Below are 144,179 nucleotides of genomic sequence, written 5' to 3'. Positions count from 1 at the left end.
GGTGGGAGAAGTGAAAAGGTGACTTAAACAGACCTGAAATCTTAAAATAAATGTCAGAAATCCTTAAAGTAACTAAAAACACTGAAGTGAAAAGAAAACGGTTTCAGGTCTATCTTTACCACTTCCTTGTGCTCCTTGTTAGTGAAGTTGAACACCGGCCGCATTGTTTTGAACTTGTTGAGAATTTCGTTGTGTCTCGCCATGTCGGTGGCCAGAATACATCTGAAAAATATATATTTCTGTTTCAAAAGCTGAACAAGCGACACAACATCAACGTGGATGAAGTGAATGAGGCTGAAGTCATACTTGATCATTCCTCCTCGGATGTATTTGTACTGCTCGCAGGTCAGGTTTTTTAGGATGTTGCACTCTTGCTGCAAACACAAAATCATTTTTACAACATTTTAATGTTTTCAACAGTTAAGGAATGTCTAATTTTGTGTTTTCTGTTTAACTGTTTGAATGTTTGCAGAGTAAAATGTTTTACAACCATTTTAATATTGTAATTGATTAACGAAATATAGAAACAAGAACATTAAACAAGTAAAATGATAAAACCAGCAGCTAACAGTAGATGAAATGTGATGTTATTATAGGGTGAAGGCTATTCTAAAGAGATGGGTTTAGAAAAGTGATATGAATGTGTCCAGCTAAGTAGGGATGTAATGTGCATCGAGAATGGGTTAAAATCTAAATGAATGTGTAAAGATTACAACCGTTGAGAGAAAAAATAAAGGGCCTAGGGCGTAATCTACTTTACATTTCACTTCAGACATCGCTACATCTTCTTAGTTTATTTATTTGAAGAGATTTCTTTCTATTTATTTAGTTACTAAATCCAATCATTGGGGCAGCCTCTAGCTCACCCAGTAAGAGAGTAGGCTGAGTCATTTGCAGTGGCCTGGGTTCAAATCTAACCTGCAGCCCTTTGCTGATGTCATCCCCTCTCTTTCTCTCCCCCCTCTTCTGTGTATCCACTGTCACTGTCCCATAAAGGGAAAAGCCCCTAAAAATAATCTTAAAAAAAGAAAGAAAATCTAATCATTAATTGTGTATTTATTTTAGTTATTTAAGATAAAATACAATTTTAGTTGCACTTTTGATAAGAGGGCTTTTAATTAAAAAGTAACTCATGATATTCATTAATTTTGGAGTAAGACAACTAAATCAATCGGGTTTATCAATAATGGTTCATTGCAAATGAAGTTTACCAATACCTCACACATTATATATAGTATAATCTGAATACTCTGTCTGTTTCCAATCATACTTTGTTTTTTTAAACTGTCTCCAGCAGAATATTTTTGAGTGAATCCTGTTGTTCGTACCTTGGACATGATGCCGAAGGCGACGGCACAGTGGTGGTTTTCCAGGGGGGAAATGTCGTTGTAGCGAAGAGCTAAGTCGGTCTGAGCGTTGATCTGTGTGACGTTTAAAACCAAAGCAACATACAGATTAGAAATGAACAAAACCCCTTGATGGTGAGACGAAGAGACTGGCAGTGAGGTGACCTGGTAGACGTTGTTGTAGCCGGGGTGGTCGAGGTCGTGGCACAGAGCCGAGGTCAACATGATCAACAGGTCGATTCTTGCTATTTTACTCTGGAGGTCTGTCAGCCAGATGAGCCCGTACATCTGCACAACACACACCGATAACAACTCAGACACAAACTAAACCTCCAGTAACATACTGGGAGGTTATTGGCTTTTCACACATAGAAAAACATCACCTGTATGTTGGCAGATATGCAAAAAACAAGTTGCAGATCATAAATGTTTTATAGGGTGGCCGGGTTGGTTCAGTGGGTAGAGCAGGTGCACGTATATTTAGAGGTTTATGCCTCGAAGCAGAGGTCCAGGGTTCAACTCCGACCTGGGAGAATTTCCTGCATGTCTTCCCCCTTTCTCGTCTGTCTTGTAAAATTAAAGGCTGAAAAGCCCAAAAATAAATCTGTAAAACTCCATATAAATATAAAATTCTGTGGTGAAAGATCATTTACGTAACTCAAAGTAAAAACACTACAAATAAAAGTCTTGAAAAAAAGGTTTTGAGCACAAAATTATCTTTATAAGTATCACAAAAGTACTCATTGTAAGTAATATTATTACTCTATACCAGGGGTCACCAACACGGTGCCCACGGGCACCAGGTAGCCCCCAAGGACCACATGAGTAGCCCTCAGGCCTGTTCTAAAAATGAAAATTGAATATTGATATTATCTGTTTCCCACCTTGTTAAGTCATTCTTGATAATTATTGTGAGAAATCCTTAACATGATCAGTGTCTTCACATAGATGAGCATCATTAATAATCATATATAACTAAAGGAATTTTGAGTACATTTGTTATTTCAGAAGAGTGTATCAAACTGGTAGCCCTTCATATGACTCAATACCCATGAAGTAGCTCTCAATTTCAAAAAGGTTGGTGACCCCTGCTCTATACCATTGGATCATTATTATTATTGTGTTAACATGTACTTTCATGTTGACGCTCATTTTAACTGCTTTATAGACTTTGGGGTAGTTAAAACACATTTTATAAAATTATCAAATATTTTGGATGTAAATGTTTTATCTGAAAAGTAACTTCAGCAAGTAAATGTACTTGGTTACTTTGCGCAATTATATAAATCAAATTATATCTTAATATATTTTGTTTTATTTGTGTTTCTATTCTGAAGTTCCAGTCATTTTTACAGTTTAAAATTGATCTTTTTTTGTCTTTTTTTCTTTCAGATATTTGGATTTACTAAACAATTTCAATATTGTTATCTGCCTCAGAAATCAAGAATAAGTGAGTTTCTGTAAATCACAGATAAAGTGTTTAAAATCACATATTTTTCATGTTTTTTTGGGATCCCTGTGGTGACGATGGACCTCACGGCAGCAGTTCAGTTCTCTTATCTCACTTATAAAACATTTATGTCTTATTTCCTGGACATTGTCCCTCTCGCTGTCCTTCAGCTGATAGAGATGAGTGGCGTTTCTCCTCTGGTCCGTACCATCTGAGTGACGCAGAAGCAGTGCCTGAAATTGTGGAAGGGGATGCTGTTGTAGTGGCAGTAGACCTTAAACAGGAAGTTCTGCAGGACGTCCAGCTCGATGTGGAACGCCGTCAGGAACTCCAGGTCGGTGAACATCACCTGGAGGAGCACCAGCATCTCCGCATCCTCCCACTGCCTGTTAGCAACACACACACACACACACACACACACACACACACACACACACACACACACACTCTTACACCTGTGTCTGTGGGTGTGTGTGTGTGAGTCTGAGAGTGTGTCTGTTTGTTCTCACCAGTTGTCAAAAATGGGAGTTTTCAGATGCTCTCTCACTTCTTCTGTCACCTGCAGCGTGCTACGATGAAACAAGAGAGACACAAGTTAAAATGCACCACGCTCTTCCATGCTACACGCTCTCGACAACATAATAAAATCATAAAAATACGGATTATGAGAGGGCCCCTGGGCACAGACTTGTAAGATGCCCCCCACCCTATCTACAAAAGAACACAAACTCAAAGAGTCTACCTTTAGTCATTTTGTGTCCCTTTGTAGTTATTTTGTGGTTATTTTGTGTCTCTGTATCATCTCTGTGACTGTTTTGCATTTACTGTATTTTTAATAACTTTGCATCTCTGTAGTAAATTTAAGTCTCTTTGTGGTCATATTGCATTTCGTTGTAGTCGTTTTACATCTTTTTGTGATGTTTTGCATCTATTTTAATCATTTTGCTAGTCTGTGTAGTCATTTTAGGTCTCTTTTTGGTCATTTTGCATCTTTTTTGGTCATTTGTCTTTTTAGTCATTTTTTGTCCCTTTGTAGTTGTTTTGCATCTGTTTTTAGTCGTTACATTTCTTTGTTGTAGTTTTGTGTCTCTTTGTGGAGATTTTGCATCTCTAGTCATTTTGTTTCTCTTTGTGTATGTTTGGGGATATTTAGGATCTCTTTGTGAGTCAGGACACCTGACGCGTTGGGCCCCTGGGCCTGTGCCTGGTAGGCCCATTGAATTATTCATCCAAGGAGTTACCTCATGTTGAGGAACTCCCTGCGGACTTGTTGGCGCTCCTCGTGCATGCTTAGCTTAGAGGTTTTGGGTTTTGGGGACAACTTGGAGAGCTGTTGGTCGCTGTCCTCCTTAAATAGACCCATCCAGCTCAGGTGCTCCACACTCTGACATAAAGGAAAATTAAACTTTATTATTACTGATAAACCTGTAATATTCAGATTAAGGTGGAATGTGCATGGAGTAATACAAATGAAGCCATAAATGTTTCTTCCTAAAGTTCAGTTGTGTTTGTGTGATTAATGAACCTCCAGCTTCCTCTTAAAAGACTCCACTTGGCTCTTCAGATCAGAGATGATAGTCGGAGTCTTCCCCAAGTCTTCATTCACTTTGCTCTCCAGATAATGCAGCCTGAAGACGGAGACGGGAAACAACAGTGAGTTTTTGTCACCCAGTAACTTCAATAAATCACCTTTACAGGATGCACTCACCTGTATTCCATGGTGTCCAGCTCTTTTGGCATCCCCACACCTGTACGTGGACAAAAAGAAACACACAAAAGACTTGACTTTGTAGAACAAAATCATAACATCATAAAGATTTTAAACCAAAATGAAGTCAGATTTTGATCCTAACAGTGGTTCCCAAAAACCTTTTGGCTTGTGGCAATTTAAAGTTTTCTCCAAAAGAGTGATTTCATATTGTTTAATTTAAATGATTTTAAGAGGCCTGAACTGGTGAAAATATCCAGAAAAAGCCACATTTAAAATATATGAATTTAGATAATATTGTTAAATCAATTGTTAATTTCCTGAGCAACAATACTAAGGACATGACCTCCATGGTAACTAAGGCCTTGTTCCAAAAATATTTTTTTTAAATAACATCTTTTAGGGACTTTAGGGTCTCCAAAACATCACAATATCTGTTTTAGAATAAAGAGTTCTCATCTTATAGTTTGGAAAAAACTGCAGCCAGTTGAGCTCACTCTTTAGATTTGACGCCACCACCTCCAGTCGGAAGTACGAGTCCTCGCTGTTGGCTTCCAGCAGGGGGGAGATGTTCACCACACTGCCGTTTGTGTTGTACAACTTCAGGATGTGGTGAGGCCCTGCCTCCGCAGCCGCCCGGAACAGATCTGTCAGACGGAGAGATCAGGATTTTGGATTGGTAGAAAAAGACACAGACTTCTTTTTTTTTTTTATTGATTTTTCATTAGTACGTTTTGCCTTTATTAGAGTGATGACAGGAAATAAGAAAAGACAGAATGATGGGGAGTGACACAGTTCAAAACACACTGTAGTACCGTACATCTCTATCTCAAGATGACGAGAGGACAAAGAGGACCTGTCAAAGCCACATGGAGGTCAGATCCTTACACAGAAGCCACAGGAACATTCAGATTATTAGTAACCTCTCTTATACCCCGCTCCTATAGGTCTTTTTTTTTAACATCTTTACATGTGATTAAATTGCATGTGTAAATAAAGCTGTCACATTGATTTACAGTATGATTATGCCTCAAAAATCAGCAGCTGCAGCAAAATATCTCTCCTACCTTTGACATCTGCAGCAGAGCAGTCGGCTCCAAACTCTGCTTGCTCCGGCCTCCCATTAACCATGAAGTGAATGATTTTTGTTGTCATCCCAGACCCAGGAAGGACGTGACCTGCTCCAGAAATGAAAAAGGGGACCCTTGACTCTGACATGAACACCTTGAGTTTATGAAGGGTCACCTGCAGCTGACAGAGAGCCAACCCACTCATGGGGGGATTACTTAACTGGCCTACTGGGGAGGGTCCCAGAGTGTCAGTCAAGTCCCCCAGGCTTTCACCTGCAAAATGTCACTCGAAGAGACACAAACACACCAGGAAGAGATGCAGAATGACCACAAAGAAACATAAATCAACTGCAAAGTGGCACAAAAAGACTACAGCGAGACACAAAACATCTGCAAAGACACACAAATAGACTCACAATGACATGAAAAGGGAAAAAAAAGAAAACAAAGAGATAAAAAATGTCTACACAGAGACACAAAAACAACTATAGATACACAAAATGACAATAAAGACACACAAATAACCACAGAGTGACACAAAATGACCACAAAGAAACACACAATGTGTAGAAGAAGTGGTGGGGCATGTTGCATGTCTGTGCCTAGTTTATTACAGTCTATGGTCAGTCAGGGACCCATTGTCCTATAATCTTACTGCAGGAGGTGTTGTTGCGCGGCCCTGCCGGGAGAGGTCGCCGTTCTGCGGCTTCCTTCACTGCAGCCTCTACGGCGTCTGCTATGGGACATGCTATGATTTACTATGGCAAGTAATGATTTTGTCGTCTTTTAATTACAGTGAATGACTTGTGAACAGCCAGTGGAGGGGTTTATACACCGAAATGGCTTGAGGATTAAGTTGTGTGAAGTAACGCAATAAAGTGAGTTGTTGCTGGGCTGTAATGTAAAGTAACGGTAGTTTGTGACCGCAGGCAGCGTCGGACTTTTTTTTTTTCTGGGAACAATTCAGTCCATCCGGTGAGTGAATGTCTAACCGGTCCCTGAATCAATAACTTATTAATTAACAAACAAGAAACAGGTGAGTAACAGTATAGCTAACGGTGGTCCTCCGTAGCTGCTGCTAACTTAACTTAGCCAGCTTAGCTAACACTAGCGTGGCTGTATTTGTGTATTTGGGATAAAAGCTTGCTAGTAGCGAGCTAGTGTGCTAGCAGGAGAAGCTAACTGCTACATAAACTGTGTTGACATTTAACGTTCATCTGCATAGTAAGTCACTTAGCTAAACCTGAAGTAGCATTGCTGTCTTTAACTCTGAGCTTCACGTTTTAAATGTATATTTATGTCAAATATATGCAAAAAAGAGACACTACAAGACAAAGCATCCTTCCATAACATGTATTATTTTAGACTAGAGGAAAGAAAACATGTACAAAACACGTTATTTCTGCACTTTGTCTATTTGTGTCCTATGACGTTATTTCCTCTAAATTCATCAAAAGTTAGCATTAGATAATGCGTCATTTGCACATTTAAACATAACATTTCAGAAAACTTGAAGAATTGTCTTAATGTAACGTTAAGTAATCAAGTGGGGAATCATTTCTCAACTGTAAACTTCGCCTAATTGTCTCCCTTTTCTTGCTGTCTTTCGTTACAGGAGAATGAAGTGCAATATCAAAAGCAGCCCTCCACTGCAGGATGTTATGGTGCTCATTCACCAACGTTAGCATGCTCTTAAAGAGAATTACTGGCGTATAAACGGGGCCAAGTATCCTGCAGCAGGTCCTGGAAACTGTAAAGACTTTGGTGAACAAAACGTGAGGAGAAAAGGCTCGCTGGAAGTCAGCTCGTGCCTTGAATTTTCTGTCCCAGGCAGCAGCCATGGAAGAGGAGGTGAGCATGGAGTTTTTGCTGGAGCAGGTGATGCAAAAGGACCTGGGGAAGAGGCTCCAGGTGGGCCAGGAGATCATGGAGCTCATCCTGGACGAGGAGAAGTCCCCCGACATGGAGCAGGACCAGACCGTGCTGGACAGGATGGTGGACACAGTGGCCAGCTCCTGGGTCAACTCCAGCAACTTCAAGGTGAGGACAGTTTGTTCATTAAAGAAGTTGAAGATGCCTGTGGCTGGGTGAAATGGAAAAAAATAAACACACTCCATCTCTTTCAACATCTTTTTAAAAATAACCGTAGTGATGCTCTTGAACAAGACACTTCACTCTCAGCTGTTGCATTACAGCTGCTTGGTGCATGCTAGACAGGTGTTAGCATATGAAACTAGGCCCTAAAATATATTAGAAATTAACCTAAAATTAGAGTCTTAGAAGTTAAAACATGCTTTTTGTCACCATGACAGGCGGTTTTGCACAGTGTATGTGCTCTATTGGTTTAATAATTCATGTTTTAGTCACTTGTTTATATGTATGCGTTCCTACTACTTACTACTTACTTACAGTTTGGCTTGAGTCTGTCCAAGCATGTACTGATAACTTCATACTATTAAAACACATTTTTTGCTTTTCTCAACTTCTCCAAATGTCACTCAAGTAACACGTTAACCTCAAATTGGAGCCCTTTTAAGTTCAAAACATGTCACAAATACAGAGCTTTTTCTAACCTTAAGTATGTACTCCATTTGGTTTAATTTTTGATGTTTTAGTTATTTGATTATGTGTTCATACTTAGGGTTACAGTTTGGCTGCTCCAGCATGTGCTTAACAGGATAATAACAGAACTTCATACTCTTGATGTTGTCATCTTCTCCAAACGCACTGTTTCACTCAAATAATATGTTATGTCAAATTACATTTTTACATTGTATATAACTGAGTAACCCTTTTCTTTACACATATGTAATTATTTTGTTTTTTATCTCAACTGGTTGTAATCTTTACACATTAATATCCATTTTCCTCTCCATCCATCTTGTTCACGATGCATCATTACATCCCTACCACTGGGTGTGGAGGGCTACAATAGCTGTCAACCCACCAGTCAGGATGATAGGATTCACTGCAGGAGGGGCTTAAAGCAAACCAGTTGATATGGATTCCTTCAGGTGTCGGGGACAAACTGTCCTCAGGGAGCGCTTCATTCACAGAGAGGCCGTTTTTTTTTTCCCTCACTGTTGGCAGGGTGGCTGATAGACTAACCTATACCTGCCTGTGTACTGCAGGATCCCCTCATTCCTGTAACCATGATGCACGATTTGCATGCCATCCATGAACGTTTGTGTGTAATTTATGCAGATATGAGGCTGCTGATTAATCAATACATGGAGCTCACAGTAACGTAGAGCTGCTGCAGTTTAGCAGCTACGTGTTGTCAAGCTGGATCATCTCACTTTATATGCTCTTTAATGTAGTGTTCCCATGCTAATATATACAGTCAGGAGGAATCAAACCCTGATGTATGCAGTTTTTTTCCTCTCATCTGGCTTCATCAGATATTGTTTTTAGCATTCTGGCTTTCCTGTTAATGGATTTATTTGTAGCTTTATCTGAGTCTTGTAAAATGTCAATGATCCTGTTTTTTATCTTGTTGTCTCCGTTTCTGTTTCTATAAAGATTTCTTGAACAATTATGAGTCAATTAGTCCAGGGTTGGGGATTAGGATTGGAGTTAGACTGTTGACTGTTTTGTCAACTACTGAATTTACTTAATCTCAATATTTAACTGGGAAAAGATTTCAAGTTGTGACACAAAAATGCCAAATTTGTCAATGGAGTTTGGTGTCAGGCACCTTTTTTTTTCTATACAAACAATAAGGGTAGATGAGACTGAGTGGAGCTGACTGTATGATCAAAACTATGCACTGACTTCAGACACGTATCGACACAACCAATCATATCGCTGCTTAATGGGCTGCCCTGCAAATGCAGCCTCCTCCGGTCCTGTTGATATCTGTGGCGGGTCTGTAATGGGGACGCGGCTCCCAGGCGATCATGTGTCAGCGATGGTGGCTGTGAGCTTAATTTACCAGCACCATTAGCCCAGTTTCCTTCCCTCTGTGAGCGAGCCAGCAGAGTTTTAGTGTGTGGAGAGCAGCTTCCTGCCTCCCTGTGCTTTAATGTGGTAGTAAAACTCTTCAGATGTGTGTGGGTGAAAGATAGAGGAGCGCTGCTTCATGTGCTGTTAGTCTAATGGCTTTTGTTAATTGATTGGATGGCAGTGAGCAGACGAGTCAGGGCTAAATATATCGGCTATTGATAAATGCAGACAGCTTAATGGCAGAGGCTCATAGTAAATGTCTGCAGTTACACGCTGAACTGTCTAAACCTTGTTTATTCACCTTTCAGGATGATATAAATGTCCATTTAAATCCCCTATCATACTAAGGAGGGCTACAGCATATATTTATTATAATCATTGATTCATCTGAATAATTTAAATTTATTCATTCAATTTTAAATATTTATTTATTTCCCCCTTTTGCATTTCAAGCAGAAACCTGAAACAAAGACCACCTCCGCTAACTTCATTAAAAAATAATCTGATCTAATGATTGTAGTTTTGTATTTATTATCTGCTTTGGCTTTGCCAACGTTTAAGACACCGATATGGTGAAAGTAGTCCAAAATGATGTGAAATTGCATCTTTTTTAATTGAAAAATGTAACATTTTCTTTAGAGAAGACCCGTGAACTCTCCGCCAAATACATGCCAACCCTAGAAATGTCCAATATTAGAATGACATAAGAGTCTTGTCTCGTAAATTTAAAGTCTTGGTAATATAATCTCCTGGTCTGTGACTAAAAACTCAAAATAACAGATTGTCTTTAGATGTGAGATGGTGTCACACTTTATTTTTTTCAAAATTTTCATAGAGTCTTCTAGCAGGAGCTCTAGCAGCAGGCGCAAGTACACAAACTCAGGGTAAACACTGATGTAGTAGCTGATTTGATGTAATGCCATTTTGCATCCAGCAGATGGCACCAGAGCTAGCGTGTCAATTGTTTATTTTTTAACTTTACGTTTCTCTCACATTTAAAGTGAGTTTCCAAAAATTGCATCCGAGCCTGAGCATGAAGCTCAGGTGATGCATATGTGTTGATATGGTGTCAGCAGGGGGACTCTCACTACACGTTCATTGAGCCTCCCATACCACCCCATGACAAGGAAAGGTATTTAGCACTCAACTGAAAGCCTGTTGTGAAATGTCCACACTATCTTCACTCATGGTTGTGTTTGAGTTCAGTGTTTTACTTCATAGAATAAAAGTTTAGATGACTATATTCGGTTTTATTGAACAAAATCCATTTATTTTGATTACCTTTGTGTGTTTCTTTTAATGAAAACGCTTGCTTTGGTCAAATTACCCATAATGCTTTGCAGCCCACATTCAAATCTCCATTGCCCTTGTGCTGATCTGATGTTGTAGTTGTGAATGTTTTTCTATATTGGGTTTTGAGAGATTCTAGTGCATTTTAATTTATATTACATTTAAATTAAAACTTTATTTTATCTTTATTTTATTTTCACACTCCTACTGCGTACAATTCAGATAATTAAAAAATAAGAAATGTGTCAGGCTTATACAACACACTTTCCCCTCAAACAAACTGTAACAAAATAAAAACTAAGTTAACATAATTTAGAAAAATATAACCAAAAACTAAGACAACAATCAGTGCACACATTATTTTTTATGTTCTTCAAAAATGTATAATATTTTTTTAGATTTATTTATTTTTATATTTTTTGTTTTATTTACAGTTTTTCTTTAACAGGTATTTTGTTATTCTCAAATTTTATATCCATTATATGTTTTTTGTATATACTATTCACGTTTTTTTCTTTAACAGAGCATCCCAGGGAAACTATTTCACACGATTGTACTTGTACAACCATTACAGAAGTGACAAAACAAATCTTTAATCTTGAACAACAAGCCAATAAAAACAAAGAAATGCATGAAAAACAATACAGGGACTAGGAAGAAGACAAAACATATGTATATGTACACTACAATTAGACATGAATTAAATGTGACAACAGTTTCTTTTTAAAATGTTTTTAGGAGAACAAACTTTTTTTAAGATAATTTTTTGGGCATTTTTAGGCCTTTATTTGATAGGACTGCTTAGACATGAAAGGGAAGAAAGAGGGGGAATGACATGCAGCAAAGGGCCGCAGGTCAGAGTCGAACCCCGGCCCGCTGCATATGTGCATGCTCTTACCAGGTGAACTACAAAGGCGCCCAGGAGCACAAGCTTTTATCAGTGTGTTTGCTTTATGTGTGTTGTTTTGTGTCTCAGGTGGTCTTATTTGGGATGGACATCCTCTCCGCTCTGGTCACCCGACTGCAGGAGAGATTCAGGACACAGGTTGGAACAGGTGAGCTGCTTCCCTTTTTATTTTAATTATTTCTACTAGAGCTGCACAATAGATCGTTTCTTTATCGTCATCGAGATATCAACCTCCACAATATACACATTGCGAAAGACACTCAGGGATTTTTTTGAGTTTTTGAGTCAGTTGATAGAGTATCAGTAGAAAAATAAAAATGTAACGGTCATTCTTTCTTTAGTGGTGCCTTTTTATGTTAAGTTCAATTTTCTTTTTGTTTAATACAATAATGTTGAAACTTATTTCTTTTTGTTTGTTTTAAATTCAACAAGTAATTTGTTGACTTTATTATTGAATTATTTGTGTTTTTGTTGGATGTTCTGCAAAACTGACAATGAAAAGTATTTAAAAAATAGAGGAAAATAGAATAAAGGGATTTTAAATTAATTAAAAGAGCAGTGAATATAGCAATATATAGCAGTTCTACACTTAACAACTTATTAACTTACGCTATAAGTTAATAAGATTTCAGCCAACAATTCTGTTTCATTGATGAGATTATTACCTAAATGTGTAAAGATATGTACTATGTCTATCAAGTCATTTTTTTGATGCACCCATACATTTTATATTTTAATGTTTCTATGGTTGCTTGGTTTTTCATGTCCTGATCCTTTATTAACTGCTTTATTTTATTTTGTGTGCTCACTGTTGTGTACTCGTTAGTACACAGTATGACAAGCATGTGTGCATGTAAAGACAGTTAAGAATTAGGTCCGAGTAGTGTTTATATTCAACTTTTTTTTCCTCATTCTGCTTTTTTTTGATGCAGTCGCCCCGTTTTCTCTTCATAATGTTCAGGGATGAGATTCTTTCTTCGTTGTAATATTGTAAACTCAGGACATGTCCAGGCTGTCATTCACTTATGTTTCTGTCCTGTCAGTTCTACCAAGCCTCATCGATCGGTTAGGAGACGCCAAGGACCAAGTTCGAGACCAGGACCAAGCGCTGCTGCTGAAGATTATGGACCAGGCTGCTAACCCACAGGTGCACAGCAGCACACGTGTTCATCCAAACCTTTAAAAACACACACACACACACACACACACTTTTTACAGACTAACTGGAAATATATAAGCTGATCTTTGTGTGTGTGTGTCTTTTCAGTATGTGTGGGAGCGAATGATGGGAGGCTTCAAGCATAAGAACAACAGGACCAGAGAAGGACTCTGCCTCTGTCTCATCTCAACCCTAAATGTGTAAGTTAAGATTATATCTTTCAAATAACACATATAATGACATTTTACATGATTAAATGATATTCCTACAATATAAGTAAAGGTTTAACTGATTTTTAAAATATAACAACTACAGAAATGAGTTTTATGTCAAGTTAAATTAGCTTATTATTGATAATCTTTATTGTTAATATTTTGCACCCATATATTTTAACTCTTTCCTACTTTGTACTGCAACTGCTGCACAACAGTTTCCCTCAGGATGAATAGTTTATCTTATCTCACTAAGATTAGGGTGGTCACTAACAATCATTTTCATTATTAATTTATCTGCTTGTCGTTGTTTGGCCTATAAAATATCCCAAAAGAATGAAAAATGTTTAGTTTCCGAGATCACTTGCTGTTTTAATTTTTTTTTTTTAAGATAATTTTTTTGGGCCAGTCCATCTTTATTTGATAGGACAGCTAGGTGAGAAAGGGGAGAGAGAGGGGGAAGACATGCAGGAAATTGTCACAGGTCGGATTCAAACCCTGGACCTCTGCGTTGAGGCATAAACCTCTTAGTATATGTGCGCCTACTCTACCCACTGAACCAACCCGGCCACACATCACTTGCTTGTTTTATATGAACAAAAATAAAATAAAATAGTTTGTGCAGAAGGCAGCCATAGTAGAAGTAACTGCTGAGATAGCTCAACTTTAAAATCTAATTTTCATGTTGTGTATTTTTTATTTTTTATAAGGTTTGGATCTCAGAGTCTGACGCTCAGTAAAATCGTTCCTCACATCTGTAACCTCCTCGGAGATCCCACAAGTCAGGTAAGACCTGCTGCGTCCTGCCTGCACTTCAGTGTGTTGACAGGGGTGGAACAGCATGAAGCATTATTGGGCTTTGGCTGCCTTCTGCTGGTCAAATACAAACATTACAGCTTAGCAGAACATGAACCAGGATATCTGAGTTTTCTTTTCCAAATCTTTCTTTTGCACACGCGTGAGTTGATATGTTTTGGTAAAAAAAACTTTTGCAGGTATCAAACCTATGACCTTGCAGCCGTGGGGTCTCCTCTCTAACAACTAGACCCCTTTGTGTCTCTCCCTCCCCACCGTGCTCTGCGTTTTGAGTGTGTTGTCTCTTGATAGGCTGCAGAGCTCTATCATCACCGGAATCACACTTCCTCTCGGGACAGGAAGCCGTGCCCACGAACTTCCTTTCCTGAAGCCAAACACTCTCCGAAGCTCATGTCTTCTAGTGCATTATGAACCATCTCTGGTTGGAGGTGTAGGAACTATTTTTATATTTGTGTCTGCCCTTTTGGTTGTTAGAGGAAAGAAGAGGCCAGCTGGAAACGGCCTAAGTGGTTACTGTCTGGAAGCAATTTTCCAGTTTTATTGTAAGTTCCTGCACTCAGAATTCAGTTTTATTTGGATTTTCTTTATTATGCAAATACAGCATAAAACAAATAACATTGTGACAGGACAGGTTAAAAAGCTGTAGGCTCATACAGCGGACCTCCTCCCAAGTTTATTTATTATATTTATACACACAAATACAAATGAATTGAGGAAAATTGGAGGCACACAAAATACAACAATAAGGCAGAGTGATTGTATAAGAAATATCAAAAAGCAAAAGAAGGAAAAGAGCAAAATAATTGGACACTTGGGGAAAAAAAACTTACTTTACAGTGAATTTCTAAAGATTTTAACAAAATTATTAGTTTATTGAAAAGTACAGCAAGAAAACAAAGTGATAAAATGTGATGTTAAAGGAAAATAAAAGTACCTGAGTGACCTAATGATTTAAGTACCAGCTTGTGTTTGTGTGTTGTCTTTATTGTCGACCTGTAGGTGCGTGACGGAGCCATGAACTGCCTCGTAGAGATCTACCGCCACGTTGGAGAACGAGTGAGAATGGACCTGGGAAAGAAGGGTCTGCCTCAGTCACGGTGCGTTCAAATGCTCTCTGTTAAAATGAATGACTAACTTGAGATTACTTCCTCTGTTTGCCCCATTTTTAACAAACTATTTGAATGTCTGAAAACAGTGAAAACTGCCCATCACAAGTTCCCAGATGGTTAGTTTACAGTAATATAAAACAGAGAAAAACTAAAAAAATCCTCAATGTTTAAGAAGCTATAAACAGACAATGAATGTTTCACTCAAATTATTACTTCTTTAGCATTAGTGTGGAATTATTTATTTTATGGTTCTGCGCTGGTCCATCAAATCTTTTTCAGCCTTTGTGGCTCAATGAAAACATGGCTTTATATTTAGTTTGTATACTACCACAGACACTTATTAAGGGTTGACACACCTACAAATCTTTTTAAAAATAGCTGCATCCCTCCCTGAAATGAAGGTTGTCTTCTCCCAAAGAGTCAACAAATGTCACCCGTGGCTGCTGTTACGAAGACATTGTGATTATTAGTGTTTGTACTATTAATATTACCCAGCAGGCGTCACAGCCATCGCCATTGCCTGTGTATTTTTGGATGCCCAGACTGTGGGCGACAATGTTACTGTGGCCTATTTAACTTCTCCCTGGAGAATCTGAAAAGAGCCAGTTTTCTGTTCTTCAGAGTCCTGAAGGTAGCAGGGCTGTTTATTTCTGCTGTGAATGTGGTGCTAATTATCTGCCCCCCCCCCTCTTCTCTGTCCAGGCTAAATGTCATCTTCAGTAAATTTGACGAAGTTCAGAGGTCAGGGAACATGGTCCTTTCACCTGTGTCAGGTAAGATCACGTCTCCTGCTCTACCTGCAGAGTGCTGCGATTTTAGTCATGGTTGTGTTTACCGCACCAGCACTGTTTTATCTAATTCATTTAATTTATCTACTACCATGACAAAAGACTTGCATGTTTTCTTAAATCTGGCCGATGAACCTCTCATTTTACACCTAATTCGTTCCAGTTTGCAAATACATTGTACATACATTCTATTACCTGCATGTGACCTAGTTGCTCTTGTTTGTTTATGTCTTTTGGTCTTCTGGGTTTGAGATAAAGGCTGTAAAACTGAAAGAATGTGTAGTACAATAAGTTACAAGAGCTGAGAGAATATCTCCGCCCATCAGTCACAATGAGCATGTTGTGGGAAGGCCTAGTCTTGGTTTCCACTGGTCTCAGTGGGGTGTGTTTGCCGTCTTTCAGTCAGAATGTAACCTGAGCTGGTTTCTTTGTGCTCGGTGAAGCGAGGAGCTTTCACCCACCTCACTGCAGGAAAAGTGACCCTCCTGATGGGGACAGAAAGGTCTGAAGGAGCCGGATTTCTGCAGAAAATATCACACCCATATTAGCAGCTGACTGTGTACAAATTGAAGTTGACCCTCTTTGCTTCAGCACTAAAACCCAGACTGAGTGACATCAGATTGATCTTTTTAGTCCCTTGAATTTATTGCCTCTCAGGCCAGACAGAGCTGACAGGCCTCATCGCTGTGGTCACGAGGCTCAGCTTTCATCTCAGGGGGCCCCGTCTGATTTAAAAAAAAAAAGAAAAAGACCCTCCTTTGGGGAAACAACATGAATTTGTCACTGAGATAATCTGACATGAAGGGAGGAGCTTTACCCGTTTACAGTTTATCTCTCTGATCACAAATCTAATAATCACGTCCTTTTTTTTTTCGGGGCAAATGTTATGTACCCATATCTTTTCTATTTTCACAAGTTAAGCATTCAGGTAGCTTACATGTTAAAAGCTTTTAATGTAAAGTAGCTGCAGTGTTCATTTTGCATTTAATAGTAGCATTAAATCAATGGACCGCGAATGAGTGCTTGCAAGTCTTAATTGTTAATGAGGATTGGTCGGCCTACTAATTTCTATGGAAGGAAAAGCATATCATCTAAGAAAGCTAATTTAATTTTCCTTACTATGTTTATCACATTAGATTTAGTACATTAAAGCGCCTCACAGGCTCAGATTGTGTATCTGCACCCTGGTTAAAAACGAAAAAAAGAAACACACTGCTTTCACTTCAAAGACGTTAGCACACTGACAACTGACAGAGCTCTGACCTGAGCAGGCGAGGGAAAACAATCAACTCAGATCTGGAAAACAGGGGTATGAGAAAGAGAAAACTAATGATCATTCAGAGAAGAACATAGGCTTTGGTTTCAGGGGGGAACGCAGGGTACATGTCCACCGCCACTGTAAAAGAACAAAACTGCAGAAAAAAATAGGCTCAGATTAAAAAAATTAAGTTACAATAAAATATGTTATTTCGTGCATGTATAAGTATTTCCTGAAAGTCGATAGGGTACTGTATCCTCCAGTTATTTTCAACAAAAGGTTTGTACTGCGGTGTGACGTCTTTCCTCTGAGCAGTAGCTCTGTGATGTCTCGTGATATTATGACTTTATTCTCCAAATGCTATGACTCGATTCTAGTAATATTGAAATATTATGACTTCATTTTCATTGAATAATGACTTTATTCTCAGAATATTACAACTTTTAAAAGTTCCGACCTTTTTTCTCGTAATATTCTGACTCTATTTTTGTAATGTTATAATAATATATCTTTTTTCTTGAAATATTATGACTTCATTTTCATTAAATTACTACTTTATTATCTTATTATGACACTAAGACACTAAAACTACATAAAGATACAGAGAGAGAATGAAAAACTAACACAGGAAGAAAAAGGAACGGCTGCAAAGACGTTAAAAATAAACTATACAGCTGAGAATGGAGGAGAGAGATTGAGAAAGCCAAGAGGAAAAACAGACTAAGACTCGGCAGCCCAGGGCTCTTATTTTGTAGGAGTGGTGTTAGCTGTCGTTTCTACAGTCACAAGACCAGGTTGGAGGGGAAGGGAGGAGGCAGGCAGCAGTGCATCAGCTCTTGGTCTGTGTCGGTAGCTCCACAGGAAGGTATCGTCTCGCAAAGTCAAGCTGCGTCCACTGCAGGTAACTTTATCACATATAAGAAGTAGATCCTTTTTTAATTCAAAGTTCAAGACCTGTTGTAAATACCTGCAAGTTTCATGTAGATAATATTCATCTGTCTGTGTTATTGACGTAGAAACATGTTATTACTCTCTCTGTGCTCATAATCCTTGATAATTGCACTGGCATCATAATTGGGATCTGAATGCCACAAGTAACTGAAGCTCAGTGATGCATATAATCCCGCTCTGCTCTTCTCTGCTGCACAATCCAAAACATTTTCATAACTCAAGTCATTTTGGTTTAAATGGTTGTTATGATTTAAGGAACTTAGTTTGAGGAACACAAGCTATCATTGCCACCTATGTTGTTGTCAGTATGGCAGGTGTTCTGTGTTGCTTACTGTCATGATAGGTGATATGTTGTGCAGCAGTACAGTCTAATCTAAGTTACCATTAATGATAATGACAACTTTATTTGTATGACACTTATAATGACATAGAGACAAAAGTATAAAGTCAACAGGAAAACCAGATAAATTAGATAAAAAGATGAATAAAGCTAGTTTAAAAAGCAAAAGAAAATACAGAAACAACTCTTGTACATCAGAGATGTAGCGTGGAACCTTTAAATGACCTTATAACATAATATTACAGTTGATTTAAACTGCATTCTTGGAAGCCAATTAAGGGCTGTTGTAATTGTTCAGGTTATAATCCTTGCAGCTGCATTTTGCACCAAGATTTAGTTTGTTTACGGAGTGTAGAATGTAGTTAAAATAATCCAGATATAATTAAATTAGGGCATAAATGTCTTTCTGCAGCAGCAAACAGATGGTTTGATTTTAGAGATCATCTGATTAAAAAAAAATATTCATGAAATGTAGCTTTCAAGTCAGTTCTTCCCCAGCAGTCCTTTTAATAAATACAACCAGCCTGAAGGTTTTTGAACAATACTTCCACTATTTGGAAGCTGTTATGTCACTTGTACAAACCAGGGCAGTAACATTTATTTTTAATACCAATTAGTTTTCTATCAACTGTTGGGAAATAAAATGCCTGAAAGTTTCTTAGAGACATTTTTACATTTGAGAAACTGAAGCCGCATCAAACGATTAATCTATTTTCAAATTATTTCTGATTATTTCTCTTTGCTTTAGTGCAAATTAAGCAGTATAATTCAAATGATAGAGATCGTTCGTTTATAGAAAATGCTAATTATGTTATTTTTTTGCTATATAAAAAAACCTGGGGTCAGTGAGGTATTTAAAAATGTGTATGTACATGTATGACTTGGAGTCAGAGCATATAAGTGAAGCGGGAGGATCTTTGATGGAGTGCAGAGCAGATTTTTTAAGTCTTGGAGCGTTGCTTTATCTCCTCCTCCAATTTCCCTCTGTTAGCCACCAGTGCCTGTCATCCAGCGGACTTTTTCCTGACAGAGCTCTGGGCATGAAGGGAGTGTTCATCTGATAAATACAACGCAGCTTTTGTTTTCTTATTTTGAAATGAGAGATGAGCGATTTGAGTAGAGCGTGGTGAATCTGAGTGAGCGCGGAGCGATATTTAGCAGAGCAGCCAATAGCGAAGGAAACAAACTGCTCCATCAGCGTTCAAATGCTCTGATGAATTATACCTTAATATTCAGCACTTAGGATGCAAAGAAAATTTGCAGGGCTCAAACAGGACTGACCATTTGCACAGCTATCTGGTCCGATATAAATATGTGTTAATTTATGCGGTTGAAGGGCTAGTAACTACTATTCCCAAGTTAAAAATGAACTCTAAGCCTCAAACTATGTCATATTTTGATGTTGGTGGTTCTGACTCCAGCTCTGTGGGTTTTAATAGACCAGGACCCGGCTGTGTGCGTCACGCAGCATCAAGAGGTCCTGCAGGGAAGGCGTTGAGAGACGAGGCCAGATACTCGCTGCCAGCAGGACTTGGGTTGCACAGTTGGAAACCTCCTGAATAATGAACACTGTGCAGGGACAGAGAGACAGGGCACCATGCACCAGTGAGTCTCTCACAGATGTTTAGAAACACAAGGTTGAAGGAGCGCTTAAACGGCATTTAGTGCTGGTAAATTTGTAAAAATGACCTAAGTGTGCAAGTCCTGCTGGCCTCCGACACACCTGTCACACATTTAGGCGTGCAGAGATACAGTTTTCAAAATTAAACTATTGTCTAAAACCTTCCTGCCACAACTGCTCAATACTGACACTCCTCTCTGCACAGATGCACGCAACACAACAGGAAAGCTCCTCTCGACACAAACTGAATGATACCGAACAGGAAAAGGTTTTACTCCAAACAGGAACAGAGACTGATTGACCCTAAAAACAAGTAAACAAAAACATAAAAAAGTTAGGTAAATTTCAGTTACAATACCAATTTAGTTTGGATATAAAAGAGATTCTTAGAGAACTTCTGCTGTAACTTGTACGAGAAATTAGCAACCCTACAATATTTTTATATAGCACCAGGATAATGTTTAGATTAAGATCTAATTTTTTCTTTTTACTGTTTTCTGATCGTTTTGTGAACCAAACAAATAATTGTCCAAAAAAAGTACTCAACAGGTAATTGTTAGTTACAGTCCTGCATGAAACAATCTCAACAAAGTTTGTGCGCTCCAGAAAGCCTCTTGGACAGTTTCATCGGATGAAACCTCTGACTGTGAAAGAACTAAAAAAAGAAAAGAAAAAAAAAATCACTTGAACTCCCTTTATTAAATGATTAAGTGCAAGACTTTTTGATACCGAAAAACTCCAGATCACTTCTGATGTGTTTCTAAAAGTGTTTACTTTGAGGCATCCCTGGGCTCAGTACTTCTTGTTGATGTAAAGACGGTAAACTCAGCAATACTCGACTTTTCTCATAAAAACCTCACCCACTGTATCTCCAGACTCTTGCTTGGTATGATCGTGCGAGTGAAGCCTGATAGTTCTGTGGGAATGTCACTCCCTCTGTTGTTTCAGCTGGTTGTGATGTGCAGGAGAATGGCGGGGGTGTTTCTCACTCCGTTCATTCAGCGATGAAAAGACTCGCGTTCACAGGTTGAAGCTCACCTTTTCAGCTGCAGCTGCATTATGATTTAATGTGATTGTTAGTCTCAAAAGTAAATAGAGCTGCAAAGATTAATCGATCAATCGATTAGTTGTTAAATTAATCGCCAACTATTTTGATAATCGCTTAATCAACTTGATTCTTTTTGTGAAAGAAAAAAGGTAAAACTCTTCTCGATTCTAGCTTGTGCTTTGGGGAACACTGATCGACATTTTTTTTTTTTTGTACTATTTTCTGACATTTTATAGATCAAAACAACTAATCGAATAATCAAGAAAATAATCGACAATGAAAGTAATCATTAGTTGCAGGCCTAAACGGCTGCAAAGATTTTTAGCTTATTGTAATGAGTGGGAAGGGATTTAATGATAGAGCTGCAGGTAGAGAAAGACTTGATTAAACTCCTTATCTGCTGTGAGCTGCTCCCTCATTTCTTCCTCTCTTCTGTGACGCAACCCTGCACTTTCTCACCACCTCGCCTCACCTCTCCTCTCGGTCATTTTGTGAATTTGCATCGGGGAGATCAGCTGTCAGACTCCATCAGGCTCCCAGAGACTTTGAGGCGCTGCCAGGAGTAAAACTTGTGACCTGGCAGCCAGAGGATAATTATTCACAGTCACTTTGTTTATTTTACAATCGTGTTCATCAGTATTAGTCTTTTTGATTTTATCCACCCCCTGTCACAAAGTTGTGAAAGTTAAATTTCACATGTCAAACACATTTTATGGTCATGGTTGGCATTGCTCAACACTTGTATAGTGTCTTCTGAGACTTTGGAGGAGCGTCATCATGTAGATATGAGCTTTAACAAGGCGATCCAGGTGCATTATGGGAAATGTCAGATCCAGTAGTTGTAGATAAATTCATATATATATATATATATATATATATATTGCTGTGCTTATAAAATATTAGAAAAACTGTGAAAAAAAAATTGTCCATCAAAGGAAAATATTTAGTTTATAATTAAACAGAAAAGCAGAAAAATCCTCTCACATTTGAGAAGATGGAACCAATCAGAAAATGACTGATTATCAGTATATATTGTTCAAGTTATGGATTAATCAACCTATTTTTTGCCTTTAACAGACACATTCTTGGATATAAGAGTTCCTTTTCTCCACCTAAAATATAGACATTATAACCACAGTTAAAATCTGCCCAGAACAATCTCTCCTCCGACGAGCCATTGACTTTCTGAAAGAATGACAATACTCACAGCTGGTTTTATTTCAGTATCAGTCAGTTCAGGGTCAGATCTTTTCAGATTAACCTTTTGAGATTGTAACTTTAGTTTTCCTCTCAGTCATTGCATTGTTGTTATTCAGCCTTTAGTGTGTCCTCCTGTCTGTCTGCCTTTGTTCTCCACCTGTACTCCATCAGAAAATGATGAATAGGAAACATCAATATAGCCCTGTGACGCGGCTGTACCTGTGTGGATTAACACGTGTGTGTTAACATCACCATCTTGTGGACAGATGTTTTCTTTCAGCTTCACGTATAAAATACAAGAATAAAAGAAATTTATAATTTAATTTAGTTTTGATTCAAAGGCAGCAACCAGAAACAAACTGAGAGTTAAAGCGGACCAAAAACTGTCAGTTATACAAACATTCAACCCTATTATAACAAATAAAAACCTCTGCAAATGGAAACCTGAATGTCACGCTGAAGAGTTATTTATCATCTCACATGTGGAGCAGCTGTGACCTTGCTGTGATAAAAACTCTGATGGATGGACTCGGGTGGAGGCTCGGCGGCTGGCAGAGGACCAGCTTCCTCTGCATCCCTCCCTCCTCCCTCTCTCCTGAGTCATGATGACACTGTGGCTGTCCCTCATCTCTGACTCCACCCATCAGCTCCACCTCCAGAGCGACCCCTCCCTTCTCCTCTCATTGGTCCTCCTCTTTTCCTTTCCTCCTTTTCCTTTCCTTCATCACTTCTCTCCATCCCCTCCCTTCCACTTCCTCCATCCTGCTCCTGACTAGAGGACGGAGACAGAAAGAAGGATCATATTGAAGCACATGCTCCCAGACAGGGGAGGGGGGAGGCCAGCTTTCTCCCCTCTTCTCTCTCTCCTCAGCTGGAAGGAAAAAGATGTGAGGACCACAGAGGACTGGAGGACCGTCTGTCTGTGTGCCTGTCTGCCTCTCTGCCGGCATGCTGAGGAAACTGGTCTGCAGGCGGATCTGCTCCTGTAAGCCGCTGCTCTTCCTCTGGATACAGGGAAGGTTTAAACAGAGGGAGGAATGGAAAGAAATGAATGGCAAGAGAAGGGAGGAGAAGTGAAGAGGATGCCTGGTGTGTTGGCGGCTGTAAATCCAGGAGGAATGCGTCTGCGGTGTGTCTCGAGTGTAAACACAGCAGGATGATTTGTTGGCCTGCACGCAGCTGGATTGTTGTGAGGACAATGCACAGGGCGTCGCTGCCTCTGAGCAAAGTTAAGGGTCTGTCTGCTGTGGAGTTTTGGGAGAAACTGAGAATTAGTTTTATGTTGAGTGAAATAACCTGTTGGGGCTTTCAAGGTTACATTTAACTTTTGAATGAATGAAAGTTTATTTATTCGGTTACTGAACATAGAACGTAATATGTGTACAGGAAATTCATTAGAAACAAGGGTAACCGAAAAGGTGTAGGCTGAAGCCATGGCTTATTACGCCTACCCTATTTTACAAAACAACATCTACCCATCAGAATTTAAACAAACAATATACATGCGTAAACGTGTATTCATACACACCTACATGTATACATACTATATATTTATACGCACACATATACATACATACATACCTACAGACATATGCACTTAATCACAAACAATTTGTTTGGCCTTAGGCCACCATATATTTAACAAAAAGTGATGTTTTAAACTGTTTTTTGAAATAATGAATGGAATTGCTCCTCTTAAGATCATCGGTGAGACCGTCCATTAACTGAATAGTTAGATTTTGTGTTTGGTTCTGGCTTAGTTGATTTGTTTTCAGACAGTTGTGTTAGTAAGTAAGTTATGTTTCTGATGCATGTTGACATCTGTGCTGAAGGGGACATACTATACATATACTGTATATGATTGTTGCCGGGATGACTTATTTTTTTAAGCTAACCTGGAAGATAGCATCGCCCTGGTTTCCTTGACACAAAACCAATCGGATTATTGCAGAAAACAATCTCTGTGGAAGACAGATGTTTATGATCCTTGCACGTTTCGTTCAGCAAGATAATCTTCAGAAATGAACCCCAGTTTGATGATTTTTAAGTGTAGATGCAATCGGCAGAAGTAAATAGCTAACGTTAGGCCATAAACTAACTATACCTGGGTCGCATGACTTGACCGTCACCACTAATAAGCTTCCAAATTATAATTTGATTTTGCACGCTACCTATAAATTGATCAATCTATAAGTTGTAAAGTTTGAGTTTGCAGGAGCGTGAGTACAAACACAATAAGGCTGTTAAGGCGTATTTAGTGAGAGGCGATATGAGTTTAGATGTTTGGCGTGATGAGGTTTAATGTTCCCAACAACCTCTGTAGTCTCATTTAGCTGTCTTGATAGCATCCGCCTTTATTAAGACACGTAAAAGCTCACAAGTTCACAAGTGCAGTATTTACTAACATATTTTATGTGGTAGAACAAAACTTGAAAATCTTTTAAGCCTGTGTTAACTGCAGACCTTATTTTAGGCATTTAACCAAAAACCCCATTCAAGTTGTGGTGAAGACTTCGACTGCCATGATCCCACGCTATTTCACAACATCACCAAAACTAGGTCTTTTGTTATCACTTTGATCAAGAGACCCCTAGGATTTCCCTTTCCCTTCTCTCCTTCTGTCGTGTTGTTTAGATGCTAACATGTTGAACCTCAGGTGTGTCTCTCTCTCTCTCTCTCTCTCTCTCTCTCTCTCTCTCTCTCTCTCTCTCTCACACTATCACACTCACTCAGTCACTCACACTCACACACAGTCACTCAGTCTCACACACAGTCACCTTGTGTTGGTATTGAAAGGTGTTTCACCGAGCTTCCTTTCTGATCCTTCAAGGAGGAAAAAACTGCAACCTGATTGTGTGTGTGTGTGTGTGTGTGTGTGTGTGTGTGTGTGTGTGTGTGTGTGTGAATAATGAAAGAGGATTGATTGCTAGCCGGGCAGATTACTGCGCTCACGTGGCACTCGATTGTCCCCCACAGGAGATATTCACACAGCGCTGTGCCTCTTTGATTGTTATTGTTATGTATTTATTCACTGAGCAATTAAAAGTCAGGACAGGACTTTTTTTTTTTTTTTTTTTTTTTTGTCCACATTACATCCATAACAAGGATTGTTTACGTCCAACATATTCAACCAGAAATGGTGGGCTGCAGGTTATTTAGGGGTAACAATCCTGAACATTTCTGTTCTGGAGAGTTGTGAAGATGTGTTGCTTTTCTTCGTTTTATTGTTGTGTGAGAGTAAACTGAACATCTTTAATGTTTTGAACTGGCGGCCGGACGTAACAATAAATCTGAAAATATCAGACAGACTTAAGAAAACATTCAACAACACAAATGTCACAACATGTTTGTGACATTTGTAGGCCAAAAGTTTAATTGATGAAGAAGATTACTTTTTAGAACAAAGAGAATAAACTTTTTTTTTTTTTATATCAACTAAAGCACAATTTGCAAAAAAATAATACTTAATACTAAAACTTTTCTTTTGAGAGTCCCCTAGAGAATTTAATCCTGTACCTAGACCTGTAACCTGTACACAAAGTCAGAATTATAGCACACACTTTTATTCTCCTGTGGTCACTCTGGGCTTCTTACTGGGAACACTGGATTAATTGTTCAGTTTTTAGTGGTGGCATTGTGTCTCTGACCTCCTCGCCATCGTTAGCCCGTTTAGGTTGGTGATCTAGGAATGTGAGTTATGCCCTCTGGATCAACTAAACGTCAGCAAAATGTAAAACATGCAGGAATGTCGGAGTCCGCCTGCCTGCTTTGCATCGTTGAGATGCTCAGTGGTGGAGTTTACTGAAGAGTCATTGTGACCAGAGCCCTCTGTCGGTCTTCTCTGCTCTTCCTCCTCCAGACAAAAACCTTGAGGATGATGACTCGGGGGATGGCGGCCGCTCCTCGTCCTCTTCCAAAGGGGTCTCGCTATCTGGGAAGAAGACGGTGAGCATGGGTTCATTTCGACGCCCCGCCTCCAGCACCAAGTCTGCAGGTCAGATTCCACACGGTCGTCTCACACGTCACTATGCACCTCTATAGAAACAGCGCCATCATGGCAAGAAGTAGGAACAACTCAAAAATGTCTTCTGTGCCACAAATCATTAAAAAAAGCAAGTTGAATTTTTTGGATAATTTATATAACATGAATTGGAATCTATCTATCTATCTTTTCCAAGTGTTAACAACATTGAAATAATAATGGCGCCTCCCTGTGCTATACATATTGAACAATTTACATTTTTACTACCTCTTGTCCTCTACGCTCTGCTCCGTGTAAACAGCCTGCAGTTCAGCTGAAATTTCCTTGAATCTTTGTTGTGTGACTGTTGGTCTGAGTCAAGTCATTCATAGCTCCCCAGAAGCTCTGAGCAGCGGATAATTAAATTTAAACGCTTCATTTTTAGCAACATTTTAAATGAGACATGTAGAATAATTTGATTGTGATTAAATTTCACTCCGTGGTTGTTCTGAGCTTCATCATACTTGGAGTTAAATTTAGACAATTTGTACAAGAAAAAAACTGCACAGATGGCATGACATAAATGTGCAGGGAGAACAGAAAGCACTTGATATGACATCAAACTTGGTTAAAGTTGTTTAAAACCCATTTATCTTTCTGCAAAATAAGATGCTTGGTAACCTACCTACCTACCTAGACGATTGTCTGTTTCATCCATGAATTCATTTGAAATTAAGTTATGAAATGATGTTGATTTCCCCCTCTCTGAATTGTATCTTGTATAAAAAAGTACATATGTTTTAGGGAAACAAAACATCAAAAATTGTAATAAGTGAACGCTTCTGATGGGATTCAAGCAACAACTAAAAAGATAGAGCGGTTTCAACGTGTCCTTGAGTAGGTTAGGTAGCTTTTCATCGGGGTGTGGGTGTGTGATAAAGAGTGTATGTGAATTGGTGAATAAAAGGCAAATTGTAAAGCATTTATTTAAGAAATTGTGTGACCCTGGTGTTCTCTGTAGGGAGGGATGGGTCTGGTGCTGGAGCTGTGGACGAAGAGGACTTCATCCAGGCTTTTGAGGACGTCCCCACAGTGCAGGTATTCCAGATGTTTAATAAAATGTTGCATTTTCAGCCTCGTGCTGTGTTTTTTGTGCTTCTCTTCTTGGCTTCCTCTCATCTATCCTTCTTCTTCATTCATTTTCCTGCTCTCCACCAGATCTACTCCAACAGGGAGGTAGAGGAGGCCATGACGAAGATCCGAGACGTGCTGTCAGACGATAAGAGGGACTGGGAGCTCAGAGTGGCAGCTGTAAGTCCTCTCAGTCATCTCACTATAAGGTGATCAGTTAGGTGAAAATGTCTTTTTATTGATCGCTGTTTCTTCTCTTTTTCATGTTCCTCCAGCTAAAGAAGGTGCGTTCGCTGCTCCTGGCCGGCGCAGTGGAGTTTGATGGGTTTCCGCAGCAGCTGCGGCTCATGGAGGCAGCGTTCAAACTGTCCGCCAAGGACCTCCGCTCTCAGGTGGTCAGAGAGGCATGCCTCACTCTGAGGTAAGACAGTTTCCCTTTTAAATCTGCTGCAACTCATACAGTAGGCTGATTGAGTTTATTGAAAAGATAGATTATAAAGACAGTCGTTCCAGTATACAGGCGGCCGCCGTCTTGGGAGCTACTGTCTTAAAAATCTATCTTTTTAATAAACTGTCTGTACACTTACAAAGTTCTCAATGCTTTGGTTAACATTTAGGGACCCTCATTATGCTACCGTTGAAGTGTGGTGATATTTCTTTTATATTTATTTAGTGGTATAAATAGCGATTTGTTTTTACTTTCCCTGTGCCCTGAATACTAGCATTGTAAGCTAATCAGCAGTCCACGCTAGCTTGTTTCAAGCTACAAACACATTCGATTAGCATGAAATCATGTCCCAGAGAACGACAGAGTGGGTACACATCTGTTATTAACCCCTAGGCTCGTTTTGGTTTAAGGAACCATCTTTATGTTCCTTTGCTTGTTGTCGTTCTGTACAACACAGTGTGCTGGTTGCTCATGTAGTTTAACCTGAGTGTCTACTCTGCTCTCACCAGCCACCTGTCGTTGGTGCTGGGCAGTCGGTTCGACCACGCGGCAGAGGCCATCATGCCGACCCTCCTCAACCTGGTCCCCAACAGTGCCAAAGTCATGGCTACCTCCGGCATTGCCACCATCCGCCTCATCCTCCGAGTACGTGGCGGCTTTACTGAGATGATGTGGTAGATGGAGAATTTTTTTACAACAGGTTTTGACACCAGGTTCTTTTGTTTTGCAGCACACACACTACCCACGTCTCATCCCCATCATCACCAGCAGCTGTACCTCCAAATCTGTGGCTGTCAGAAGGTGAGAGACACAGTAGTTCATTTTATTTAATTTTATTTTATTCAGATATTTCTGTTTTTATTTTTGCTGTTTATGTAATTTTAAGATGTATTTAAATGTTCTATTATGTTTGTATTTTATGTTATATATTATTGGATTTATATATTCTATTTTATTTTTTTATTTTAAGAATATGTATTTTTTAGTAATATTTTGCATACACTACTTACTTTTTTGCAATGTTATTTAGGTATTTTATTTGTATTTTATTGTATTTATTTGTATTTTGAATTTTCTGTTTATCTAATTTTACATGTATTTTTTTTATTAATGCTTTTTTATTTATTTATTTTATTTCAACATATCTATTTTAATTTTATGTATACATGCCTTAATTTAATTTGATTATTTAGTTTTTGTTGTTGGTTCTCTGATGATATTTCTTTTTCAAGGCTTGAAAAGTCAGGGAAAGTTCTGAATTTAAATAAAATGTAGAAATTAATGGATGTCATGCTCCTGTATGCTCAGATCCCACTTAAACAGTTCTTCTTGTGTGTTGCAGGCGCTGCTTTGAGTTCTTGGACCTGCTGCTGCAGGAGTGGCAGACGAGCTCTCTGGAGAGGTGAGAAAAGATTACACTGTACGTTATCTGAGTTCTGTCATCAACATTTCTCCATCAGTAATAATAACTATATATAGCAGATATTTGTACAATAAGTATAAAATGGGTGCTTGTGAAAGGCTTAAAGTACCACACGCTGCCTTGTCGGGAAATGTGACACCAGCCAGGTTGTGGTCAATCTCAGCACTTTCCATGGCAATGCCAGGGGGGATCTCTGTCTGCCTCCAAAAAGCCCCATTGTGTTTCTGCATGGCTGCTTCCTGCCACTACCACCGCCGCCAGGGAGAAACCCGAGCTGAACCCCCACCCCAAAACTACCAGGGGAGCGCTCTGGTTCTCATCGATCAATCTGTGTGTGTGTTTGTGTGTGTGTGTGTGTGTGTGTGTGTGTGTGTGCGTGTGTGCATGCATGCGCGTGTGTGCGTGTAATCTTGTTTATTAATTGTTTGATCTGATATTTTCCTGATATATGTAAGTATATAGTTATTTTCCAGCTGCTTGTCTCAGGTTTTTTACTGATGTGCTTTTCATTATCAACCTTTGATGTTTTATTATTGTTTTAACTCACATTTTCCTCTTTTTTTTCTTTTTTTTTTCTCCCCCTTTTGTAGACATGGAGCAGTGTTGATGGAGACGATAAAGAAAGGTATCCATGATGCAGATGCAGAGGCTCGCTCTGTGGCAAGAAAGTAAGTTGCACATTTTTGTTTTCTTACCGATGTGAACTTACTCTTATCACAGTTTGTTGCAACTGCAGCTTGAGAGTTGAGAAACACTGACGAAGAGAAGCATAATATTAAGATGTTCTTTGGTCATCCGGTTTGCTGTTGCAGGTGCTACTGGAGTTTTCACAGTCACTTCAGGCGGGAGGCGGAGCAGCTGTTCCAGGGCCTGGAGGCGTCCTATCAGAAAGCTCTGCAGGCTCACTTGAGGAGCGGAGACAGCCTGGTGTCGCTGCCCGCCTCAGATCGCTCCTCCTCCTCTTCCCAGGAGAGCCTCAAGTGAGACGCTTCCTCTTCTCTGATCCATCAATTAATTGATTAACTGGGAAACATAAGAAGGAATCGATTCCTCGCTTCCATCACACCTCCTTGTTTCTTAGATCCTCCCAAAGAAGGGTTAAAAGAGAGGAAGACGTGAGGATGGAGGAACAGTTTGGTGAAACTGTCCTGTTTTATGTGTAGAAATAACTGACACTTAAGGCACTTTGATTATGTCTGCTGTATATAGATTAATCGCTGGCGTCACGGACTGTGGCTGTATAGAAATGACACCGTTTGGCAATTAAAGGGCCGATTTCATCCGTCTTTTATGGCACGTAAAGAAGCAGAGGGAATGTTCACGGCATTCGCGTGAGTTTAATCGCGTTACTCCCAGTGATATCTATAATTGGTTTGTGAAGGAATACATGTACATCAAGGCAGCAATGATGTAAAAACCTCGTACGGCAATGCTGTTTCCACAGCTGCCCAGAGGAGCAACGATTGGAGGATATTTAGCTGAATGCAAAGCTTCTTTAGTAGATTATGACATCTGACTTTGTTTGTGCAATTAATTAATAACTATGTCTAAAAAATATTCTTGCAAAGTAGATTTTGTCCAGTTTATCAACAATTATCATCGTGTTAAACACACACACTAATCGTCATAAAATAATAGTCAATGAGTTTCCTGTTTCCCTCCGTCTCATCTCGTTGTGTCGGTGTTAATATATTCTCTCTGTCTGAGCTCGGATTTCTTTGGGCCGTTTACGTCACGTTAAGAAACTGCATTGATGATTTTGTACTACATTATTCTGTAAGTGACACAGATGATGAACGATATGTTAATATTTTGTTACAAGCTGTTCTATTTTTATTCACAGTAGAAGAGAATATGCATCCCTCCATATCTTTTTCTATTAGTGGAGGATATCACGTTATAGTTCACATATTTCATTAAAATTAACACGTTTTTAGTTTGTTTTTGTGTTACTTGAACAAAGGTTGGTTTAAGTATATTTATCTCTTTTGCTTTTTGTCTCCTCAGTCGACCGCTGTCTGTAAAAAACACCTTTGGAAGCGGGACAACAAGATGTGAGTCATTTTGTTCTTTTAATTCATTCACAGCATCAGGTAATGGGTGAAGCAAACGATCAAAACATAGTTTTAGTGTCAACTAAAGACTTTTAAGGTGGAAAAAGTTGACCTCAAGTGCAAAATAAGAAAACCGATATGCATCTCATCCTGCCTCCAGTGGCAGAACCTCTCTCTGGTGGAATACATGATTCTTCCATTTATCATTAATCAAGGCGAGGAACACACAGTTGTATCTCTTCATTGCTAAATATTTAAAAGTGAGTTCAGTGTGCGCTGTTGAATTAAAATCTAGCCCCATGCAGGTTAAGTGCATGTCATAACAGGAAGAAACTGAGCCGTTAAACTGCTGTAACGTTGGATTATTTCAATCTCCTCCAGCCAAAGCTTCCCACACCAGGACGCCTGCTGCAGCCTCTTCTCCAGGCTCCCTCCAGCGCTCTCGCAGCGACGTGGACGTCAACGCGGCGGCCACCGCCACGGCCCGAACCAGGATGCCCGCCGTGTCCTCTGCCATGCAGTCGTCGGCTTCACCCTTCAGCTCGGCCTCGGCCCTCCCCCCTGGATCCTACGCTTCACTTGGTAAGACACGTTGCATTTTAAACATCGATGTCTTTGAAATCATGCGGGGCGATTTAACATCAAAACTACATTTTATTTATGCTTCATGCTACAAACAATATTGATAGCTGTTGCTAATATTGTGGAGCTGTTAGTATTTGCAGTGTTAGCAGGCACATTTAGCTTAAAGATACAAGTATGCATAAAGAAAGAGTCTCTACACAATCACTACTGTTTAATTCCGATACAACCAATCTCATCAAAGATCATCATCTAAACTAAATGATTAACAACAAAAGGTGTTCATGCAGACAATTACCAGCTTATATCTTTTATGTTTTATTCTGTAATGTTACTCTACCTGAACTATGAGTTTTAAAGCTGTTTATCTGCAGCTCAGTGTTTATGTGTGAGATTCATATAGCATGAAAAAAATGTAGTACTCATGTGTAGATCTTTTATAATATGTCGTACAAAAGGTGTGCACAATTATCTTTCAACCAGTTTTCTCCAAGATCCAACCAGTCTTTAATTGTTTAATGTTAAACACCAAAACAAGCTCCAGATGCACTCAAGTACCATGAAAGAATTCCAAGCTGCTAAGATGCCCGATCTTATGACTCGAGTTGCCTTAAATTCACATTCAAATGTTGGACACAGAAGGACTTCTTCCTCTGAACACAGACTATTTATGGATCTCTGTCAAATAATGAGAAATCAAATCAGATGACAATCATAGTCGCAATCATATTTTCTGTATCCCAGCTGTTCCTTCTTTTGTCAAGCATATCTAAAGCTTAACCTCTTGACCCTGATCCTTGTTGTGTCTATCCCGGGCTCCACCTGTCAGACGGCTCGTGGTCTGTTAACGCAGATGGTAAGCTGTGTGCTGTGTGTCTCCAAATGTGGGCACGGGAATGATGCTCCTCCATGCCTCCTTGGTGTGTTGTTTTGCTCCCCATCAGTCCTGTAATGGTGGTAGTCTGTGATGGAACTGTCAATGCATGGACTGTCTATGCATGGTGTACTGTTTCTCCTACACTTGGATCAATCTACAGTATGCAATAGAGAGGCAAAGTCCCTCCCCTTCCGGTGGACCACCATGGGACCTTATTTCGGAAAAAATAGCTAGGTTTGTTATGAAGCAAAACTTTCATCTACTGCGTAATGAGTTGTAGGATCAAATGACTTGTTTTTAATTTTTCATGAAAACCACAACTCCCTGTCTCGTATCTTCTGTCACGTTTCCCTCCTTGTGATCTCAAATGTAATTTCTCTCTGCATGACAGAAGTGTAGAAAACTTCCAAACCGAAGCAGTCATCATATTGAGAGATGTTTTAACTTTGATGTGAGTACAAAGTTTTAGTTTTCTGTTTTCTGCGTCTCCAGGTCGAGTACGAACCAGAAGAACGAGTTCAGGAAACGGTCCGTCTGTGACAGACAGCCGGGGAAGAAGCCGAGGGAAAGTCGTCTCGCAGTCTCAACGTGAGCAGCTTCTCGTCTCTTCTGATTGTGATATTATCCTCCTGTTTGTGATAAATGGCATCAGAGGAATTAAACTTCAACCCAGACAGACAGACAGACAGACAGACAGACATTACGGTAGAAAAAAAGAAAAAATATATAAATATATATGTTAGCTAGCAAAATTGCAAAAGGCTTGATAAGAGGAGAGATGATTGATAAGTTTCAGAAAGGGGCAGATTGAGCGGGAGCAGTGGTTTTATTGCAGGGTACAAGTGACGTGACTCGTGGAGTTTTTATTGGTTTGATTGGTTCACGGAATTTATTGCATAGTTTTCGTAATAAATGTCTGAGTATAACCATGCCCAATTCAAACCCAATACCAGGAAAATTAACAAAAAATGTAAATGACAATATTTTGAATTTGGATTGAAATTGAATTACTAATAGATATATTATTATATAATATTAGATACTTACTATAATGAGCATAACATCCAAAATTACATAGTTAGAAGGCTATTGTGGATTTGGGTTTCCAGTGGCTTTAACACCAAACTAAACTGCAACACTGACACGTTTCAGGATTGGATGACAATTAACAAAATTTTCACTTAAATACTTTCAGCCGGCAGCAGGTCAGGTTCTCCCGGCCGCCTGCTAAGCTCCACCTACGGCAGGATCCCGAGGCCGGCCATGGGCACCGCCCTCACCACCACCAACAGCACTTCCACCGGCCTGAGCGACAAGAGCCGGCCCCGAGGTCACCGCAGCCAGGGCTGCAGCCGAGAGACCAGCCCCACCAGATCAGGAACGGGTAAGGAGGGAGTTCAACCACAGAGCTGGAAAAATACATTTCATAATATTAGTCAAAAATTCTGATTTAGGCAAAGATCTGTAATAACTGGAAATCACAAAAGGTTTGAAAGAAGACTGCAGCAGAAACATTTGAACCAAAGTCAGGAAAATGTTGATTATTTGGAAGCTTTGTTGAAGTTGAAGCACTTGAAGGAATTAAAGCTGCAGTTTAAGACATTTAAGACATTTAAAATCTGAAACTTAATCACTGAAAGCCAAAGTAGTATGCTATAAAATATCTTCAGTTTTGACTATTTTATGCCAAAATATAACATATTTAGTATTTCCCCTAATTCTTGTGTGGGTGAACGAGCCCCTAAAACAGCATTAAGACCATAACTATACACTAAACGTCAATTTAAAACCAGAATATTGACATTTTGTTAGGCTTGTTATAACATTTACTCGACACAGTATAGAACTACGGTTGGTAGGTTATTTTTCTATTGACCATTTTTTGAATAATCCCCAAATGTAGTCATGAAATTGAATTTTGAACAGAGACTTTGAGATCGGAAACTTCATATGGACGGTAGCATTGCTGTAAATACAATCTGATGAAGAGCTTGTAAAGGTGGACTAAGAGTTGCAGGTTAAAGGGAATCTTTGGATCAAAATACCTCAGAAGTGAGATGTATGTTTGATTGTTCTGAGGACGACGTGCACAGATTTGCATGCTCACCCCACAAGACAACAAGATTCCTGTTCCTTCTCCTCCCACTAACACTTTACGTGCAGCATCCCTAAGTCGTCTTCTTCTCCCTTCTCTCCTGCCCAACTAACTTTCTCTGCAGAGCTTCAGGTGTGTCAGTGTCTGGCTGTTTGTGCTACAAGCTAAACTCTCCCCTTGCGCTGCTGTCTGTCTGTCTGTCTCTCTACCGTGCTCCTCTAGCCCGGAGCCGAATCCCCCGACCAAGCATGAGTCAGGGCTGCAGCCGCGAAACCAGTCGCGAGAGCAGCCGCGACACCAGCCCCGCCAGGGGTTTCTCCCCCCTGGGTGAGTACTGAAAATCCCCCAAAACCTCCACACCAGAGCTCGTACAGGGGAGTAGAAAACTACTCCTGTAAAGTTTGGGAAGTGCACAGAATGGCTCAAAAGAAGACAGGAGTAGTGTTAGCTTTCTGTTTGACAGTTTAGTAAAAAATCTGTAGGAGCCAAACAAACCTCACTTCCCTTCTCACTCTGCACATCTGTCTGTCTAGATAACTGTTTTTCCTGCCTTAGTCTTTGCATGCTCTGTGTCGAATGAATTTACGATTATTTTCATTGGATTAATCTGTGGATTCTTTTCTGGATTAATGGATTAGTTGTTTGGTCTATAAAAATGTCAGAAAATGTGGATCAGTGTTTTCCAAAGCCTAAGATGACCTCCTGAAATGTATTCCGTTTACTGTCACAGAGGAGTGAAGAAACTAGCAAATATTCATATTTAAGGAGCTGCAATCAGAGAAGTTTTACTTTTCTTTTCATAAAAAATTACTCAAACTTTGCAGCTCTACTCTTAATCTTCTGATTAAGTATGTGCAAACATGTAAAGAGCTCCTGTAGATATAGGTGTTATTTCTGAGGTTGTCTTTTACTTTGTCAGGTGTCTGTTCATCTGTATTTCTGTAACAATAGTCGTCTCCTCTAACTTCCTCCTCCAGTGACTCGACGTCACTCCCGTTCAACCAGCGCCCTGTCCTCTGCAGAGTGCTACTCAGGTGACCAGTGAGGTCCTCTCAGGAAGCAGGTTGACTCAGTCTGCCAGATACAATAAAGACATATTTTCCGCAAAGATTTCTGTAGCTGTATTTACAACCCTCTATTCTGTATTAATTTATCTGGCTGACTGAGTCGTCCTGCTTATTGACGCCTCTCCTTGCATGGCCGAAGTTCACCTCTCGCCTCAGTCTCTAGTGGACCGAGAGTGTGAAATGATCATCAGCCAAATGCAGAAGTTTTTATTTTGCAGCTTCATTTTAAAGCAATATGACAGAGTTTTGACATTTTCATTAAGCAATGCTGATTCACTCTTTTTGTACTTTCATGGTATGTTTTTTGCATTTTGTATTTATTTTTTGTTGCTGGTTGCTTAGATATGTTGCATTGTTATTACCCAACTCTTTTTTGCAGCTTCCTTTGCTATTAGCTTTGAATTGGGTCTGGTACAAGTTCGGTTGCCTTCTCCTGACGTTAATGAGACATGAAGAAGAAAGAAACTGTCCAAATCTTATTTAATGTATTTTTAAATTTTGCTGTATGATCAAACAAATCCCAACATAAACAATGAAGTTAGTAAATACATTTTACGCAACTGAACTGGTCCCAGAATCCACAAAGCACAGGACCGAGACACTCACTCCTGGGTCTGGTTTTCTAGTTTTTTCATCTGACATTTATACAATGGATACAAGGAGATACTTTTATTTGAAAGTGAGGAGTGAATTGTAGTCCCTTATTATTTTTCTAAGTGGCTGTTGCCAAACAAACACTCCTCCTGACCTGCTGATGTTTGATCTTTTCTTTTTCAGACCGGCTGTCTCATCAGGCTCGGATCTCGGCATCCGTCAACGCCATGAAAATCCTCAACACCGGCACCGACGTCGAGGCTGCTGTCGCTGACGCTCTGGTAAGAAGGCCAGTGGGAAAATATGTGTTTTATAGCCCTTATGCAAATAAAGCTATAGACCTACCATATCTTTATAAGACATAATCTTCTAGAGCTGTCTAGAAGAAAAAACTCTTAGTAAACTAACACTGAAATGATTCTGCCGACTTATCAATTAGTTGATTTAATCGACAGATCTGTAAAACTAAGTTCCTCCCTAAAGAATCCTACAAAAGCACCACTTTAAATCTTGTGTTAACCAGAGATGTGCATAGAAGTTTTTTAGGAAATAAGTCATTCAGTATGAAAAAAAAACATAAAAAATGACTTGTCAACTAAGACCAAAATGACCAATTTAGTCGGTTGATCAAAAAGGAGGGGGCATCCCCATAACCTTTACATTCAACTTAAAATAAATAAACAAACTTTCAATGTAAATTAGCGCTGCAACTAACGATTATTTTTTATTGTCGATTAATCTGTTGATTCTTTTCTGGATGAATTAATTAGTTGTTTGGTCTTTAAAATGGTGACAAATATGGATCAGTGTTTCCCAAAAAGCCCAAGATGACGTCCTCAAATGTCTTGTTTTATACACAACTCAAAGATATTCAGTTTACTGTCACAGAGGAGAGAAGAAACTAGAAACATATTCACATTTAACAAGCTGACATCACACAAGTTTGACTTTTTATAATAGAAAAGTGACTCAAACCGATTATTCGAATATCAAAACAGTTGTCGATTAATTTAATAGTTGACAACTAATCTTTGCAGCTCTAATTCAATTATTTTTTTTGTAAAAATAACAAAGTGGCTTGAAGATAAATGAATGACGTGTGGATGTTGTCAGAGTTTGTACAATCCTGCAGTAATTCCCTCTTTCCTCTTTCTTCTTGGACTTTGTAAATTCCAGCTCTTAGGAGACTCGAGGAGTAAGGTACACATACATCTTGTCTGACAGTGTTGAACCTTTCTGTCAATGCATGCAGAATATGAGCATTAAACACAGACTTTTACATTCTGAACATGGAAAAGAGAGCCGGTTGGGATGCAGTGCTCTGTGACCCGAAGATATCAGCTGTTGCAGAATTCCAACCATTGATTTTCCTTCTCTGTCTAATCACAACAACTGCTTTTTTCTTTGTAACATTAACCCTGAAGTGAGAGATGAAGAAAGTCCAACCAGCATGAAATAACCTTGCCTGTCTGACATCATCAGAAACCTGCATGTCTTTGTCTCTGTATCTGCATGGTACTGTAGATCTTCTCAAAGCAGTAGATCTAGATCTAAAGGCAGATAGAGAGAGCACGCTGCCGTTACTTTTCAGTTCTGTTTGTAAACCCCAACGTCTTCTCTTCTTCCACTCAGCGGAGGCCGGTGAGGCGGCGCTTTGAGTCGCCGGGAATGTACTCGGACGACGACGCCAACAGTGACGCCTCCAGTGCTTGCTCCGAGCGCTCGTACAGCTCACGCAACGGAGGCGTGGCGCCTCACTACCTGCGTCAGACGGAGGACGTGGCCGAGGTGCTGAACCACTGCGCCAGCGCCAACTGGTCTGAGAGGAAGGACGGCCTGCTGGGACTGCAGAACCTGCTCAAGAGCCAGAGGATGCTCAGGTGGGTGTCAGGAGCTGGCTGTGTGTTGCATCTCTCTGTTTTGTGCTTGTTGCAAATTATTATTTTGGGGTGTTGGAAGTTTGATTCACTTCAAGCATTGTTTGAGAACTTCATGAGAGAAGAGTTGTGTTTTGTGGTGCTTGTGACCAAAACTAAGAACTTAGAGTCAGTTTTGGTGACATATACGATATTTGCTCCACATTTCTTTAACTTTCACTGTCCTGCATCCCAGTTTTTTTCTATAAAATGTGTGTCCTATTGTATTTGTAATGTTGAAAGTAGTTAAAAAGTAGCTGATGGGAGACTTTTAGTTAAAGTTTTGTTAAAGTCTTAAAACCTATTTTGGAAGTGTAAATGTAAAGAAATTACTATGTATGAATACTTTGTCTTAAACTCTATATGTATTTTAATTTTTAAGTTTATACCTCACAACCATGACTGATAAATAGTTTAGACTCCACTTAGAAAGCAGCTGATCCACTTTTTAATCATGAGGAGAAGATGAAAATAGGGCTCAAACTAAGACAGAAAACCCTTGAATATCTTTGTGTCAACCCTTTGTGTCATGAAAATGGTATGCTAATTGTAGCAGATACAGAAATATGTTTGACCTTTCAATTTGTGACTTCTAAGTGTGTCACAAAGATCTTCAACTGCTGTCCAAACTGAAATAGATTGACATTAAATTATAAATGTGCTGTTATTTTCTCTGTCAGTCGCGTGGAGCTCAAGAGGCTTTGTGAGATCTTCACCAGGATGTTTGCAGATCCTCACAGCAAGGTGAGAGACGGCTGGGCTTCTGTAACACACAGCATGTTTCGCACTGCATTGCACTGCACCACCAGGCTGCTTTGTAGTCATTTTGCATCTCTTTTTAGTGATTTTGTGTCTCTTTTGAAGTCATTTTTAGTGTCTTTGTAGTTTTTTGAGTCTAGTAATTTTTGCGTGTCATTGTGGTCCATTACGTCTCGTTGTAGTCATTTTGAGTGTCTTTGTCATCTTTTTCTAGTTTTTTTGCATCCCACCCTGGTTTGTATGTGTCTCTTTAAGGGACATTTTGCGTTTTGAAGGCCAGGGGGCCCCTGACACTCTGGGCCTCTGGGCCAGTGCCGTTCGTCCCATTAAGTAATGCCTACAGAGCTGGTGGTCAAAGTAAAATGTCGGCTTGATTTATTTTACTGAATTCACTGCTCACATGTCAGAACTAACTGCAGGACAAACTAACACAGTGTGTTTTTTTGTTGCATGCCTCCTCGCTGCTGTGGACTCTAACAAACACCAGAGAGTAAGTGTTACTCACCTTACTCACCACAGCCAACTGTCCTGTCAGATTTCAGCAGCACAGTGTGTTTACTAACCTGACACAAACAATCACTGCGAAGAATCTGACTTCCTTCCTCTTCTTCCTCCTCTCTCAGGTATTTAGTATGTTCCTGGAGACTCTGGTGGACTTCATCACGCTGCACAGGGACGACCTGCAGGACTGGCTCTTTGTCCTGCTCACTCAGTTGCTGAAGAAGATGGGGGCCGACCTTCTGGGCTCCGTCCAGGCCAAAGTCCAGAAAGCCCTGGACGTCACCAGGTTGGCAGCTGGGCTTCAATCTTTGCTTCCAAAAATGCATTTTTAGTCACTGGCCATTCAAAAAGTCTTATAAAAAAAAAAAGAAGGAATGTCTTGCTTTTGTTTTTTATGATCCTGTATTTATCATTTCTGTGCTAGCATTTGCACACTTCTAAAGTTATACTGTCCTTTGTGCTTTCTTTCCAAATAAACACGCTTTGAAATATCATAAATATTTCTTATAAAAGTACAGAAAGGTTAGAATACTACAAAGAATAACATCGGGACCATTGTCGAACTTTAAGATTGGGAAACAGTTCTTTAGTTTGAAAGAAGGCGTTTTTAATACCTCCTAAAACACTGACGTGAAACATCTGGTCTACATGATTACTAAAACGTCTGATAACATCCATGGTTTTAATATCGAAAGGCTCAAAGGAATTTTAGGAAGGCAGGCTGTAACGGCTTCGAACAGGTCAAACCCGGTAGTGGGACGGCTTAAATTCCTTTTCAGCTCGCTGTCTTGTTGGCTGACTCCATGTACCGAGTTTATGGGGTTGATTGAAGCACCGTGGCCTGATATCAGAGGCTGCAAGAAAGAAAAAAGACTGAGCACAACTTTAGTGTGTCAAAAATGTTGCATGTTCTAAAACTTGCAAAATACCAATCCAAGGTTGAAAAGTCTTCAGTTAAATTATGCAAAATGAAGCCCAGATAACAAAAACTAGAACTACAATATACATTTTTCCTCTCCATCTCCTCCCAGTAATGTTTAAATTTAGCTCCTGGCAGGGTTGGAGGAGTTGGAGGAGTTATTAAAAAGTAAAGCTGATGCATTGGATGTTTTCAATGCTGCATTTCCTCGTTTCCCTGTTTCCCTGCAGAGATTCCTTCTCATACGAACAGCAGTTCAACATCTTGATGCGTTTCATCGTGGATCAGACGCAGACACCCAACCTGAAGGTGAAGGTGGCCATCCTGCGCTACATTGAGGCGCTCGCCCGTCAGATGGACCCAGGCGACTTCGTCAACTCCAGCGAGACGCGCCTCGCTGTCTCTCGCATTATCACCTGGACGACCGAGCCCAAGAGCTCTGACGTCCGCAAGGTAGGAGGGCGGGGTGGTCTGGAGTCTCATTGCCACCTCTCATCTTCTCTCACAACTTTTCAATTTTTTTTCTTTATTTGTACGTTTATTTGTTTAATTTTTTTTCTTTTCACGTCTTGATTTTATTTGTTTTTTCCAATCGCCATTTCTCGTCCACCGCACCCCCAGACCCTTCATAGCTGGGCAGGGGAGGATTTCTCAGGCCGACCCAGCACCGTGGCCTCTCTGCCTGGAGAGGGCAACATGGAGGAGAGGTGCAAGCAGGTAGACTCTCCATCAAACAGCATGAGCAGAGGGAATAACCTCCTCTAACTCTCAGAAACACAGAGGGAGCAGCTGGGTGTCTGCTCAATCATGTTCTCACTGAGTGGTGTGAGGCTTTTCAACACTAACTGCTCTTAAATCAAGTTTCAGAATCATGTGAGGGTTCTGTTTCATGGCTGGTAAAATCGGGAAAATGGGTCGTAGATGTTTCAGCGGACTTCAAAATGTATCTTCAGTATGTGCATGAGCTGCTGGTGGGCTTTGGTCTGTGCAGTTTTAACTCCAACTGTGACCAACTGAACTAAACATAACACACATGATGTTTCCAGCAAGTTGTGCATGAATTTGTGCAGTTTGAGTGATCTTGAAGAAGACTTGAAGGGGAAACCATTCGTTTCGGGCTTTTGCTTAACTTTCTTGATTTGAACCGACATGCTGCACGCTCACTGCAACAAATGTGCTTCTTAACATTTAACTTAACATGTGATTTACTCTAATGTTTACTTTCAAGTTAAGGAGCTTTCTCTTGTTCCCTTTGTCTTGTTTCATAAATTTTATAAAAATGTCTCAATATTTTAAAACCGTTAGAATTTGCTGAGGATTTCTTTTCTCTTGGGAAGGTTTTACTGTCCTTGGACACACTCGCTGGCACTTTTATCTAATCTAAGATAAGAAATCTAACATAAGTAATCTTAAATTAAAATGTATAGATAAAATGGAGTAATTGAATGCAAAAGATTAATAAATATATATTTTAAAAATCTATATCAATACATTATATATACAGAAATAAATGAACGAATAAATAATGCTATTTTTCTTTATATTTCCACATTTATTTATTCTTTTGTTTATTTCTCTTTATATTTCAAAATTTTCTTATTCTTTTACAGATGTATTCTTTTGTTATGGCACACCTATGACTCCATAGTGTGTAGTTGTCATGCTTCAGTGGCAAAACCTCTGCAATAAACTTTTTACTAACACCTCAAACAGCTCATGGCAACAGCGGTGAGACAAAGTTATTTAAAGTGGTGTGTGTGTGTGTGTGTGTGTGTGTGTGTGTGTGTGTGTGTGTGTGTGTGTGTGTGTGTGTGTGTGTGTGTGTGTGTGTGTGTGTGTGTGTGTGTGTGTGTGTGTGTGTGTGTGTGTGTGTGTGTGTGTGTGTGTGTGTGTGTGTGTGTGTGTGTGTGTGTGTGTGTGTGTGTGTGTGTGTGTGTGTGTGTGTGTGTGTGTGTGTGTCGTAGGCGGCCCAGGTGGTGCTAATTGCCCTGTTTGAGCTGAACACGCCAGAGTTTACCATGCTGCTCGGCGCTTTGCCCAAAACCTTCCAGGATGGGACCACCAAACTGCTGCACAACCACCTGAGGAATGCCAGCGCCAACAGTGGCATCAGCATGGTAACACACACACAAAATTTATTGAAATATAAAGATTTGAATCTGAAAATCTAAACCGAACATCGACCTGAGTAATTTTAGTTCAGTCACCAACCAAACTCTATTTAAGATAATCTCTAAATTTCACATTTTATTTATCATTTTAACTGATCAAATATATTTTCTGTACTTTTTACCTTCTACTCTGACAAAATAATCTTAACTCAGGCTCGCTTACTGACAATTTCCACTCACACATTTAATCTACAAACATCAGTAAATCGATAAACACATTCTACTCACATTTCCAGATGTTTTTTGGCAGTGTTTCTAAAGCCAGTTGTGTGATTTGCAGGCGTCTCCCAGTAACTCGGCAGGCCGGACGCCTCCGAGGCCGCCCAGCAGCCGCAGCAGCCCTCTGACCTCGCCCACCAACTGCTCCCATGGGGGTCTTTCTCCCAGGTACGTCACAGAAACACTCCCACTGCACAACTGCACCTCGAACCCACAGTCACACTCCTCACCTTTGGTGAGTTAAAGATATTCAAATACATTTAATTCTCCATATCAGAACCTAGCCTCATTACAGTAATTTCTTCTGCATCAGAAATATAGTTTGCACCTGTTTTATATTGATATCAGATGATTAGAAGTTCATTCATTTACAAAATATCAGATTTATTAGACTCAGCTGGAGTGGTGCTAAACCACATCAAATTTAACTTAATACTTACTTAAATTGAGTCAAATTATTTTAATGAGATAGTTAGAATTATTTTGCTCCAAATGTTTTACAGCTTTCTCATCACTGTTCCTGACTCAGCACTGATTAGATTACATGTCAGATTTGTTGTATTTTTGTTCTCGCAGATACATATCAATATCTGAGATCAGTCAGCACTTCATGCTTTTATTTCAAATTATATCCGGCGTGAAAAATCAGTGGATCATCTTTAGTCAGGATCCAAACCATTTTGATAGGACATTTTTAAGTGTTAGTTTTTAGTGTGACACCACGGTGGGAGAAACAAAAGCACATTTCTCTATCTTTAGAAACTCCTAACCCATGTAGACTTGCTCTAGACTCAAGCATGTGATGCTTCACCCTTAAATGATTTCCTGCTAATAACATTTTTGTAGCTACAATACATCAAAGGTTGAGCAGCATGATACTGGTGCCAGTTCTCAACACGGACTGAGAACAGAGCTTCTCCTTATTTTCTCACATCTCTATCTTTTCTCTGGGCTGCTCTCATCCTCCTCCTCCTCCCTTTCCCTCTTCTGCTCTTCCTCCCCGGCTGGTTGCAGTCGGCTGTGGGGCTGGAGCGCAGATGGGCTCTCAAAGCTCCCTCCTCCACCCTTCCCCTCCCCTCTTCCTCCACCCACTGCCCACTCCTCCGTCAAGGCAGTGCGGCGAGCTTACTCACCCAGGTAACCCCCACCCCCTCTTTTTCTCCTCCCTTTTATGGGGTTTCACAGTAGAGCTGCATAATGATGGATACAAAAAAAATATCTTTTTAAATATACTTTCACAAAGTGCACAATGTTCTCTTTCCCCTATTGACTTTTTTCAAATAACTTCAAAAGGGGCTCTACAATTAGGAAAGAAACCAATCCATATCAGTTCTTTGTCCTATTGATGCTTTTTTGCACTGTGAAACCTCTAAAAACTCAGATCGTCTCATCTGTCGTAACCTCTGCAGCAATTTGTGCCTCCATCTGCTCAAATTGTCCTTCGCTGTCCATTCGTTTGTTTCTCGTTTCTAACTAAAAGTTCCCAGGTGAGAAAATGTGCAATCAGTGTCTCTGTGCACGACTCACACAGTTTGTCTCTACCTGCGTCAGTTTGTCAACATGCACGGCTATGCACGTGCACTGCACTGAGCTACATCATGGTTCACAGAAAAAGTGGACTGCAGGCTCCAACTATGACTCTGTGGTGCTGCTTGTTTCCTAGTCATGGACACAATGTGTTGTGGTGCATGAAAATACATTTTGAAGCACTTCTGCTTTGTTGTTGCACTCACCTTTGGAACGTTGGGATCGAGAAGTTAAAGCTGAGACAAGAAATAAAAAATAATGAAATGTACACACGAATATCCATTACCCCTTTTCAAACCAAGGCATTTCGAGGGCCGGTTCGGAGCTGGTGCCTAATCTCGAAGCAGTTCTTTGGCTGTCAAAACACAAAGGTTCTTGGCCAGGGAAACTGGTTCCAGAGTTGTACCAACCCTTAGCTGATCTTGAACCAAATACTGCTGACATCTCGGGCTGGGGGCGGGATTATCATAACCAACAAGACCAACAAAAACATTGTGACCGCCATTTTTAAAAACGCAGAGCTTCATTATGGACGCAAAATCAAAGCCATGGTCTGTGGAGGGGAAAAACTAGTCTCCTAGCAGTATGTTCCTCGACAGAAGTTCAAAACAAACTTAAGGGAGCTTCGAGAAAAAGCCGGTGTTTGTGCCGATACAGCGGGAGATGGCTGCCGCAGGGTACAACAGAACCGTTGTGCAGAAAGTGAAAAAGGAATACAGGGACCAAAAAAAGGATTAAAACCAGCTGCGAACCAGCAACAGCCCAGCACTAGAAGTAAGGGGTAGGGATTCAGTTTTGTCCATGTCTAGGTAAGCGTCCTTGTTCATTATTCACAAGCTTTAAACAAAAGCAGTGCTTTTCCACGACCATCAACCATTAGCTCAGGTAGTCTTAGATCACTACATTAAAGCATCTATGGTTCTTCATGTCAGGCTTGTTAGGTTAAGTCCTTTGGAGAACTCCAACTTTCTCAAATCTCCTAGATAGGTTTTCTTCGAAAATAATCGTTTCAAGCATCAAAGTCACACATAATTACATTCTGTTTCCCTCAGAGCGCAAACAATCCCCTGATGATGAAACCTTTTGTAGCAGAACCAGCTCTCATGTGATAGTTTTCTTTCTAACAAGCCCGTCTCTCCCATGCTGCAGCATGCTGGAGTACGACAGTGAAAACCTGAACTCGGAGGAGATCTACAGCTCTCTCCGCGGCGTCACCGAGGCCATCCAGAACTTCAGCTTCCGCAGCCAAGAGGACCTGATGGAGCCACTGAGGCGAGATGGCAAGAGGGACGGCATGGTGAGGAGAAAGATGTCACTTAGTTTATGAACACAAACAACTGTAAGATACTTCTATAATTAGCGGAGGGCTCCAACCAATGTTTATAAGACAATTTATTTCCTTGACTTATTAATTACTTGTTTAGTCTACAAAATGTCAGAAAATGGTTTAATCTGTAAAGTTTCCCACCATTCAGTGTCTCTTCTGTGCAACCAAACACATAAAGAACTGAGGCAATAAGTAGAGTTATATGTCACGTTTATATATTTTATGATTTGCCTGTCCTGCTCATTCATACTGTCAGACTTTCTGAGGTAAAACAGCCACATAAGTTGTTTGTTCATGCAGCATTTGTAGTGACGTCGCCCTCTAATGGCCGTAGGCAGTAGTTATGATGGGAGCAAAGCAGGAAGTAAGGTGCCGAAGTATAAGAGCGCAAAATTTCCGCGTCGGACATTGGGATGGTGGATGGGTCAAACAAACACAGCACTTTCACCCAGGAGACCGAGGTTTGAGTCCCGTTTGAAAATAAAAGTAAACAGCGAGTTTATCTTCATGCGTCATTTAGGAGGTGAAGTAAATTCAGATTTTAACCCAAACCACCATCTTTTTCTAAACTCAACTAAGTAGTTTTGGTGTCTAAACCTAACCAAACTGTGACAGTTTCACAAGTTTAACCGCATATATAAAACCGCAACCGTTACGTTCTCTGGTTTAGATATAAGATTGTATTTCCTGCCACCATTAGCGGCTCTAATTTATGAAACCCTTACATGGGTCGGTCAGAGTGTAGGAATACATTTCCTATATTGTCGTATGTTTTTGGAGGACTTTGAAGTGAACTTTGTGTTGTGATGTTGTCGTTATTCAGTCCAGAGTCGGGGCGTCCTCAGAGCTCGGCGGTGAGGTGGTGGGGGGAGGACGTACAGCCCTGGACAACAAGACGTCTCTGCTGAATACGCCTTCGCCGCGCTCCTTTGCCGGCCCGCGCTTCAGAGACTATAACCCGTACAACTACACGGACAGCATCAGCACACTGGACAAAGCTTCCCTGAAGGAGGCGCTGTTTGAGGACGCTGTGGAGCAGCTGCGAGACGGTGAGACCACAATCACATCTGGTCAGAAAGTAGCTGAAAAGTTTATGATTTTGTTGGTGTTTAGTTTGTCACGGAATTTTTTTCTTTGCAGGCAGCAGACAAGAATGTGTGGAAAACAAGATCGTGAATCCCAAAAGCTTCCCTGGTAAAGACATGTTGCATTACTGAGTCCTTTTCCACAACATGCTCAGAAGAAAACTAACTTTTAGCTGAGGATCACCAACATATTAGAGTCAGAGAAAGTCTCCTCTTGTCCCATAGACTGACCAAAAGATAAACAGGTACAGATTTATAAAGTTTCTCTTGAGGAGCTTTGAAATACCAAAAAGTCCACACAGCAAATTAACGACTTCATTTCTACGTCTGTTTATCTTTTGGATGTTTTAAATCTGAGCTTCAGACGTTTACCAGCATCACACACACTCACTGAAGCACTTGATAAATGTTTTTGTTAAATTATGACCAAAGTAACACAATATATTTAATTCTCCTCCTGGAGCCGTCCCCGCTGAGCAGCTGCAGCTGGTCGGGGAGCTGCTGAAGGAGCTCTCCCAGGGCCAGGCAGGGGAGCGGGGCCCCGAGGACCGACGGGGGACTCTGCTGGAGCTGTTGAAAGTGGCCCGAGAGGACAGCCTGGTGGTGTGGGAGGAACACTTTAAGACGATGCTGCTGCTACTGCTCGAGACGCTGGGGGACAAAGATGTAAGGACTATCCTCTGTAAAATACGTTGTGACCTTCACACTTTCTGTAAGTCACTTTGAACTGACTCGTCTCTCTCAGCACACGATCCGGGCACTGGCCCTGCGGGTCCTGAAGGAGATCCTGAGGAATCAGCCGGCCCGCTTTAAGAACTACGCTGAGCTTACCATCATGAAGACGCTAGAGGCTCATAAAGACTCCCACAAGGAGGTGAGGAGCCTTTTTTAGGTCTGGTTAAGCTAGTCACAGTTTTAAAAGGATGCTGTGATTTAGGGTTCACTTAGCATCGCATAGCCAGACCTTACTCCACAGCGCTGTGGAGTAAGGTCTGGCTACACCACAAATACATTCTGGGATAGGAGAAAAAAACGCTCTGGTTAGTTTGCATTTCTTTAAACCAATCACAATCGTCTTGGGCAGCGCTAGGCTCTGGACACAGCGACGGTGGCTCTACAGAATAGTCTTGGGAAGGAACTTGTTTAGGTGGAACATTTGCACCCCACAAACCCCACATACAATATTAAATTAAGTTAACTGTTGACATAATACAGTAACATGATAAATGGTTAAACCTCATTGGCTCTTACCAGTGTATCTCCGTGTGTACTTCGTCCACAGCAATCCCACCAGTCGGCCCCAAAACGTCCCAGTTAGAGAGGAAATGTCGTAAACATATTCTTTAAAAATCTTATAATCATTCCCCGAAAGAACCAAAAATCAAAACTTTCTTCAAAACTTGAAATTTTCAGCATGTAGCTTATTAGCTCTAAGTTTTCGAAGGGATTTTGGGAACGGCAAAACACAGAGAGCGGAAGGTGAGAGCCGGATGTCAGGCTTTATCATGGAAATGTACTTCCGTTGCTCCAGACTAGGGTTCACTTATGCCCTACATTATGCAGGTGGTGCGTGCGGCAGAGGAGGCGGCCTCCACGCTGGCGGCCTCCATCCACCCTGAGCAGTGCATCAAGGTCCTCTGTCCCATCGTGCAGACTGCAGACTACCCCATTAACCTGGCTGCCATCAAGATGCAAACGAGGGCCATTGAACGCATCGCCAAGGAGCCGCTGCATCAGCTGCTGTCTGACATCATACCTGGACTCCTTCAGGTGAGATGCACAACATGAGACTTTTTACTTTGAAGTCCATTTAGGAGTGTCCTACAGGTGTTTTAGTCACCGTCCTCCGCTGTTACAGGGCTACGACAACACAGAGAGCAGTGTGAGGAAGGCCAGCGTCTTCTGCCTGGTGGCCATCTACTCCGTGATCGGAGAGGAGCTGAAGCCTTACCTCGCTCAGCTGACCGGCAGCAAGGTACACTCATGTCCTGTCTTTCAAGCTGTCAGTCTGACACGCATTCAGGGAGCGTTAACATTTTCTTCACAGTCCTGAACCGGTGTCGCTGAGTTTCTATCAGCATAGTTTCAACATCCAGCTGAAGACAGAAAAAGGTGTTGCAGCTCGAGTCAGTGTCAGTGAGAGTTTATTTTTGGCAAAATTTACATTTCTGGTGACCTCGTTGTGACACGAGAATCCAATTTAACGTTATTTATTTAGAGGTATCATTGACGAATCACCCCCAATACTAGTTTTAGCCCCATATGGATGAAAGCTTAGGTAAGAAATAAAAAAATACAGTTTGAAAACACTTCAGATAAAGCATAAATCTCAACTATTCTTCAAGATTAGTTTTTTGTATGAGGCATTGTTGCTCCATGTGGCTGTAAAAGAACCCTGTTTTCATTTGAAGCATTTACAAGCAATATTTTTAAAAGAGAAAAGGACTTATTGTTTGATTTGGCAAATGCACGTCTAGTGAATCGCGTCCATTAAAGTCTCCCATGCAGAGACGGCGACTGCCCCAAACAAGCCAGATATTAACTAGGAGTTCTTGAAGTTTGGGCATATACAAGTATAAATACAGATCATGACTGGACAATAATACAGTGATAAGCATCTACAGTAAAAAAAGAAAAACATTAGGATGACAGTGTTAAATGTTACACCAATTCCAGCACCTTAATCTCTGGATGGAGCAGGGAGTTTGAGATGGACTTGAATAAAAAAAAAACAGTTGAGTGTTTCAGAGGTGGAGAGAGAGAGTCTCGGAGGTGGAGTCCTCTAACCCTCCTGCTGTTTCCCTCCTACAGATGAAACTGCTCAACCTATACATCAAGAGGGCCCAGACCTCCACCAGCAACAGCAGCAGTTCCTCCGACATCTCGTCCTACTAACACTAACATCACCTTTGTTTCAGTTTTCATTCCAACAGCCAATACAAACAGGATCATGATTATCTAGATTTTCATCATCTTCCCATCCAACTTTTCCAAATTCTTCCCATTTCATTCCTTCAGCCGTTGATGAAGTTGAAGTTGTCTTCGTGGCTCCAGTTTCTGGACCATCTTCTTGAAAGCGTAGCTAGTTTTTAGGATAAAAGTTGGCAGCTTTGATAAAGAACCAGACCCTCCTTTCTCTTTCACACTAACACTAGAGTCATGAGCCTTAAAACTTTATCTTCCTTCAATGTACGGTGGAACCAAGGTGATCGTAGAAACCATTCTTTCCTCTCCTCATTTCACCATCTTCTTTGTCAATCGGATCTGAAGTGATCCTGAGAAATATTTAATGTTACTTTAGCACCTAGACCACCTCCTCTAACTTATAAGAGGTGAAATCGTGAAAGAGTTTTTGTTTTTCCCTCCTCTCATTGCAGGAGGAAACCTGTGGCTATCAGTATTTTTATTCATTTTTAGTACCTTTAATCCACTTCTTTGAACTATTTGTTTGCTTTGACACATCAAAACTTATTGTATATTGAATGTAAAGAGCTTTGAATGGATCTTACCTGTATATCTCCTTCCTGAACTACTGCCTCATTGTACCCGGTGGATCAATCTTAAAGGTGTTGGGATGATTTCCAATTTGACAAGTGCAAAGAAAGTGTTCAAAAGTGGCACTATAGTCTTTAAAAGGCTAAATTCAAGAAGAAGATTAATATGTCAAAAATAATGAGCTTTGATTTAGAAATTCGACACCTTTTTGATGAGTCAAACAGTAGGAGAATGTAACTTTCCTGCTGTGGCACTTATTAATAGAATAGCAATATGTGTAAGCATTAATAAAAAATGTGAAATCAAAGTTCATGTTAGTTTACATTAAATGATCATTTGGCTGGCCAATGATTTTAAGCACTACAATGATTTTATTATTTTGGGCCCATCTACCAGCAGAAGATAGATAGATAGATCAGTGTTATTTAAAGTAAGACAAATCTTTTTTTCAAGTGTTAAGAAAACAAGGACTTAATTTGTTCTGTGTGACACTTATCGGTTAGGCCACGTCCACACGTACCAAAACTATCTTTTATTTCCCCGTCTTCCCTGGCATCGTTTCAAGAATATTCGCGTCCAAACGGATCCATTTGTTGATGACTCAACACGCTACTTCATATTTCAGGCCTGTAGGTGGCGCTGTGTCTGCTACAGAAATTCACCAAAAAACAGAGAAGAAGAGGCAGACCATGCATAAAGCATAGACAGTATATAAGAAGGCATTTAGCTTGCGCGCTGTGTACAAACAGACAGTAGAAGAAGAAACCAAACACAAGAAGAAGACGATGACGAAAATGGCTAGTGCCATTTAAGGAAACCAGAATCGTTTCTGTGGAGCGATGGTGAATTGTTGCTGTTATGAGACGTCATTGCGGGATAAGAGGTCAAAGGCTATAGGTCGAGGGGTGTGGCGATGACATCATCGATACGCAAGTATGCAGCTTTGGCGTCCAAAGGAAGCCGCGAGGGTGGCGTTTTCGAATTTTTTTCACCCTGGGACCAGGTTTCAAAAAAGTGCGTCTTCAGGCAGCACGTTCACAGGACTCGTTTTGGCCCAAAAAAAAATTTGCAAAACGTGCATTTACACCAAAAAGCGTTTACGTGTGGATTTAATTAAAGTACTAGATGTTGTACACAGGGTTTAACACTACGTGTAACACATCACCGTGAACCTCCCCAGCTGGTTACTGACATTACTGCTTTAAATTAGAAACAAACTTTAGGAGAAATCTACGGACACAAATAGACTAAATGTGGTCAAATAAATGTTTTTCTTTCCACTAGTCTGAAAGAAGACATGATATGGAAGATAAAGAGCACAAAATCCCAAGATTTTTATGTCCAAACTCTCACCCGAAGCGTTTACCATACTGTACACTTTTTGATAATATTTGTGAACAGAAAGCAGAATAAATTATTTGATGAATGTTAATATTTGCAGAAAAGAGTCAGCTTCAATCTTCTAAAGAAGTAAAATTATGTTATGGAAGCAAAATAGTACTTAAAAAACTATAATAGATAAACTTTTATTAATTAGTATTTCATAAATCTACCTGGATTGAAAAATGTACATGATGTTTTTGCACAGACTTTATGTAATATATTTACAAATTATTCCTCCGATCTCATGTATGTTGCTTTTGCCAACAGCTGAAAGATGAGTCATTTTTATGTTAAAGTCGAGTATGATTTGAATCATAACTTGCATAATTTAAATTCCTAACAAGCTGTAGGAGAGGAAAGTTTTAGTTAGAAACTGTCGTTGAACACACACATTGTCCAGAACTATTAGTTTATAATATGAATATTATATAAAGTAATGTTAAGTTTATCACTAATGAAATATCTTAATTATAGTGCGTCTATTTATTTATTTTTTGAACAACAAACATTGATTCTATTCATCTACAAACAAGATAAATGTATGGTTATTCTTCATACAAACTTTTTTTAATTATGTATGTTGGCCACAAATACAACAGTCTTATTTATTATAATTATTACACTTTAAATCGCAAATATTTGTCAAAAAAATGACACTTACATATTGCCCTCAAATGTTTGCCTTTCGGTTTACCCTGAGATTTAAAAAGCTGACGTTTATCCGCGTTGTGACATTTCAACTCATAAAATTGGAAATAGTTAAATAAAACATTCTAGTTGTCATGCAAAGTGTTACTGATAAGATAGTTCTTGTCTTAAAATGGGACCAAACACATTCACACAATCTCCTCATCAACAAACAGGACAACTGTTAGTGTTTTCATATAAAGGAAAGTAGTTTTTAAATTAGTTGAAGTAGCAAAAAGAAATATCCAGTAGTTGGCCGGACAAAATGTTTAATTTACTTTTATTTGATTGATTGAAAAGGATAATTTAACAGATAAGTGTCACATGGAACTACTTTGTCATCTATACTGTATATATTCAAAATCATACGGTGAATTTTTAGTCACTCAGCTGAGAAATAACAATTAAGGATTATTAGAAAAATGAAGTAAAACCACTAAAAGACAGCGGTGATGTTTTTCTCTGCCGTCTGTGACGCTAAAGGCCCAGTTGGGTCTAAACTGGGAGTTTATTGGTTTAGATGTCTGCTGTCTTACAGGCTACTCTACTGTGATTTGTTGAGTTTCATTCCAAAATACTGTAATATATATGCATGTTATATATTACTCTTAAAAAGGTCAAGATCAAAGTTTCAAAAATAGTATAACTGTTTACAATGTATTCTTGTTTTAAAGAGATGGTTTAGCAGTTTGAGGAAGACAATCCTCTGTATCAGTTGTTCCTAAATTGAATGTAAATGGACCTTTTTCAAAATGTGAAATATTTTACCTAAATCTGACCGAGAGACTGACAATCTGAATGATTAGATGCTACTAAAAGCTAATTGATGAATTGTGAAAAGTGCCAGCGTTACGAGAAAAAGAAACAAGGATGAAAGAGATCTTTGGACATTAGCAATAAACTCTGAGATTTTCACGTCGAAGCACTGTAAATTTACATTTATGTGTTCCTCCTTTGAGACGCTCTCGCTGGTCAATGTACAGAAGTGTCTTTTTTTTATTTTAAAGTACACCTATGAAGAAATGTTACCGCTGCTTATTATAACACTAACAAACGCGCCTAATAACTCCAGTGTGTGTACTGTATCTCAGCAGGAAGGTGCAGTTACGATGATGGAGAACGAAACTTACTGACTGAACTCTGAAATCTTTAATATCCTCTGACCGGTTGAACCTTTCCTGGTGCTAAACTTTGCCAGTCTGGCGCACAAGGGAAGTTAAAACAAACGCTACAGAGATAGTTTAAGTCATGTTAAAAGAATACTTTGGGAAAGACGATATAAGATTAGAAGATTGAAACCACTCTTGTCGTGTTTGTACGGTAAATATAAAGCTGCAGCCTGTTAGCTTAGCATAGCATAAAGACTGAACACAGACAGCCTGGTTCCAGATAATTTGATTAATCACTAAATTGTTAGTTATTTGCACCACTTAAGTACATTTGTCTTGTAGAATCTAGTTAACAACCTTAACGTTATGAAACTACTTCAATTCTTTAACTGTGAATGCACAGAAAGCCTACTGTACAGTATATACTCTGTAAGGCTGCAACAATGATTTTCATTATCAACAGGTGTAGTAATTATTTAGTTTTGTTAATCTATTGGTTGTTTATTGTACAAAATGTTAGAAAATAATGAAAAAGGAACTTCACATTCAGATTTGTCTGACCAGCAGTCAAAAAAACCAAATATAGAAAACTCTGTAAACTAGCAAATATTAACATTTGTGAAGGTGGTTCCAACTTAAAAATCATGTTTAGCCAATCAAAACTGGCTAAAAGTGGGTGCCCGTATAGAGCGGTTGGTAGAGCGGGCCCCCATTTTTAGAGGTTTTCTCCTCGACGCAGCGGGCCCAGGTTCGACTCCAACCTGCGGCCCTTTGCTGCATTTCATTTCCCCTCTCTCTCCGGTCAATAAAGGCCTAAAATGCCCAAAAATAATCTTTAAAAAACTATCAACTAATCAGTTAAGTTGTGCCTGGGATTTATTTTCAAATTCAGTATAGAAATATTGAGAACCATTTGTATTCTACGTGTGAATGCTAAATACATTTAAAAGTGTTTCAGATAAAAACAAACCAGGCTAGCGGTTTCCAGTCTTTATGCTAAGCTAAGCTACTCGGCTTGTAGCGTCAGATTTACCGTACAGACACGAGCGATCAGCAAAATAGCAAATAAACATAGATCCCAAAGTGTTGAAACGTGTCTTTAATGAGACATGTAAACCCAGAAAGTGAAGGATGCTGTTACTGAAGATGTCCAGGCCTTATTTTATCTCTTCAAACTCAATACTCGGACTGTTAAATGTACTGTACCAGTGCCCGTTGTCACTTGTTCTCAGCGCGTGAGAATTTGGCAACTTGAAGAGCTTTAAACTCTGCACTGAATGTTGAAGTCCTCCGCAGCATGTCGTCCAGTGATCCAGTGTTAGCCTGCTGCAGATTAGGCCTCTGAAAGTTATTTCCCTTTACTCTTTTGTACAGTGTGATTTAAAACTACCATTTTTAAACTACGGAGCACGGAAGCTGCCAAAAGCCAAAATAATAATAAATAAATAAATAAATGACTTGAAAAATAAATTTAAATTCTGCTAAATATAACAAAAAACAATATTAAAAATAAATCTAGGCATAATTAATTGATTCAAAATAAATAAAAGCAAAAAAAATGCTTTTAAAAATTCATAATCAATTAAAAAAATTTAAGAAATTGGAAACTTAAATATAAAAGTAAATAAATTATTATATATTGTTATAAAGCTTAAATAAATAATATTTCTGGTACATTTAATGACATATTTATTAATTTATCAAGTCGTTTATCTATTTGTTTTATTTTGGCAGCTTCTGTCCTACGTACTTAAATACGTTCGCATGCGTAATTTAAAGTAATCTTTGTCAGATGTAGACAAAAAGCAACCGAGCAAAAACACTAAACTTAAAACCATACGTTTGATTTCCTGGATGTGTGCCTTTGGGTACATATCTCTGGCCTGTTTGACACTAACGTACTAACACACTGCTGGACTTCATACACTAATGTAAGAAGAGATGCAGTGCTGTAAATAAGCTTTGTGGTGAAATGGCAATATTTTCCACAATGCATGGCTCCCGTTTTATTTCATGCTACACAATATATATTTATGTTTTTTTTCCCTGTGTATGACTGTATATATTTACATGTTTGGTTCTCTTTCACCTGTGATAGACTTTACAGAACTTGAAATAAACTAATCAGACTTGTTGTCTCTTGTCTTTGTCATTTCTTTTATACAACTTTATCCACTTCTTTTCCTGTCCTTCTCCACGTGGACAACAGGTTTTTTTAGTGAAGTGAATTCAAGTGCATCTAGACATTAGTCCAATGCAAGTATTTAATAATGAAGCCAACCTTTCAGTCAATGGACATTAGTCAGGGGATTAAAAACATTTATTGGATACACATAAAACATTTTAATATTAATTACATGATTCGTTCCTTATATTTCCTTCCCTTCCGGTGTGTTTATTGCCATTATATTTTTGGTCTGACTTTGTGCCTAAAAAAGATAAAATTATCAAATCTTTCACGCAAAAGAATTTGACAAAATAAATACATATTTGAGTTTCTTCTTCGTCTTCTCTCCCATTATCATCTGACGGTCCTTCAAAATGTATCTGGTGACCCTTTGGATGGGCCCAACCCCTAGGTTTGGAATCACTCAACTAAACTAACTATCTAAAGTAGTTAAAAGTAGTTGTGGTCAGCTGCAACAGTAAAATGCTGCTCTAACATTGATGCATCCTAATAAAATAACCACCACTGTATGTTGTATCTGTGGAGCTTCTTTTGTATTTGGAGTTTACAAGCTAAACATTTTAAACAGCATTTCCCAGGTGTCCATGCGTTAAAAAGCACAGGTGTTCTCAATTTGGTGCAATCCTTAACAAAGGGACAATCTTTTGTTTTTCCGGCTGACTAAATCCTTAAATACAGTCTTCTGTTCTCCAAAGATGCTGGGCTGGAAAGTAAATTTGGGATTTCCTTCAATATTTGAATCTCATATGTAGTTTAAATATAGTTTCAGCAACCGTGTGGGTAAATTTTTTGATTGAAATTAGTGTAGAAAGTAAAATTATTTTCATGTGGGGAATGTAGATGGTGAGATGAAAGGACAGAAACCACCACCAGATGGCATTCTTAACATTGTCTTTCTCTACTGCTCTGAAATCACTGCTTTATTTTGATTTATTGATGAATTATTAAACTGATCAGTTCTGTTTAAATGTGTCACTTAGAGGTATTTATTACAGGTTCACTAGACGATTTTGAATATTAGTTTAATGGTTTAATTTGACATTTGAATCTCTGGTCTTCATGTTTTTTAGCTCAAAGCTCTTAAATTAAATGCTGGTATACGTGCAGTTTAGTGTCCCAAATTCCCCATACAATGTCCTTAATTAATTATTAACCTGCTGAACCACCTGTGCTACCCTAACCCCTAACCCTTACCCTAACCTTAACATGTCTCAAATAAGACCCTCATCATTTGGGACACTCAGTTTTTGGAAAATAATTTGGGACACTAAACTGCACATAAGCCTGAAATGCTTCCTTTGCTGCTGTGGAGATCGAACCTGTGACTCTTTTCTGTTACAGGACGAGTACATCCTGGAGTCCTTTTGTGAGTTTCCCCCGCAACGTACAGACAGGGACAGCTCAGCTCATGGTTTCAGGGACTTTTCAGCTCAGGATGTCACTGCTGGCAGGTAAAGATAATCATAAACCTCAGAATACTGTTATTTTCCCTTTTCAAGACATTTAACTTAATTATTAGGAAATAGCTCAGGTTCTATAAATGTTCTGTAACAACAAAAGAAGAATTTCCATACTAGAAATATTGACATTTGATTTCAATCCATTGAGGTAAAGTGTCTAGGAATCAATTTAAGATTGCGTAAATCACACTTAGGCAGCTCTAAAGCACACTTTAATTGAAAATGTTCACATATTTATTAAAAAGGTAGTGTGGCTGTCGCACTGCAGCCTCTATCAATGGGTAACATAATCTAAAATATATAAATCTACATCTCTACTTACAGCCTGGAATATTTAACCTAACAATTCATGCTCTTACAAAATGTTATTTCAATTAAATATCTTCAGAACAAAAACCTTTTTACAAGTTATATTTTTGCTATGAACTGAAACTCCGTTGCCAGTTTATTGTAGCTAATAAACCTACACTAAAACTAGTCCAACAGTCCTACAATAAATCCTGCTTCATGAAGCTTATAATGTTCACTCTGTATTGATTCAACTGTGGGATAATTTTGTAGGATGTGCTGCTGTTGTACAGAGAGGTGTTTCTGTTATTTAGTCCACCCTCATTAATTTGAATTGGTGTATTTTACAAGCTTATCTGAGCAGTAACTAAAGTGAAGTTAAAAGTATTTTAAGTATAGTATACTCTATCACTTGACCATAAGAGGGAGTAGAAACATTAAAGCCACCAGCCAGATTCAACTCATTAAGAAAAACACTCAGGTGCAGCAGATGTTGGCATGAGACACCGGTGGATATATTGGGAAACAGGTGAACATTTTGAGACACAGGTGAGGAGTTGAATGTTGAACGTGTGAAGATGACGTCCCTGCAGAGCTCGACTCATCTGATCGGCCATTTTGGTGATCACAGATGAACGATCTGCAGGCCCACACTGTTGGCTTTACAAGCTCCCCTCCAACATTGTATAAATCTTTAAACACGTCCCTTGGATCACTAACTTCTAATGGGGTGTTTCATTCGTTGATCAAAGCGGGGCGTGTGTGGATGAGTTTTCCCCGTCGTCAGACCTTGAAATGGCTTTGTTACATCTCTCAGCGGTAGCGCTGTGTTGTCGCAGAGGCCTGCCTGTTTAATCTGTATGCACACGCTGTTGAAAATTAATTTCATTAAAGGCCTTCTATTTGCACACACACCCCCTCTCTCTCCACCTCTACTTCCACCCGTGCAGCTCCTCCTGTTTAAAGGCCCTCATAGTGTGTGATTAGTAGCGCGTGTTTCCCCAACCTGGCTGGGAGTGGCGGTTAGGTCGGGAGGTCGCGCAAATGAAAGAGAACAACTTCATTGTGAAATGACTGGCCCATAAATCATCGGCCGTTTTCTATAAATCACGGCAGATGGCAGGGAGCGAGCCGAGGCTCATGGGAGCTCGTTGCGGCCCCTGTGCATGATGGGAAGGGCTGGGCTTAGCCGTGGCGGAGGCTGGCAGAAGCGCAGGGTCACTTCCAGTTTGCGGATGCAGAAGACGTGAGGTGTGGTGAAGGCCTGGCCGATGCTCTCCCCTCCCCCAATCCCTGCAGCTCTGCCCGGCCTCACCTGATGAGATTCAGACCCCGGAGGTCCACGTGCAGAACCTCTCCATGCTGCCCTCCATTTAACAGGTCTAATCTGCCTGCTTAATATGGAGACAACTTCATCCCCCCCTCGTCCCCGGGCTGCGCTGAGACCTGTCAGGTTGACACTAAGTGTCCGCCCAGGAGGGGAAATCTGCCAGGCCCACTCACACACCTTCATTATTCATCATGATTATTTAACAGAACAGGACTCTCCTGCACTGCAGTCCGGCTCTGCTGCAACACACTGAGTCTCTTCAGTGTGTTATCTCTACCTTTTTATATATGTGACTAAGTTTCTTCTGCTACTATAACTCGAGGAGGAATTAATATTTGTTTTTAAAAAGCAGCCAGTACAGTTTAAGATGCAGAATAAATGCAAAAGGCTCCAGAGATGTGTCTCTGTCTTTAATTAGTTAAAGCTCTAAATGAACGTGTAGTGATTAGAGATCCTGTCCTAATGTGAAAACAACTCTGACCCACTCGCGTTCCCAGAACCTTCCTTTGAATTTTAGTTTTCAGGATAGAGAGAGATCCAGGATATTTCCATCTTGGGTTTGAATATTTCACTTTACTGTAAACATCCATTATCTTCACTGAAGAGCTCGAACAAGACAATAAACAACACGCATGATAATGTCAAACAATGTGGAATAAGATGATTTTAACAGCGTATAAGCAGTGTACTGATTGCATCTCATAAATACATAATTTAATGGCAAAAATGATGCCACACTAAGCAAAGAAGTAGAACCAGAAAAATAATCCTGTATTCTCTGAAATATACTTGTAGTACTTGTAAAATTACTATGATAGGAGGCATATCTGCATGCAACTTCTTAGCAGATGTATTACTCTTTCTCAGAGGACATAGTTTCTCTCTTACATTTAAACCCAAGTGTGTATTCCTGTGTCGGTTATCAGAGTTGTTCCTCTTGGTGGCAGTAGAGGGAGCCTCAGAGCTGCTGAAGCCCTGACAGCAACAGTGAGAAAAAACTACCTCCTTCTACCTGTTAAAGTGTCACTTTACAGGCCTTTTTAAAGCCGGTCACTGGTTGTTTGTTGTTGTTGAACTGGTCTTATCAATGACAGTCTCTAAAACACAGATTCAGGCAGCCAGGGTTTCCAACCTCTAGGGTGGGGCTTTCCATATCATTAGCATAACGCTGCGTTAAAACAAGAGGTATCAGAGGCAAAGCCAGGTGTAGCTGCAAATTGGTATTTTTTGCAAGCTAAGTTCACTATTTTTAAATCGATGGAAGAGATGTGTTTATATATATTTATATATATGGAATCAAAAGGATTCGCTGCAAAGCTTTTGCCTCCTCTCTGAACCCAACCCGGCAAGAGACTCAAACATGTACGGCTGTACCTCTCCAATGTATTTCTTTTCTCAATGAGAAATGTTTCCAGCCCCTCTTCACAGTTTTTTTTTTTTACTTTTTATGTAGGAAAACCATGTTAAACAAAGTATTTTACTTTAAAACTTGTCAAGAGGAGGAAAAACGTTTTTATGTGTATATTATATAAACAATTGTTGACCTTAAGTTCCACTTACTTGCTTATTCTGGAGCTTTTGACCACACTCAGTCTTCATCAGAAGCTGAAGTTTGCTCAGTTGCTTTTTTTTAGGACTTTTAGCATATGTGTGCTTAAAAGTTGAGGTTGCTGGCTCGTCTCCAGTCAAGGGCGGCTGGCCTGTTTGTTGTGGGACTTTCGACTGTATCACAAAGACTTTCAACACACATGGACTTGAATCATCAAGCTCAACATTTAAGCCAAAGTGCTCCGAATGATGATAAAAGATGCAGGACATTTGACAAAACTCGATCCGTAAATTAAGACTGTTTGGTTCAGTCAAAAGCTCCAGAACAAGTAAGTAACTGGACCTTGATTGAAGACTGATTTATCCGCTCAGTTATGGACATTTGCTTTAAAATGTCACTTCAACAGCATGATGTTGATCCAGTTTAAAATTCAGTAATTTGAACATGCTACACAGCTACCCAGATGTGTGTCTCAGCACAGGAAGCAGCACTTAAATATTAGGCTGATCACTGTCTTATTTATTTAAGGGGGAATAAAAGATTGCTTCCTTCAAGAAATATTGGATTTATGGGATTTTCTTGTCTGCAACCTACATGAGACCTCTCTCTGTCCTGATTGGTCGCTGTACACACACGTTCAGATTAAATCCCACTTACACCATGATATTTGGATCATTTTGCACTTTCTTTTTGTAAACTTTGGAATCTCCACTAGATTTAATTTAAAAATAAATGTTTGACTGCATAGATAGTGTTCAGAGCTAATGATTTCTTTACCTGTACCACGACATGGATCCAGCCGGACTCTGTCACCAGTGAGTACATGTGTGTCCCCGTCTGAAGCCTCTCTGTGTTGTTTGGGTTTGAAGTTCTCAGAGAAACAGACACTCGGCTGCTCTGTTGTGAATCGGGGTTAACGGGGAATTCGTGTATTCCTCTGGTGCGCTGCACTTAAAAGCAGCAGAGCCCCATTAGCCGCTGCTGCCCTCTTTTTTTTTTTTTTTTTATTACTCTGTGCTCTTTATTTTCTTTTCCCCACTGTGCTGGATCTTTTTTTTACGTCCAGCTGGCTTCTCAACCAGAAGCTCCCCAGTCCCTGCGAGACCCGTTCAAACATAAAAAAAAAAGATAGAGGCAAAAGTCCTTGGCTAATGAACATCACTCGGCTCTGATGGTTCAAGGGTCCATGTGGGCTCGACTGCAGGTCTGAGAGGGCTTTTCTTTTACAGACGAGCAGCCGCTTCATTCAGGTTTTCCGCTGCTGTTTGAATCCAGAGTGATATACAGTCTGTGGTTTAGTCATTACAAACTCACGCTGTGAAGCCAAATATTGTTTAAACTACGACAAGTACAGCTTAAAACATTCATTCAATTAGTCGACTGACAGAAAACTAAATTACATCATGAAAATAATCATTAGTTCAAAATGAGCTTCAGCTCAACCAACAATAGTAAAATCCTGCTTTTACTTTAATACGTGAGTAATTATAATATAATGATAGAATATATAATTATATATTTAACTGAACATTTTCAATGCATTGCAATTCAGCTTCAATGTCGCTTGTTAAATGTTTTTGACGTTTGTTTGGTCGTATTTGTCAGTATGGTATTAGTACTTTTATTGGAGTAAAGGATCTAAAGACTTCCTCCACTGCTGTAAGAAACAAGGATGCAACAAAATGTAGACATCAGAGTATTTTTTTAGTGGCTCTTATTATGTCCTGAACTGTCTGTCTCCTCTGTCATCATGTCTGCGGGGGGCCAAGGGCACAGGCAGCTTTTCAAGGTGGACTCTCCCTCTAACAAGCGGACGCCGGGCCTCTGTCAAACCCCCACCCCGACATCTCTGCAGCCCAAACGCAGGCATTAATGCAAATTATGGTCTGATAATTTAATAAGTTTGCCGGCTTGATCTGTCCTTTTTATTACAATTATCATCAGGCAGGGGGTTGCGTTCCATCATCGGGAAATAAACACCATCGATCATCCTTGTAATGATTAGCCGCTGACAGGCCAAGCTACGCTTTGCATAAATGGACTGTAATGCGGAGCAGAAGAGGAGAGCTGGGGCGTTAGATGTTTTCTGTAAACTTTGGCTTCACGTTGCGGTTATTAACTGTGATGATAATCACAGCAAGGCTCCCTTTATGTTCTGGAGAGGCCTGCGTGGTTCGCAGCCAGCAGAGGAGAGACATTTCTTAAAGGATTACGTCAGGGGAGGCTGACTCAAGCTCAAAACTCAGAGCCAAGACATGCAGCCAGGGCCTGTTAAGTCTTTCCAGAAAAAAGGCTGGAAGGTGCCAGAGCCATACACAGAGCTGGCACCGGCCGCTGCCTCAGCATTAGGGCCTCCTTCTTAATTGCAGTGGAAAATGATGCTGCATTTCCCGCCTGTTGAACCAGCTTGTAAAGACCCCCCCCTCTACCCGCCCTCGTCCAGAGAGAAAAGGTTGATTTATAAGCTGAGTTTTAAATATGTCTGTCTGTGTTCTCTTTGTGTACTCAAAGCCCTCCAGCACAAAAAGACGACTTTCTGAAGAACGTGTATCAACTTTCTTCACTCTGATTACTCCTTTGACGAGTCTTAGAGGAGAGAATCATGTATTTATGAATTAAAATGTTCATATCTCTGATTTCACAGGCTATAAAATAATAGCGCTCGCTCCCAACTAACGCCTTGTCTTTGCCAATGATACAGAAGGAGGAGGGGAGTTAAAAAATTGAGACTCAAACACTCACTGAGCAGCCGGCCTTTGCACACAGAGCTGCTTTGTTCTCTTCACTTTTTCTTTTGAGCTTTGAAACGGCGAGCAGAGATGAACTCCCCTCCAGGAGAACGTTGTTTTCTCTGCCTGACCACAACGGGATACCATCCTCAAAACCACCACTTGTCAAGATCTTTTTTTTATTATTAAATGTGCACACAGCGCCGTTACACTGTCGACCTTTTGTGCCATCAGATCAAAGATGGCTGCTCCTTAGGTTCAGGCGTTCCTGAGTGAGGGTTAACACGGGGGTTGTGGAGGTTGTTGTTGGAGGAAAACCCACATCTCACCTTCCCATTGGAGCTCTTACTGCCTCTCGTGTGCAACGTCAATATTTGATGCCTCAGTTGGAAGCTGTGGGGTGTTTGAAATCACCAAAATATGTGAAACAGACAAGTTGACATCTTAATTGCATTATTAAAGTACTCAGTACTCTCAAATTAACTCTCCATTAAAGCTCCAATGTTTACTGTGACTTTCTGAAAGTATTGAAAGTAACTAAGTACATTTACATTCAAGGTACTTGAGTATTTATACTTTCTGATACCCCATACTGTACTTCTACTCCACTACCTTCATCTGAAAGCTGCAGTTACTTTGCAGATTCAGATTAATATTACAAAACTTAAACTACCCAAATAAATGTTTCTTTACTGAAACTAACTCCTCGTTTCTTTAATTCAGAAACCAAAAAAGAGAGAAAAGCAGTTTCACCAGAAGAAGTTGTTGATATGATTCATGTTCGGTCAGTTATTAAGAGATAACAAACTGGGACTAGAAATGGATCTTTCTAATCAGAATCTGCCAGCCGTCAGCAGACACCTGCTGCATGACACCGGGACTGTCCCAGCATACGTTTAGTGGCGCGAATCCTCCGAGAAGGTGGACCGGGTGAGGAGGAGGAGGAGAGGGCAGAGCGATGGGGGGTTTTAATGAGGACCTCCATCCTCAAACCTCTAGAGAGCGCAGACCTGGAGGACCCAGCGAGCAGCGAGGTGGCAGCGCTGACCTCCCTTAGCTGAAACCCTCACTCCTCTTCCTCCCCTTCAAGCATTTATACTTTAGTTTGATAGTCCAGAGCTCAACTTCCTGTTGAGTATCTACAAAGGTGACGCAACCCTTTGATCTTCTTTTGTCACTTTTACCAAACATCTGTCCAGTGGAAAATGACTAATATCAAGAAGAAAGTTATAGTAAATGGTATAATAAAAACATTTTTAGGCATACATTAAGAGTTTAATTTGAAAGCAGAGACACTATTTTTTTAGCATTTCTGTTGTTTACTCGGCCTGTGTTTGCACAGTGTTTGTTTGACGAGAGCCTAATCTATTATGGCATATATTACATGTTAATTATGTAACTTTTTTAATGTAACACATGTAACTTTTTATAGTACAGTGTGTGAAACTTGTACATTGTGGTAGCTTTCAATGGGGAAAACCTTTTTATGGAATTCTCGCCTATTTGGCATGTGTGCAAAAGCTTATAACAGAAGAACTGTAAGCGCCAAAATGCATGTAAAAGGGTTCATTGGAAAGCTAATACGTTCTAGCTTCTGACCTGTGCTTGATTAGCATGTGGCTAAAACACAAGCTAAACTACATTGGTGTAAAAATGGCTCTACGATGTTTTTTTTTTTACGTTCAGAGGTGATCCAGTTTTTTTTTTGCTTGGGGTAGAGATGTTTTAACATTATGACTTTCATTTTTATCTGTTTTAATAACTTTAAAATCCTGAAAAACATTTTACATCCAGAGATTCCATGGCCCATGGCCCTGATAAGTCTTTTTTTTTTTTTGACAATAACTAGGACATGCTTCATGCCAGGCCTATGCAAATCACCACACACCTTTTACATATTTTCACCAACACCTGTGCCAATTACAGACCTCAAGGACTAACCTTATGGGAGCTAAGCAGCTTTTAGTTTAGGAAGTCTCTGGAAAGACGCTATAGACTATAGAATGTGTATAAAAAAAAGAGGTATAAGGTTTAGGAAGTTAAAGGTTAAAAGTGTGTTTATCCTGTTTTTAAATGGCCACCGATTCAAAACCTTCCTCTTCCAAAATGTCCTTGAGCAAGAGACTGAACCTCCTCCCGTACAGGAGCTTCAGGTCCATGTGAATGTGACTGGATATCTCTTCACTGAGGTGATTACAAGAAGATGACAGTCAAAGCTCTGCTTACATGAGATATCGCACGTACTGACCACAATTGTTTTTTAAAAGCTCTCAGCGTTGTTGTTATTTACCGTGATGAGCCGGTAATATCACAAAGGCCCTCAAACAGATGGCTTGTTGTTGGAAAACAGATGTTATTTTGCATAGGAACATATCATGAATATGCATGCTGTATTAGTTCATGACACTGAATGCCTCGCTGATGATTGGCCAGTTGAACAAAAACCCTTAAACTGTAGCACGACTGGAGGGGTTAATGTCAGCCATTTCTTTAAAGTCTAATATTGTTGGTCGTGATCGCTACTAGGTACATAAAGTACAATATGAAAGTATTAATACTATAGCAGAAGTTATCCTCTTAAGCATGGATGTTTTTCATCACCAATTAATCTGCAGATTATTTTCTCTATTAATCATTTAGTTTATAAAATGTTCTCTATGTCTTTAAATGTCTTATTTAGTTTGCCACCTATTTAAAACCACCTCAAGATAAATTATATACATTTTTTACAATTATATTAGACTAATATAAGTTTAATTATATTAAATTGATATTATTTGAGGCTTAAAATTTAAAATTGTATCTTTTTTGCCATTTTTGCTTGAAAAATGGAAAGGAAACAAAGGAATTTCTGTCTTATCTCCTTCCAGTTGTTCTGCAGCAACAGTTTGTGTCTGTGCCGAGTAAATTAAGTATAGATGTTTAAAATTTCTAACTTTCTAGCTCCGCCATTTTTTATTTATTTTTCTTCTTCTTCCCTTAAACTATTGGCTACACTGCCCACAGGATTTCAGGTGGTACTGCTCCGTCTCGTCCGTATCTGTAAGCTTTAAGAAAGTGTGCACAAATACGGACAAAATGAACGCAGAGTACGGACGGAAGGCTGCATCCGTATACTTATCTAGTGTTGAGCGTAAATGAGCCTTAAGAGCTTTGTCTGTTTGTCTGTTGGACTTCAAATTCTTTAAAACATTTCCAGCCTTATTAATTTACTTTCCACCTCATTAAGATTAGAGAAATGTTAGAAGAAATCAACATAATTTGTGTAGAAGAAATGATTTTTTCATGCTTGTTTCCCATCTTCTGAATCATCTCATGTCCTCTGAAACTCTGTCATTTTAGACAAGATGAAACTTACAGTATAGAGTACAAACAAAACCAAAGACATATTACATATAAATGAACAGTATTACGACTACATTTTTCCCTCTAATGTTTCTGTCTGTTGGACCTCAATCTCCTTAAAACAACTTCTCGTCTCTTACAAACAGCTCTGCCAACATTCTCAGACAATCATTTACTTGTTTCATTCAGAAAAAAACCTGCCTGGAAACCAGTTCCTCACTCTCTCTATCTATTAAAGATTTAAAACTCCGTTCTAAATGTCTTGTTAAAGGACAATACCACTGTTTTTGTCCTTTAAGACTTTATTGCAGCGTTGACCTCCCGGTTCTGAGGATGGAGATTATTCAGAGGGCCTTGGTTAATATTAAGCAGCCGTTGACACAGAGGCCCTGGCGCTCCCTCGCTCTCGGAAGGGAGGTGGCCCTATTGAAATGAGAGGAGCCGCGCCTTAATAATACATTTGTCCCACAGGGGCCACCCATGCAAAAAAAAAAAAAAAAAAAAAAAACTCTGCTTTTGTGGAGCTGCGAGGTGCTTTGTATCATACAAATCCTTTATTACTCGATTCTTAAGAGTAGTAAGAGTACTACTCAAGAGTAGTAGTTGATTTCTCCTACTTTCATGGCTCAAAAGTGTATGGATACTTAAACGTGACTGTGATCACCATGATCATTACCGTGCTGCTCTAACAGCCTTCTCTCTGCTGCTTTCAATCTTTCCTCCAGATGTTGAAACTGATGGTTGTTGAGGTGCAGACCGGTCAAGTCTTCCACACCAAACTGGGACAACAATTTCTTTATAAAGCTGGTTTTATAAATCTCTAAGTGATGGGTTCTGTGCACGTCACTCTGTGAAGCTTCAATGTAGTCAAGTCAGTTCAATTTCTGTAAAAAAAAAACTAAATCTGAGGGCGCCTGGGTAGCTCACCTGGTAGAGCAGGCGCCCATATATAGAGGTTTACTCCTCGACGCAGCGGCCGCAGGTTCGATTCCGCCTTGCGACCCTTTGATGCATATCATTCCTCTCTCTCTCACCTTTCATGTCTTCAGCTCTCCTATACAAATAAGGGCCTAAAATGCACAAAAAAATAACTGAAAATTAGTTTTTATTTAGTTACAGTAAATATTTTTCACTACTTATTTTCGTTTTAGTTTACGATAATAACCCTGGTTGCTATTTATTCCGTCTAATATTTTAGTTGTTTGTGTGTAATGAACATCGCAGCCTGTCGGACATTGTTGTAGGAAGTTTAGTTGATTATTTGTGTATGTATAGATGCTTTCTTGCTTAGCTGACTCATATCTAGGACTTATCATCTGCTGGCAGATACAAATGGAGACAGACAGACTCCCTAACTGCCAGTTTGACCAGAAGCTTCTGAAATTGATTCATAAATGAATATCCAGCTTCAGGAGGCAGAGGCTGAATTCTGGAGGGGATTTACATATTAGTCTAATAGAAATGAATGAGTGCAGAGCACTATCCATCATCTGCGCTGACACCAGGAGCTGGATGGAGGATTGTTAGACTGAGTGATAATAACACAAATAATACAGAGCTGTGGTGATGTGGTGTCATCAGAGCTGAGAGCCCAGAGTCTCCTTCACGTCAGAGTGCCTTCCATTGTCACAACTGTAATTGAGCCCAGTCGTCACTTTCCATATCGTCACGGTGATCGTGTCAGCGACTTTGGCGACTTTGGCGTTTGACCGCACAGAACGCAAGCCTCGGTGACTCGTGTGGTGGTGGGTTGTGTCAATAAAGAATTATTTTCATGTCAGGGTTTTCCCTTTCATTATAGAAAGGTGAAGTCTCCTCCTTTCCGCTGGACCTCATGGGTACGGTAGTAAACGGGGAGAGACTTATTATTTATAATAATGGTCCAAAAAACTGTACATGCACAAGTCTTCCAAAAACCGAGGGAAAACACTGCCTGTGCAGAGAAAATGAAAAATATGCTTTAGCAAAAATACCTTTTTAAGGACCTGATCAAGTTCATTCTTTACCTGGGGAAATATCCTAACTTAAGTTACTGGCCTTAAAGAGATTTCAGGACAGTTTTCCAATGTTGGAATAAAATCATGAGAGTTTTGTTCGAGTTGATCTTCATCATTTGGTGTAAGGTGTTCATAAAACTCAGTATTTTTCTCGTCTTGAAGCTCCGATGAAATCAAACTTAAAGTTTTTTGTCTTGGCTCATTTAAATAGTGAAGTTCATGACGTGAACATGGTCAACAACCGACAGATGCGCTGCGCTCGATCCAGCATCAAACAGGAAACTGCAAACCCGGATGTGAACAGGTCTCGGTTCTTTTAGACACTGGCTGGTTTCGGTCCACAAAAATTCCCCAACATATAGCGGCCACAATTTTTTGCCCTAACAGGCTGTGAATTGGAATGGACATCAAGAGTTTGTGAGGTTGTGTGTGTGCAAAAACAGAGTATGTAACAGGCCTTGAGGGTCTGTATAGGTGGAGAACCTAATGTTTTTTCTCTCATTGATGGATTTTTCAGCTTCAACTGCTTCCTGCCTTCCTGCTGCTGGTCGACTAATCAGCCATAGGCATCTTAAGCTGGACTGGAAAATGTAAGTGGGGCCCTGGTCACTCTTTGGCCCTAAGCTTAAAAATGTCCACCTCAACAAGTCGTCCTTGATTTAATTTGACTGGTATTTTTTAAAACAACTCATCTCTATGTTTGAATTAATGTGATTCTGTACTTTAAGGGTGTGTTTGCGTTGAGTTTGGTCCGAGTGTTTTGAAAAGCTTGTCACTCATAAAGAGTCTCTCTAACTCAGGAGCCCCGAGAGATGCAGGAGAATGCAACGCTCTCTGTAAAACACATTCCTGCGAAGCCCTTTAAACTCTGAGCAGACTGGCCTGTTTACTGCCCCGCAGTGAGTTCAGGTCGTAAAAACCGCTGCCAACCTAAATGGAGATGACTCTTAGCTGAGTTACATGACTTTATTATTTAATTTAATCTTGTATTCATATTAAAATTTAGAGAAAGTCGGACAATCCTCGCTGAAGCAACTGTTGATCAAAGTGGTGATCTGTGAATTCAGTTTTGTTTGGCATTACTCTTGATAAATGTCTCGTCATTTTTATAGATCTACTATAGATGAGGTGAACAAAAACTGAATGCAGCATTGTTTAACATCCCAGTACAGGACTTTATTAGATCATTTAATTGATAGATTATGGGAAAGTCATGCAACAAAGGTCCTTGATTGTAGAGCTGCAAAGATTAATCAATTAGTTGTCAACTATTAAATTAATCGGCAACTATTTTGGTAATTTATTAATCTGTTTGAGTCATTTTTTTTTTTAAGTAAAAAATTCTGTGATGTCGGCTTGTTAAAAGTGAATATGTTCTAGTTTCTTCTCTCCTCTGTGACAGTAAACGGAATATCTTTGAGTTGTGCACAAAACAAGGCATTAGAGGACGTCCTCTTGGGCTTTTTGCGAAACACTGATCCACATTTTCTGACATTTATAGACCAAACAATAATTCATTAATTGAGAGAATAATCAACAGATTATTCAACAATGAAAATAATCATAGGTTGCAGCCCTACTTGATTGGTCTTGAACATGGTCTTCTCCTCAACCGTCGGCCACCAGGACTCCCCCACTCTTCACTTTCCATCTGCTTCAGCACTTAATATGACTTCAACCAAAATAATGTTTTTCAGTGATACATTTGCAACATATTTTCTACAAAAGATACTGTAAAGAAATTATAAAAATCAATTGTAGGGTGTTTATTTGGTGTGATACATTAGCTGCTGCCATTTCTAATGGATCTCTTTATCTCTGTTTACTTACAGGCCACCAGGAGATGGTTTTACAGACTTCTGCAGGAGGAGGTATGTGGACTAAATGTTGCATTTCTCAACAGTTACCAGTTTTGATAAATGTCATACATTTGATTAATACCAGTACACAAAAACGGATGTCTAAGATGTCTTTTCATGATGGCAAACTCAGAAACTAAACCTAAAATCAGCGAATTTCTGCCGGACAGTACATTGAAGTTTATTGGCCTGGACATTAGATTAAAAAAAGAAGCTTAAACAATCAAACTATAGGAATTAAACAGCTGCACGGTCTAAGGACAGAGGCTGTTGTGTGTTGTACAGATTGTAAAGCCGTTGAGGCAAATTCTTGATTTGTATATAGATAAAATTGACTTGACTCCAATAAGCTTTCAAGGAGAAAAAGAGCCTCTGAGCTCTTCTTATTCCACTAAATACCTGACACAAGCTTGAGTTACAGTAAATACCTAATATGAATTTGCACTGCACTGCCTATTAAATTAATTGTTTCCAAATTTGAAAAAAAGCTATCTGCTGCAAAAAATCCCTCCAAATGACCCTCTTTTGGGTTTACTTATATCACGTTTCTATGATTAAAATCAGGTTTTTTATAACAGACTACAGTACAATTTATAATCCATGAGTTTATTGGCAGAGTGCTGAAACCCGTCTTTCTCACTGCGTTATCTCCATCAATAAATGAAGGTGCTGGTAATGCACTATCTTTGCAAGTCTTATCTCCACCTCTTGTTCGGGGCCTGGTTGAATATCACAGCCCGGGGCTATTTTCTCTCCCACTTCACATCTCTGAGAGAATAAGGAATTCCAGTGGCAAAAGCAATCACAAACTTCAGATCAAACGTATCCTCAGCTGAATTCCCTGACAGACTAAAATCATTTGTTCCTCTTGCTAATGCTCAGCGCTGCGTCCCAGGAACCTCTCGCTCCTCTCAGCTGCTTTGTTTTATGTGGTTTCAGCAGCTGCGTCCTCTGGGCCGCTCTGTCAGAGCTAATATTGAAGTACACACGGGCTAACTGCAGCAGCAGCAGAGTCTAGCCTTTTCCCCTCCTGTTAGCGTCCTTTTTCATCAGCTTCCGAGTAAGGATTTACATTATGTCAAGACTGCTCTTGCCGGCGAGGTAAGACGAGGTCAGGGGAAGTTATTTCAAAGAGGTCGTGCAACGTCTTAAGAAAGTGTGGCGCCTCAGTCTGACATTCAACAAGAAAGATTTGAGGAAAGTGCGTTATCGGCAAAGGCTGCAGCAACGTGGCTTCAAAGACTAAAGTTTTGTTGTTGAATTATTGAAGCGATCAACACTCCTCCTTCTACAGGAGGCAATCAAGGGACATACTGATGAATAATAATCTTTACAACAAGACGCAAGAGAGAACAGCACATGTGGGGAAAGCACGGCTTAGTTTACAACTGAGTTACTTGTCTTCATGCTCTAGGCAGCGCTTCTACAGCATGATTTTGTTCACATAAAGCTGTTGAATATAGAATTAATTTAATTTCACTTTTGAAGAAAAGAAAAATGCACAATAGACATTGGTTTGTTTAAATCTCTAAATAAGGCATTTATGGGGCTGCAACTTACAATATTTTTTATAATTGATTCATCTGGTGATTATAATGCTGTTACAATATTTATAGAGCTCAAGTGAAGTCATTAGATCTATCGTTTTGTCCAACCAACCGTCTAAAGCCTAAAGATATTCAGTTTATTATCATGTATAAGAAGAACAAGCAGCAAATCCTCACAATTTAGAAGCTGGAACTGTCAAATGTGTAGCATATCTGCTTGACAAATCATTGACTGATCATCATTTCCTACCAACAGTCAATGCTGACTTTATTTTACCATGACCAAGATCATTCCCTAAGCTTCACTAAGTAGTTCAACTTTAAACTATGTTGACAGCGTAGTTGTTTTTTAACCCAAACCATTTTCTTTCCTTTCCCAAACCCTAACCAAGTAGTGTAGTTGTCTACAGTTAACCAAACCTTAACCAAAGGGTCATATGAATGATTATTGAAACAGGAAACAAAACATATTTTATCATTCACTTGCTGATCTTATTCTGGACAATCTGTACTGACAAAACTCCCAAAACATCTGCATAAAGAACAACACAAACAGTATTTGTTTAAAAAAATCAATGTCAATATTGTATTTCTTAAAAATGTACAAATGATATTTACATTTAACCAGCTCAACAAACTGGTACGACAATGTACAAAAGGAAAAAAGCTTGATTCTAGCTGCGAGATTTATGTGTGGGTTCATAATAATTCAGTCACAAATCAAGTCTCTGATGCCCGACACTGAGAGAGGTCACAGTTAATCTCAGCAGCAATGCAGCAATCAAATAATGGCTAACTGAGGACAATGACTGTAAACCTGAAATGCTGTAATGGGGAAAAAAAACTTGAGCTCATTGAGCTGAAACTTGATGTAGAAAAAAGTTCAGCTCAAGTAATTTACAGTGTAAAACGAGGTTGTTGGTGATGGTACATTCCAAATATGCAGGTATCGGATAATTTCCTGGTTGCATTTTACACATTTTAAATGTAATCATATGCACAATATACATATGTTTTGGCTGAGCCAGGCACTTAGTAAACTGATCTTACTGCAGACCTGTACAACAACTGGAAGATTTCTGTTGTTTACATCATATTTACTACCTATGGCAGCAAAAAAAAAAAAAAAACAGAAATATGGCTTTTCAAAAAGATAGAAAATTACCATTTTTAAATAACAATTGAGACTGTACAAGAAAACAAGCGTTGCACACTGCAGAGGCTTTTTGGCACACAATTACATCAATTCTAAGTTTTTAATGTCTATTGTGCATCAGGAGTTCAAAAGTTCAGCCGGGGGGAAATAGTTTGTTACGACATCGAGTTGAGGAACTTGCTTTCCTCTGCCAGAGCAGTCAGCAACGAGCTCATGTCCCCGATGGCCATGTTCCCCGTCCCCGCCGGCACCGAGGGCAAAGTCACCGAGTTCCTTGGCGTTGTCAGGCGAGAGGAGCTCTGGGACAAGCTCTGGAGCAGACCTGGACTCAGGGTTCCCGACATGAGGCTGGAGTGATCCCCATCATCCAGCATGCTATCAAAGTCTATCTGCTCCTGCTCCAGTGCTGCATTACAGTTTACAGTCCTGGATGCCTGCGTGTCGCCTGGACTGGGAGACACTGCGTTGTTTTCAGAAGGAGGTACATTCACTGCAGGAGAAACACAAAATACTTGAATCTGCCCTGTGTAGTACAAGGCATTGTCATCAGAGTTGTTGCTGCAATGAAGTCCTAAACCTCCACCACTGGGTAACGTGGAAGCAACATCCACGTTAGCAATACTTGGGTGCCTTGTTTGGTTTGTCACTTTTGGCCCTGAAAGATGCTTGTTTCGAGATTTAGGCTCTGTTGGTGGCATTGGTTGGAAATGGCTGTGATTCACAGTTTGCAAAGGATTTTGGAGGGTCATGTGACAGTTCTGCTGATCTGACATCATGATTGATTTATCACAGTCCTCAATTTTAACTTGCACAGGCTGAAATCCAGCATCAGCAAAGTGCATGTCAACAGTGTCCATGTCAACTGGCTCCTGTTTGCATGTGGGAATTAGCATGCTGCCATTGACTGCTCTTGTGTTGTTACACGGTGGATAAGTGGTGTTACCGTTCTTATCACAAGGACTAAAGCCTTTGTTGAACCTGCACTGAGAGCTAAGTGCTTCATTGAGATTTGATGACTGCTGGAATCTTTGCTGCTGGAAGCAGTTTGCTCCTGGTTCAGTATTCAGCTGTTTGCATCTTTGCTGCATTGTGTTAACAAGGTTTTGAACCATCTGCTGGTTGGAGCTGAGATTGTTGTGAAAAAGTCCAAAGTTCTGGTTTTGTTGGAGGACAGCCAGGTTCCCTCGGACCTGGACTTTGGAGCACTGCTGGCTGGCATCCATGTGTCCCAAAGATACTTTGTTCCACTGAGCAAGTAAGTTGGCCTTACTGTCCCTTGGTGCAGATGGACACATCTGATGTTGCCGCCCTGGACTCATGCTGGAAGTGGACAAAACCTGATTCATGTTGGCATTCACAACGGCCGTCCTTCTCTGATAGTACGACTGCTGCTGGAGATTTGGGTCTCCTTGGAAATCTTGTTGATTTTGTGACACTCTGTTGGTTGGGTCTCTGAGGTCAGGCAGCATCAGGTCTTCTTCAGGGATGTCACTCGGTATAATCCCCATAGTGACGTTCTCCGAAATGCTGGGTGGTCGCAGGCTGTAAGGGTAGAGGTGGGGACTATCATCCGGTCGTAGGCTCCCTTGCTGTGATAAAAGTCTGCTATGTGCTGCAGGAAGCGGATGGGGCTGCCCTCCACTCAGTGTGCCCATGCTCTTGTAGCGCTGCATTTGTGGCTGGCTGGAATAATCTATAGCTACGCGCCTCACGGGGTCACTTGCTCGGCGGGGGATGTTAGATGGGACCTCATGGGGCATCAGGCTCCGCATGGTGTAGCTGCTGTACTGCCTGGAAGGCAGGCCTTTGTTGGTGGTGGAGGAGTCCCCATACAGTGCTGTGTGTTCCCTCAGACACATTTGGTCTATGTATGGAAGAGGTGTAGGTGGTGCTCCTCCAGTGGCGGCAGCGTATTTTGCCTTGAGGTGGTAGTGCTGCGCTGGGGTCAGGCTGAGAGGGCTGGATAGGCCCCTTCCGTACCCTCCTGCTCCTCCGCTGCCTCCCCCACACTGGCTGGCCTGACTGGAGCGCCGGGACATGTCAGCAGAGATGGGGTCGTAGGAGTCGGCCGAGCTAAGGTTGCTGGGGCGGTTGGCACCAAACTGCGAGGCCTGGCTTGAGCGCCGGCTAGAGTAGCAAGGGGAGATGCCGGAGGACCGGCGGCTGAGGGTGTAAACTGAGCTCAGGGTGCTGGAGGTGCTGTCACGGCGCTCTGAAAGCTTTTCCAGCAGAGTCATTTTACCAGAGCTCAGATCACCAAAGCCGGAACCAGGGAAGGACACCAGACCACCACCCATACTTGGACTCTCCAGGAGGGACCCTGTGAATGAACAGATACAAATTTTAGACACTTGAATTCTCAACAACTTGGCAGCTCTTTGGAGTTTTGGTCTTTGACCTTCAGTCTGAACACCCGATAAATGAAATCTTATAAACCGAATCTACAACCGGCAGACAGTCAAATTCACATTAGCAACTACAGTAGCTGGTGGACAAAGTGGAACATCTAACAGCTTAAAGGAGTCCTATTATATACCATTTTCAGGTTCATACTTTTGTGTTTCTGCAAGATCATGTTGACATGCTTTAATGTTTCAAAAAACACTTTATTTTTCTCATACTGCCCATGGCTGCTGCACCTGTATTCACCCTCAGTCTGATATGCTCTGTTGTGGCACATGTCTATTGAAGACCCCCTCTCGTAGAGCAGACAACCAAAAATAGAAACTCTGTTCAGTATGACATCATAAGGAGCCGAGAGTAAATACCTTTACCTCATTATTTGAAGCTTTGGCCAAGGGCTGTCCTTGACTAAAGAAATTCTTAGTCGACTAACACTTATACAATGTTGTCGACTAATCGATTAGTTGATTTAATTGACAGAGCTGTGAGCTTTGAGAGGTGGTTAAGACTAGAAAAGCACAATATAAATGTAGTTAATTAACCATCTGTAAAACTGAGTTTCTCCACAATTAATCCTGCAAAAGCACCACTTTAAATCTTGTGTTTACCATAAATGTGCTCATAAGTTTCTTGAAAATGAATCGACTAAAGAAATCTTAGTCGACTAAGACCAAAACGACCGATTAGTCGACTAATCAACTAAGAGGTGGCAGCCCTACTTTGGCCACGTTTAACATGAACATCCAACATTGTAACATTATAGATATGACAGGAAATACAGAAAAGCATAATAGTTCTCCTTTAAGATTTAGATATTTTTCTCAGGATTTGCTGCAGACCAAACTACAGCTAAAAAGAGAGTGAATGTTGGGAGCTTGTTGTGGAGTTCTTCAGCTTTAATCTGACCATAAATATCCTCAGTACTGTATCCTGCTTTTCTACTCACCGCCTGCTGGTATGGGTGGAAGCTTGGTGCCGAGGACCAGGGGAGTTGGGTTGCTGGACCATTGACACGAGTCCCTCACTGTCTTCAGCTTCTCCTTCTTCAAATGCTCCATGCGCCGACTGGTGCCAAACTGCTTTCGGAAGTGGAGACCCATCACTGCGACCCCGCCGGTCGAATCTTCACAGCCCAAGGACTCCACAAAGGGCAGGTCGTCCAAGGTGCTGAGGTCCCCCAGGCTTTCCCCGCTGTGCGCCGCCATTTCTACTCCACTGTCATTGTTGGTGGCACTGCCAAGTGGTGATGGTTCGCTGCTACATGATGACTGACCGCCAGGGCTGGACTGATACATCTAGAAGGAGGGATGGATGGAAAGAGCAAAAGGAAAGAGAGAGTAGACAAGATAAAAAAAAGAGCATAAGAGAAGCAGAACATTTGTCCTAAAAAAAACAGTTTTTCCTCCCAGAACAGAAGTGGAGCGGTGGTTAACATGGCACGAAGAACAGTGAATCATTGAATCTTTTATCCTCCCCCAGCTTAATTGTAAATAATGACTGTTTTTGGGGGGGAAGGGGTGAAGAGGTGGGGGCGCCCCACAGATTACAGACTGTCTCAGTCTGTCTGTGAATTGGAAATGGGCAGGATGAAAGGCTGCTTGAGCCAGAGCCAGAGTGCCAGAGTAATCATCACAAAATGTGATTACACTTCTCCAAAAACTAAACTCTTTTTGAACATTTTAGGTGAGCATGAAGCGTTGCTTGTCACACTGACTTGTTTCAATTAGATTTACAGTAAAAACCTTTTGGGATTTCCTTTCTTTCATCTACAGTACACAATATTTTATTTTCTTTTGTAGTTCTATCATGCCAACAAGTACCACTTATCTTGCACTTATTTTACTGATATTTAACCTCAGAACTCAAAGATGTCTAGCTCATGATTTCACATTTTCTGCAGTAGTTTTCTCTGTATTATCTCACTCACTTTGCTTGTGCAAATGGGAGTTAATTTGTAATATATGGTTCTAAATTTTGATGTCTTTTCTTAGGACTATAACGGTTATACAGTTTTTATTTCCCTGAATTGGCCCTGACCAGCCTTGTTTTCATTGCACACTGTAATGTATTCACAGCTAAAAAGCTGTCTTGATCATAGCGTGATAGTTGGCTCTGTTTGCACAGAGTGCCAAAACCAATTCCCAATGTTTGAATATTAATCCTGAAGTTGCTTTCATCAGGTTTAGGCTCTCTGACAGGTGTTTGATAGGACTCCACTGTAGGTTTAAACTGCCCATGTAAAAGGAAAAGTGACGTACACTGTGTCATAGATGGCATGCAACTGAGAGTATTATAGGTTTAACAACCTTTGTGTTGAAGATATTTAAGAAAAAACAAACCAATCAATACAAATGATAAAAACATGATTATTTATTCTTTATAAAGTAATCTGTATTGAAAAAATCCTGATGCAGCTGATGATGAAATGAAGACGTGAGTTCATACGAGGACAGTTTGATTCCAAAATATTGTACAGTGTCTGCAAGCAAAGTGAACATGATTTTATCCTTTAATGGGTAAAAATGTAATGTAGCTTCTACAGTTTCCCACAAAGAGCTTCAGCATTAAAGGTGTCAGCTTTTTTCTAAAGGGTCAGTATCTTATGTTGAACCCAAGAAAGTGAATTGTATATTAGGAGGAGTTGTCAGTTTCTCTCTGGCTTTTGATTTGTCATTATCTCATTTTGGAATGAAACAGTTTATTTTGGATGGAGTAAAATTGCAAAAGATGGCGTTAGATGGTGAAATATATGAAAATAAGCCAAAGGTGAGCTCACCTTAGCAAGGTCTGTCCATAAGGAAAGTCAGAAAAGGGAGAGAAATGAATACAAGCCACAAGCAGAGCAAAGGTTAGAATAACGAGGCATGCTGTTATTTGCAGGACTGATGGACTACAACTCAATTTCTCTTTTAAGACTTTTAGAGTAAAAGGAAGTAGTTAGTACAAAGAAATGTATAACTTTTTGAGTGTTCTTACCACAGAGTTTTCCGTCTTGATGGATTTGACATGCAAGTAGTCATCCACCCCTCTGGGGGAGCTGTTGTCTGACATCTTGTCCTCCCTCTGGATTCTGTCTATGGTACTCGCCTCGTTCTCGCCGTTCTCCCTGGGCGCCGGCGGCCTCGGCGGCAGGTCGCTGCGCTGCTTTTTGGTGACGTGGGCCTCTGGGCCGTGGACCGTCTTCACGTGCTTCCTGAGGGAGCTGGGGTCTGTGTAGCGCTTGGTACAGCCAGGGATCTTACATACATAGGGTTTCTACAGATAAAAACACACATACAGATACTGATTTAAGTTATGCTCATAAATACCATACAGAGAGTTTCCTGTGTCAATTTAAATGTATAGTTGTAGCTTTGTGAGCTACAAGTTGAAACATTACCAGCTTAAATTACAAAGGACGAACATGAGAAAATGATCTTTACGTTTTAAAGGATTTGAGCATTTCTGACTTGGTGGTAGTATTGAAGAGGATACTGTAGTAGACACAATGATCACTACTTTAAGCAAGTGAAGCGCATCAATGTTCATCTTAGTTATCGAACTTTCCTACAAACAAAAACTCACATATATCCTACTTTAATGGCTTTAAAACATCACCTCCTTGTGTTTTTTTTTTTTGTCCCTATTTTCAGCTCAAATGTGTCCGTTTATTGTGAAAGTATTGTTTACGTTTAACCGAGTTAGATTTGCTCTGCGTACAGTAGATGTCTGTAAAAATAAATCTGTGTGTGTGGTATGAGAGCCCTCAGTGAGTGTATTCACTCCCATTCTGCAGTGCCACTGATGGATAAGCAGCAAGGCTACTGAAACGCTTCCAGGTTTCATTTTCTATTCGGTGTCTGCAGGTGGTCCCACTCCACGGCGAGGAGGAGGAGGGGGTGGTGAGGAGCATGATTTGCCCTAATGCATTGTGGGCTGTCGTGCTCATTATGTCTACACCTCGTTATTTACTCACAAACGTCTGCAGACACACTAAAACAACCCACAAACGTAGGCATCCACACCTGCACGGACTGGAAACAAAACAGGGTGGGAATTATGTGCTGTCTGAAACAATCTGGACACAAAGGAAATTTGGGCCACAGATGAATGTAAAGTCCTGTCGCTCTATGCAGTGTTTCACATCAGTCAGCTTGTACAGATTTATGGAGAATGTATTATGGAGCGCTACAAGAAAGTCCGTGGTGAGTTGTGAACTTGGTGGTGAAACGTACCTCATTGGAGTGCGTCCGGTTCTGGTGCTTGGCTCGGTCCGAGGCGTTGGAGAAGGCTTTGTTGCATCCTTCGTGCTCACAGACGTACGGTTTCTCTCCCGTGTGCGAGCGCAGATGGGTTTTGAGGTTTTCGAGACGGGAGTAGGCCTTAGCGCAGCCCTCAAACTGAAAAGAAAGCAGGCAGACCTTTTTTTATCATAACTATCAGCATCTCAACCGTCAAAAAGTGACATGTTTAAAATCATGTAGAAAAGGGAACCTAAAATGAGATTATATAATTTTTGAGAGACAAAATAGCAAATGTTCTTACCGACTACCAGAAAAAAAAGATTACAATACCATTTTCTGACGATTTGTGGACAAAATAATCCATTAATCCAGAAAATAATCTGCAATCTTATTTTGTTTTTTTAATCTATGGATTTAAGATTATTCAGGTCATATTTGCCCCAGTGTTATTCATTAATTGACGTTTCTAAACTAGCTTTTGTTGACAATGCTGATCAATTGAATCATTTCAGTGAAGTACTCTTCAATTGTAATGTCAAAGTCTGCAGTCGTACGAGTATTTTAATTCTTCAAATTGATGTTTTTACAAACCAAACCAGTTGATGAAAGAATTGTTGTAAGATTAATGTATTTATTTTATATGCAATGAATAGAAAGAAGAAAGAAATCTTCTATCCTGCCATCCCAAGGGTGTGTGTGTATGTGTTTTACCTACATATATAAAACTAGATGCATGTGTGTGCAGAAACGTGCAGTGTTTAGAGAGTGCGAGTTGCCGCCCTCCGGAGGCCCATGGGGGCGCCAAGGCCATCCGTTACCTACCGTGCACTTGTGTGGTTTCTCCCCTGTGTGTCGGCGCATGTGAACCACCAGCATGTACTGAGCTTTGAAGGGCTTTTGCTCCCGCGAACAGTCCTCCCAGCGGCACACAAACTCCTTCTTCTCTCCGTGGATGTGGTCATTATTGATGTGCTGTGGGACACACACACACGCAGAGAAGTGAGAGGTTTTCTGGAGAGAGTTGTCCACTAAGAGGCTCTCATGTTGTTCCTGGCGAGGTTTTTCTGTAGAAATCCATCTCATCAGCATAAATCTCAAAGGGACGCTGCAGCAGAGGAAACTGTTAAAGTCTCACTAATTAGGGCCGCGTATATTCTTTATATCAGACCTGATGAAAGCAGGTTCCAGAGTGAAATACAAACATTCTCCCATAATGTACAAATCCCAGATTTGGCCGTAACGTTGGTTATATTTTCTTTATGTCTGCCAGTGCAGTATAAACATTTCTGATGCTATAGAAGCGTCTTTTTCTGATTATAGTTATAATAATAATTCTCTCTTTCTTGTTTCCTGAACTTATATACTATCCTTTGTCACTTTGTCACAACAAGTAAAGTTTTAAGGACTCAATTATAGACAAAGATGATAAGATTTTTCTTGAAGTATATTCAGGTTTCTTTTGAACAATCATTTTATCATGTCAGACATTTATAACTATGCGCTTTCTTTTCGAGAGTGAGATGTTTCGTGACTCATGTTTGTGTGTGGACTTGTTTATCTTAGCTTAGCATAAACTGGAAACGGGGGAAACTGTCCAAAGTTCAAAATCATACACCATCTCTCCTTTTCTTGGTGAAAAACAGCCAACTGTAGATACAATCTGTGAGCACAGGGACAATGCTTCCAGACCTGGAAACCTCTGACACTTTCTAGGGCTGCAACTAACGCTAATTTTAATTGTCAATTAATGTGTGGATTATTTTCTGGATTAATAGATTAGTTGTTTGGTCTGAAATGGTGATATATGTCGATCAGTGTTTTCCAAAAGCCCAAGAGGACGTCCTCAAATGTCTTGTTTTGTCCACAACTCAAAGATATTCAGTTTACTGTCACAGAGGAGAGAAGACACTAGAAAATATTCACATTTAACAAGCTGACAATGACTCAAACTTCTGCTCTTCATTTTGCATCACGTTGCAATGCACTGTTCTTCCAAATAAATCTTTCAGGGCTTCTGGTGATCTGTGAGATGTTGATGGAAAAAAGATTCCTTAAATGTTTATCCTAAATCTAAAGAGAAGCCTAGTGGAGCTCTGCCAAGGAGAGGAAAGGGAGTAATGGAGTTTATGTGAAATGTGGTCTTGATTTGGAGAAAACAATAGCACTGTAACAATACTGCTGGCAACTATCTTGACCACAGTCTCATTTGTTTACAGGAATCACTTCAAAGCATCAAAATGATTTTGACAATGAAACACTGATGTTTAAAGATGCCACACATAGCAGCTTTAAGAGCCAGTCTAAGTTCTCACCGAGGTGTCGGCGAGTTCCCTCACCCTCACTAATCCCCTCACCCCGCTCCGTCTTTTCTCTCTTTGCTTCACTGGAAGTGTGGAATGCTTAAGACCCTTTTAACCAAGACCCTGCTTGTTGTGATGGAGAGAAAAAATCTGACTCGGCCTCAAACAAATGGCTCTAAACGTGCATCTGCAAGAATTAAATGTAAACGGAGCATTAGTTTCCAGGTATCAAGTGTCTGCTCCGAGTTCAGTCTTGACTTTTAGAACAGTAGTTTGAGGACGTAGTCTTTACTCACTGTCCACTTACTAGAAAAAGCTATGAATCTCAACTTAAGGTTATCCTTGCATCGGAAAAGTTTACAATTCATTGGTGCTTGATTTTTGGTCTTCAAGTGGTGAGAATTAAGAGAGGCTGTCTAACAAAGAATATACAAAATAGGATCAGAAAGCTGTGATGCAGGTAATATTTTCCCAGTGCAGAGTTATGAAGCAACATATCTTAACATATCTTTATACAGTGCTCATGTTAATATACACTTTCTGTAAGATATGTAAACTGTGAGCTGTATCATGTAGGAAAAACTAAATAACGTATACCCCGTAATAAATAATAATAATAACATTTTTAGAGGGTCTTTGTTGTTGAGGAGTCAAAGACGAGCTTAGACAGGTTATCAGACACCTGAATAATGTTGCAAACCTGTTCACCTAAACCGTCTCGCTATTACATGCTGATGAACTCCAAAACTGACGAGCACTAGCATCCTGGCAAGCGTCTGGTTTGCGTCTCTTCTAGTGTCTGTGCAGTCATGAAATTTGAGCGGGAGACCGTCACGAGCAGCAGAATTTTGTTTGTTTTGTGGAAGGTTTTATCTGGTAGTGTGAGTTTGTATTTGTGTGTTTTAAGCAGTCGTAGACAGACAGACACTTACATGGACCAGCTGGTCCTGGGTGTCGTACTCCTTGCTGCAGCCCTCCCAGTGGCAGTTGGTTTCGTAGATGGCCTCGGGCTCCTGCTTACAATCGTCCCGATCCATGTCGTCCTTCAAGTCCAACAAGCTGCCGTGATGGTTCTGTGGAGAACCCAAACATTTTCTAAATATTCCAAAAAGGAATTGCATACACTTTTCTACTTCTAAGGGCGTGTTTGCACCAGGCACATGTGGAACAGTTTACAGCGGCTGTTAGGAGTCATATTCAACTGTTTGTTCATATGTTTTACCTGATATAACCAGACACAGAAAATTATAGATTGAAGTCCATCATGCACAACTGAAGTTAAAGAGGTTGGATAAGGTTTGTTTTGACAACGTCCACCACAAACACACACCCGTGACGTGTGTTTACAGCTCCTGGTTCCCTTGTAATTAGGCAGCGTGAACCTCTGCGTGTGTCTGTTTCAGAGCAAAGAAGACCATCACAGGTCTCAAAGTCACACTGCAGGTCAGGACACTTCTTTACACTTCTTGCTTAAACTACATATCTGCCCAAAAAAAGTAGGCTATTTGCTGCATTACTGCAAAACCTCAGAAGTGACTATAACTGAGGACACTCAAACCTGCCGCTAATCGTTTAACCTAATCCAATTCTTAACCCTCAAAAACCCTTTAGAAAATGAGGAGCAGAAGAAATGGCCTTACTTTGCTAAATTTTTTTCAAGAAATATTTCCCAAGTTTCCAAAATTATCCCTCACAACTGAAAAAAAAGTTTTTGCTTTCACAAAAATGTCTTCACATTTAAAGGTGTGTTTATCTTCCCAAATTTTGGGGAAACTTTCCAAAATATTCTGACTTTCTCGAAAATGTCCTCAGTCTACATTTATGTTATCCTGACTTTCCAAACGTCAACCCAACAGTCCAAAATGTCCTCAATCTCTAAAAAATATTCTCAATACCCTCAAGTTTTACAACTTTCTAAAAATGTCCTCACTTTTTAAAAACATACTCACTTCCTAAAAAAGTTCTAACTTTCTAATGATTTCCTTACTTTTCCATAAAGTCCATTTTACTGACAGAAAAATCCTCACGCTCAGTGTCTCAAACTGAAATTGTCTTCACAAAGAAAGATTTGTACGAGAGCACACATGCAGAAACTGACACACCGCTAGTCCCACCCGGCTTCCTGTACACCTCCACCAACACAAAGACACACACACACACACACACACACACACACACACACACACACAACGTGCTGACTGCAGCATGTTTGTCTCTGCCCCACTGGTGGCCCCAAGCATGTTTGTCCCATCATCAAGCCCAAACCTGCCTCGCTATCGGAGAGGAGCCGCAAATTTGTCAAAAGAAAGAGAAAAAGGCTCCTCAGATGACAATAAAGCCCGGCCAATATTTCATGAAAATGAAGTGCTCTGGCACAGTTTACAGTGGCCAGGGAGCGGGAGAGAGGAGCGGAGCAACGAATGGATGCAAAGCTCTTATCATGTGGAGTTTTTCTTTATCCCAGACGCCTTTTACAAGAGGGTCACGGGAGGCTGTGGCCCCCAGGGGCCACGAGTCACACCATGGATCAGGACGCAGGGAACGAGTAGTGAGAAGAGACAAAGAGGAGGTCATCACTTTTTAAAATGCCCCCACCTCATTATCCAAAAATGTCCTGACTTTACAAAACGGTTTGAATTATCAAAATATCATAATAATAATAAATATCTGTCCTTTCTCTAGACAATGTTTTTGACTTTCCAAAAAATGTCAAGAAATTTCCAAATATCACGCAAAGTTTCATATACAACCTGACTTTTGTCATAAACTGTACTTTCTTTGGACAATTTTTTGACTTTCCAACTCTTTTCAAATAATCCGACTTTCCAAAAATGTCTTGATATTTCAAGAAATGTCCACACAAAATTCCTAATCATAACTTTTCAAACATTTTTTGGGAAGTCCTCTCTTCCCAAATAATATCCCAACTTTCCAAAACACCCTGACTATCGAAAGACTGTCCTCACTTTTCCAAAATGTGTTGACTCTCCTAAAACGCCCCTGTCTTGAGAAACATGTCCAGAAAGTTCTTACTGATCTTGCGAAGTGTCTTCATGTTTTAAAACGTCCTCTTTCCAAATAAGTCCACAAAGTCCCCACTTTGAAAAATGTCCTCACTCTGAATGTTTCAGTCTTCATCAGCCAATTGCTACTAGTCTTATTTCTAACATGACAATCATTTCATTGTGTAAAGAAAAATAATAATTTAACGTCTAAAATTACGTACTAGACTTCCTTTAAAAAGTGACAGATATTTTTTTTTTTTTTTAAAGGATAAAATTATATAATAAATATGTTACGGTGAAGGTGTACCGTAGTTAAAGATCCAAACTGTCCTGCTGCACTAATGATGCTGCAAAAACTAAGAGTATAAAAAAATAAAACCGGATTTATTTGAATCTGTAATGTAGGTTAGGTTATTTATTTTCATACCGGTGAGCAAGGAGACATCGGCCTCAACCCCTCTGCTTCAGTCTTGACCTTTGACCTTTTGGTGATCATGGGGTCGACTGTGCTGCTGACGGCCAAGTCGTCACCATGGTTCTGAGGAGAGGAAACAAGAGTCAGTATCCAAATCTTTAAGAAAGTAAAGTTGAGCATAAAATAATCAGTATCTTCAATAAAATCACTCCAAATCAAACAGAAAAAGTCCAGTGATAATCTTAGTCTTCCAAATAACCAATAAGCCATTACTTGTCCTTCGTTTGTTGTTAATTGATTTAACTATTCCATGAAAATCAACAAGCAGAAACAGGTCCGATGATCTCCCCTTCCCCATGCACTTGTTGACCTTTCACAAACATTTCTGAATTCAGGCACAGATGACTCCACTAGCTGACAGAATCAGAGGTAAAAACCAAGTTGGGACTGTGTGGGTGGAAGGAAATGATGGGTCCCCCTCTTAAACGTTTACCTCTGAGGGGGCGCTGCACACACTGATTACACGTGCTGACACCGCACATCAAAATAGCAGTTTACTGTGATGATTCGGCTGACGTCAAAAAATGTGATGGAGAAACAAAGTTCCACTGTGAGAACAAACAGTTGCAGATAAATTCCAGCTTGGCTAAATAGTTGTTTCAATGAGAAATACCTGCAGACCAAAAAGGGGGAATTTCCTTCAGCCAAACTCCGCAGAGAAATGACGTGATTTAAAATGAGAGCGCTGATTCCTCCACACAAACCTCATTTATTTTAAACCTCTGAACCACATGAACATGAACCTGTAAATGCTCCAGAAACACAAAGATATCTTCCATTTCTGTCTTTATTTGAATCCTAAAAGGTTGTCTTGAGAAAGTTCAGGTTATTTATTTTTTATTTTTTTAATTCTTTTTTTTATTATTATGATTTACCAGGTCCATACATTACAGTCAATGATAATACCTATCATACTACTCATTAAGCCATCTGTACATGTACATTAATAGCCCCCAGAAAAGTATCACAGGCTCAGAAAAGTGAGCAAGGATCCATTAGGCATTCATACTGTATTATATACACACAACCATTTTTAAATATAATAAAATAAGAACAGGACCTGAACAAACAAACGTGTTGGGGTAAACCTCAATGACACATAAAGCCCTCTACAGAGGGAAAATAAAAGAAAACAAAAAGGACCACTTTAGACAAATGATGGTCGTATTGGTGTGACACACGTTATCCATCCTTTTCCATCTTTTCAAAAAAGTTCCCTGTTGCAGTCCCAAAGCAAAAGTAATCCTTTCCATCTTGAAAATATCGTAGATAATGTCAGTCCATTCAAGTTCAGGATATTTTAACCCGTTTCTAATATAAATCCACAATAGATACCTGTATCTTGACACGAGACAAGACAGGATTTGAGTACAAGATAATCTTAAAAAACGAAATGTCTTTGTACCTTAGACGGCAGTTCGCTGTTGTGGGCGGAGGCTGGCAGGGAGGAGAGGCCGAGGCCCGGCTGGCGGCTGGAGTAGGAAGGCGGAGGCTGGATGAGAGGTGGAGTGTGTCCGAAGGCGCTGAGCCCCCGCTGCTGCGAGAGGAGCTGCTGGTAGGCCATGGGGTTGATGGGATGAGGGAACGGGAAGGAGGGGCTGCAAGGGGCAAAAACATGATCGTCAGATTGACATATTTGTGACACACTGGGATTAGGTGAGAAAGCAAGGGGTAGGAAGCCACATGAGGAGGTAAAAAAAGGAAAGAGGGAAGAATGGAAGGTAGAAGAAAAGTAGAGAAAGAAAGAAGCTGCAGGAAGCAAATAGGGGTGTAAATATTGGGGGTGGCTGTGGCTCGGAGGTTAAGTGGTTGCCCCTCAATCACAAGGTTGGATCAGTCCCAGGCTCCTCCGGCCACATGTCAAAGTGTCCCTGAGCAAGACACTGAACCCCAAGTTGCTCCCCGGATGCTGTATGTATAGCTGTCCATGGCTCCTAATACTTAGGATGGGTAAAATGCACTAATAGAATTTCACTACATTGTACTGTGTGTATGGGATGATTAAGAATAAAGTTTGAGCCTTTTAATCTTAAATCAGTCTTTTAAAGATGAATATGAGACTAAATGACTGCTAAAGTCAGAGGATGTGTGGGAAAAAAACAACAAACGAGCACTGTGTTTGGGTCCCGTTGTCTCTTCAGGTGAGTTACCTGAGTCCTCCGACCGACAGGTGTCCGTAGGAGCTGCTGGCGGCCGAGCTGGAGCGCGAGTTGTTGATGTAGGCGACCAGCGAGTTGGGCGAGGTGCGGATCATGGTCTGGAGGTCGATGCTGGCGTCCGACAGCGGCGAGATGGACAGAGCCCTCTTCCTGCTCAGCCTGGGCGTCAGTCTGGGGCTGGAGAACCGCGACACTGTGGACACACAGGTGAGTCCGCTTTAATAGGAGACACAACTTATTTGGCTTTTTCTCTGCTGCTACAGTGCCAAATGTGGATTCATCCACCGCTGAAAATAGTCCCCAACCACTGCACTGTTTTCTCCTGTTTGTTTGATAAAAACAGGAAATGACTGTCTTTCTGTGAAAGTTCTCAGGTTAAAAGGTTAAAATACCTGCTGCACAAAGGTCTCCACAGATACCTGGTGTTAATATGACAGAGGTGATAAATGCTGCACATCCTCCATACTGTCCCCCTCCTCCCCGGTGAGACTCTAAATACTCTCAGTCTGAAGGAATCGTTCCTGAAGAGCCACTCATCGCCTCATCGTGTCACTTTACTTGCGTTATTTCAGGATCGAGGCGCCGAGCTCCAGCCGGTGTGATGGATGCCGCCACAGCCTCTCCGTGACACTCACACCCCACGGACACAGAACAACCCTATCAATAAGTGCCGGAGATTGATTCACAGCTAATACAGTAAACAGTCTGTTCATGGTGATGGAAACTGAGCCTGGCATAGGATATTATCGAGTCTCATGGAGGCACGATGGGGAACACACAGCAGCAGGAAACCCAGGAAAAGAAAAGAAAAGAAATGAGAAATTTTAACAGAACAGTCGAGAGAGCTTTAGTTTTTGGTCCATTTACAGAGAAGAATCAAAACATTTCTGTCTACATTTGAGTCCTAAAACTTAACTTTCTTTAAATAAATGAACAAGTGAAACCAGAAAAAGACACTTTGTGCAGATAACTGCACCATCATTATGCAGAATATAGATTAAGTGATTAATTAATATCCCAAAACATTGTGCATTGCAGTTTGTTTTACTTTAGCACAGACTTTCACTTGTTTTAAGACAATAAAAGTTTTAAGGACTCAAATACAGACAGAAAAGACTCCAGTTTAATTCTGAGGAAAACTAAGACTTCCACATTAAAAACTGTCCTTTAACTAGCATCCTTGCTGCTGATGTACTTTTGAGCAACACACTTCAGTCTTTGTTCCAAAAACTCGTCTGCATTAAAGCCAGTGGCGCTCTGACATCTGCCCACATATGGCGACCCCATTAAGATTCAGACATAACTAATCAATCTTCCCCACAATAATTCCCCGTAATTACTTCAGATAAACATCACACAGTCTGGGTTTGCACTTCATGATGTTAAATGAGGGCAATTTACAGAGAATTGATTTCAACTGCGGGGAAATGTATGCAGAGCGATCCGATCGATCTCCGCTCTAAAATGTAAATTCAGACAAGGACTTGAAATCTAAACAGAGAAGACTGCGCAGAACTTTCTGTTTGTTAGTGTTGTTGCACTGGATTTCTTTCTAATAAATACATCTATAAAATGTCCAAAAACTGTGATGATTGTTGATCAAAACTCAAAGATATAAAACGGACTCAATCAGCAGATTTGACAATCTGAATTTGGTATTTCTGCTTTGTGAAATTACAAATTTGTGCATCAAAATGTGTTTTGCCAATTAACCAATTAATGAATTAGCTCCACAAAAGCATTCAGGGACAGCTTCTGACCTACAAAGCCACTCTGAGTGATTTTCTTTATACTTGTTGATCAGTTATGCTAATGAGGCTCATTTTAGGTCAAACTATCTTTTAGGTCACTGAAAATGGATCTTTTGGAAATTTCAATTCAATTACCTTTATTTCAACTCATGAGACACTGAGGTTGCCCGCATTTACAGTGACGACGTACAAGAGAAAAAAAATAAACACAAAGTGAATAAAATGAAGTGAAATACTAAAAGAACAAGGAATTCAGCTTAAACTGTTATGTAATGAGATGTTTAAAATTCAGAAATTATAGTTGTAAACATACCAAGAGTAGGAAGAGCAGTCATTTTTAAATAGTTTTGCAGGGCATGAATTTGTAGCACTAAAAGAAAAGGCAGTCATTCCTAGGTTTGAGCGTGATCGAGGAACCTTAAGGAGAAGCAGCTCACTAGAACGAGCCTCTATTAGATAGGACAGCTGAAGGCAGGGAAGTGGGAGAGGGAGGGGGATGACATGCAGCAAATCCAGGCGAGCCACCAAGACGCCCCATGTCTTTTTTGACTCTTGACTTCAATGTGTTTTTGCATTTTCGTTTTAACTGAGCTTTTTAAACTAGTGTATGTGTGGATAGTATTATTTTTTTTTTTTAGAACGAAGGAGGGGAAAAAATACTTGTGTACATGTGGACTAGCTTTAGAGTCAATTGGTAATTCTTGATTCAGTTACAGCCCTAATAGGAATGTCTGTCAATGTGCTTTAGCGTCAGCTGCATTACTTTGTCTCGGATCTGTACATATCTGATGATACACTGGTTGTTTGGACCGATGCACTGATCGAATGGATTTACTTAATATATTAATGTCATAGTCTTCTTGCAGTTTATAGGCTATTTATATATAAATTGAATCTTTTGATGCATCCACTTAAGCACCTGTGGTTGTTGCATCAAAACCAGGACATGTTATCTCTGCTAGAAACATTTTGTGAGTTGCTGACTAGTTTACCTCAAATACTGACCATGTAGATCAAATAAAAAGTGGGGGTTATCCCTGTTTTCAAACTGTAAATGTGCCAAGAAATGTAGGACAGAGGAAAAAGACTGCTTGCTTGCTTAAAAACAAAAGCGGAGTGCAGGTTTCAAAATATTCTTTTTAAGGGTTTTATGAGGAAATGTGGACATTCAGCATTTTTGTTTATAAGAAAACTCCTCAGAGAACTTTCAAGAGAAGTACTAAGACATACAAAAGCTTTGTGCACCCAGTCATTCTCTGTAAACTCTGCCACCCTCAACATTATGACAACCTACCGGTCACTTTTAATACAAACAGTTTGGGAGCCAAACCACATCTGGCGTGCATCAAATTTCCCGTCACAGACTGTCCGTCGTATAGCTTCCGCGTCTCATCTTCCCGACCGATTAATTCTGCTTTGTTTGCTTTCCCTGCCGTCCTTAATGACGGGGGCTAAAAGGCTGTTTCTAACTATATCCTCGGGTACAAATCTCCAACATATGTTATCTGTTTAGAAATTGGCGCTCTGAGACTTGTGGAGGAGGGGAGACAACTTTTATCCTGGGACATATGGAATCTGAATGATGATATAACAAATCCACAGAAGAGAAAAACATCAGCGTTCGTTTCTCCAGGGATGTCTCAGCTCGGAAGGTTTATTACCAAAGACATTACTGTTTGGGGGGCTGGTGTCATGGGACGCTAATTTGGACATTTAAGCAGCTAAAGTTGAGATGTAGCTCAGGTTGACGGTGATGGTGGTGTTAGAGGGTGGAAGAGGGGGGCATGTGTAGAGGACCAGGTGTGTTTTTTTGTTAGCGGTGTTAGCGGCTGCTCAGATGAAGCAGCCGTATTCATCTCTGTTACTTCCTCTCATCTCTGGGGAGATGTGTTTATTAATGTGCCACTTCCCCTGATAAATGGACCAATGGAAAAGCCCGACTCGACTCGCTCGCCACCTCTCCTCCCCCCCAGCCGCCTCCTCCATTGTGATTTATATCAGCAGCCGCCAGTGTGAGTGTGTGTGGAGTGATTTGCAGAGTGAATTGTGTGTGTGTGTGTGTGTGTGTGTGTGTGTGTGTGTGTGTGTGTGTGTGTGTGTGTGTGTGTGTGTGTGTGTGTGTGTGTGTGTGTGTGTGCGCTGCAGCCCCCGAGGCTCTCGGTGCCACTGTGGTCCGTATGTAACTGAACTGTTTGAAACCAGAAGGTTGCAGGTTCAAACGTTGCCACAGCTGCTGGGAAACATTTGGGGAAATGCTCTGTCCTCCTTCAATGAGGAGCTCTTGAGCAAGGTGCGTTTTAAAGGGCCACACCAGAGTTTTTTTGGGTTGTGCATGCAGTCATAATTACTTTGCGTGACTGACAACCTTTTCCCCAAGCAACACAAGAATAATAAGTTGCAAAGAAAGCAGGAGTGCTTTAGAAATGGCATGAAAACATTGTATTTATTTCTAAGGGAAACTTTTCCTGCAACTAAAAGAATGATAAATTAAAATAGTTACTTGTAGCTGTGTTTTGGTGTGCAAATAAAAAAGAACTTTAAGGACTTAATTTACAGTAAAAGTAGTCTGGCTCAACATTTTCAGGATAAAACCTGACGCCCAGCACCAGTCTCGCTTTCCGTTCTGTGTGTGTCAAAATCCCTTCGCTTCAGCAAACAACAACAAACTTTAGAGAAAATTTGGATCATGCAACAAGGCAGCCCTGCTTGAATCTTTCGGTGAATGATTGTAAAAATGTACAAAGAATATGTTAATGGCTTTTAGTCTCTAACTGGAACCTTATGGGACTGATGGGTAGGATTGCTGTGCACAAAATACAGCTGTTCCCAGAGTTAAAACGTGGTCAGGTTAGAGGTAACCCTTCTTGTGTATTTTACTGTTCTAGCCTTTGGACTGTACTTGATGCACAATGATAAACTGACAAAAAAGTGAAAGGGAACGAAACCAGTGGCTTCGTTTTAACGTTCTGCATCACACTTGGTAACTGGTCGATAGCAGTAATATATAGCTTTACTTCCTTCCTCTTCTCTGGATGTGTAGAGGAGTTAAATGTTCTCAGCTTGTGCACTTGGCAGGTAAAGTAAAGTTTTTTCTCACAGCCACATCCAGCAGCTTCAGTGAATAACTTAACAATGACATTTTGGCGAGACAGAGCCAAGCGTGCTTTGCGTTTGTCTTGGCCTCAGCGCCTGCACAGTGTTGGGGACGGCTGGAAACTCAGTTATGACAGCTTCAGTGAGCCCGGGCTGGACGGCCTCACGCTGCTGGCAGCCTGCAGCAAAAGTTTGGCCCCAGACACCACAACACAGCGAGCTCATTCACAACCCTGCGCTCTGTCTGCTCAACCTGCAGGGATAACTTTAACCCAGGCTGGCCGCTTGTTCAACCGCTGAGCTCTGCGGTCAATTTTTTCTCTGACTCTTAATGGTTGGTGCGTTTTCTCAATTCAGTTTGATTTTTGGAACATGAAGTAGTTTTTTACCTTCCTAAGAGAGCTGAAAGATTCTGACTTTTTTGCTTCTGACTTTAAAAAGTTACTAAGGACTTTAGTTTGTCTGAGGATAGAGCTATTCAATTAATCGCCAACTATTTTTTCGATTAATCGGTTTGAGTCATTTTCTATGAAAAAAAAGGCAAACTTCTCTGATGTCAGCTTGTTAAATGTGAATATTTTCTAGTTTCTTCTCTCCTCTGTGACAGTAAACTGAATATCTTTGAGTTGTGGACCAAACAAGACAATTTGAGGACATCATATTTGTTCTTTCTTTCGGAAACACTGATCACCATTTTTCACCATTTTCTGACATTTTAGAAACCAAACAACCAGCCTCATCTGAGGACTTAGTTTCAGTTAAGAAGAAGAGTGCAGTTTGTGGAGATATTGGATTTAAATGCTAGTTTTTCCTTTTATTTACTTTGTGTGCACTTAAAGCAAAGGGCACCTATAGATGTTCCAAAGTAACAGGAAGTGTCACTTCACTGGCAGAGCACAGAGAGCAGACATTAGTGCAGCTGGCACGTAGCATCACTCAGACTCTCTGGTGTTCATCATCAGGAGTTCCCTTCCACTATCAGTCTCCCTCTCAGACATGGCTACCCTTTTAAGGTGCAGTAGCGAAGCGCCGGATCAAAGTAGGCATTTATTACGTTATTATTTAAGTATACCTGCTGTAACCGAATGTGCCCAGCAATGGCGTACACTGGAAATGTCACAGCGGCACAATGAGTACTGGGTGTTTATGTAAAAGTGCTGGCTCAGGGTCGGCAGGGAGAAATATTGTGAGGCTGATACCTGAAGGCCGTTTGAAGTTGTCTGACATGAAAAATGTATACAAGCCTTATTTATTCATAGGCCTCTCCTGTGATCTTTGTTTCATCATCCACCTGGACTCGACGCCCTGATAGGAATTTCATTCTCCGTAATCAATGTCAAAGCAACCCATTGAGCGTGGTACACGCAGCTACTGTATGTTAGCGTCCTTTACTGATGCATATGCAGGACAAACTTACTACTTATTTCTGCGTTTTGTCTTGTCTATTTCTGCAGTGATGTTATCTTCAGTATCTCGGGCTCTCGTGCAGAAAGAGTTGATAAAAGTGTCCATGTTTGTGGCAGGAAAATTTACACAGAATTTGGACAATCTCTTTTTATAAATTACAACACTTAAAAAGCAGTCTTTGAAGTTTTTCTGGACTGGAACGCCTGCAAAATGTCACTGAAAGAGAGCAAAGCAAATAATGAAAAAACCCAAAGCTGATGCTCACTTTCAGTCACTTTAACTTTTCTCTGAATGTAAAGTTTTAACCATTAGTTGAGTGATTGATTAGTCAATTGGCAGAAAATTTATCTGCAACAATTTCTTTTTCAGGCAAATATTTTTCACTATATTTGTTGCTTCTCAAATCTTCAGATTTGCCAGACAAAATAAGCAATAAGAAGATATCAAATTGTCATTTGAGTAAACATAATAAACATTTTTATTACATTTTCTGGTGTTTTATAGACTTTAGACGATTTACTGATCAATCAAGGAAATAATCAGTTAATTAAACAATAAGGAAAATGCTTGTTAGTTGCAGTCTAGAGTTGTTTTGGAAGCCAGAGATAAAGTAAAGAAAATGCAATCAGTAAATGTGCTAAACTAGGAGCTGAAAGAGGCTAAAAATCTCTGACAGCTGAGTTTGTTCTCAGAGTTACTCACCGTCGATGGGGGTGATGTAGTCGGACAGGTGGGCCCCGGCGGCGGCCCCTGCCCCCTGCATGAGCAGCTCTCCGTAGGGGCTCCGGTGGCTGGCCATGAGGTGGTAATACTCTGCCGGGCTCGCACCGGGAGGAGGAGGGAGCCCAAACAGCCCACGTTCCTTTAAATGCTCATGGGCCACTGTGGACGGGGGGAGAGGGGGGAGACGGTTGGTGAGTTAGGAAGGATCTTTTCGTTTCAAAATCCATGTTACAAAGTGCGTCACAAAACAGCAAAATAAAACAGACCAGCCATAAAAATATTGGTTCTTTTAAAAGAAAAAAGATTTGGTGTATAAAAACCTCTACGACGTAGGTAAGAACAGAAAAAGCACTTTTTAAAAAGAAATAAAAGACAGTTCAAAGGAGGTTCACGCTCAAATAATATCAGGAAATGTTCTTCAATAAAAGGATCTTTTAAGAAGCATGCAGGGAAAGAGTTAATAACTAAAGGGGGGGAGTAAGAAAGGGGTGAATTCCTGGTCTGTCGCGCCTCATTCTGAGGAGATCCATGAATGGGCCGAGGGGCCAGCAGGGCGGGGTCACTGATGTGCAACGGCCCGTGTAGGTGCTCCCACCCCACCCCCACCTCCAGGCCTCAGTGTCTCCGCAGACTCATGAGCAAAATATCTCTTTACTAAAGACGCTGCAGGATCAATGTGAGCTCTGTGTTTCCTTGAAATGTGTTCAATTTACCTGGCTGTTCACATCTGCACCCAGTAAAGCGCTTTTAAAAGTGTCAGAGCCAATAAGAGTTTGATGTGAATTAGTTTTACGCCTCCAGAATCACTTCCCCTCTCTTCTGCGTCCGCTCCTTGGTCTGCAAACCAAACGTTACCTCCTGCCCTCGTCCCCTAAGTGTTGTCTTTCAGACGACATTAAGTCTCTGGACCTAACAGAGAGCAGACGCTGGGCTCGTGCTGACTTCATAGCTGAAGTAGCTGCCCTTACAGGATCACATTTCCACCTTTTAGAAACTTCTGGATGATGAGGACAGAGGTAGAAAAAGGCCACAGCGTTTTTCATAATCAAATTCAACTCTGTGGGGACGACCGTGACGGAGAGCTGAAAAAGCACCAAGCTCAGATGAAAAAAAAAAAAGTATCAAACACTAATTCCAAAACCACAACTCCAGGTGATGACAGCATGTTAAACTAACTTCCATGTCAGATGTTGTGGATGGTTTGTGGGGAAAAGGTCACCTGGAACACATAAAAGCCTCCATCTCCAAACCCAAGGCCTCGTCTTTCAACCATCTATTTGCATTCCCTCCACCGCAAATAGGCTCCCCGTCCTTTTTTCTCTCTCGCACGGCTTTATCGCGGCCAGATCTCAGGCGTGGCCGCTTATTTAAGTTTAAAAGCATTGCCACATTACCACTGACAGACTGTAAAAGAAGATTTATATCACGTCCCGCCACCACGCTCCAATCTGTTATTGTAATTCAGCGCTGAGGAAAGAGTTGTCATCGCTGCCTGGTGAATTTGTGCAGGGGTGGGGGGGGGGGGTGGGTGCATAAGTATTTGCCATCACTGACTTTCTATATGTATTAAAGCACCTGGGAGCGCAGGTCAAGGTTTCCCCCACTGCTCAGTACCAGGTTTCCTGCTAAAAAATACACCTTTTCCAATAATGTATTCACACTGCTTTAGGTTTATTCTAAAATTATTATAGACAGATACAGTGAAAAGTATGAGGTCCTGCTTTGATTAAACTGAAAACATTAACTTAGAAATGATCAGATGTGAAATTCAGATGGTTTTCGAGCTGAATGGTCAACTCCAGTGACTGAAAAATAAAGTGTGAACTTACAGTCGGCAGGGCTGAGTCCTCTGGCTGCCGAGATCATGGAGAGGGTGGGGCTGCCGTGCACAGAGCGCAAGTAGTGCTCCATGTGGGGGTTGACATACGGGTGAGGTGGGCTGAAGGGGGAATCGCCGGTAGCCACGGCGGCAGGTGAAAGGCGGATCAGTGAGATATCGGAGAGGATGGGGCTGCCGGCAAAACCTGCAGAGCTGTACGAGAGGAGAGAAAGGAAACGTGACTGAGTTTGATCATGTTTAGCAGCCAGGACACAGAACATCAATCTTTAAAAACACAGAAATATAGTTTCAATAGTGCATTTGTTGGGGACTATTTTCAGCAGCGGATTAATCCACATCTGGTGCTCTACTGAGTATTTGTGGCAGCGGCACGGTGTATGTGTCACCCAGTGCAACAGTGTATCAGGTATGTAGTGTATCAAAACATATATCAGGCTGTGATAACAGACTTTAGATCTCCACTTCAACTGCTGTGTCATCAGCACTCTCCAGAAATCCTGCACAACTGAGCCACCACCTCGGTGTGTACACAGACAGCGCTGAGAGTGAGATCACGTCTAACGCGCTTCCTCTGTCGAGCTTTTGATGTAAGAGAATCAGAGGAAGGGGTGAGATCGGGGTCACGGAGACGAGGGGGAAGCAAAACGCCTCTCGAGGTGACGCTTGTACCCACGGGGCGTTTGTCGGTGTCGTTTATCGTGTTAGCTCACTGGGAGAAAACAATCCTCCAGCGTGATATCTGTAAGACGAGCCTGATGAAAGAACGTAAAGCTGACACCTTTTTTTTTTTTTTATTTTTGGGCATCTTTAGGCCTTTATTGACAGGACAGCTGAAGTAAATGAAAGAGGAGAGAGATGAGGGAATAACATGCAGCAAAGGGCCGCAGGTTGGAGTCGAACCCTGGCCCGCTGCGCCAAGAAGTAAACCTCTATATATGGGCGCCCACTCTACCAACTGAGCTATCCGGGCACCCAAGCTGTCACCTTTTTAAAAGCTGCGTCACTTTCTTTCCGTCTGTCTTTAAAAGAGGGATATTTAATCAGGTTTATTTAGTTTAAAAATGGGCACGTTTGCAGATGGGTTTAAGATATTTAGGTTTGGTTTACTGACGGTATTCCCACATCTACGTGTAGAGTCTGAAACACAGTGAGTTAAAGAGAAGTTTCAGCCCTTATATCTCCAGATCTGTGTCTACTACCTGGCTACTTCATGAAAAATACACATTCTCCATCATCCAACAAAGGCTTCATCACCTCGCAGGCAGATATTTGGATTGCATCACGAGTGAGGCAACGTTTTTCACTCTCAGAAGAAGAAGATAAAGTTCTGATTTTGCACCCAAAAACACAATCATCCCCACAGTGTGTGTGAAATATTAATGCTCTCCTCATGTATCCGCCTGCAGGTGAGCTCTGTCTGCCTTTGAATCTTTGTTTACTGTGATAACAAGCTCCTCCAACAATCACAGTCTGAAGCGTATAAATATTTCCGTCTTCACGTGCTGCTCTGATCAGATATTCAGAAAGTGTCTGGTTGCGGGCGAGTTTTCTGTGCGAACACAATGCTCGGCCTGTGGAGCGTATCCTGGTCCGGCGCCGGGCAGCAGGCTGAGGCGAGAGAGAGGGTGGGGGGTTTTTTTTTTTTTTTTTTTTAAGATTTGGTTTTGGGGGCTGTGGGAGAGAGATGGGGAATGACACGCAGCAAGGGACCACAGGTCGGACTCAAACCCGGTCTAATGCAAAGGACTCAGCCTACATGGGGTGCACGCTCCCTGGGTGAGCTAGAGGTCGCCCCATGGGGGTTGATTTCTGTCTGTCCTAGACGCTTGTTAGCATTGTGTTTACTGTTTTACTGTGGAGGAGGATTGGCACGTTGTTATAGTTAAGTAACTTTTCCCCCATATTAGAATATTACTTGTTCAACGTTCATTGTGTGCTTAATGCTGCATTTAGGGCTGCAAAGAACTATAATTTTCATAGTCGATTAATCTGTGGATTATTTTCTAGATGAATGGATTAGTTGTTTGGTCTCTAAAATGTCAGAAAATGGTGATAAATCTGGATCAGTGTCCACAACTCAAAGATATTCAGTTTCCTGTCACAGAGGAGAGAAGAAACATATTCACATTTAACAAGCTGGAATCAGAACATTTCTTTCTCTTTTTTTCTTAAATAAATTACTCACACTGATTAATTGATTATCAAAGTAGTTGGCAGCTCTAGTTTAAACTAAGGTGAGACGTCTTCTCTTCTCTCTCTTGAGCTGACCAATAGAATAATAATAATAATAATAATAATAATAATATGAGTCTTGAACCAGAGCCTTCTGTATTTGGCTCAAGTAGCTTGTGAAAGATAAGATGTGCCAGATGCAAATGTAATTAATGTTGCATATCTTTTGCTGCGATGTAGATATAAGTATCAGATCAGACCTGTGACTCTGCAGCTGAGCAGAGCTTTCAGCCTCTTTTAGCTCCTAGTTTTGTTTAACTGCACCTTTACAATGTTGTTCAGTCTCTGTGTTTTAGCAGCAGCAGCTCTGATGAAGCCACTGTTCTCTACCTACTCTTCTGGCTTCAGTGAATCACAGCAGAGCCTCATATGGAACGTCTCAAACACGTATTCACTGGTGTAAAGCTTTAAAGGAAGTCGACAGCAGACATTACCTTATTTTCGTTTGTTTTTAATGGCACAGACTTTATATTATATAATAACATTAATAAGGTGTGGGACTCATTAAAACGCTCAGTCACAAGAATATAGAAATGTAGATCTTTGCTGTTGGTTGTCGAGAGTTCAGCGTTAGATTTTGAGTAACTTTATTGTGATGCTGTAAATATTAAGCACTGTTTATGAAGTGAAAATCTTGGCAAACACCAAGTCTTTGCTTTCAGAAGATGAAAAAGTTTGGCATTTGTGTGATATTGCTCTGCTATATATAGGTCTGAAAGTACTAATTGATCCTTCATGTTTTTTTTTATTTTGTTACGTTCGTAGGCCGAGATGGCATCTTCTGCTTCTGCTTATTTTATCTGAACAAAGTGAAACAGTTTTCTAATGATCTAAAACAGAGAAAAGCTGCAAATCCTCACAATGGAGCTCTTTAAACTTTTGCATTTTAAGTGATAAATTACTTTAAATTATTAATCGTTCAGTTAAAGTTAGCTGTGAGGAACATGGAAGTGTGTTACTAGGTTTGCATAGCATTCCTCTACATGCATCTAAAGTGTGTTTCTGTCTGGTTTAAGCTGCTGTACGAGCATTTTTGTGTGTGTGTGTGTGTGTGTGTGTGTGTGTGTGTGTGTGTGTGTGTGTGTGTGTGTGTGTGTGTTTCTCTGTGACACCAGAGATGAATTACAGTGACAGTGAGTCTCGTCTCCGGTGTCGGGCTCAGGGAGCGCTCTGATTTAGATAAATCACGCCGTCCAGCATGCGGCTGAATCCACTGTAGGTTTATGAGTCTGCTGCTGCTGCGACGTGAAGCGGACGCCTCAAACTTAACAGGCAACAACCCCCCCCATCCCACTCAACCTGGATCCCCCGAACTCCTTCCTTCTCATGCAGAGGGAGAAATGACCTACATACAAACAAACAGATTAGGGTGCTGCAAATCATGGCCTCCTTAAGAAGTCATTTCATCATCTCATCCTGCACTTTGTTCTGTCCTCAAAACTGGATGGAGAGATTTCATTTTCTTCCATTTCTTTATATGCATTTGTGCAAAACGTTTCATCTGAAAAACTTTGCAAACTTGTTTCTTTGATTCTTTGCCAAAATATGGTAGCATGAAGTCCAGACGCAGGGATGATTGTGTTGAAAATAAAGTATGAAGAGCAGAGAGAGTTTCACACGTCAGGATGACTTCAAGTTTCTGAAATCAAGAGCACTCCAGGAGCTACATAGCTCCAGGTTTAATGTGCATTAACTGATCTGTGGTAGTTTAATTGAACATGTATCTGGGCATACGCAGCACAAAAGCATAGGCTGTTTTTGGCGCCATTGCTTCCAACTGCTCTCTTCTATTTCCGGGTCAAAACCCACTGCAGCGGAGTGGGGAGGGGCAGTAATAACCTACGAAGCATGCATAGACGCATAACCCGAACTGACCCAGGTTAAGGTCTATTCTGAATTTTAAATCCATGGAATTTTTATATTTGAAAACTTCCCTCAAGCCAAGAAAAGCGCCTTAAAAACCTGTGCTGTAAAGTCTCTGGGCCAGCGGGAGAAACACAACTGCAGATTCAGCGTAAACCTGAAAGTAAACCTGAAAGCTTAGAAACTTTTTTGGCGTGGACATGAACTGAATGGGTTTATATAGTGCTTTTCTAGTAACGACTTAACGACTACTCAAAGTGCTTTTACATAATACAGGAACCATTCACACACATTCATACACTGTGGCCGAGGCTGCCATACAAGGTGCCACCTGCTCATCAGATAAACATTCACACACATTTACACTCCAATGGAGCAGCATCGGGGGCAACTCGGGGTTCAGTATCTTGCCCAAAGACATTTCGACATGGGACTGCAGGGCCAGGGATGGAACCACCAACCTTCCGATCGGCAGGCGAGCCACAGCCGCCCCAGTCAATGTAATACACCCTCGGTTACTGAAGGAGTTATCTAGGTCTGTTAACCCAGTATGAGAACACTGATTTTATCTGTGGTTTACTTGGCGTTTGAGAAACAGCTGTATTGCTTTAACCCAAATATAAATAGGTTTTTAAACTGCATGTAAAGTGTGTATGTGTGCCTGTGGGGAGCTGCAGGTTTGGTCCACTCTTAGCTGTGTTTGTAAAGTTTCAGGCCCTTAACATCTTAGCTTCTTACATGTTGGGAGTTTCCAGTCTCGCTCCGTCCACAGAGACGCCTTCACAGAGGAGGAAGTGTTTCCCCCTGCGCTCTTCTGTCGCCAACGAATGACAGTGAGGCCAGGGAAGAAACCCCTCCTCAGTATCCGGTGAAAGAAGAAAAAAAGAGGTTTCCCTATGGCAGCTTTTTATGACAGGCATGACAAAATAACCAGCCCTCTCATTACGGTATATGCAAACAATGATAAAGGGGCCGGTGCAGAGATGTCATGTTAGACAATCAAGGAGGGGACCTCTGACACGCTGCCACGAGCGGATAATAAAGTGCCGCACCAGGCGACAAATGACACCGCACTTAATTTGCTGCGCAATGTTCCTGTAATTAGGTGAATTTGGCACAGGCAGGGGGGAGCGACAGCTAGATCAAGGTCTTGATGAATTAGGGGTCCACTGTCAAGATCAAATCACATTAATCAAGGTGGCCGAGTCCGCGGACAGCCTCCCCTCCTCTCCCCCGCCCGCCCCTCTTCCAGCCAGGCGTGATGAATAGCCCTGCTTCCGCAAGGCGCGAAGTATGCATCACCATCAAATCTGGGAATCTAAATGTAAGAGCACTATTTGGAGAATTCTATTGACTTTTTTTTGTCCCGGCGCCAGTTTTTCTTTTGTGATAAAGTAACTTTGAACTCGTGCAGGAGCCTCGATGTGTCAAAGTGTGCCACAGACTCAGATCCTCTCACATGTGTTCTTTAACAAGCTGCTCAGTTTACGTTTGTTAATAAAAAATCTTTGCATTCGTTTACACTCTTAACATCACTGTTCTAAAATCATCAATTAAAAAACGCATGTCTAACAACAATTCAAATAACTTGCAGCTCTGTTCTGAACATATAGATTTAAATCAACCGGACACAGTTTCATATCTCTGATTTTGAAGCTGAATGCTCCCTAATGCACTTTTCAAATGAGTCTTTACTTCGAGCTGCATTATCCTGCAACAAAAAAGAAACTATGACCAAAATAGGACAGATTTTGTCTGAGCACAGCTACAGAATTAAACCTTTTGACCGTTTCCAACATGTTTTCACAGTCTCTTCAAGTTAATTTTTTTCATTAAAAGCAAGAACAAACGTGATCTAATGTTTCCTGATACAAATAACAGATGTGTGAAGTTGAATTGTGTTCAGTGCTGTGTATAACACAAGCTGAATATCCCTCAGGAAAATAAATGGGATCTCTTATTGAAGCCAGACTCACCACCACCGCTGCTGCTGTGACCTCTATACTCTGGGAGTTTAATTATGGCGCTAGCTCGGGGCAACGCGGCCTGCACCACACAGATTAGCTCCACAACAAGCCATTAATGAATATAAAGAGGTGCTGGAGTCAGGTTGGCTGTATTATGTCATCAGTGATGGATCCGGCCTTGCCGATCGCCGCTAATGGAGCGAGCAGATTGATACGAGCCAACTGGCAGAGATTTATGTCTCTTTTACTTTTTTATTATCCAGCAACAGAAGTGGAACATAACTAAGTACAGTACACTTATACTGTACTTAGCTTTATATCCTCTTTCCTTTTAGGAGGAAATATAACATGTTTACTCCTCTCTGGTTATTTGACCGCTGGAATTACAACTTTGTAGAATAAGATTTTACAAACAAAACACATATGATCCATTTATGAAATATGATGCATTGTTATAGATTAAACCAGTGGCTTCCAACCTTTTTGGCTTAAGAACCCTTAATATAAAGTAGTGTCTTCTTACAACCCCTTGTTCCACACCAAGCTGGATTTCTAAATGAAACTCCCCCATGGCAGCAAATGAGCCATAAGTTTTTTTTTGATACTGTGATTATTTAACAGTTGGCTGAGGACGGGTGATTATTTGGTAGCCTGGCAAGAATGAAAAATAAACCCGCTACTTGCATTGCTCTGTCTGATGGGGGCATCTTCAACAAAAAAGGCAGTGTGGTGCGCCTCGCATTTTTCAACCAAAAATGTGTAAAAGAAATCCAGAATTTGCGGCCGGGTTGGTTCAGTGGTAGAGCAGGCGCACATGTACTGAGAGGTTTATGCCTCGACGCAGAGGTCCAGGGTTTGAATCTGACCTGTGACAATTTCCTGCATGTCTTCCCCCTTTCTCACCTAGCTGTCCTGTCCATTAAAGGCGGAAAAGCCCAAAAAACTAAATCTTAAAAAAATTTAAAATCCAGAATTTGAAAATAAAGCTCCAAAAATTTTATAATCTAGGACAGTCCTATAATATATGCACCACGGAGGTAAACGCTGCACCTTTACCTTCAACAAGGTTCCAAGGAAATGTTGGGAGAAACCTGATTCTCTTAATACTGTTGCAATTACTTCCCATTCTTAGATTCCAGCTGGTAAACTGCCTTGCTTAGTGGCTCAGGGCACCTCAGCTATTCAGAGAGAGACGATCTTTTTACTTTTCTAACTGAGTCTGGATCTTAGTAAGCAAACTTCAGACTTCTTAAAGGATCAGACTGTTTTCATCCCCAGACGTTTGGAGCCCAAACAGTAAAGCTTGCCCACATAATCAAACTGTACGGAAACAAGAGGCTGCAGAGGGGAAATTCAGAACCAGCATTGATTATTCACTTTGGAAGTCAACATGTTGTCATCTGCTTTTGATATTGAAGTTGGCGAACGCTCAGCTCTCATCAGCGCCTGCAAACATACACTTGAATCCTCCAGAGTTAAGAAAGAAAAACAAGCTCTGTGCTGTTCAGTAGTAACTGAAAAGGAAATACAGATTTGCATCAAAAAGATCTGACGGCTTTAACTTGAACCTGTGTCTTCAGAATCGGACTTGTGACGTGTTGAAGTCCCTTTAGAAAATATATACCCAGAAGAAGAAAAAAAGGCCACTTACCCGTGCATGGCGTGCAGCGCATGAGGCTCGTAGTGGTATCGTCCTTCGTGATGGCGCATGTCAATCGGGATCGGTGTGTGGAAGGTGGGGAAGATGTGGTGCGGGGCTGCAAGAACAGAAACGCAAAGAAGCGAGTTAGATGAGGAAGAGAGAGAGAGAGAAGAAGAGAGAGAGAGAGGGGAAGAGAGAGAGGGAGAGAGAGAGAGGAGGCTTCAAAAACAAATTCAAAGGCAAAAGGGCTACAATAAAGCAACATGAATTTCATAGCAGGCTGAGCACTTTCGTGTAAAATATTGGCACTATCATACAAGAGAAGTGGAATAAATAAATAATCAAAGTCGTCCTAAGAAATCCTACATCTTGAACATAAAAGATATCCAACCGGGCTTTGACAAAGACCTGCAGCTAGAGGGTCTTTGAACTAGACGGGATGATGGACTGTGTGGAGGGAAGCTGCAGCCCCGACTCAAACCGGGACTGACAGCTCTGGGAAAAGCTTTCTACTGCTTATGTTCTTCCTTTACAAACTGTGTGAGTCTTCTCCGGGGCTGCAAACAGACCAACACTGGATATATATACACACACACACACACACACACACACACACACACTCCTGGGTCAACTGTCAACATGACGGCCACTGTAAACTATTTTCGTGTCTGTTTTTTTTTTTATTCTTTTAGTTGTTTCCTGGATTTAATTATTAATTATAAAGTGACCGTCTTGGTTTTGCTTTGTGTTTCCAGGGTTGGAGAGAATAGAGGCATCGTTCTGGACCTTCTGCGCTTCCAGGTGAGGAAATCATGGCTCCTCACAAGAGCAGGACAAGTTAAAGTATTTCAGGAGACGCAGAGAGCTAGGTAGATTAATAAAATGTTCAAAAAAGAAGCAGCAGCAGCTGAGTTTTAGTGCTTAGTTTTGCTCAAGCTCCAATAACAGTGGATCCTACATTCCCCATAATGCAACTTGATTGGATCTTTTTATTAGATGCTTCTTGCCTTGTAAGTGGCCACATCTTTCAAACTCTACACCTCCAGTTCAACGTCATCACGTCATCAGGGTTATTTTGTCACACGACTATTTTATTGGTACTTTAGTTTATAAAATGTCCAAGTGAATGACGTCACACCTTCAAATGTCTTGTTTTGTCAAATATATCCACTTAACTGTAATATAAAACAAAGGAAAGCAGCAACTCCACACATTGGAGATGCTGGAATGAAAGAACGTATGATGACAGAAATGACTTAAAAGGGATAGTCTGATGTACGAGCTAATTCTCCACAGTCAGTCATAGTCAGATTTTAGACACCTAAAAACATCTATATCAGTTTAAGTGGATGCTATATTTAGAATATTTTCAGCACTTTCCCTTGCTGTCAGACAGCCCTTTTAGTATGGGGAACTGAAGCCGTTATCTCAGTTCTCTTCAAACCTTCCAGACTCCTTTGACAAAAACAGTAATATTACCTCGCAGAACACGGGAGTTGCTGCTCTAACGCTGCCTCCATCTTTTAGTTCGGCTCTCCCCTACATGATGGTACGTCAGCAAAACAAAAAGTACCTTGCACATATGACATTAATAGCTCTTTTTCTCCTCACAAATAAGTTGGACTTTTCTGTGAGATCAGGCTGAATCTATAAAATCTAAAATATGGACATAATCCAAGACATGTCATTACTTATTTGGCTGCAACGTGAAATTATTTTGTCCACTGGCTTGAGGGCAAACCTGCAGGTTCTACGTTAAAGGTACATTTCTGTTTCCAATTTAAGCCATCTACGTTTAATAGTCATCCTGCATCCTTTTAATGGCCCTTTGGATTTTTCATTAAAAGCCTGTTTTCCTTTTGTGGTTTCTTCTTAGATCTGGGAAGTTTACCCAAAACATTAGAACTAATTAGCTGTTGTGATAACATGTTGTGCCTTTATTTTACCGCCATATAAATGAAGCCTTTTGGGCTCTTTAACCCACTTTATGGAGTTATGTTTCTTGTTAACATTTTTCTCAGGTTTTTATTTTGTAAAAGCTCCATGAGGGCATTGCCTAACTCTCTCTCTCTCTCTCTCTCTCTCTCTCTCTCTCTCTCTCTCTCTCTCTCTCTCTCTCTCTCTCTCTCTCTACATTTCCCTCATCATCTCCTCCTCCCCTCGCTCTTTGTGCAGTTTTCCCATCTTGTTAATTGCAACCTGGTGTGTCTCGTCTGTGAGCTGCCGGATCGCAGAAGACAAGAAGAACAAAAAGACGCAGAGAGGAGGGAAAGGTGAGCCAGCTGATCTCTGGATTGCATTAAAATTCTTTCTGTGTCACACACACACACACACACACTGTCTATCGGGAATCTCGCAGGGTGACCTGGGATTTCGGAGCGGAGGGGTCAGGTCTACGGTTCATTATCTGCTCTCGGCTGAGCGCTGGGAGGGGATAACGGGGCCTCCCAGGGCTCCCAGGGGCCCGGGACCTGAGTGAGTCAGCATTCCAGGTCCATTCCTCTCACTCTGCACCCTGACAGCCTGACGGACAGCTCTGGTCCCCAAACTCTGCAGAAATAGCCCTCTTTACTTCACTTTCGGTCTGCACAATGCCATCGAAGCCTGATGGGACAAGGCTGCTGGATTCCTTTAGCTGTGTCTCGCCGCCACCTTATTTGTCTGAGCTGTGTTTGATTTGGAAGAAAACTGAAGTAGTGGTAGTGGTCGGTCTCCTCTCGCCAAATACCAACAGTGACCCTTTTCCACTGATCCCTCTGCAGTTTTTTATTGTAAAAACGTCTTGATGTGAATTCTGGATGAACTTAAAGTAGCATTTCAGTTCACAATATTCAATATTGTCACTTTGTTGTAAATTCAGTTCTTAAATCAGTGAGGAATAAACGATGCACAAACATGATTTATTAATATTGGGTGTTACACACTGAACCGTTTGTTTCAGTTGGGATGTGACTAAGATTTCTACTTCAAACAGGATGTAACATATTAAAGTTTTTAGCGCTCTTTGTTGCACTTTGTGTAAATGGTTAACTTTAGTAGGTCTGTACTTTAGATCTAAGATGTAAATGAAACTGCTGAGTAATCAATGCTCTTTAAAGTTCCCGTGTCTTGAAGTCGTGACTTACTCGTGTTAAAGTCATCTCTCTCTCAGTGTTTGTCATGGAAAAAGCCTCGGGCGCGTGTGTTTAACTGACACACTGTCATAAAGATGGCACACCTAACATCCAAAAGTTAGACGGCAGCAGCTGTAATGCTGAGCAGCTGTGAGGAGAACAACAAGAAAATCCAGCCGGAGCAGCATCTTTGTTCAACGTATAGAGAGCCAAAGAGCAGCTCCAGTTAATTCACCTTTCATAACAGTTGGGCTGATTATAATAGGGGGTCATCGGTGAGCTGCTAAATCTGAGCCTCCAGAACGTGACGTAAGGAAGAAGTCTTTAAATCCGTAAAATATTGCAGTACAAGTGGAAGTCAAAGTATGCAAAGTAAGAGTTTGTGCACATTGATTGTAAATGCACATCTGTAGTCTCCGGACAGATGTTTCTGTCATTATGAAATATTGCATATAATTAAAAATGAAAGAGATTAAAATAGGATGCAAGCAACAATTACTCATTGTACGCTGCAATTTAATAAATAAAGGACTGAAACAGGAAAGGAAAGAAACAAAGACTGAAATTAACGAAGGAAAGAAGGAGAACAAAATGGAAGATATTTTGATACTTGAAAAGAAGAGACAAACTAAAATGTGTTGAAGAGTTTGAAGTATGTAACCTAACCCAGCAAACTAAACTCCCCAGTGATGTTTTCATAGTTCTTTAAGTACGTTCTAGAAGCATCTTTTGTTTAGTGTGTGTCAGGAAAAGTTTGGCTAAGATCCGGTAAACATGCTACAGAAGTTTCAAACGCTGACTCACAGCAGAGGTGGGGATTTTTTAAATCCCTACAACAACAAGGATTAACGTCTTGGTATGGCGTTACGAGTTCTGAGGTTTCAGGGCTCAGGTTGCTCTTCCAGTTTGGACACGTTGGACCTGGAGGAGGCCTGTCAGGTATCCAGCCAGTGTTCCTCTGCGGCCCTGGCGTCCTGGCCAGGGGATTGACCAGGCAGGCTTATTCCATCACCCAGACAGCTCCATTGTTCTACCGCTACAGGAAGAACAAAAGGCGAGCGCTCATGAGAGTTCAAGAGGCACATTTACCTGATTCACTGGGCCCCGATCCCCCCTGGGCGTACGCAGCGTCAGGCAGCACCGCTGGGCCCTCGCTTAGGCTCCAGCCATCTATTAGTCTTTGCTTGATAACATTTGTTTTAGCGTCTGCAGCGGGCCGGCTGCACTTTCTCATAGTCAGCCCCCTCCCCCCCTTCTGTAGGCACGCAGCAGAAACACTGTTTTCTTGTTGTCTAAAAGTTTAGTATGATCTGAAAAAGGTGCATGGTACCAAGATGTGTGTGCATGACCTTGTGTTTCTTCTAAAGCTTCTGCATGAGAGTTCAGTTTAGTGGACAAAATAATCTCACCTCAATGTCTTTGGTAGCTATTTCTTTAGCCTCATTGGGCAGGCTGTTCTCAGGAACTATTCGTACTTATAGCTACGAAAAGTAAAGCACAATGTCATTTTGTATGTGAATGCGTTAGGGGAGGCTCATAATGAGCAGGGCCACACGGTTAAAAAATTCCGCAGATGTTTAGGCAGATTTTCCGCAAATTTACAAATTAAAACATATCTCATAATGATAACACATCTTCTAAATTCTGCAGATTTTCATTCTGGATCAGCACTAAAACTGAACTAAAAAAATCAGCAGATTCTGTTTGTGTCTGCTCATGAGACATCTCCAATCGTTTTGGAGTACTACGATCAGGTATTGACACTCTCAGGGCTAAATTCCACATCTGGTCCGTAGTTCTAAGCCTGCCTTTCTTGGAGATACTCCAGCAGAGCATTACTGTTTTTACACTGTAAAGGCTAAGACTAGAGCCATTAACATGACTGAGTTGACACAATAAAAGATGGCAGATCATCGCAGTGCATCTTTTGTCTTACCCACTCTATGAGGAAGGAATTCAAAGATCCTGGCAGGAAATTGCAGCACAAAAAATAGTTTGCTCAAGTCCAGAATACACAAACTAAGCTGTCTGATCATGATGTCTTCACATGGTAACAGGTCTTCTTGGTCTGTTTTACTTAATGAAAGCAAGAAACTAATCCCAGGAGACGGGTTTATAAACTGGTGTTTTTTAATAGTAGTAGTAGAAAACAATCAGATCAACACGGAAACGAGAATATATTCACATTTAACGAGCTGGAATCAGAGAATTTTTACTTTTCTAAATAAAAAATGACTCAAACCGATTACTAATCAATGAATCTTTGGAGCTCTACTTCCATTCTCTCAGGCCAAACCGCTGTGTGGCCCCGGTGCCAAACCACCACGATGGAGAGTCACTTATCAGCTTCGACAGCCGGGCTCAGGCCACATGCTAATAACCTCCATGCATCACCGGGCTGAAGGTGAGCGCGGCGGTGTCTCGCATTAACAAAACAAGCAGGCGAGCGAGGTAGCGCCGCTGATGGGCCTCCTCCGCTCGCCGTGCCACGAGCGCTGTGTTGTTAGCATGCTGTTTGTGCAATTTAGGCGCTTAAAAAGACTGCGAGGGTCCAAAGACTGATTGCACCGTCGAGTAATCACCCACCTCCAATGCTCGCCTGATTTATCACCCCCTTGCTTAATAGCACTGCTTAACACACAGGTTTGTCCAGATTAAGTAATTACCTTAAAGCTAAAGTTTATTATCTTCCTCGTTGGGGCCGTGATAAAGGCTCGCTGTCTAGACGAGCCACAGAGAGGGCTTGTAGCTGGTGAAGGAGAGCGATAATTAAAATACAATGAATTAAATCGTCGCTTCTGGGGCTGTCACCGTGCTCCCCAGCTAACATCCATATTACCCCACTGGCACCCTTGCTAGGGGGGCGTCGGGGATTATGCTTCGGCCCGGACTCGTGGAGCAGCTGAGCGGGAAATGACTCAATATGTAAATTACACAAAGACCTAGTTCTTCTCCGAAATGAGCAAGGAGGGTGAGGAGAGGGGAACCTGAAGAATCACACCCGAGCACAGTTTTACACATTAGCTCTGCACGGCTCTAGTTGTGATGTCTTAATGAGGTGGAGGCCTCTGCGGATAGAGATGTTTGTTGGAGGAGAGAGAGAAAAGGAACACAGGGGATTCTTCTGAGTGATGCACCTCTTCTTTCTTTTTCTTCTTGCGGTGATGAATGCGTCGCAGGTGGAAGCCGTCTTTCCCTGCTTCACGCCTCTCACCTCCCCGATCCCCTGATCGTCACCGAGGAGGCCCGGACCTCCAGTTCGATCTCCCAAAATAGATGGAGGTCGTTGCTGTCGCGTCAGCACTCGGCAGCCTCCCTCCAGTGTCGATAAACGCTCCGCTGCGTGCCGCACACAATCTGCTGAAGCAGGACTGTCTCTATTTTTTGACCCAGCTGCTCCCCTGGCTCTGCTGTCCTAACCAGCTTTATTTTACTGCTGTACCATTTGTTTGTTTGTTTGTTTGACATTTTGCTGCGGTGCATGATGGAGAGCAGGCCCCCAGCTGATGGCCTCAGTCCTCTAAAGATGGCTCACACCTCTTGAGCTTGAATAAATGTTTTCAAACAGAGGAGAGGAAATCTGAAGAAGCCTTGTTTCAAATCTCTGACCCAGGTGGGAAACCAGAGAGCGAGAAATGCATTCCCTCCAAAAAACAACTGTGGAGACGTGATGACATACTTTTTAAACACAAACCTAAATCAGAATCATGATTTGGATGAGGCTGCTTTTAAAGGTCCAATGTGTAGGAATTTCTCCCATCTAACATTGAGATCATAAATCACAATCAACTCTCTCTCACCACGCAGTGTAAAGTAGGTATTACAGCTACGGTAGCCTTCACGCTTCAAAAAAAAGACGGTGTCTTGCTCTTTTCAATCTCCTTTTTCTTTTTCTGGGTGAAGAAGAAGAAAATTTTCCTGAAATTTGGATTTGTGATGAATTGTTTCCTTCTTCAAACTTGCCGGCGCCGATACCCGTTAGTAGCAGCTGTGAGTTTATCATGTGACAGCGAAAACGTGAAAGGTGGAGCAGTATGTCCTGTATGTCCCTTACACACACACACACACACACACACACACACACACACACACACACACACACACACACACACACAAAGGCGGAGCAGTATGTCCTGTATGTCCCTTACACACACACACACACACACACACACACACACATAAAGGTGGGGCAGTATGTCCTGTATGTCCCTTACCGGCTAACGTATTTCAAGATGCAGCATGAATATGGAGCGTCTACCCCAGTTCATGCAAACGTAAATGTAAAATTTCAAGCCAATAGGAATACTTGAATTGATGGTGGAGGTAAATATTCATGAAAAAGGACAAGTTGGTGAACGGGCAACACAGATTTAGATAATGAACAACTAAACACGGTACACACTGGACCTTTAAATAAGACTACATGTCTGTTGGGCTTCAGCAAGACTTACTGTCTAAATCCTTTAAATTAAAAGTGTCATCTCCATTTTAAGTTGACTAAAAACCTACATTGTCAAAGAGGAATCAATCAGTGGATAGAAGGGGCTGAGTGTTGCACAGATTATTAAATTCTTTAAGACCAGTTTGTGCTTTTGGGTTGCATAAAGAAAACTGTTTTTAAAAACTTCTGCACACCTGAATATGTGACAGATGTGTAGGCGGAGAGCACAACTTGCATAAAAGTAAAATATATCCTGAACTCTTTCTATTTAAAGAGTTTAATTATTTAATTTTACTGCTGCTGGTTGTGCAGACTGAAACGTTGTGAACAAATGTACCAGCTGTAACCGGGCAGTGTGGTTAAACCGATGTACACTTCGTACTAACTTTCCCAAGAAGGCTGTGGATTCTTAAAAGCCTTTTCTTTGTCAAGATATTTGTTTGTTTTCCTCCCAGTATCTCAGTTTTACACATTCATACAGCAGCAGTCAGGGACGAGTTTTAGAAAATACAGAGGCACTTTTAACTTGTCACTAACAGAAGTCTGTAACTTTTTTTTAATTCTAAGTTGCTTTGGATAGTTGAATCTAAGAATAATGACTCCAAAGAAGTTCCCAGAAACAATACCAAAGAAGGTGTCAGTCTGGTTTTGCATCAGTGCAATTTGTGCTCAGCAGAAAATGAAAACACAAGATGGCTGCTAGAAAAGATGAACCTCTGTTCCTCTTAACACTGCCGTGACCTTTGTCCTGGCTCCTGCCTCTACACAAAAACCTCTTCACACACACTTCAAAGTGTCCTCCACAATGCTTCTCTGTTAAAAAGAAGCATCTTGGAGAGGGTTGGACAGAAAACATTAGAGAAAAGAAGACAAAACCTCAAGACCATTGACTTTCTAATCCTGATGAGCTCTTTCCCACTGCTCAGGGCCTTTCTTTGTTACCTTATTGATGGGGTGCAGGTTTGCATGCCTAATAGGGGTGTAAGAAAAAATCAATACACTTGAGTATCGCAATATTTTATTTTGCAATACTATTTTCAAAAAGGCAATATCAATTTTATTATTATCGTTATTTTTTTATTTATTTTTTTTGTAAGACAGTGGTTCACGTTTATGTTGTGTTTAAACTCCCTACCGCTAGATGGCTATACTGAGACGCACCACTAGTGTCCTCGCCTAGCAGGGCCTAACAGTGCCTGACCTTTTGCTAGAAGCTAACAACGTAGCTATGGCTGAACTTTGGCCTACTTTAGCATATAAAAATGATCTCACTAAGAACCTGGGAACCACAATCCCAAACTGGTAGTTTGATTTTCTGTGTAATGAATTGTTTACCTAAACTTCTTTGACTTTTATGAACATCATGTCTTTTTTTAAATATTAGTTTTTCTAAAATTATACTAGTATACCAATATATCGTCTTACGCACAGTATCAAAATATATTGCAATATATTGAATCATGACCCATGTATCGTGATACGTATCGTATTGGCAGATTCTTGCCAATACACAACATGACATGACACGACTAACATGACACCGCAGTTCAGAGCCGGTTTGTAATTTGGTCATGAATAACAAGAGTCTCTTGCCGTTCCTTGAATTTATCCGAGGATATCGGTGTCGACTCTGTTTTCTTCATTTTCGCTGGCGTCCCTCGGATGTTTGTTTTCTTCCGGTTTGGTGTCAGCTGTATGATAGAAACGCCATCAACACTCCCACACGCTCGCTGTGAAATGTCCGAACAATGACCTGCTGTATTACACAGACTTTGTACTCGGGAGCTGCCAGGGTAAAGACCACTTAATGTTCAGTCCAACCGATTCACACCGATTTGCATTCTCACATACAGCTCTTCCGGGGAATTTTAGAGAAGTTCAGGGCTTCCGTGAAGGAGAGGATGACAAAAATGTAAGGATCCTTTTCAGCTTCTGTCTTTGTGTTCTTGAACACCAGAGAGGGGGAATTACACCACGGTGCTCCCATCACTTTGAGCTGAAAATTACAAGATCTGGACTCTGATTTGTTTTGACGTCCCTAACCACCAGAATCTCTACCCCCGGTGCGATGACACGTAACAAAAACTCTCCCATAAACAAGCTGCTCAGGAATTCATTTGAGTTTAGTTTACGAGGCCCGGTCGGCTTGTAATCAAGCAGAGTGAACCAATGCGTTTCATAAACACAAACCTTTGGTTCTATAAGAGGACTGTAGGTGTGATTACACACTATGGGACACTAGCAGCTCTGGAGAAGCGTCTCCAGTGACCTCAGACCACGTCCACAACAGGCGAACAGCCATGCAAATGTTGCCGAATGACCCCAGACAAGCATGTTCCGACATTTGTTTCCAAAATGTTCTCCGAAGATAACCAAAATGTCTCAAATAGCTCAACAACTTTCGCACAAGTGCCTGTAAACAATCCTGTTTTAGATGTTTGTGCAAGTAGATCTCCCCGGCTTACAGAAACCTGACTAAGCACAGATCTTGGTTTGGAAAAAGCTGAATATGGAAATGTTTGTAGTTTTCTGATCCTCACAGGCTCGTATTTGACGAAGTGCCATTAATCATAACACTAAAATGATAAATGATAAAGCAGATAAAGGTTCAGTGTCTTCCTCGTGGACAGCTGGTCACAATTCAACCAAGCCAGAAAAGATTTAGAGGGGAATGAAAAGAAAATAGTTAGTAAACAAGATTACAGGCTCTGATGGCTCATTTTCAATCCAGACTTTTAATTTGAAACCAAATGTTTTGATGATGAGCAGGAACTTTACTGGGAGAGTCGTGGGAATCAAACAGGAGACGGTCTGTTTATTACTGGTTGATATGAAACATATGTGGTTTTGTGGGCTGCACTGACCTAATCAACCGGTGAACATGTTGTTCAGAAGCAGCTTTTTGGTTGTTACACACCGTGTAAGTCCGGCTGTCGTAAAGCTTTTTGTGCGCGAGTTAAGACAGCTGCTTCAACTTGGAAGAGCAGGAGATCTTTTTATAAGAAAGAAAGCAGTTTAAGAAAGAGGTTGGATCAAATATTTGTTTGGGACAAATTTTAGGATACCTCAGCAGAAAGTCAAGCTGAATTCTCCAGCTGTGAAAGCTCCACACTGCTGCCTCTTCTCCGCACCATCTATACATTTCCTGCAAAGTCACCAGGATCTCTATGGCTGTGTCTCAGGTCGTTCAATTTCATCCACGTTTACTTCTCTTGCTTCCCTTCCCTGCATCTTAGTCCATCCCGCCAAGGAAGCATGGGAGAGATGTGAGGAAATCAGGCGAGGAGAGAGGAAACAAGGAAATGTCCCTCCTCATCCTTCCTCCTCCTGCATCTTATCCCAAGTGGGCCACCTCTGACCCGCACAATTCAGCCGCTGAATAGGGGACGGCAAGGACCACAAAGCCCAGCAAACAGCGCAGTGTGTAATGATAAAGTGCTAAGTTAGCTGGGGGAGAGGAGGCCGCCTCACACAATGAGAGCAGGCGAACAATTAAATGCTGACTCGCACCTCATCTCGCCTCGTCTCAGCGAATCAGAACATAACAAAAGTTCCCCTCAAAATAGAACAAAACATTAAATATGAAGCGCCTTTCAACTTTGCTGAATAACGCTGACCAAAAAAAAGAATCTGTGTCCATGAAGCATCATTACAGTGATTCATCCTGTCTAATGAGTTCCCTGTGACTCGTGTATGGACTTATTAAGAAAGAGATGGTATAAATGAGAGCAACACTGATATTCCCTATATTTCCTGACCCTATTTCTGGCCTGGTTTGGTGGTTTAATTAGCTTGTGCAAACACCACCAATGGCTGCAAGACAAAGCACATCAGGTCAACAATTAGTCTGAAAGAGCTATAAGCTTCCTGCAGAAAACACACAGATACCGCACAGGTAACAAGCAGTCACCTTTCAGATTAAGATGCTCTTTCTAATGACTGTGTATTATTTAAATCAAGACTAAAAGCAGAGTTTATTTTCCTGGTTTTCATCCATCAAATGAACAGTAACCGAGACGATAAAGAGAGATCTCCTTATTATGAGATTTTCTAATTATGAAAACGTGCTAAGATGCTACATCACAAATTCTGAGATGCTGACGTGAAAAACGTGAATTTTTCTTTCGTGAATGTAAAATGTGAATCTGTAAAGGAGTAAAGTTTAATATTTCCTTCTGAAATGCAATAAAGTGTTTACAGAGTAGATGTTCTTCAGTTGGAAACAGGATAATCTAATCATAAATGCCAAGAACATAAAAAACGCCTGCTGAATTTGTGAAAGACAAACAATGTTAGGTCCCTGAATCGTGCTAATCTGTCATCACTCACTGACAGTAGAAAGCTCAGGGACTCTGAGAGAGGGAGGGGGAGCCCTTAATTAGGAAACGAGAGCTGGGCTATGGGGATTGTTGAGAGAGAGGAGGTCTCCTGTGAGCGGGGGCAGGAGGCCGCCTGCCGAGGCTTCATGTCGGCCCTCGTCATCACTCGGGCTCGTGTTTCCATCGGAGCTTGGTGTGTTTTCTGTACGAGGCCCAGTAGACGAGGCTGTCAGCTGTGATCGAGTTTCTCCATCAGTAAGAAATGTGTCATTACACCCACGTCCATGACGGTTTACATGCATTATTGTGCAGCCTGCCACTCACTCCTGCTGCTTCCTGATGCTCCAGGAGCTGGAGGTGGAAACGGATTGCTTTCTGAATGAGAAACTCTAAGTGTTACTGCAGTTGTGACTGGATTTAACATAACTCCAGACACCCTCAGTGGCAAAAATAGGCGACATTCTTATTAAATATTCTGAACGGCTGATTAGATCAATCGCTGTCTGTTTGCTCTCTGTTCTCTCAGTACACGCCCTCAAACGGACGTGTCGTTAGTGGAGGTGCTTGTTGCTTCACTTGTAGACCTTATTTTCACTGCAGTGGTGGATTAAACTTGCTCTCAATTTGCTTGTATTGTGACTTCTTGTGTTGTATTGCATTTTATTGTGAAGCAGCGTGTTGGGTGATGTTTTGGGACCCAGTAGTGTCCAGGATCAACTGTCTGTGTGTAAACTTGTATCGGATGTCCACGTAAAGATGAACGACAATCTAAAGTTCCTGCTTTGTAAAATATAGATACAAGAATAACTTAGTAAAAAAAAGATTCAAAAGGTTTCTAAAAGTTATATTGTCATATATGCTCCTTTTCATACAAAAACCAAACAAAAAAAGGTTTCTCCTTCATGATGTTGACACGTGTTGATAGTGCACTTATCTTGAAGAAGGAAAAAAATTTTTTAAAAGTCTATTAGCACAAACTGAAGAACTACCTTTGTTCCCAAACTCAGCTGCATGCGGTCATTTAAAACTCATCATTAAGGAATCATTAATTACATTTGATCTCAAGCTCCGATATAGAAGCATGATGATTAGTTATGCATGTCCATGTTCATCTCTTAAAGTGAAAAAAATAACGGTGATTCAGAACAATGCCTTGTGGCCTTCGGTTAAAGCTGCAAGTTAGATTTTTGGGACATAACAATGATCAGATGATGCCATTTTCCCAGAAGCCTCTCTGTGTGATAAAGAGCTGGTTTTGGGGTAAGTGAGACGATGGAAATATTGTGAGGAAGGTGGAGCGAGACACCCCACCCCCCCCTTCGTCTTTATAAAAGTACAAAGCGTGGGTTTGTCAGTCAGGCAGAGAGGGAGGAGTGGATGCATGGTTGTGACCCTGTGTGGGTTCAGTGTTGTCAGACCCACTGAAGGCTGACTGGGGGAGTCGCCACGCCAACAAAGGGCAGCCAGAAAAATAAACCAGGAGACTGAAGGGTTCAGATTATTTCTGAGAGGCAGATCTGGATAACTGCAGTTGGCGGAGCCAAGGTTTAATGAATTCACAGAAAATTCATGCTGAGGTGCAGTTGTCGAGTTCACAAACCCAGTTTTGGATGTTTCTGCATCCATCCTTTTTTGAACATTACTTTTCTAATCAAACAAACCTGCAGGTGACACTGATATTATGGTTAAAGTTAGGCAAATAAAAGGACTTTGCTATGTTCTCCAGTTCTTTCCCAAAGATGGTTTCTGTCATTTTAGGTAGTTCTGATCACACTTATGTTTGTTCACGGGGTCATTTTTCGGATCAATTTGGTCTTTATTAAATATTTGATGCTATAAAAACAGGCTGAAATGACATGATTGACAGCTGAGACTGACTTGTCGTGATTGGTTGGGCGGGTGTATGGGCGGGACTTTGATACCACGGCTCCACTGCCGATCACTACTGCGCAAACTCTGAATTACAAGATGGTAGCGCCCACATCTGGGAGATTTTGGCTTCGCTTCACACAGCGGGAGAAAGTGGAGACATGAGCTCTGTTTAGATACAGAGAGCTAGGGAGCGAGCTTACCTAATTAGTTTGAGCTTTTGAGCTGCTTGGTAAAAAAAAAAAATTTATATGACTTAAACTTTCAGAGCAACCTCAAGTCCCGATGAAATGTTTGACTGGCAACAAAAAAAACCTCTAAGATATATCTTTTTATCAACTCTATTTCATTAATTTAACAGCTCAATAATGTTTCATCTCTCATGCAGCTTGATTGTTCAAATGCTGTTTAAAAGTAAGAATATATTAAATATATTTGTTACTTCACTTTAACTCATTTATGAATTTATTTTGTCCACAAACAGTCAAAGATGAGCTCAAACTAGTTTAGAATCAACCTCCAACTGTATAACACCTCTTCATTACCTCTTCACATCCCTACATTTGTGCCAAATGTTTCTTAATTAGTGCATCTTCATTAGGAGCGTCCTTTCTGCCCAAATCCCTTTAAACATCATGCATTAAAGAGTTGTTCCAACTGATTTCCAGCTCCAACAAAAGCCCTTTTATTGCGTCTCTAATCGGTTTCATTGGCTCTCTTGAGTGTCGAGCACGAGGCCGGCTAATGGGGAACCACTTACTTCAGAGTGTTTATGAGGGAAAATATTCCTCAATGTTGCATTAAGCAGAGAGCGAAGTGATATTTACGGTGTTTTAACAGTTGCTAAGGGCCGCTGGTGATGCAGACGTGGGTTCGGCGTTTAGGGGGAAAGTTTGTAGCTTTTTGAAACACAACACTTCTCGCTCTCTGTCAGACCGGAGCTTTTAAAATCCACGAACGTGACAAGCTGGTGCTTCATAAAGATTTATAATCGCCAGACAAACACCAGACTGTGTGTTTATCCTCATGTGCGAGCTTTGATTTCCACTGTAGCCGGGCTAATTAGCTGTTATTGCTAATCTCCAGCTGCTTTCTGCAATACTTACAAGGCAATTAGTGTGCCTCTTCTCATTTCACTGTAACTTTGTAAAGAGCAGCTGGTTCAGACGGCTTCAGGCCTGTCACTACCTCACACTGTGTCAACTTCACGGAAAACATGTTGAGTCTGAGTGTGCAGTAACATTAAATCATTTAAGTTTTAGTTGGTAGCAACACAGGGATTTTAAAGACACTGAGGTCATGAGTCCATATTCCTGGACATAGCCTCAGAAGGAAAAAGAAAGTCTAAATATTTGGATTCAACTTTTTTTAATGTCAGATTATATTTTTAGAGGATTTTATTTGCCTAACATGAAGAATTTCAGCTTTAATCTCTGCCCTAACTGTCAAGAATAACATTTAAATGACTAAAGTACAATTTTGATTTAAGGCCCTGACACACCAACCCGACTAGAGTCTCTCTCTGAGGAAAATCTTTTAAACTGACCTTTGTCAATCTGAAATGAAGACAGATTCAGCAACTGCACGGACTATTTCTCACTTAAAATGTTTTCAGAAACACGTTTCAGTAAACTATCTTCGTAAAATATGAGATCGTATTCTGAACGAGTCGCCATTATGCCCGGTTGTATAATCCGGGAGCAGCCAGACCCACGTGACGCATTCGTCCAATCAGCTACTGGTTTTCATTTTTTGGGGTGATAATACAGATTAGCGCCGTCTGCTGTTATGGAGACGTATTACGTCTTCTGCACGCACAGAACGTACGCTCAAGTCGGCGTCTCTTCGGTGTGTTCTGAGGCTCTTTTTTGACCAACTCGGGAAGACTGATCAGTCCGACTGGCTTTTATGCCGTCGGGTTGGTGTGTCAGAGCCATTACTTTACTTTTTCTGAGAGAACATCCTGATGGAGACTTTCTTCTGAGTGAATGAACCTGTTTCAGGACATGTCTCTTTGTATGACTCAGTATCCAGACTTTAATGCTTCATTTATCCATCAGTTTATTTTGATTCAATCCCAAACACACCGTCCTGCTGCCCCAAATACTCACTACAGAACCAAATGTGGATTAATCTTCTGCTTAAAGTTTCCTCCTGTTCATTTGTGAAGAACTACACTGACAAGCTGCTTTTTAATATTTTTTTTAATGCTAATTCTCAATATTAGGGTGCTGTGACTTCATGCTTCTTTAAATGTTGTTAACCTCAGCTGATTCTCTCACCTCTTCTCTCGACGTACTGTAAGATTTAAGGCGTTTATGTTTTCCATGGAAGTGTAGAGCAGAGCAGTGAGACTTAACGTGACACGAGCTGATGCGAGGAAATGTGGAGGTTTACTTTCTGTGGTTTGGTATTTGTGTTAGAGGGCCAGACGTCGGGGGATTTCCATCAGCTGGCAGAGAGAGAAGGAAGGGCAAAACATCTGTACTTTACTTTCTTAAAGTTACTTTGCTGGTATTTCTCCTTGTCTTATAACAACGAGGGTGGCCCTCCGGACTGCGGTTGTACTGGTTAGGACCGTAACAAGCTGCTGAAACCTCAAAATAATTGAATTTGTCTCAATAGGAGGGTTCATTGTTTGTCTCAATGTTGTTTCAGAGGCTTTGGGAGTCTGAGTCTCGACAAATTATGAACCGAAAATTAGTCAAGATGAACATTTTTACAGAAAATCACAGCTCTGAAGTGTTTTAGGGGGCTCACAGCTCACACACAAACCCACTCTTGGAGCAGAGTGATTTAAATCTCTGTGGTTTTTGCTGTGTTTTGTGTGGTGGCCGGCTGGATGCACAGATCAGATCAGTAGCACATGAATAGAGCGACCTCGCTGTTGCCTGGGCGTCCGTCTCTTTCAGAGCATCACAGATCACAGACGAGAGCTGAAACTACAATCCTCTAGGATTTCTGCTTCTAATACCACAAAACAACCATTAAATATCAACCTATCTTATTTAGGTTGTTGATCAGGACCGATACATTAAGGATTACCTGACCGGTTGTTGAGCTTTCTGGCGTTCAAAACTCACTTACTCAAGTTACATGTAGCTGTTGTTCAAGATTTAAAGTTGCTTATATTGTTTCTGGAAGAGAAAAGTCTTGGATTAGGAATTAAATAACCCTATAGCCCAGTTCTGAACCAAATGTAGCCCATATTTAAATCAAGTGTAGCCCTGTTTTGAACCAAGTTCATCCCAGTTTAAATTCAAGTTTAGCCCAGTTAAAACCACGTTTAGCTCAGTTTATGTTAAGCCCAGTTTTAACCACATTTAGCCCAATTTTAAGCCAAATTTAGCCCAGTTTTAACCTAAACATCTAGATGACCTGTAAATAATCTGCAGCTCATTATTATTTTTCCCAGATATAGTGACGACAAGCAGTAATTTCTCTCATCAACACTTCATGTATTGCCTCACTAATGCTGAATGTAGCTCCTGACTAAATACATTTTTTTTGCTAAACATAATTCACAAAAACCAGGATTCACTGAAACCAGCCTTCAAACATTGCCTTTATTCCCTACTATATTTTATATTCCTTGAAATACTCCGCTCGTATAAACTACCTCTGCAGCGTTGGAACAAAGACCCACCAGTTTATTTTAGTGGTTTACTTAGCACTCTATGAGCGCATTGCAATATGGCTTCCACAGCGACACATACACTGATCCCCTGTTTGCTTAATGGGTCACAAGTTAAGCTAAAACACATACACACACACACGCACACACGCAGGCACACACACATGTAGCACTTCCACATGTGTGCAGTGTTTTCATTTGGACTGGTGCAGATGTGTCTGGGCTCCTAATGTCAGTCGTACCGATCTAAGTGGGGTCTTCGTCAGCGTGTCCCACGCCCTGACCTGTTTATATAAGACGCTACAGTCTGTCCTCCTCCTCCTCCTTTTCCTCCTCCGTGTGTTTAATATGTTTAATGTTTGAGGGAGAGCTGCGCTGCCTTCAGACAGTGAACTTAGAGGAAACATTTAGAAAAACTTTCATGTTCCTGCTACAAAAAACACCCGCAAAGTCAGACTAACATTATACAAGCTCAGTTTCCACTTTGAGTTTTTAGTGTGAAAACATTCATTGAGAATAAGTTGTGTTCATGTTGAGCCAGTCTGCATATCATGGGTATTCTTCGGAAGATAGTTTAGTTTAGGGTGTTACAAAAAATAAGCATTTGTAGTAACTGCAGTTTTTTCAGAAACTGTTCAAAAACTTCAAGATAATGCTCTAATACGACCCACAGGAGCATTGGCAGGAAATACGACTTCATATCTTAACTAGAGAACGTCACAGTTGTGATTTTAAAAACATTTTGAATGTTGTGAAACAGTCAGTTTTGTGGTTAGGTTTAGGCACAAAAACTACTTAGTTAGTTGGTTTGAAAAAAATAGTATTTTTGATTTAAAGTCAGACGTTACTTCACTTCCTGTAGGTTACACACGTGACACAGAACTTGACGTAGGTTTAGTTAAAAAAATCTCACTATTATATTTTCCAGCAGGACATGGACCCTGGGTTAAAGTATGTGTTTGTTTGACCCATCCACCCTCCCAACCTGCCTCTCATTTATATTTTGTCAGCTTACAGTTACGGCCACTAGTGGGCGCCGTCACTAGACATGTAAATATTGGTCGTAATTGTTGCTTATACAAAAGACCTCTGGGAGCGTTTTTCTTTATGTGGCGTCTGATTTGAGGAGAGAGCTGTCAATCATCTGGTGTCTGAACAATTTGAAGCTCTGTCTGATTTGATATAATGGCACCAAAATGTACCTAAAATCTATCACATTAATTGAATGAGCTTTGATTGATCTTAAGAAGCATGAGTGACATTTTGTCTGGTCCTCATGTTCAAGGCTGGACTATGTGAGTTCCTCTGTGCTGCTCAGTCTTCAGGCTGAATCCACACAGACCTGGGACTGCCTCTAAACCTCCGAGGCCACCTCACAGGGGGGTGGAGAACTCATTTGCAGTCTGGTAGACCAGCAAAGGAGGGACACCAAGTAGAAAAATGAAAAGGTGGGGGAGTTTTGGGGCTTAATCCTCTAAAACATCCATATATCGCTCCCAACCGCTCACTCCCCACAGCTGTAAATTTCCAGGAATGTAGCCTGTTGTTTTTGGAATCAGTGCAAGCAAACCTTAATGGCTTTGAGAGATTGATGTCTGCAGACGTTGCCTGAAGCTTGCGGTCACATATTTCAGCGCTGGGATATCTTAAGTCAACCAGCCGTACAAACTAAAACGCAGAGAGAAGTGGGGAGAACCAAAACACCAATTTGTTTTAAACGAGGGCCGACACGTTTACTGAACAAAAGAAGGCACTTTATCCACCCTGATTTCTTAATTTAATTAATATCTGCTTTCATAATTATGTCTCATGTTTTTCTGTCAATCGTATAAAGAGGGAGGTACTCTACATGCTTACTGAAACAAAATGTTAAAAAAAGCATTAGCAAAGAATGCCCTGATTTCCAGTTTGTGAGGAACTTCTTTATCTTGCTTATATCTTTGTCCATACTTTTCTCTCCAGCTTTTTTGACAATATGATTTAAAACTAAAAGTAATCTACATATTTACCAAAATTAATTGTAACAGAAATTTAAGGATGGCCTTTTTTTTCCTCCCTGATTTGTAGTTTGTGAGGAAATCCTGTTTTTATCTTTATAACAGTCAAATTATAAATTACAAAACTACAAAAATGGATGCATAACAGTTCATGTAATCTTACGAAATTACGAAAATTACGATTTGTATGATATCTTACAAAAACGGTTTGACTTGTGCAAAAAACTTACAAAAAACGGTTTGTACTGTATATCTTAGGAATTTACGAAAACTTATGCAGTTCATATATCTTACATTATTTGGTTTGGTTTAAAGTAAGGACACAAACACCTGTCCCACGGGGGAAAATCCATTTTTTCCATTTTGTCCACCACTCCGCTCCTTACGAGATTTTGGCGCTCTTATACTACATGCTTTGGTCATAACTCTTACTTCGGACAGTAGAGGTCACTGCGTTACAGCTGACGTGCATTACTTTTTGTAGCTATATGTACGAAGAGTTCTGTCTGAATGTCTTTAAGCTTCTTTGTGGACTGTAAATGTGGATTAACATAAAAAACAAGCAAAAAAAAACTAATGTAAAAACACACTTATGAGGTGATTTGAATTTAAAAAATCAACATTTCCACAATGCAATGTGAGTATATTTACAGCTTTACTCTCTATATGTTGGATGTGGTTCATGTGGAATATCTAGGCCATGTTTTTACAAGTTTCCTTAATGACTCTTCTCGAGCCTGAAAACAACTAACAAGTGAGGAGCAAGAGAGGGCATTTTATCCAGTCATCTACCAGCAGTTTATAAAATAACTAAATATAAGAAAACATTTCTGTGTTCACTTGGTACATCTAATCTGCAGTCCCTGAGACCAGCCTCTCCCCCGGGTGGAACTTCAGATAAAACGGGCCGAGGGCATCTTGGAAAGTCATCAAGCTAAATCCCATTAGCCGTAGTAGGCTCACAAATGGGTTCTCATGTGGGAACCACCGTGATTACTGGGAGACTGTACTGTAGTGAGGGGCCCCGCACAGGGGCCACTTGCTGCAGAAAACATCTGATGACAGGCTCACTTTTCATAAAACAAGTGAGGGAATCGCTGTCCTGGAAACAAAAGCCAGGTCCTGCATTGATGACGTAAAATATGTTCCTGTTACTGTACGTCCTTGTAGGGGACGCATCAGGACACGTAAGGCTGCGTTCACAGAGACACTGCAGTCTAAGTGACAAAAACGTAGAAAAAAGCAACAAAAGGCGACAAAAACGTGACAAACGTGAAAATTTAGGGTGTTAAAACTATCATGTTTTCCCAAATGATTTTAGTGGCTTGAAAAATAGTGCATAAAGCAATGGAACATGCCCCTGGACCCCCTCCCAGGGCTTAATTTGAGCCGCACCTCCAATGTTGGATCAGGAACCTTTTTTTTGGATCCGGCACCTCCTGTGTCACTATGATAAATGAATCGCCTAAATGAAAAAATTAAACTACTGTTCATGTAGTGTTCAATGTCGTTATCTGACTTGTTAGTCTTTATTCCCCTTTGAAGTTCCACAAAAATCTTGTGTTTGCATTTTCGATGCGTTTTGAGGTGAATTTTCAGGGTAAGAGAGGGGGGAGAGGGACAGAGAGAGGGGAGAGAGAGGGGGGAGAGGGACAGATGGAGAGGAGACAGGGGGAGAAGAATGGAGGGAGGGGAGACACTTCAAGTGACACATGCGCTGGTGCTGCTTGAAATTGCTGTTATAGCCTCGTTTCACTCAGGCGAAAAATGTCAAAAAGACAACAAAGTTTGTTTAACTTGTTCAAATACGCTGGTCAGTCGGATCCCAAACAAGCAAAAACGGTTTCTGCTGATCAAGAACGTGGAGACATGACATTTGGTACCCATGCAGTGCATGTTGTGAAATTAAAATAAGCATTGCCCTGATGTACACACAGCGTGTGTGTTTAGGTTATTTTAGTCAGAGAAGCCTCGTAGGCAGTGTCATTTTTTTTTTGTTCCATTACCTCCAAGTCCCGTTTTGAGTCGCCTGATCCACCCCCCCTCTGCGCTCTGGGACCTCCCACTTTACAAATTATGGCCTCCCCGGTTTTGGGCTGAGCTCCGAATGTTTAGAAAGTCTGGCTCCGCCCCTGAGTGACACTTGAACCGCCGTACAACCCTGCAGCGAATTTCCGAATCGCTTTTTCTGTTGTTAGCAAAAGACATGTGGTGAAATGCATCCCAGACAACCATAATCTAAACATCAGTTCCTCTGCTAAATAGATCCCAAACTCTGGTTGAGTTCAGCAGCACTGCAGAGCAGCGGCCCAGGCTGACAGTCAAACAGCAGCTTGTGTGTAAAAAGTACTCTGTGTGTACGTGCGCCTGTGCTAATGTCAGGGGGCTATTTTTCTGCTGCTGCCTCTCTGAGGCGTCCCCGGGCAGGGCCTCATTTAGACAGCACCGAAGCAGAGAAAAGAGCTGCCGCCCCCTCTTCTTCCTCTTCTTCTTCTCAGGAAGATTAGTGGCCGTCCTTTTGGAGTAGGAGGTGGATGCTGAGCCTTTTTCGGTCGCATTTTTCTCTGCCAGCGGGCCTGACCCCCCCGAGTGCTCTCTGTGCAGCTCGCTAGCTTACGGTGGGTGCCTGCGCATCCAGCCACCATCAATTACTCAGTGTCCACCGGACAGATAAAGAAATGCGTCCTTATCTCTAACCCACCCCTCTTAAAATACTATTTACACAGCCAGGCCCTTGCTCCATTAATCTAGCTATTGTCTAATCCCATTGTTTCTAACGGGCAGCCTGGTCAGCTGCAGTTTGACTCGCAGCCTGCATGAGACCTGAGGCAGATGTCAGGATTGTTACTGTCAGACCAGTGGAAGAAACAAACAAACTAGCCTCCACATGTTCTTGTGCCGTCTTCAAAAGTCTTGTTTTGTCTGATAATGCCAAGATATTCAATTTAAAATGATATAAAGCATCAAATCCTCACACTTAAGAGGCTGGAATCTGCAGATATTTGCCATTGTTGGTTGATTTAAAATGTAGTCACCACAACAACTGGTTAAGATTAGACCCAATCACCACCCCGACCTCCTCCTAAAACAAATACGTGGAAAACATACAAATTACAGTGCATTACTTTTCGTAGATCCATGTACGAGATGCCTGTGATCTTTCTGAATGTCTTTAAGCTTCTTTATGGACTAAAAACAAAGCATTATACTGCCAAAGTTTGGGGGGGCTGGGGGGGGGGTTTCTCCGCTGACTAAAAACACACTTATTTATTAGCACTTGTGAGGTGATTTGGATTAAAAAGATTCAACATTTCCACAATGCAATGTGAGTATATTTGCAGCTTTACTTTCTATATGTTGGATGTGCTTCATGCTGAACATCTAGGCCATGTTTTTTCATAACAATATTAGTTTTAAGTTCTACACCTCATGCAGCTGAAAGATGTTCTCAAGATGTGTGTCTGTTTAGCCTGTTAAGGTCTTCCTTCCCCCTCCGCCCCCCCTCCCCCCACCCAGAATGCCTCGGGGCAGCCTAGGAGGTGCTAAATACTTAGGGTCCATCCCTGCGGAGCAGGCAGGCTCAGCAGAAAGATCTGGGAGGCTGCATGGAGGCATGGAGGGAGGGATTCGGGGGTGCTGGGACGCTGAGTGCAACGCATCAATCTCCCTCTCGAATGACAAACTCACTCTCAGGAAGATGTATGTCATGAGCCACCAAAGCCAGTTAATCAAATCATTAACGGCGCCGAGTAGTTTCCTCTGGCCTAGTTTACCGACACAGACAGAGAGGAGAGAGAAACATACGACGAGCTCCGGCTCAAACAAAGCCTCCTCTCTGATATTCACCCAAAAGAAATCTGCATCAAAGCTTCACATGTTTTCATTATTTTTGTTTTTAAAATACCTCGAGGTCGGGGTAAGAATAAACTTAAAAAGAAAATATTATAGTACAAGCTCTATTTATATATATCTGTTCTGGGTCTCTTCTCATCCACGTTGGCTTTTAAAGTTTAAAGTCCATTCTTCACACTGGAAAGATGATGATGAAGATCATTTGAAAGCTCCAAAACAGCTACTAAATGGACCCAACTGCGGTTTCCATGGTCAAGAATGACCTTTGAACCTGAACTTTCCAGCCAACGTGACGGACGAGAAGCCCTTAAAGTGCTCAGAGGGAAAAAAAGGAAAATTTAAACATCTACAAAGACGACTTGGTCACCTGCTGAAGCTCCAAAATTAGCTATAAAATTAGTTTTCTGAAAATATTTCTATTTCCTTTACTCAAGTGTGTACATCGTCTCCAAACTGGACTCTTACTGGCTTCCTCTGATCCAAAAGGAGGTTTAAATTCTGCAAACTGGCCTGGGTGAATTTCTGTGTAGCATTGGGAGCCAATCGGGACCAAGTTTAGTTTTGATGGACTTTGTATGAAAATGCCTGGAAAAAAAGATGGATTTTTGAAAAGGCAATAACTCTAAATTTAACCAAATCTGATTTCAACCAAGCCTTAAAGAAATGTCTTCTATGTATATAAACCGAGGGAAATTTCTTCCCTGATACAGGGCGACTTTAATCCTCCAAGGTCCAAGGAATTGACACATACATCAATAACGGCTAGTGGATTCTTTTCTCGCCAATATTTCCACTCTAAATACCGTTGGTTATTACGAATGGGTTTGATATCATAAAGGTCCCTGCGATGGCGTGAATGACTCGCTGTGCCGGCCTGTGTGCGAGCAGACAGATGCGTGCTGTCACAGGAAATACAAGCGCTCATTTGAATCTATTAACCGGCCAGCAGAGTCAGGGGCTCGGCCAGGGGAGGAGAAGGAAGTCCAGCCCGAAAACACTGCCGCTGCCAGGGCCCGACTGTTGGTAAATGACACCAAACATGGGCCCAGAAGTCACCGTGCCAGAGTTTTATTTTATTTTAGAGCCTCTACTCCAAAGAAATAACATTTCACGTAGGGTGAACGGAGCAGCAAGGCGAGGGGGGAGGAGGTTTGATCATCAAAAAGGAGCAGATAGCAGCGTCTGAAGCACCTGGGTCCATTCTAATTGACTCGTCGCGTGGCGTATCCACTTTTTAAACAAAGTGACTCTCACTTGAGCTTCATTATATGCGCACCCCATTTCCATAGGCCTCTGGGAACGGGACCTGGGCCGTTCACATAAAACAAATGACCGCTCCATGATAAATGGTTCTATTAGCAATCCAGATTGTTAAACTGTGATACAACAGATCGGAGAGGGGCGCAGGGGCCCATTCATTTTCCTCCCTTCTGCACACATGCACTGCTGTAAATAGCTTGTTTTTATGTGCAAATAACATATTAAAACTCGGCATTAGCCATGTGCTTTGATAGAGAGAAAATTGTTCTAAATAAATAACACGGGACGGGAATATAAAATAGGGAGGGCTGTTATACAGCCGCGTCGAGGCTCAGAGGTGGGCATGACTTAGGTGACAGGAATTCTGCAGCCAACAGTAAACAATACACCGACAATAAAAACGGCAGCAGTATATTAGAATTGTGTAGTTTTCCCTCGGACGCCTTGTTTGGGAATAAGCTCTAAAGGTTCAAGGACCTTGTCTCATCTGCCTCCCTCTCACTGCTGCATATTCACTTATCAGGAGCCGGCAACAGGAATAATAATGCGTATTACGGCGATAAGTAATTGCTCTGTCTCGACACAGTGGCAGACGGCTCTGGTTTTTAGCACTGAGGCTTGAGCCTCTTCGCTGATATCTGATTGGTCGAGACGGGAGCGAGCTGCGGCTGTGAATCAGAGCTTCTTGTTTATTTAAGATTAAAATGCAGGGCTCTTACACAAAGCTGATAGGGAGGAAGAGTTATGTAGGGACTTTTTATTTTAGGTGAGAGGAGATTAAAAAGTCAGCAGCTGATATTGAAAATGGCCAAACATATAAATATACAACAGGATGTAGAGTTGAAGTTCACGTGAGGTTCAGTTTCGGGGTCAAAGGGACTGTTTCTGTTCTCAATAAAGATTGTTTATAATGAACTGAACAGGCCGACATGCTGAGAAAATTCCTCAAGCTTTAACTTCAAACAAACTTAGAGATTTCATGAAGAAAGCCAGACGCTTTTGAGGAAAAAGTCACAATATTACAGGAAAACTTCTTTGAATTTCATTCTCAAAATGTTATTTTCCTAACCTCTTGCTAATACTTTGTCATAGATGTAGTCATCCATCCCCAAATTTACATGAAATATTTTGTTTCCTATCATGTAAGACCAAGAAAATCAGCAAATTCTCACATTTAAAAACCTGGAAACATCAAATATTTTGCTTGGAAATTACTTTTTCAAAGCATTCAACGATTAATTGTTTTAGCTCTGCTTAGCACGAAAGACAGCACCAAAGCTAGCATAACCAACGTGAATAAAAAAACGTTCATAGCTTAGTAGACTGCCGTTAATCATGGATTTGAGTGTCCACATTGTGAAGAGTTAATTGGAGCTACTTTCTGCTGAAGAAAGTGTTCCCATAAAAAGTCTCTGAGGCACCCTGTCCTTCTAATCCAATGGAGGCAAAGAGTTCGCTTCAGCTTTGTTCAAATATTGAAGAAGAACATGTGAAGAAACAACTCCACATGTAAAACTGCCCTACATTGATATTCTCTTATGAACAATTAATGTTCGATTTCTTCATCATGGCAGGCCACCAAGTTCTTCATTAAAGAGAAGAAATGTCACTAAATCGCTGGCTGTATTTCCATTTCAAAGTGGCCCGTCACTCTGCATCCATGTCAGTGTCGTCCTCCGAGCCGCTGTACCCGTAATCCATCCCTTTTAAACTCTGGAGGTGTTCTGGAGAACAAGGTCTTTTAACCTCATTATGCCGAGCTTTCATCACACGTTCACTGACATGTCTCTCTTTCTGCCTCTCGTGTCGTCCTCGCCTTTACTTCCTGGGACATTTGCCGTGAACATACCTTCACGTGCAGGTTTCTCATGTACTTTCAATGTGGGTCAGTGCTTCGACAGGCCAAACTACATGACTGCTTGCTCGTTGCTCTCTCTAATTCTCTAAGGCCTAGAGGGAAATATTCCTCCTTATGCTCAGGAATATCTGTTTCTGTTCCAATAAAATAGAAGCTAAAGCAACATCAAGCTTTCAAATGTCAAACCCCTCCTTCTCATTCCTCAGAGATCTCTACATACACACAATATCTTCTCAACTATGGTATTAGAGGTAGAAAAAGGTCATGCTTTAAGGCAGAATAACGTATGGTTAAAGTAAAGCTAGGCATCTTAAAAGGTTAGAGAACTAGGGCTGTTCTCGATTGAAGAAGTCGACTAACACTCATTCAATTGTATCGACTGATCGATTAGTTGATTTAATCAACAGATCTGTAAATCTGAGTTTCTCTGCAAAGAGTCATGCAAAAGCACCACTTTAATTCTTGTTTACCAGAGATGTGCTCGTACGTTTCTTGGAAATAAGTCATTTAGCATGAAAAAAGCATCAAACATGACTAATGGACTAAAGAAATCTAAGTTGACTAAGACCAAAACCACCGATTAGTCGACTAAGAGGGAGCAGCCCTAGTGAACATTTGTTGTCATAGCTAAAAGAAGTGAAAATATACTGTTGGAGAGTGACGGCGAATTAACTCTTCTTTCCACCTATCTACTTACAGGACACATTCATTTATGTTTGCATTAAATGTGGTCCGATGATTCTTTGGGACACTGGTTGTACTGAAGCAGAATTATCCTTTAAGGCAGAGTTGTTTTTCTGGTCTCGCTGTTTTTTCTTCTTTTGGGCTCCATTCCCAGCTTTGTTCCTTCTTTATCAATTAATGAGTGTTTCTTTATATTGGGAGGCCACCAAGTCCTTCATTAATGAGTAAAAGTGTCACTAAATCACGCATTTAATTTCCATTTCAAAGGCGGCCCATCACTCTGTATCTTTGTCAATCTCTGAAGCTGCGTGTCGTCCTCGCCTCTGCCAGCCCCAGCCATTTTTTTTTTTTTTTTTTTTTTCCTTTATACTCTGGAGGTAAGAACAAGGTCTTTCAGCCTCATTATGCCGGGCTTTCATCACACGTTCACTGACATCTTTAAAACATGCAGTCTCTCTCTCTTTCTGCCTGTCCCTCCCCTGCCAGCGAGGCTTGTTGCTACTCTAAATTTAGTTCAACAACACAAACACTCGTTCTCACCTGCCGCCCCCCTTCTCTTGTCATGTTATCTATTCATCAGTGTTTATGGGCTCAAATGGTGCCACACTCCTTGACAGAGCACACCGGGCCTCAATACGGGGGCGATCGGCATTAATGATGCTCTTTTAAGATCCGGGCCTATTTAGGATTCATATCAGACATCTACTGTAAGTCACCTCTGACTGCTACTCATACCTTATCAGGCCTGAGGAGAGCTGGCTCCCAAGATGGCACTTTATCTTTGAAATGTATATTTTATCGGCCTTTGCCCCCTGGCTGAGCAGCATGCAGAGAGAGGCCCGACAGACAACCGGACACCACATTCACATCTGCTCCGGAGAGGGTTTTAAAGAAGCGTGTTACAGTACCTCTCGTCTCTGAGGGTTTCTTTGGGAGGTCGGGGAAGCCGTTCCCGTCCATCTTGTCCTTTTTCTCGGAGGCTCTTGATGTGGAAGTCTCCATTGCCAAACGAACTCTAAAAGTGAAAGAAAACACAAAAGGTGCTGTTAATGCCGAATGAGTGGAGTGCACTCAGAGCGCTGAGGAGAGGAAGTGTTAATTTGGGATGAGATGAGGACACTCAGGACTCTGAGAGTACTTGGACGGCTCGTCAGTAGCTCTGAGTGAGATAAATACACTTTAGCACAAGCCGTCAAAACTGTGCTGCTGTTGCATGAAAACACACCGTTTATTGTCTAAGATTTAAATTGTATCTTATATTATTTGTGTACAGGAAACATTTATCACATCAGGGCCTTTATTACCTCTAATAAGGATGCTATGTTTCGGTTCAGTTTGTCCGTCTATCATCAGGATTACAGAAAAACTACTGCCCCAATTTTCCTGAAACTTGGTGAAAGTTGTCATCCTCTCCAGCTCCACCCTTGTGTCCAAATATGTTCTCTTCTGGCTCTAAAAAACCAAGATGGCAACGGCCAAAATGCAATCTCAGCAACGGAAGTCCACAATCCATTGGGTCAAGTGACTAATGCTACGTCTATTATCTTTACAGTCTATGGTTCTTGACCATGGAAACAGGAGCTTTTAACTGCATCTCATGGTCTTCCTCAGTGGATAGAGTTGACTGTTTAGATCAGGCGATAACACTTGGTCATATTTGAGGAAGACTGCTAGATGTGTCAGAGGAAATAAATGTAATTTAATGCTTTTTAGAACAAAAAAGGTAAAAAAAAAAACAGAATAGTCTGTCCAGTCTCCTCTATCAAACCCTTAAGTCCCTAACTAACTGTTCATACGTTCATAATAAAACAGTGAGATTTAAATGAGTGAAACACACACATCCCTCTGCTTCTTGTTTATCTTAGCTCAACCAACCAGATTATCCTTGAGCAAACATGTTGAGGGACTTCTCTCCACTCCCTGACTTCCCGAGAACTCCCTGTGCTTCAAGACTCAATCTGGGATAGTGGGGGTCAGCAAGGTTTTTTTGGGGGGGTTAAAGGGGATGGGGGAGGTCTTAGCTTGCATGTCATCAAAGTTTATTTGACTTTTGACCTTTCTGCAAGCGCTATTTAGACAGGCTTTGTGGCTCAAACTGTTAGAACAATACTACTTTATCTTCAAAAGACTCGGAGACTCTATTCAGGCTCATTTACGAACCTCTTAAGTTTCTTTATGAAGGCAGAAGACTCAGATTGGATCCAAGACCTGCTAAAGTAAATCTGGTAGCAACCACTGTGTGCTATTTTAGCGCCACATATTTAATTATAATAACGATAATAATTACCTTTACACTTTGTATTTAGTTTCCCGTCATGCTGAAATGATAAGGGGGATTTATGTTGTATATAATTTGTCCGAAAGGCAAAGATCTCTATGTGGTCAGTTGAGATCTATTTGACCTTTGACTGTCGAAATCAGACGATATGTTGATATATATGTCCTATGTGTTATTTAAATTATACAAAAAATGAGCTCCATTTTGTTTTCTTCTGTCCTTTTTATTGTGAGCAGCGTGATGCTTTGTTTAGTAAGATAAAAACAGATATTGATTTAGTAAATATAGATGATGCAAATCTATCTACAGATTCACTTTCATATATTCACTTTCTGTAGCAGACCTACTTTACGAATAAAGGTACTCGAACTAAAGCGCATAAATTAGATAAACTAACCCCCTTCTTTGAATTTTAATAGCTGGTAACAGACTCACCGGTAGTTTCAGGGACCTGATCAGCCCCAGTGACAACACCCCCAACAACAATGCAAATTGTAGGTCACACACACCGATGAACCAGCAGTTGATTTAGTTTGTAAATGCCCGAAGCCTCTTTACCAAAGCTGAGCTTCTGACTGACAGCTCTGTCTGCTGTCTTTATTGCTGTAGATGAATCCGTGCAACAGGTGTGAGAGGCCAGGAGTGAAGCCTCATGGGATGTCCCTTACCACACACACACACACACACACACACACACACACACACACACACAGCTCCCATAGTTAAGGTGATATATGAGGCACATAATGGCAGTCTTTCATGCTCACAGTGCTCTGGTCTGTGCTCGCAAATCATTATTAGTCTGGCTTAACATTTGCTGTTCACACATTAGGCAGCTAAGTGACTGGTGTTCACTATGCAGCCTCACAGGACATTTAAACTATCACTTTGTGACTATATTATTTTTTTTTAATGTAGATAGTTTTAAGATGTTCCTCCATCCTACAACAATGGAGGTGATGGAATTCAGTCTGTGATGCTAACACTGAAACAGCAAATTCAAAGTTCAATACAACACTGTTAAAATACCCAACAAGTACATTTTATTTCTGTAAAAGTACGTAAATATAATCATGAGAATGTCATTAAGTCCTCCGAACCATACGACCATTTACAGTAGTTTGTTTATTTCTACCATCTAATACAACACACACAAGCGTTTTCACATCTAAACGTAACATTTGCAGTTTTAAACATGTCGTTAGCGTTGTGAAACGGTCGCAGTTTGGTTAAGTTTAGGCACTAAAGAGAACTACTTGGTTTAGAAAAAGATTGAGGTTTAGATTGAAATCAGAACGTTTGTTCCCTTACTTTACTTCCAGTTGCGTGTGTGACGCCGAACGCAACTAAGTTTAATTTGTTCTGTAAGTTTAAAAAACTTGTGTGGCTGGGTTGGCTCAGTGGGTAGAGCAGGCGCACGTATACTGAGAGGCTTATGCCTCGACGCAGAGGTCTAGGGTTTGAGTCTGACCTGTGACGGTTTCCTGCATGTCTTCTCTCTCCCCTTTCTCAACTAGCTGTCCTATCAATTAAAGGCAGAAAAGCCCAAAAATAATCTTAAAAAACTTGCCGTTTACTTTTATTTTCAAACGGGACATGAACCATGGTCTCCTGGGTGAAAGTCAGGGTTCAAGATGAACTTTTTTGTTGATCAGCCAAGTGAATGTTCAAATTTCAGCATCTACTCAATGGATTACCATTGTTTTTTTTTGGCCGGTGAGTGAAGCAAATATACCAGCCACGTGCAGATTTTACAAGCATTTGGCTGGTAGATGGTGCTAATTTTGAACCCGGGTGAAAGTCCTTTGTTTGCTTGTTAGTTTGGCGCTCATTTAGACTTCCTGGATGGCTTCTGTTTTAATTACTACGACCACTAGAGAACGCCGCCTGACAATTAATGTAAATATGGGACAGTCTCAAAAATGTAGGTAAAGTATTACAAGTATCAAAAATGACCACTTGTGACTGTTTAGGGTTAACCACTATTATATGAAATATGATATATTCTATCATTAGATGATTAGCTGTAACATTGATTCTTTATTTCCGTGTCATGCACACAAAGTGCCCAAACCCTCATGGGTTTATAAGACACCAACATTTTAGTTGCCGTGTTCAAACATTTCACAAAACGCATTTAACAGCTCGTTCTTTAACAAAATATTCTGGGTTTGACTCCAACCTACGGCCCTTTGCTGCATGTCATTCCCCCTCTTTCAAATCTTCAGCTCAAGCCTAAAAATGCCCCAAAAAATCATCGACATGAAAAAAGTTCCTTTCTTGAAGCACAACTGATGTTTTTTATAATTATCCAGCTAGAAGAAATCATCACAAATAGAGGTCACTTTAGTAAAAAGTGCATCTCATAAGTCCTGGTAAACAGGACAATGAAACAAAAAATGGACCTCATTCTTAATTTCAGCCAGCTCAACTAGAGTCTTTTCTCCTCTGGAGTGGCATAAAACCTGCGGGACTCCCGGGCTAAAGTCAATGTTCTTCAGCATAACTGTGCACATAAGCATCTTTGTCTTTTGTTTAAATTGTACTTTGCATAGCGTTTTACATTGTAGTTATTATTTATGAGACAACAAGTTAGTAATTTAAGTTACTAAGTTACTAATTTTCACACGCATATCAATCTGTTCCTAAATCATGCTTAAAAACAGAGGCCAGGGACCCGGGGACACACACAGGAGAGTGAATTTACTAACAGGCGCGTTAGCAAGTCAACAGCTCAGTTAGTGGTGTAATTAACCGTCACCTCCCACTGTTGGCTGGAGGCTCCTTTGAGACAGCACACAATGATTCATTTGAGTATAATACAGCCAACAAAGAGATCCTAACAATAAAGTTATTTAAGGGAACAACAGCTTCAGAGGGACCCCCTCCCTTTTCTGCCAAGTCTTTGTGCTGAAATCAATTGTTCTGTCAGTTCATCCTTTCCCTTCTCTTAAGTCAACATGTCATTACTTTCAGTCACTCTGAGAGGAGCACAAACACTCACCTGACTGTTGAGACAATGCATGAATATTTTAAGTAGTGCACTCTATAGTTTGTGTCTGCAAAAGTTTTTTAAAAATATGTTTTTTTGTTTGTTTTACTTGCACTAAGGAATTTTGACCTCCTATGTGATTTTACATGAATTTTAACATTCATACAACATTGTTTCTGCACGGTGTAAATGTATAATTTTTGCAGTGTTATAAATCATGATCTTCTATATACTTTTACATTATTTTGTTGTTTTCCTTCTGCAGGAGCTGCAGGGAGGCTATCTGTGCAGCATGTGGAGTTCACTCTGACCTATCAAGGTAAGTCATCCCAGAATAACACCTGTGACTGTGTAAATTAACTTAGGGCCCGCAGACACTCGGTAACACATGATGAGAATTAATTCCTCGCAGAAATCAAGTGTCCTGCAGTAAGAGGGTATTCCCTGCGTCAGGAAAACAAATGCCTCTGCCTTCTAGGTGTAGCCGGCTTACGAGCAGACTTTGGCTCATCACTGAATATTACCAGCAGCCGCTGTCCCCCTGAATTATTAGAGCAGCTCTTGTCAAGCAAACAAACGACTCTGTCTGGACTCAAAAGGTCACAGCGTACCAGAGTAAAATCACAGAGCATGCAGTCAATTCCTCGGCGCCGTACCCCATTCGAAGGGCCACTTTCTGGAATTTATAGTCGGGCCCTACACCTATTCTCCTTTGAATAATAGCTATCCCGTAAAAGAAGCCCAGGTCGGTGGCGAGTCTTAAATAGAATACAGCTCCAAACCGGAGGGGGGTTGTTTATTGTGCGAGCAGCGGACGTACAAATAGAGGCTAACAGTGACATTTGAATTTATACCGACTTTCCAGACTTGTTCCTCTTAACTTCAAGAGAAGCAACGAGACCCCAAATCTGAAATCTAAAAACAGAGCACAGGGGAGAAGTGTTCCCACGAGGCGCCGCATATGAAGAAGCCTCTTGTGTGTTACTCTTTAGCTGATGAAAAGGGACACACAGGGGAGAAGAGAAAAAGCAGAGCGAATGATAACTGGGTACATCCCAGGACGTTTGCTTGTATCCACGTTTCCTTCATTTGCTTCCCTTCATCGCATCTAAGTCTGTCCCACCGAGGACGCATGGGAGAGACGCAAGGAAATCAAGGAGAGAGGAAACAAGGAAATCAAGGAGAGAGGAAACGAGGAAATGTTTTTTTAGAGGGATGAGGGCATCCTTTCCTCAGAAGTGTCACGTGAATTTGTCAGCTGTGTGGGCGGAGTTAGCAACGGGTTTCAGCTGCACAGCTTCCGGGAAGACTTCTCTCATGTATCCTCGCTCATAGCTCCTCCAAGATCCATCCTCCATCCTCCATCCTCGCTCCTCTCTCCTCATGGCAGGAATAAGAGCTTTCTGGTTAAAGCGAGGAGTGAGGAGATATCAAAGAAGAGACTTGGGAAGCAGCCTGTTTTGCTTCATACCCCTCTGCCTGGATGTTCAATATCCTGTGGCTGATCTCCTCCTGCCCTCGCCAACAGCAAACAGATGTGGCAGCTGAGTTCAGAAGCAGAAACGCAGCGCTGCTCCCACCTGTGTGCCACGGCACAGCCTGACCTCACTGTTTCCTGCAGCAGCAGGGCTTCATGCTTCATGTGAGGCTGCAGGCGGCCAGCAGTGCATCTTGTACTCATCTTTTTTGTGCTTTTTGCCCACTATATTACTCTCCTCAACGTCATGCCACTGTGTCTCCTAGGTCTGTCCTCGATTTAAGATATTCTCAGTCGACTAACATTCCAATCAATTAGTTGATTTAATGGACAGGTCTGAAAAACTGAGTTTCTCCACAAAGAATCAAGCAAAAGCACCACTTTAACTTTGTGTTTACTAGAGATGTGCTCAGAAGTTTCTTGGAAAGAAGTCATTCAGCATGAAAAAAAGCATAAAAAAGGACTAATAGATTCTTAGTCGACTAAGACCAAAACGGCCAATTAGTCGACTAATCGACTCAGAGGAAGCAGCCCTAATTCTTTGTCACTCATTTGTTGAGTGGACAGAAGCATGTTTTATTTCACATTGCATGCAGACGCACTGCACGACTCCTCTTAATGATCATAATGTTTTTTGGCTGCGTTAGTGCTGCTGAAACAGTTAACTGATTAATCAGTTAGTCAGTTGACAGAAAACTAACCACCAGTAGTTTGGTTGATCACTCAATTGTTAGGGTAATTTATCAACTAAAATATCAAACATTCACTGTGAGCATGTGTAGCTTTTCTCTGCTCTATTTTATTCCAATTGAATTATTGAATGTATTTGAGTTTTGTACTTTTGTTCGGATAAAAAAAATGTAATGTTAAATGTTAAAAAAAAAATTTAAGACATCATCTGCATTCCTTTAGTTGCAGCAGTCATGTTGTGTTTTTATGTGAAGCGCTAAGAATTAGATACCAATTCATGACTTTATGGTTTGAAATGAACTTTGTTTGGGAGGGAGTGAGTAAAAACACTCACGTACTGTGAGACAGGTCCCATGAATAAACATGTAATCTAGTAGTTACAGGACCAAGTTAGCAGTTTTGGTTTGTAGGTCTGAAGGGACTGTTTCCAGCATTTGTTGTTTGAAAGTCACAGAGCTCAGGCAAAACGAGGGATCATGTTTTTTACTCCTGATGCTGTAATATAAAAAAATCTTTGTTCATTCCCCCCACAGAACAGCTTGGCAGTGATGCTGTAAACCTACATTAAAATGATTAAGCAACTTAAATATGCAGAAAGAAAACACAACTAGTTGTTTATTTTATATCGTACCTGTGGATCTCCAGCATGAATAAAGCCGTTTAGAGGTTGAGATTAACCTGCAGAATACTCCAGCAACACGCTGCAGGTATGAGGAGCATGCTTTGATTCTTGCAGCGTCAAATCAATCTTGTCAGAGCCTCCTTGAGCCCAGCACCAAACCAGTTTACTTGTCGGTTAAAGGCCAAAAATCTTCTTTCCCAGCTCTCACGTTTCTTGCCATATGTGTGTCCCCAGCTCTGCCTGCTGATGGCGTGAAGTCCGCCGAGGTTGACCAGCTGCTTTGATCCCTGACCCTCGGCCAAATGGAGCAGCCACTCGCTGTTTTACAGCCACAGTTTGGACCACAGACTTCCTCTCCACCGCCTGGATGGCTCCTTTTATCCACCAACACCTAGAGTAAGTCTCACTTTTATCCATACCGCAAACGTGTTCACGCCACATCCACACTGTCATACCTGAGAGATGCGCAGTACAACAAACGGATTTCACCGATTTAATTCCTAGAAATTAAGAGTTTGACATGCTGTCTGTCCTCAGAACAACCGTTTACATGTTGCACGAAACCCAATAAGGCAGATTTAAATGATTGAAAGTGGATTCATTTAGTAAAACTGTTGTAATTTTGAGTCACACCCAAAATATCCCCCAAAGTTTACCGAACACTGTCACACCTTGCAGAGGACGAACTCTTGGACTTCTTGCTAAAGTTTAAAGTTGCTTTTGTTGTTTTTCTGTTTTCATAGCAGCCTTTGGAAGCTAATTTCCACAATGCAATCCTAAAACACACACATCCCCATAGTGACCAGCCTAGACTTGACTTTCCACCTTTCATGAAAGTGTGAGTGTTCAGAGGGATTAAGTGTCCGGCATCATGACATTAGGTCCTGAATGAAGCATCATGGGAAACTCCCTGCTGCTCTGCGTCACCACTGGTGTGCACATGCCTGCCTGCAGGGTGTGGACAAAATAACACAAACACCTGCAAAGCTTAAAGCAGTCAAAAGAGTTGACTCTGTAACTTCACAGTGTCAGAACATAAACGGAGAGGAAAGGACATTTTTTTTGCAGCATATAGTCCCTTGTTTACACGTGCAGATGATAAAAATTACGTCACACGGACCCTTGTGGTTATTGTGCTTCAACCTACAGCTGATCTGTGTGTGCTAAAGAGATAATAGATAGATAGATAGATAGATAGATAGATAGATAGATAGATAGATAGATAGAGTGGTTCGGTCTAAGAGTCAGACTGGATGTTCGTCAACTTGAAAGTTAACAGGCAGCGACCTGCTGAGGCCCCGTCACTAACAGGGTGTCACAGACCTGCAGAGGCCCCCTGGATGAAGTCTGCTTCCTGGGGAGAGGAAAAGGAGAAGCCGGGGCCTCCGGGGGCCGCACAGATTCCTCCTGACCTCAGGGTCTGATTGAGCTCATGGAACGCGGTAGCAGAGGGGGGATTGATTGCTAAAGAATCCCACATGTCCCCGCTGGGACACCACATGTTAAATAATTTCAGGGGAAGAAAAAAAGAACAGCAAAGCCATCCCGTTGGCTGCTGCTGCTGCTGCAGCTTGTTTTCACTCTGCAGCTTCTGCCGTCACAAACACCACATCATTCCTTTTCTCTACGTGTCAAAATGCCATCATGGGCGTCTCTCCTCACAGCGTGGGGCTTGCTTTACATCCGCCCTTGAAATTCACACACACACACACATGCATGGACTCCCCTGCTCGCCTCAGCGGCTGTCAGGCCTGATCGTGGCGTTGCCGCGGTCCCTTCAGGAGTTAATTAACAGACGCATCAAAGCCGGTTCCCAAAGAGCCGCGGCTACACAGCAAAGAGGAGGAACTACAGGCCCTCTGCGGCCCCTGGACCTTTGATTTCTGATGTCTCTGGGTCTGTGTGAGCTGCCGTTGCATTGAACCCTGTTCTGTTTTCATCATGTGTAATCGCGGCTGCCTAAGAGCTGCTCTCCTCTGTCGGAGGAAGTTGCTCGTGTTATCTGAGATCTGCTGGAAAAAGTGACCAGAGTTTCAGAGTAAATGTTTGCAGAGCTCAGAGTGTTTGACATGATTTAAATTTAAGAATTTCTGACTCTCTGACTTCTCTCTATTTCTACACGCTGGCCTCGTGTGTCCCGGCTCGACGTAACTGTCAAAATAACGTGGTCCTCTGAAAGTGATAGCAGGGGTCAGGGAGGAAAGCAAACAGTGTAACCCACCTCAACATAAAACCATAACACAGCAGAGGAAGTTTCCCAAAAGGTCAACGGCCTGAGATTAAAAAAGTGACAATTTCTGCAACATTAAAGGATGGATTGTTTATTTTAAAATAGCAGTGAGTTTCCAGAGCTTCAAGGTAACCTCTTTAAATTTATGATTTTGTTCAAACAACAGCCCCAAAAATATTTAATTTACTATGATTATAAAAACAGAGAAAAGCAGCAAATCCCTACATTTCAGAAGCTTGATCCAGAGAATGATTGGTATTTTTAAACTTTAAATTACTTGATTATCAAAGTTAAATTTAAGACTAAATGGGTTTTGCACTAGTTGAGCAGATTTATGAGAAAAATGATCAACTTTAAAGAATCTTAATCTCTTTTTTTCTGTCTAAATTTGCTCTTTAATTGCCACATGGTGCAGTTAAAATCTTTTTTAGCAATTTGAATTAAAGCTCCTATTAACAACCTGCAGGCCAGGGTATTTTTTTTCTAATACGTAGGAAAGAAAAAGCTAAAATAAAGCCTAAACTCAGCTGTCGTGTGTGTGTGTGTTTGAGCAGGTTTGGAGGTTTTGTCAGTGGTTTTTGCAGGGTTCAGTGCTTGTGTAAAGCCACTGATGCTTCTTTTCTCCACAAAACTCACAAGGAACAACTGCCCCGGGGCCACATGGCGTAATTGGTGTGGACTTGTTGTTTTGTGGGATTAGAGACTTTTGAGTCCTCACAGCGGGGCGTTTTTACTCACTTCCAAATCACATTTATCGCGCCCTGTGTGCCAGACTCCTTTCTTTCCTTCTTGCCATCATTTCCCTGTGCTCTCCACTCATTAAACTCTCCACAGATTTCACCAGAGAATCAGAGCTGCAATCAGTAGTGGCAAGCAAACGGGCCGCGGGGGTGGAAATGTGTGAAAATGACAGGGAAGGCGCTCGGGGCAGGATGAAAGTGACATCCCCATCACAGGTTTGGGAAGCCCCCATGTCATCCTGAATAATGTGAAGGGCCCCATTATTTCTTCACATCTTTTCACTCCCCCCTGCTCCCTGACTGCTGGAACTCTTCATCCTGCACAATAGCAAATGCACTAAAAGTTTTTTTCTGATGCAAATGAATGCAACCGGCCATTCAGCGTTTAAAAAAAAATCCACTCGGAGGCAAAAGGGAAGCAGCCTGGAGGTTTTTACATGGACATCATTTTTTTTGTTGTTGTCTTGAATTATTAAAAATAAAAATGACAACAAAAGAAAAGAGTCTGCACAACTGCAGAAATAAAATAAATCTCTAATTTTAACATTAAAGAGTTTTTATTTCAGGGGAAATCTAAACACGCTGTGAGTAATTAAATCTGACTCTTTTTGCATAAAAAAAAAATACATAAATCATTCATTCCAACTTGTTTTAATGATCAAAGAGATACTTTAACTACCAAACTCCTTTAAATAATAACAGGAAAGGGGAACAGAAACTTCACAAAGCTTCCTCTGCAGACTGCTTTACTTCACAGAGAGCATCTTAAATATCAGGTTGCAAATTCCAGGAATTCCAGCTAAGTGTAAAAACTAGAAATGCCCTCATTCATTTCATCCATTCAGTCTTTACTGTGATGTTTATTTGAGGTGACTGGTGTTCAAACCATCACATAAATGATAAGTGGGTAAATTATCATAAAGATTTGAGGATAATAAAGTGATATTTCCAAAGATTAAAAAGACAAGAGTGAGTTAATAACTTAAAGACATATTAAGAAAATATACATTCACCATTAGTAAGTAGATGAGCTCATTATGAAAACGCTGAGAATATAGATATAAGTGTATATCATGCTTTATAAAGACTTCCATGATGAGCACATGGCCTACAGCGAGTCAACTCACCGGCAGTGTCCGCTCCTCTCCTCTCGGCTCCTCGGCCTCGTTTCAACTTCTTATTTGAGTCAAACTTGTTTCTCTCTCAGCGAGGAAAGGAAAAGAAAAGAAAAGAAAACAAAAGCGTGCAGAAATCCTTTCTGTAAAAAACAAACATGAAATCCCATCTACAGGACGCGGAGCCGCGGTGCGGAGCTGAGCGCGTATTTTTGGAAAAGTTCCCAAAATGAGCCCTCAGCATGGATGCGAAAGTTCACTTCTGTGCGTGTTTCCGCATCACGGATTAGGATGAAAGTTCAGACAAACACCGAGGAGACTTTTACCGGAGACGGGACGCAACTTTTTTCACCGTCGGATGTTTTCATCGGGATGCTGCGGAGCTTTTGGGACTCCAGGACGCGTTGTTTCTCACCGCGCCTCCCTCGTTACACTTCACTTCACTCGCTCTCTCTCTCTCTCTCTCTCTCTCTCTGACTCACCCCAACACACACACTCACTCTCTCTCTCTCTCTCTTTCTTTCTTTCGCTCTCTCTTTCTGACTCACCCCAACACACACACACACACTCACTCTCTCTCTCTCTCTCTCTCTCTCTCTCTTTCTCTCTTTCTCTCTCTCTTTCTCTCTCTCTTTCTCTCTCCCTCTGTCTGACTCCCCCCATCAAAGGGCTGAATTCCTTAATATTTTAGAGGAGAAAAAAGTTGAATATATTAGCAAAAAAATGTAATATTGTAGAAAAAGTAAATATTTTCGATAAAACTCTGTCAGGAAATTATACTGTACATAAGATGCACATTTTATACCAGTGATTCTCTTTATTTACAGAACATGAATATACGTATTTAATGGATTAAATCTCCTGTAGAGCCTGTTGAACGCTCAGTGATCTTTCCTTTAGGGATGTATGTCCTTTACCTGCTGGTGTCT

At 40.9% G+C, this 144,179-nt stretch overlaps 3 protein-coding genes and 1 non-coding gene across 18 annotated transcripts in view; 1 reads left to right on the top strand and 3 right to left on the bottom strand.

Moving 5' to 3' along the window:
- Positions 1 to 5,659, bottom strand: part of LOC114551256 (high affinity cGMP-specific 3',5'-cyclic phosphodiesterase 9A) — a 7,305-nt gene extending 1,646 nt beyond the window's left edge. Inside the window, exons 1-11 of the mRNA XM_028572426.1 lie at positions 5,572 to 5,659; positions 5,002 to 5,151; positions 4,505 to 4,544; positions 4,322 to 4,424; positions 4,038 to 4,180; positions 3,306 to 3,365; positions 3,005 to 3,182; positions 1,512 to 1,634; positions 1,329 to 1,421; positions 307 to 374; positions 120 to 222 (exon numbers count right to left, since the gene is read on the bottom strand). Coding sequence (XP_028428227.1) covers positions 120 to 222; positions 307 to 374; positions 1,329 to 1,421; positions 1,512 to 1,634; positions 3,005 to 3,182; positions 3,306 to 3,365; positions 4,038 to 4,180; positions 4,322 to 4,424; positions 4,505 to 4,544; positions 5,002 to 5,151; positions 5,572 to 5,659 — 1,149 coding nt within the window. The remainder of the gene's footprint in view (positions 1 to 119; positions 223 to 306; positions 375 to 1,328; positions 1,422 to 1,511; positions 1,635 to 3,004; positions 3,183 to 3,305; positions 3,366 to 4,037; positions 4,181 to 4,321; positions 4,425 to 4,504; positions 4,545 to 5,001; positions 5,152 to 5,571) is intronic.
- A 686-nt stretch (positions 5,660 to 6,345) lies between these two features.
- Positions 6,346 to 50,676, top strand: LOC114550965 (CLIP-associating protein 1-B). Of its 15 annotated transcripts, none has more exons than XM_028571987.1 (41): positions 6,346 to 6,549; positions 7,190 to 7,614; positions 11,786 to 11,864; positions 12,760 to 12,863; positions 12,984 to 13,075; positions 13,798 to 13,873; positions 14,903 to 15,000; positions 15,715 to 15,785; positions 17,912 to 17,959; positions 26,078 to 26,212; positions 27,201 to 27,277; positions 27,398 to 27,490; positions 27,586 to 27,731; positions 28,268 to 28,403; positions 28,489 to 28,559; positions 29,101 to 29,160; positions 29,772 to 29,849; positions 29,994 to 30,161; positions 31,189 to 31,235; positions 31,617 to 31,817; positions 33,187 to 33,282; positions 33,890 to 34,078; positions 35,012 to 35,116; positions 36,634 to 36,731; positions 37,627 to 37,650; positions 38,083 to 38,330; positions 39,047 to 39,110; positions 39,613 to 39,615; positions 39,749 to 39,912; positions 40,776 to 40,998; positions 41,167 to 41,262; positions 42,510 to 42,662; positions 42,997 to 43,103; positions 45,612 to 45,759; positions 46,613 to 46,838; positions 46,930 to 46,983; positions 47,338 to 47,540; positions 47,620 to 47,748; positions 48,438 to 48,644; positions 48,733 to 48,849; positions 49,686 to 50,676. In XM_028571987.1, the coding sequence occupies exons 2-41, from the start codon at positions 7,414 to 7,416 to the stop codon at positions 49,767 to 49,769; spliced, it is 4,719 nt and encodes a 1,572-aa protein (XP_028427788.1). In that variant the 5' UTR covers positions 6,346 to 6,549; positions 7,190 to 7,413; the 3' UTR covers positions 49,770 to 50,676. The 15 variants fall into 15 exon arrangements, with proteins under 15 accessions (XP_028427788.1, XP_028427789.1, XP_028427792.1 ...); XM_028571988.1 differs by having other exon boundaries at positions 6,346 to 6,610; XM_028571991.1 differs by lacking the exon at positions 17,912 to 17,959.
- On the bottom strand, positions 10,524 to 10,652 carry LOC114551294 (U4atac minor spliceosomal RNA). Its single transcript, XR_003691888.1, has one exon. It is a non-coding gene; the product is annotated as a U4atac minor spliceosomal RNA (small nuclear RNA).
- Positions 50,677 to 73,120: 22,444 nt separating the features above from the next.
- On the bottom strand, positions 73,121 to 140,645 carry LOC114551254 (zinc finger protein GLI2). Its single transcript, XM_028572425.1, has 15 exons — positions 140,489 to 140,645; positions 139,374 to 139,620; positions 132,015 to 132,121; positions 104,089 to 104,194; positions 96,365 to 96,567; positions 94,515 to 94,694; positions 87,553 to 87,754; positions 86,808 to 87,000; positions 85,355 to 85,498; positions 82,855 to 82,995; positions 80,445 to 80,594; positions 79,614 to 79,778; positions 78,376 to 78,654; positions 76,346 to 76,694; positions 73,121 to 75,316 (listed from the first exon to the last, which is right to left on the bottom strand). The coding sequence occupies exons 1-15, from the start codon at positions 140,643 to 140,645 to the stop codon at positions 73,152 to 73,154; spliced, it is 4,788 nt and encodes a 1,595-aa protein (XP_028428226.1). The 3' UTR covers positions 73,121 to 73,151.
- Between the last annotated feature and the right edge of the window lie 3,534 nt (positions 140,646 to 144,179).

This window comes from Perca flavescens, chromosome 24, assembly GCF_004354835.1.
Source record: "Perca flavescens isolate YP-PL-M2 chromosome 24, PFLA_1.0, whole genome shotgun sequence".
Taxonomy (NCBI): Eukaryota; Metazoa; Chordata; class Actinopteri; order Perciformes; family Percidae; genus Perca; species Perca flavescens.
The sequence above is the reverse complement of the archived record's forward strand: the minus strand, read 5'-3'. Positions and strand labels throughout refer to the sequence as shown.

Coding starts and splice junctions, on each gene's coding strand:
- LOC114550965 (XM_028571987.1), top strand. CDS start 7,414: ATGGAAGAGGAGGTGAGCATGGAGTTTTTGCTGGAGCAGGTGATGCAA. Junction 28,404..28,488: donor CCATCCGCCTCATCCTCCGA/GTACGTGGCGGC, acceptor TTTGTTTTGCAG/CACACACACTACCCACGTCT. Junction 46,984..47,337: donor GAATCCCAAAAGCTTCCCTG/GTAAAGACATGT, acceptor CTCCTCCTGGAG/CCGTCCCCGCTGAGCAGCTG.
- LOC114551254 (XM_028572425.1), bottom strand. CDS start 140,645: ATGTGGGATTCTTTAGCAATCAATCCCCCCTCTGCTACCGCGTTCCAT. Junction 85,499..86,807: donor ACAGCGAACTGCCGTCTAAG/GTACAAAGACAT, acceptor ACTTTCTTAAAG/ATTTGGATACTGACTCTTGT. Junction 80,595..82,854: donor CCCAGGACCAGCTGGTCCAT/GTAAGTGTCTGT, acceptor TGTGTCCCACAG/CACATCAATAATGACCACAT.